The sequence below is a fragment of the Oncorhynchus clarkii genome, chromosome 30 (assembly GCF_045791955.1).
Source record: "Oncorhynchus clarkii lewisi isolate Uvic-CL-2024 chromosome 30, UVic_Ocla_1.0, whole genome shotgun sequence".
Taxonomy (NCBI): Eukaryota; Metazoa; Chordata; class Actinopteri; order Salmoniformes; family Salmonidae; genus Oncorhynchus; species Oncorhynchus clarkii.
The window spans coordinates 10,882,193-11,013,942 of record NC_092176.1 but is presented as its reverse complement, the minus strand read 5'-3'; the positions used below and the strand labels follow the sequence as shown (position 1 = coordinate 11,013,942).

General features: G+C 43.7%; 6 protein-coding genes and 2 pseudogenes across 8 annotated transcripts in view; 4 read left to right on the top strand and 4 right to left on the bottom strand.

Moving 5' to 3' along the window:
* The window catches only part of LOC139389753 (probable peptidyl-tRNA hydrolase), a 10,824-nt gene extending 2,081 nt beyond the window's left edge, over positions 1-8,743 (bottom strand). The window contains exons 1-3 of the mRNA XM_071136685.1: positions 8,722-8,743; positions 8,240-8,368; positions 1,482-1,701 (exon numbers count right to left, since the gene is read on the bottom strand). Coding sequence (XP_070992786.1) covers positions 1,482-1,701; positions 8,240-8,368; positions 8,722-8,724 — 352 coding nt within the window. The 5' untranslated portion in view covers positions 8,725-8,743. The remainder of the gene's footprint in view (positions 1-1,481; positions 1,702-8,239; positions 8,369-8,721) is intronic.
* Positions 8,744-10,938: 2,195 nt separating this feature from the next.
* Positions 10,939-20,301, bottom strand: LOC139390234 (natterin-3-like; annotated as a pseudogene).
* A 1,568-nt stretch (positions 20,302-21,869) lies between these two features.
* On the top strand, positions 21,870-25,423 carry LOC139390147 (natterin-3-like). The gene is made up of 2 exons (XM_071137347.1): positions 21,870-21,993; positions 24,339-25,423. The coding sequence occupies exons 1-2, from the start codon at positions 21,870-21,872 to the stop codon at positions 25,421-25,423; spliced, it is 1,209 nt and encodes a 402-aa protein (XP_070993448.1).
* Positions 25,424-45,665: 20,242 nt separating this feature from the next.
* On the top strand, positions 45,666-47,682 carry LOC139390014 (protein FAM163B-like). Its single transcript, XM_071137116.1, has 2 exons — positions 45,666-45,781; positions 45,882-47,682. The coding sequence occupies exons 1-2, from the start codon at positions 45,689-45,691 to the stop codon at positions 46,299-46,301; spliced, it is 513 nt and encodes a 170-aa protein (XP_070993217.1). The 5' UTR covers positions 45,666-45,688; the 3' UTR covers positions 46,302-47,682.
* A 4,319-nt stretch (positions 47,683-52,001) lies between these two features.
* Positions 52,002-89,429, bottom strand: LOC139389666 (ADAMTS-like protein 2). 2 transcript variants are annotated; one of them, XM_071136541.1, is made up of 20 exons: positions 89,279-89,429; positions 76,573-76,642; positions 72,572-72,674; positions 72,000-72,142; positions 71,760-71,835; positions 71,333-71,435; positions 71,078-71,223; positions 70,756-70,879; positions 68,793-68,873; positions 66,651-66,826; positions 65,680-66,007; positions 64,614-64,968; positions 62,019-62,122; positions 61,821-61,947; positions 61,405-61,618; positions 61,080-61,235; positions 60,764-60,934; positions 60,307-60,483; positions 52,778-52,922; positions 52,002-52,369 (listed from the first exon to the last, which is right to left on the bottom strand). In XM_071136541.1, the coding sequence occupies exons 3-20, from the start codon at positions 72,671-72,673 to the stop codon at positions 52,248-52,250; spliced, it is 2,850 nt and encodes a 949-aa protein (XP_070992642.1). In that variant the 5' UTR covers position 72,674; positions 76,573-76,642; positions 89,279-89,429; the 3' UTR covers positions 52,002-52,247. The 2 variants fall into 2 exon arrangements, with proteins under 2 accessions (XP_070992642.1, XP_070992643.1); XM_071136542.1 differs by lacking the exons at positions 76,573-76,642; positions 89,279-89,429 and having other exon boundaries at positions 72,572-72,724.
* Positions 82,976-86,949, top strand: LOC139390096 (protein myomaker). Of its 2 annotated transcripts, none has more exons than XM_071137242.1 (6): positions 82,976-83,363; positions 84,050-84,164; positions 84,409-84,557; positions 84,783-84,899; positions 85,072-85,212; positions 85,534-86,949. In XM_071137242.1, exons 1-6 carry the CDS (start codon positions 83,229-83,231, stop codon positions 86,179-86,181), a joined length of 1,305 nt encoding a protein of 434 aa, XP_070993343.1. In that variant the 5' UTR covers positions 82,976-83,228; the 3' UTR covers positions 86,182-86,949. The 2 variants fall into 2 exon arrangements, with proteins under 2 accessions (XP_070993343.1, XP_070993344.1); XM_071137243.1 differs by having other exon boundaries at positions 84,415-84,557; positions 85,534-86,901.
* A 4,548-nt stretch (positions 89,430-93,977) lies between the features above and the next one.
* LOC139390233 (tetratricopeptide repeat protein 16-like) lies at positions 93,978-97,199 on the bottom strand (annotated as a pseudogene).
* A 3,382-nt stretch (positions 97,200-100,581) lies between these two features.
* Positions 100,582-123,548, top strand: LOC139389840 (solute carrier family 2, facilitated glucose transporter member 8-like). The gene is made up of 10 exons (XM_071136813.1): positions 100,582-100,974; positions 117,706-117,868; positions 118,040-118,246; positions 118,453-118,552; positions 120,219-120,430; positions 120,800-120,949; positions 121,138-121,246; positions 121,499-121,666; positions 121,909-122,054; positions 122,426-123,548. Exons 1-10 carry the CDS (start codon positions 100,886-100,888, stop codon positions 122,591-122,593), a joined length of 1,512 nt encoding a protein of 503 aa, XP_070992914.1. The 5' UTR covers positions 100,582-100,885; the 3' UTR covers positions 122,594-123,548.
* Positions 123,549-131,750: the final 8,202 nt, after the last annotated feature.

Genomic DNA, 131,750 nt, shown 5'->3' with positions numbered 1-131,750 from the left:
GTGCAGCTGTCTTCATCGACCTGGCCAAGGCTTTCAACTCTGTCAATCACCACATTCTTATCGGCAGACTCAACAGACTTGGTTTCTCAAATGACTGTCTCATCTGGTTCACTAACTACTTCTCAAACAGAGTTCAGTGTGTCAAATCGGGGTGCCACAGGGTACAATCTTCGGGCCGACTCTTTTCTCTGTATACATCAATGATGACGCTCTTGCTGCTGGTGATTCTCTGATCCACCTCAGACGACACCATTCTGTATACTTCTGGCAGTTCTTTGGGTACTGTGTTAACTAACCTCTAGACGAGTTCAATGCCATACAACTATCCTTCCGTGGCATCCAACTGCTCTTAAATGCAAGTAAAACTAAATGCATGCTCTTCAACTGATCGTTGCCCACACCTGCCCACCCGTCCAGCATCACTACTCTGGACGGTTCTGACTTAGAATATGTGGACAACTACAAATACCTAGGTGTCTGGTTAGACTGTAAACTCTCCTTCCAGACTCACATTAAGCATCTCCAACCCAAAATCAAATCTATAATCGGCTTCCTATTTTGCAACAAAGCATCCTTCACTCATGCTGCCAAACATACCCTCATAAAACTGACTATACTACTGATCCTTGACTTCGGGGATGTCATTTACAAAATATCCTCTAACACTCTACTCAGCAAATTAGATAGACTGTATCACAGTGTCCCCCGTTCTGTCTCCAAAGCCCCATATACTACCCACCACTGCGACATGTAGGCTGGCCCTCGCTTCATATTCGTCGCCAAACCCAATGGCTCCAGGTCATCTACAAATCTCTGCTAGGTAAAGCCCCACCTTATCTCAGCTCACTGGTCACCATAGCAGCACCCACCCATAGTACGCGCTCCAGCAGGTATATTTCACTGGTCATCCCCAAAGCCAATTCCTCTTTCGGACCCCTTTTCTTCCAGTTCTCTGCTGCCAATGACTGGAACGAACTGCAAAAATCACTAAAGCTAGAGACTCAAAGCTAGTGAGGGAGTTTAGCACCAGCTGTCAGAGCAGCTCACATATCGCTGCACCTGTACATAGCCCATCCAACTACCTCATCCCCACACTGTTATTTGCATTTTTTTATTTTGCTCCTTTGCACTCCAGTATCTCTACTTGCACACTCATCTTCTGCACATTTATCACTCCAGTGTTTAATTGCTATATTGTAATTATTTAGCCACTATGGCCTATTCATTGCCTTACCTCCCTTACCCTACTTCATTTGCACACACTGTATATAGACTTTTTCTATTGTATTTTTGACTGTATGTTTGTTATTCCATGTGTAACTGTGTTGTTGTTTGTGTCGCACTGCTTTGCTTTATCTTGGCCAGGTCGCAGTTGTAAATGAGAACATGTTTACAACTAGCCTTTTGAACTAATTCCTCAGACAGTCAAAACTCAAAATGCATAAAATGTAAAAAGACATCAAGAAGACAAGATTCCTCACCTGCTTTGGCCACTGATACACCATTTATGTTCATCAGTAGTCGTGGTCGGAGAAGCACGATATGGGTGTCCTGGATGTCAGATACGATGACCTCACCGGACACATGCCTATCACCACGCCAGTTATCAGCTACCCCAAGCCGGGTAGCAAGTGCTTCCAGCACTGCCATGCCTACGCTGTGGCGTGAACTGTTCATTCCAGGGTTTCCCAGTCCCACAACCTGCACAACGACAATAAATACATATTTTCCATCTTTGCATGTTATATTTCTCTAAACGCCATTGGTGAGCACAGTGGTTCTCCTCCACAAGAACATACTGATGTGTCATGCTAGCCACACATTTTTAACTAACAATAACACAAAGTCTTGTTTCAAATATATGATCAAAATCAGTTTTTGGCTCATAATTGTGCCAGGGAGCCTTGTTTTTGGAGCTCTTCATGTCTAACTTATAATTATGAAGAATAAAAATGTAGAAGCCCCAGGTAGCCTACATTGCTGCTACCCCACATAGCAAACTTTAAAGACATATAACCCGCATGCGAGAATCCCTTGATGTGTCCTAATACAAGTGCATAAAAATCAGCAAAATGGACAGCGTGAACTAAATCAAAGGACTGATCGCAGGCGACGCGAGCCCTTCATCACGGCTTATTGTGAAATAGACACGTAGGCCTTAGCGGACTAAACTCCACTCAATGGTGTAGGAAGTTTCTGATGACTCCACCAACGCAGTGGAGCGGAGACCAGGCTTTGTGGAATCTAGCTCTGATTACATCAATTCGCCCAAGGTCAGTACTTCAAAAACTGTAAATAATGAAACCCCTTGTCTTGTACTTGTTTGTCCTTTGTAGTTGCGTGCTTTTCTTTGTTTGCTGAAATCCATACTTTTTCAATAAACATGAATCAAATACAACCAACGACTGTTTCCCTGCTGAGATTCAATTGGCACATTCGAATTAGAGATGATTTTCCATCTTAGAGCAACAGCAATGAACAAAGAGTTGGTGGTTGCATTTGGTTAACGTTTATTGAAAAATTATGTATTTCAGCAAACAAAAAAAGGCACCCAACTACAGAGGACAAACATAGGTACACGGTAGGCGTTTCATAATAAAAAATAATTGAAGTATTGACCTTAGGTGAATCGATGTAGTCGGAGCCAGATTCCACAAAGCCTGGTATCTGCTCCACTCCGTTGGTGGAGTCATCAGAAACTTTCCTCATCAAATCAAATTTTATTTGTCACATACACATGATTAGCAGATGTTAATGCAAGTGTAGCAAAATGCTTGTGCTTCTAGTTCCGACCATGCAGTAATATCTAACAATTTCACAACAACTACCTTATACACACAAGTGTAGAGGAATGAATAAGAATATGTACATACAAATACAGTGCCTTGCGAAAGTATTCGGCCCCCTTGAACTTTGCAACCTTTTGCCACATTTTAGGCTTCAAACATAAAGATATAAAACTCTATTTTTTTGTGAAGAATCAACAACAAGTGGGACACAATCATGAAGTGGAACGACATTTATTGGATATTTCAAACCTTTTTAACAAATCAAAAACTGAAAAATTGGGCGTGCAAAATTATTCAGCCCCCTTAAGTTAATACTTTGTAGCGCCACCTTTTGCTGCGATTACAGCTGTAAATCGCTTGGGGTATGTCTCTATCAGTTTTGCACATCGAGAGACTGATATTTTTTCCCATTCCTCCTTGCAAAACAGCTCGAGCTCAGTGAGGTTGGATGGAGAGCATTTGTGAACAGCAGTTTTCAGTTCTTTCCACAGATTCTCGATTGGATTCAGGTCTGGACTTTGACTTGGCCATTCTAACACCTGGATATGTTTATTTTTGAACCATTCCATTGTAGATTTTGCTTTATGTTTTGGATCATTGTCTTGTTGGAAGACAAATCTCCGTCCCAGTCTCAGGTCTTTTGCAGACTCCATCAGGTTTTCTTCCAGAATGGTCCTGTATTTGGCTCCATCCATCTTCCCATCAATTTTAACCATCTTCCCTGTCCCTGCTGAAGAAAAGCAGGCCCAAACCATGATGCTGCCACCACCATGTTTGACAGTGGGGATGGTGTGTTCAGCTGTGTTGCTTTTACGCCAAACATAACGTTTTGCATTGTTGCCAAAAAAGTTCAATTTTGGTTTCATCTGACCAGAGCACCTTCTTCCACATGTTTAGTGTGTCTCCCAGGTGGCTTGTGGCAAACTTTAAACAACACTTTTTATGGATATCTTTAACCTCTTGGATCTCTAGGGGCGCTATTTCATTTTTGGATAAAAAACGTTCCCGTTTTAAGCGCAATATTTTGTCATGAAAAGATGCTCGACTATGCATATTATTGACCGTTTTGGAAAGAAAACACTCTGAAGTTTCAGAATCTGCAAAGATATTGTCTGTAAGTGCCCCAGAACTCATTCTACAGGCGAAACCAAGATGATACGTCAACCAGGAAATGAGCAGAATCTCTGAAGCTCTGTTTTCCATTGTCTCCTTATATGGCTGTGATTGCGCAAGGAATGAGCCTACACTTTCTGTCGTTTCCCCAAGGTGTTTGCAGCATTGTGACGTATTTGTAGGCATATCATTGGAAGATTGACCATAAGAGACTACATTTTCCAAGTGTCCGCCTGGTGTCCCTGCGTCGAAATTGGAGCGCAAAGCCAGGTCCAATTATTTTTCCATTTGAGAGCAAGGAGAAACCAGGCTTCCACGAAGGATATATCATCGAAGAGATATGTGGAAAAACACCTTGAGGATTGATACTAAACCACGTGTGCCATGTTTCAGTCGATATTATGGAGTTAATTTGGAAAAAGTTTGCGTTTTGAGGGCTGAATTTTTTTTTTTTTTTTTTTTTTTTTTTTTTTGGTAGCCAAATGTGATGTACAAAACCGAGCTATTTCTAATACACAAATAATCTTTTTGGAAAAACTGAGCATCTGCTATCTAACTGAGAGTCTCCTCATTGAAAACATCAGAAGTTCTTCAAAGGTAAGTTATTTTATTTGAAGGCTTTACTTGTTTTTGTGATAGCATTAGCGTTAGCATTTAGCAGGCAACTAACGCTAAATGCTACGCTAGCTAGCTACTGTTACACAAATGATTGTTTTCCTATGGTTGAAAAGCATATTTTGAAAATCTGCGATGACAGTGTTGTTAACAAAAGGCTAAGCTTGAGAGATAGCATATTTATTTTATTTCATTTGCGATTTTCATGAATAGTTAACGTTGCGTTATGGTAATGAGCTTAGGTCTATAAATAGAATCCCGGATCCGGGTTTGGTCGTCGCAACAGGTTAAGAAATGGCTTTCTTCTTGCCACTCTTCCATAAAGGCCAGATTTGTGCAATATACGACTGATTGTTGTCCAATGGACAGAGTCTCCCACCTCAGCTGTAGATCTCTGCAGTTCATCCAGAGTGACCATGGGCCTCTTGGCTGCATCTCTGATCAGTCTTCTCCTTGTATGAGCTGAAAGTTTAGAGGGACGGCCAGGTCTTGGTAGATTTGCAGTGGTCTGATACTCCTTCCATTTCAATATTATCGCTTGCACAGTGCTCCTTGGGATGTTTAAAGCTTGGGAAATATTTTTGTATCCAAATCCGGCTTTAAACTTCTTCACAACAGTATCTCGGACCTGCCTGGTGTGTTCCTTGTTCTTCATGATGCTCTCTGCGCTTTTAACGGACCTCTGAGACTATCACAGTGCAGGTGCATTTATACGGAGACTTGATTACACACAGGTGGATTGTATTTATCATCATTAGTCATTTAGGTCAACATTGGATCATTCAGAGATCCTCACTGAACTTCTGGAGAGAGTTTGCTGCACTGAAAGTAAAGGGGCTGAATAATTTTGCACGCCCAATTTTTCAGTTTTTGATTTGTTAAAAAAGTTTGAAATATCCAATAAATGTCGTTCCACTTCATGATTGTGTCCCACTTGTTGTTGATTCTTCACAAAAAAATACAGTTTTATATCTTTATGTTTGAAGCCTGAAATGTGGCAAAAGGTTGCAAAGTTCAAGGGGGCCGAATACTTTCGCAAGGCACTGTATATGAATGAGCGATGGCCGAACGGTATAGGCAAGATGCAGTAGACGGTATAGAGTACAGTATATACATATGAGATGAGTAATGTAGGGTATGTAAACATTATATAAAGTGGCATTGTTTAAAGTGGCTAGTGATACATTTATTACATCAAATGTTTCATTATTAAAGTGGCTAGAGATGAGTGAGTATGTTGGCAGCAGCCACTCAATGTTAGTGATGGCTGTTTAACAGTCTGATGGCCTTGAGATAGAAGCTGTTTTTCAGTCTCTCGGTCCCAGCTTTGATGCACCTGCACTGACCTCGCCTTCTGGATGATAGCGGGGTGAACAGGCAGTGGCTCAGGTGGTTGTTGTCCTTGATGATCTTTTTGGCCTTCCTGTGACATCGGGTGGTGTAGGTGTCCTGGCAGGCAGGTAGTTTGCCCCCGGTGATGCATTGTGCAGACCTCACTACCCTCTGGAGAGCCTTATGGTTGTGGGCGGAGCAGTTGCCGTACCAGGCGGTGATACAGCCCGACAGGATGCTCTCGATTGTGCATCTGCAAAAGTTTGTGAGTGTTTTCGGTGACAAGCTGAATTTCTTCAGCCTCCTGAGGTTGAAGAGGCGCCTTCTTCACCACGCTGTCTGTGTGGGTGGACCATTTCAGTTTGTCCGTGATGTGTATGCCGAGGAACTTAAAACTTTCCACCTTCTCCACTACTGTCCCGTCGATGTGGATAGGGGTGCTCCCTCTGCTGTTTCCTGAAGTCCACGATCATCTCCTTTGTTTTGTTGACGTTGAGTGTGAGGTTATTTTCCTGACACCACACTCCGAGGGCCCTCACCTCCTCCCTGTAGGCCGTCTCGTTGTTGTTGCTAATCAAGCCTACCACTGTAGTGTTGACTGCAAACTTGATGATTGAGCTGGAGGCGTGTATGGCCACGCAGTCATGGTGAACAGGGAGTACAGGAAAGGGCTGAGAACAAACCCTTGTGGGGCCCCAGTGTTGATAATCAGCGGGGTGGAGATGTTGTTACCTACCCTCACCACCTGAGGGCGGCCCGTCAGGAAGTCCAGGACCCAGTTGCACAGGGCGGGGTCGAGACCCAGGGTCTCGAGCTTAATGACGAGTTTGGAGGGTACTATGGTGTTAAATGCTGAGCTGTAATCGATGAACAGCATTCTTACATAGGTATTCCTCTTGTCCAGATGGGTTAGGGCAGTGGGCAGTGTGATTGCGTCGTCTGTGGACCTATTGGGGCGGTAAGCAAATTGGAGTGGGTCTAGGGTTTCAGGTTGGGTGGAGCTGAGGTGGTCTCACAAAGCACTTCATGATGGCGGAAGTGAGTGCTACAGGGCGATAGTAATTTACCTCAGTTACCTTCACTTTCTTGGGAACAGGAACAATGGTGGCCCTTTTGAAGCATGTGGGAACAGCAGACTGGGATAAGGATTAATTGAATATGTCCGTAAACACTGTCTCTATACTGACACTTAGCTTGTTTGATTGCCTTGCAGAGGGAATAGCTACACTGTTTGTATTCGGTCATGTTTCCAGTCACCTTGCCCTGATTAAAAGCAGTGGAGTGGAGTTTAGTCCGCTACATAAGCCTATGACTCATTCTAAATTCGTGACAGGTCACATGAAAGTCTACTTTTTCTCAAAGCACAACGGCCACAAAAAAAGGTTGTAGAGTTGTGGCTGCAGAAAGGCCTGTTGAAAGACTCTGCCATGCTTTTGCCATTGTTCCCATTCTCCTTCCCATAATTAGAACTGTGAACTTATAGAAAATTAATAGAATATTTATTTTCTGTATTGCAATAGCCTGCTTTCAAACTGATCGGTATACCGCTACACGCCTAGTCATTATCAATAACTAACATAACTTGTATGCCTAAAACAATCTATTATCCATCTAATAATAAAAACAGAAATGTGTCAGTTCGTTAAAAGCCATCATTTTCTATTTTAAATACTTTTTGCCTAGTGAGCTTTGCAGCCCAAAAGACACTCATACCTAGGAAGGTGACGGCTACAGTAGTAGGCTAAGGGACCTAACGTCTCCTCCTGCCAAATCTCCTCATGCGCCAGGTGTCATGTTCAAATCCCACGGTGAAATCGGCTCAAAACAAGTGAGTTAGCCTTGGCTAGATTAAGCACGTGGGGTGATGAGTATGATACTGTTTTCACATGCAAAACTCATTACTTTTGATAAAAAAATGCTTTATCTGCCTTCCCAATGAAAACTAATTTGAAATTCTAACATCTATTTTATGGAAAAGAGATGTGTTTCTGGACGATGCACCATGCTACATTGTTGACAACATGACTTCGAAAGGGCGCTCCTCCCTCACCAATTTTGTCCGTTCACGTCACAGGTCATAGGCCGGTGCACCGGTTAATACTGACAATCATTGACAATAACACACAGGAGCAAAAAAAAAAAAAAATGTATTTCACTTTTTTATAACGTAAAAACATAGATAACGTTTGTCAAATGTACGTCAAACATTTAAAGTGTTTGCATTTTAGCTAACCTTAACCTAATTGTCTGAAACTGCTATATTAATTATCCTAACCTGCTTGAAAAGTCAATACTGACCAACTGTATCCAATCTAGTCAAAACAGTGTCTGCAGTGTACTGACTACAACATATTTGGGTTGCAATAGCTTTTCTTTAATAATTCACTTACCAGTCTCCGGCGAGAATTTGTGTGGACTCCAGCTTCATTGCCCATCATAGGTCCAACGGGTCCAGTCAGCATCGCTCGATTTATCAGTTTTAATAAAAGTCGTCTCATTGTGACAAAGTTCAGCAGAGTCTTGAAAAACGGTGACACACAAAGCCAAAGTTTAGACCTACCAACAACAGTGACGTTTTCCAGGCTTTAATGTCTATTGACGTTTCTCATAAGCACAGAAAAGGCAACGTTACAAACACTTTTACGTTCATAACTTAATGTTCTCTTGGAGCCTAGCATCAAAAGCCTACTTACTGTCTGTGACCACCATCAATAACGTACTCCTGACGTTTCAGTTCAGTAATAAACGAATATATTTGAAATGTTTATAGTTTAAAAATCTCGGCCCTCGCTATAAAATTGAGAACACAAAAGAAGAAACATTGGAAAATAATATCTATATAGTTATTTTGGTAAAAACAAACCTACCGTACCATGCAACTTTGACATGAATCAAAGAGACTGATGGACAGAAAACTGAGAGGGTTCATTGTGACCAACTTCTGATCTTTTCAACCATACCGCCACCTAGCTTGGAGGTTTATAAATTCACTTACGGTGTCTTCAGAAACTATTCACACCCCTTGACTTTTGCCACAGTTTGTGGTGTTACAGCCCGAATTTAAAATGGATTAAATTTAGATTTTGTTTAACGATCTCCACACAACACCCCATTAGTCAAAGTGTAAAATGTGTTTAGAAATGTTTACAAATTAATAAAAATTAAGCTGAAATGCCCTGTGTCAATAAGTATTCAAGCCTAGATGAGTTCAGGAGTAAACATGTGCTTAACAAGTCACGTAATAACTTGCAAGGACTCACTTTGTAAGCAATAATAGTGTTTAACATGATTTGTAAATGACTACCCCATCTCTGTACCCTACACATACAATTATCTGTAAGGTCCCTCAGTCGAGCAGAGAATTTATAGCAAAGTTTCAAACACAAAGACCAATGGTTCGCAAAGAAGGGCACCTATTGGTAGATTAGCATGCTGCAGTTATTAATTACACTTTGGATGGTGTATCAACACTAACTCAGTTGCAGGAGGAGAAGGAAGCCTTTCAGGCATATCACCATGAGGCCAATGGTGATTTAAAAAAAGTTAGAGTTTAATGGCTCTGATAGGAAATGACTGAGAATGGATCAACAGCACTGTAGTTACTCCACAATGCTAATCTAAATAACAGAGTGAAAAGAAGGAAGCCTGTACACAATAAAAATATTCCAAAACATGCATCCTGTTTGCAATAAGGCACTGAAGTAATACTGCAATAAAAGTGGCAAAGAATGGATATTTTTGTCTTGAATACAAAGCATTGTGTTTGGGCCAAATACAACACAAACATCACTGAGCACCACTCCTCATATTTTCAAGCATGGCGGTGGCTGCATCATGTTCTAGGTATGCTTGTTATCGGCAAGGACTAGGCAGTTTTTTAGGATAAAAATAAGCGGAATAGTCTGCTTTCCAACAGACACTGGGAGACAAATCCACGTTTCAGCAGGACAATTACCTAAAACACAAGGCCAAATATACTCTGTAGTTGCTTACCAAGATAACATTGAATGTTCCTAACTGGCATAGCTACAGTTTGACTTAAATCGACTTGAAAATCTATAGCAAGACTTGACAATGGCTGTCTAGCAATGATCAACAACCAACTTGACAATTTTTTTAAAGAATAATTGCCAAATATTGTATAATTCAGGTGTGCAAAGCTCTTAGAGACTTACCCAGAAAGACTCACAGCTGTAATTGCTGCCAAAGGTGATTCTAACATGTATCAATTCAGGGGGTTGAATATTATTCTATTGAAGATATATTTGTGTTTTTTTGCCTCTATGAATTATTTTTTTCATTTTCTTCCACTTTGACATTACAGAGTATTTTGTGTATATCGTTGACAAAAAAAATCTATTTAAATCCATTTTAATCCCACTTTGTAACACAACAAGAGGTGGAAAAAGTCAAGGGGTGTGAATATTGCAAATGCACAGTGTAATATACATAGGCTACTGGTTTGGAAAAGGGATTTTGGACCTTTCGGCATTGTGAAACTTTATGTGCTGAAATTATATTTCATTTCAATAGGCCATTGAAACTAATGATGATGATACAGCATTAGGTGCATTTACCTCAATCAGCCTGACTAACCGGTGTCTGTATGTAGCCTCGCTACTTTGATAGCCTCGCTACTGTATATAGCCTCTCTTTTTACTGTTGTTTTATTTCTTTACCTACCTATTGTTCACCTAATACCTTTTTTTCACTATTGGTTAGAGCCTGTAAGTAAGCATTTCACCGTAAGCCTGTTGTATTCAGCGCACGTGACAAATCAACTTTGATTTGTTTTGATCTGGTGTAGCCTACAGGAGTAAATTAGTTCAATGAAGAAAAGAGAAAAACAACATTTTGCACCAAGATCATATTTATTGTCTAGAAAAATACTGCAAACATTTCTTTTCTTGACACAATAACACATTTAACACACAGGTCTGTTTAATCTGAATATGGAGACACAGTATAACAGTTTATTCCTGTTTGATGAAAAATTATTGCGACACAAGGGTTCTAATTTCTTCACTTTGTGTCTGCAGAGATACCACGGGCACATTAGAGTTCAAAATTCACACATCTAGAATCTGTCTCAGTAGTCTGTCACATCAGGGTAGCAGGGGATGGCATCAGGGACAGGCTGGCATCTCTCTACGGCAGCATTAATCTCCCCACCCTCACACCATCATAAGTCCCTGTGATGGTGGTTGTTACGGATACAAGTATCCTGTGTGTGTATCCTGTGTGTGTGTTTCTTTTCTCTCCTTCTCCCCTCACAGGTGAAAATCATCACTCCCCAATCAGTCACCAATCCAATCATCAATCAGAAGACACACCTCCTTCTGTTTCCTACCCAATCACAGTTCCTTTCCCTTGGTTTAAAAACCCCACCAGTTGTTTGCTCTAGAGCTCAATCTCTCTGTAAATGCCATGTCTGTAGGTCTCTGTGTTTCACGCTCTCTTTGTGTATTAAACTATCTTTTGTTTGAGCACCTCCATAGCACTTTGTCATCACCTGTGAGTATTGTTTTGGTTATGGTGTTTGCTTGTTTGCTGGTGGGAAAAGGGGAAACCAAGACAAGTCGCCCATGGGCATACACTACCCGTAGGTGAACTTTGTTAAATACACTAGTTAGAACTGGGCGGACCACCCACTGTATTTTTGGTTAGTTAGTTAGTTAGCTGTTGTTAAAATAGGCTAGTCTAGCTTAGGGGTGTTTTGGATGCTTATTGTTTCTTTCCTTGAGTCCAGCTCAGCCCCTTTTCCTGCTCCCCCCATTACCGTGTGTTAACAAATAAACCCTGAGTTTGACGGTAGATTTCAGTTGTCGTGGTTATTTCATTCACACTTTTACTTTTTCACTATTATAATTTGCATGAGTTATGTTACGGGTCTTATTACCATCCCCCCCCTAGACTGTAGGGCCAAAAGGGATTCGTAACAGTGGCTGTCTCCATTATGGCAGGTCTGGCTCAGTCTACCCGTGAAGGGGATGTCGGCTGTCATCTTCCTATCCTCCATCTGCACGGTACAGGAGTGGTTGGGAGGGACCAACAGCTCCACAGAGATGGAGTGGCTTATGAACTCCACCATGGTGGTACTCTCTGAAAAGCTCACGGTCTGCTGCTTGGTGAAGTCCATGGTGCCTGAACTGAGGATGGGCACCTTGGCTGTCATGGTGGTGGAACTGTTGTGGCTTTCCCAGACGATGCCCCAGGTCTTCTCAACAGTGCGGGTCTTCTCCAGCAAGACAGTCTTCTCTACACTGCTGCACTCCAGGTTGGTGACCCTGACGAACTGCTAAGCCTCAAGAGGGTGGTTGAACAGCTCGATCTGGTCGTTGGCCTACTCCAGGTGAGAGATGTGCTGGCTGTAGGCATCTGTGTTGATGGCCAGGACTTGGTAGCTCTTGTACCAGTAGTCATCACCCTCCAAGGGCAGGAAGAAGGCTTTATGTTGGGTCACAACCTTTCCCAGACTGTATTTGTTCTTGCCGACATATCTCAACGTCTGGGCAGGTCTTGAAAGTATGATGAGGGACAGCACCGTATTCCTCCTCGATCCACTCCACAAACTCAAAGATGTCCATGTTGACCAGGACTTCGAACTTGGAGGATGAATACTTCAAGTTTGAAAACCACCATAGTCCCTGTGCCCAAGAACAATAAGGTAACCTGCCTAAATGACTACAGACCCGTAGCACTCACATCTGTAGCCATGAAGTGCTTTGAAAGGCTGGTCATGGCTCACATCAACATCATTATCCCAGAAACCCCTAGACCCACTCCAATTTGCATACCGCACCAACAGAGCCACAGATAATGCAATTTCTATTGCACTCCACACTGCCCTTTCACACCTAGACAAAAGAAACACCTATGTGAGAATGCTATTCATTGACTACAACTCAGCATTCAACACCATAGTGCTCTCAATGTTAAAGGCCCTGGGACTAAAAACCTCCCTCTGCAACTGGATCCTGGACTTCCTGACGGGCCGCCCCCGTCATGGTAAGGGTAGATAACAATACATCCGCCACCCTGATCCTCAACACGGGAGCCCCTCAGGGGTGTGTGCTCAGTTTCCTCTGTTACTCCCTGTTCACTCATGACGGCACAGCCAGGCACGACTTCAACACCATCATTAAGTTTGCTGATGACACAGAAACCTGGCCGTGTGGTGCCAGGACAACAACCTCTCCCTCAACATGATCAAGACAAAGGAGAAGATTGTGGACTACAGGAAAAGGAGGACCGAGTGTAACAGTATAACTTTAGACCGTCCCCTCGCCCATACCCAGGCTCGAACCAGGGACCCTCTGCACACAGACAACAGTCACCCACGAAGCATCGTTACCCATCGCTCCACAAAATCCACGGCCCTTGCAGTGCAAGGGGAACCACTACTTCAAGGTCTCAGAACAAGTGACGTCACCGATTGAAACGCTATTAGCGCGCACCACCGCTAACTAGCTAGCCATTTCACATCCGTTACACTCACCCCCCTTTTGACCTCCTCCTTTTCCGCAGCAACCAGTGATCCGGGTCAACAGCATCAATGTAACAGCATAACTTTACGTCCGTCCCCTCGCCCCGACTTGGCCGGAACCATGGACGCTCTGCACACGTCAACAGTCACCCTCGAAGCATCGTTACCCATCGCTCCACAAAAGCCACGGCCCTTGCAGAGCAAGGAGAACCAATACTTCAAGGTCTCAAAGCGAGTGACGTCACCGATTGAAACGCTATTAGCGCGCACCACCGCTAACTAGCTAGCCATTTCACATCGGTTACACGAGCACGCCCCAATTCTCAACGGGGCTATAGTGGAGCAGGTTTAGAGTTTCAAGTTCCTTGGTGTCCACATCACCAACAAACTAACATGGTCCAAGCACACCAAGACAGTCGTAAAGAGGGCACAACAAAACCCTTCCCCACCAGGAGACTGAAAAGATTTGACATGGGTCCTCAATTCCTCAAAAGGTTGTACAGCTGCACCATCGAGAGCATCCTGACTGTTTGCATCACTGCCTGGTATGGCAACTGCTCGGCCTCCGACCGCAAGGCTCTACAGAGGGTAGTGTGTACGGCCCAGTGCATCACTGGGGTCAAGCTTCCTGCCATACCAGGCGGTGTCAGGGGAAGGCCCTAAAAATTGTCAAAGACTCCAGCCACCCTAGTAATAGACTGCTCTCTCTGCTACCACATGGCAAGCGGTACCGGAGCGCCAGGTCTAGGTCCAAGAGCCTTTTAAACAGCTTCTACCCCAAGCTATAAGACTCCTGAACATCTAATCAAATGGATACCCCCCCCCCCCCCCCCCCCCCCCCCCCCCCAATTTTACGCTGCTGCTACTCTCTGTTTATTATCTATGCATAGTCACTTTAATAACTCTACCTACATGTACTTATAACCTCAATTACCTCTAACTAACCGGTGCCACCGCACACTCTGTACCTCCAATATGGCAGCCGGACACTGGGTGAGTCGAAAGAAAGTCCGACTATCGAAAGCGCACATGTAATTGGCCTGCCTTTCTGTCAGTTCTTGCCAGCGAGTGCAGATATTAGTAGAAACATGACTGTGTCATTTCTACTTTTGGGAAACTCAGAATGATGGTGTCGTGAAATCGTGAAAAACATTGCATGTAAATGCATGTATCTTAAAATGCTTTCATCTTGTAAACATGTTACATATAACGTTACATGCATCACGTTTAATTGCAGTTGTGTAGTCTACTGTGCGCAATGTCATTTTTAAACTTGTCGATGTGCCATTTCTAAACACTGATGGCAAGCTTGCGTAAGGGCAGACCTATGGGTTGCATGCCCGGCTGCCGATGATGACCAATTTACGAAGCGAGTGGCTCGGGCAAAAATAGCCTACAGCCTACGGTGATAACCGTCTGATACTAGGAAGTTATAATATGAGGATATTAAAATGAGGTTATCATGGTGGAAGATATTCATGTGTCCTCACTATTGCTTTCATAAAAGCTCGAGTTGTCTATGTGACAACGATTGAGACTGTACAATACAATACCTCATGACAATATTATACCAGTAATAATTTGTCATGTTTGCTTTCATAAAAGTTTGAGTTGTGTATGTGATTAAAACTGCTTTAGCATCCTCCATACACTTCCTGAAATACGCTAAGCGGTGGCACTGGCAACAACCCTGTTCAATTCGTTTTACTGCTAGCCAAAATGAAGGTGATCAGGATAGCTAATATATTGCATCTGAAACAGTTATAAAAGTTGTATTTCCGAGCGAAACAGGGGGTGATAAGTGGAAGTGTTGGAAGACCAACACCTGAGTTTATGGACCTAAATCAAAGGAAGGGACAGAAAATCACACCACCATTTAAATCTGAGTGGTATCAACGGAACGTCTGGCTCTGAGGCTGCGCTAGTAGCAACTTGCTTCCCATGCCTACAGTTCTACACCAGCGACAACGTGTGGACAATAACCAGTTACTGCAACTTGAACTTGCATATAGTGCTCAACAAGAATGAAAAGTCTTTCTTACATCCAAAGCCAGATAGCTCTTAATGAGACATTTGACAGCTCACGGATAGATCTGGCATTGAATGAACAACGGAGATTGAACATCAGCATGCACAATGCAAAGGCAGAAGATAAAATATTTCGAAAGACCTAATAAATGCTAGGCTACATGCTACCTAGGTAAACAGGAGTCTGTAAATGAGAGTGCCGGATCAACACACGGGCAACTCTGGAACTATTATATGCCTTGGTTTCTATGAGCGATTCGAGCATAAATGCAATAAACTGGGCCTGGCTGAAAGCGAAACTCATAGAAACAGCCAATCCGAGTAGAGAGGGGGCAAATCTACTACAACATACTGGACGATATCAATGTTCAGATGAGAGCCAGGTTTGACCACTGAAAGATAACGGTTCTCCAGTTGGGTAGAGGAATAAGGCAACCTCACAGAGAGTTACTCACACTTAACCACATTATTTAGAGAGGACATATGAGATGGATGTGGTTCTGTACAGAGAATAGTTCTGAATGAATATGCTAATAAATGAATATACTAATAAACATGATAATGAATGAGTAATAAATAACACAAGAGCAACACTAATATTGACTGTATAAGGAGATAGTGACATAAGCAAAGGACTGTATAATACATATAATCAACTACTATTAGCAAACAGCAATAGTAACAACCAACAGTAAATGCACAAGTTTCAACATCAACATCACATCACCCAAGCACTCCATCACTCTTGTCCACTTGGAGAGACTGAGGAGGATCTGGGATGAGCAGGCAGAACAACCCTGTCTTAGAGCATTTTGTATTATTCTGTACTTGAATATGAAATTCTTCATGTAGTATGATACAGTATGTTACTTTGGCATGGTTACTTAAGGCAAAAACAAAAGTTGGATGATGGGTGGGTGTATAACACGACTGTCTAGCAACCCAAAGGTTGCTAGTTTGAATCTCATTAGACAATTTGAGCTAATTTGCAACTGTTCAACTGCATACTACTTTTTAGCTACTTTGCAACTGCTTAGCATGTTAGCTTACCCTAACCCTTTTAGCTAACCCTTCACCTATCCCAAACCTTAAATTAGCAAGCTAGAATTTGTAACATATCATATATTTTTGCAAATTCGTAACATATCGTACATTTTGCAAATTCGTAACATATTGTACATTTTGCAAAGTCGTAACATAATACAAATTGTAAAATGTAACGTATCATACAAAATGGGTGATGGACATCCACAAATGAATACATACCATACCATACGGAACGTAACATATACTAAATATAGTAACTCAGATTTACATACAGAATAATATGAAATTCTCTGAGACCAGGTTGGGCAGAAGCCAGGTGTCTGGCCCCCTAGCAACCTATCGGTGGCCTGGAAGCTGAGGTCACTTTGGGGAAACAGTTTATGATCCCCTAGTCTCTCTGGAACCGTCGGGATGGGTGGAGTGAGCTGCATGAAGTTATAAAACTCACAGGCAGGGAAATCCATAACAACCACTCTGGGGATTTTAAGTTCCTTGGCTTAGTGGGCTGCAAAAACATAGAAACAATGTCACAAAAGTTTGACAGCTGCAAACTGGAGAGTCTGTCAAAATATGCAAAGTACTTCGATTTTGAGGGAGTTAAGGCTGATCTTGTCTATTGTACAGTTCACAAATGGTATGAGACAAATCGCCTGGACAGCTCCTCAGCTTTTTGTTCCATCATGACCTGACACAGACTGTCCCAGAGGCGCCAAAGTTACTGCAGCTGGTCCTCACTATACCAGCTACAACAGCATCCGCTGAGAGGTCATTTTCTGCGCTGAAATGGATCAAGACATACAGTCGAATCCGGGCCTATCAAGGACGACTCTCATCCCTTGTCATCATCTCCATCGAGACAGAGAGACTTTTAAAACTGAGGGCCAACAGGGAGGAGTTTTACAGTTCAGTCACTGATGTCTTTATCCAGCAGGATAAAATAGACTTTGTTTACAAGTAAATTTAAGGTCAAGTGTTTATTTACAGTAGAGCGGTCTACTATTATTATATTACGTGTCTATGTAAGTCTAAGTCTCAACAGGGGCGGTTTAATGCTGGAGCTTACCAGGGCTGAAGCCCTGTGGCCCAAGCCCGTGGGGGCCCAAGAAGCAGCAAAATAAAATAAAAAGTAAAACAATTGTAAAAAAAGAATACATATTTATACACTGAGTGTACAAAACATTAAGGACACCTGCTCTTTCCATGACACCAAGTGAATCCTGGTGAAATCTATGATCCCTTATTGATGTCACTTTTTAAATTCACTTCAATCAGCGTAGATGAAGGGGAGGAGATGTGTCAAAAACTTCAACGCTGATGGGTTTTTCATGCTCAACAGTTCCCCGTGTGTATCAAGAATGGTCCACCACCCAAAGGACATCCAGCCAACTTGACACAACAGTGGGAAGCATTGGAGTCAACATGGGCCAGCATCCCTGTGGAATGCTTTCGACACCTTGTAGAGTCCATGTCCCAACTAATTCAGGCTGTTCTGAGGGCAAAATGGGGGGGTGCAACGCAATATTAGGAAGGAGTCCTTCATGTTTTGTACACTCAGTATACATATATACAGTACATATTAGATATGTACTACCGTTCAAAGGTTTGGGGTCACTTAGAAATTTCCTTGTTTTTTAAAGAAATTTTAAAAAATTGACCATTAAAATAACATCAAATTGATCAGAAATACAGTGTAGACATTGTTAATGTTGTAAATGACTATTGTAGCTGGAAACGGCAGATTTTTTAATGGAATATCTACATAGGCGTAGAGAGGCCTATTATAAGCAACGATCACTCCTGTGTTCCAATGGCACACTGTGTTAGCTAATTAAAGTTTATCATTTTAAAAGGGTAATTGATCATTAGAAAACCCTTTTACAATTATGTTAGCACAGCTGAAAACTGTTGCTCGGATTAAAGAAGCAATAAAACTGGCCTTCTTTGGACTGTAGTTGAGTATCTATTCCATGCGAGAAATTGCCAAGAAACTGAAGCTCTTGTACTTGAAAACTTAACTAGAAGTTAGGCAAAAAAGGTAGTAGATTGGAAGATTCAGTAGTTGGAATTGTGGAGTTGTTGCCTGTGTACCACTCCCTTCACAGAACAGCGCAAATTGGCTCTAGCCAGAATAGAAAGAGGAGTGGGAGGCCCCGGTGCACAACTGAGCATAATGACAAGTACATTGGAGTGTCTAGTTTGAGAAACAGACGCCTCACAAGTCCTCAACTGGCAGCTTCATTAAATAGTACTCGCAAAACACCAGTCTCAATGTCAACAGTGAAGAGGCGACTCCGGGATGCTGGCCTTCTAGGCAGAGTTCCTCTGTCCAGTGTCTGTGTTCTTTTGCCCATCTTAATCTCTTCTTTTTTTTGGTCAGTCTGAGATATGGCTTTTTCTTTGCAACTCGGGCCTAAAAGGGCAGCATCCCGGAGTCGCCTCTTCACTGTTGACATTGAGACTCAAATGTTTCCTTTATTTAGGCAATTTCGACCTGTTGCAATTTGGGCAGCATGCATGCCAAAATACAGCTTGTTGGGTTGTGGCCATAGACATATAATCCATAGATAGGTTTTGGAACCTCTTACCTTGGCTTTTTTAGTGTTAAACTCATAAGTACAGTAGCAATGGCTGCCAGTCCTGACTTGAATGTGAACTGCCATCTATGGATTATATTTATATGGATGGTTTTGACTGTCTGTTTTCCTTTTGCAGATTTCAAAATACAATTGCGGGAAAAACATACAGTCGGGAAAGCAAATGCCTACCGCTGAAAAGAGAAGACTAATCAGTCTATAGAACCAATAGAACCAATTATTTCTTAACAACTCCCAACTTTTAGCGAACAGCAGCACAGTTTTTCAAAGTACAAATGTTCCCCGTCTGTGGATATCCTATAAACGCCACTGCTCAACTGTAGCCTATGCCACATCGCAAACGTCTTTATGGGTTATTATAGGCCTACTCGTTGGCATTTGGGTTGCTGCCTGTGGTGTTGAAAGTTGTCTGTACGTGCGGGCCAGTTGCGTGTGGCACAAGCTATTAAGGCCTGTGAATGTGTGTCTAATGGTTGCGCTGCATACCTGCTGCTGTTTGATGGTTGGCTGTAGTTGTTTGATGGTTACTTTGTGATCGTGTCATACTGATGACTACCGTAACAAAAATCCGCTTTTTGACTGTGCGTGTGTGAGAGCTGGGGACGTGGGGGGTAGGGTAGTCATTAGAAAGTGCCTACCTGGCCTCAGACCTCACCGCACGTCACTGACACACACACACACACACACACACACACACACACACACACACACACACACAAACTTAATGATGGTGTTGGAGTCGTGCCTGGCCGTGCAGTCATAAGTGAACAGGGAGTAACGAAGGAGACTAGGCACGCACCCCTGAGGGGCCCCAGTATTGAGGATTAGCGTGGCAGATGTGTTGTTACTTACCCTTACCACCTGGGGGCGGCCCATCAGGAAGTCCAGGATCCAGTTGCAGAGGGAGGTGTTTAGTCCCGGGTCCTTAGCTTAGTGATGAGCTTGCGGGCACTATGGTGTTGAACGCTGAGCTGTAGTCAATGAATAGCATTCTCACATAGGTGTTCCTTTTGTCCAGGTGTGAAAGGTCAGTGTGGAGTGCAACTGAGATTGTGACAACTGTGGATCTGTTGGTGCAGTATGCAAATTCGAGTGGGTCTAGGGTCTCTGGGATAATGGTTTTGATGTGAGCCATGACCAGCCTTTCAAAGCATTTCATGGCTGTAGATGTGAGGGATACATACGGGTCACTAGTCATTTAGTGAATTTGTGAATTTTGACCTGTTTAAAGGTGTTACTCACATCGGCTGCGGACAGCGTGATCACACTGTCCGGAACAGCTGATGCTCTCATGCATGTTTCAGTGTTACTTGCCTCAAAGTGATTTAGCTTGCCTGATAGGCTCGTGTCACTGGACAGCTCTCAGCTTACCTTTCTAGTCTGTAATAGTGTGCAAGCCCTGCCACATCAGACGAGCGTCAGAGCCAGTGTAGTACAATTCGATCTTAGTCCTGTATTGAAGCTTTGCCTGACTAGCAAGTGAGGTTGTTCTCTGAGATATCACAAGCCTTCCTTTGATAAGCCAAGACAAGAACCTCCTTCAGAATCCCCCAGATGTAATGTTATTGACCCTATTGGGTGAAGGCCAAAAACTTGGATTTGTACTGATTGGCCAAATCTACTGATGATCCCAAATGTCAAGGCCATCTCTATAAGTCCTTGACACAGATAGCTATTATCAATGTCTTTATCACGCTAGTTCAATGTTCCTCTGCAGATAATGAAATAGGACAGGCAGTATAAAGGTCTTTACATTGATAGGCTGTATTAAGGTCTTTACATTGATAGGCTGTATTAAGGTCTTTACATTGATAGGCTGTATTAAGGTCTTTACATTGATAGGCTGTATTAAGGTCTTTACATTGATAGGCTGTATTAAGGTCTTTACATTGATAGGTTGTATAAAGGTCTTTACATTGATAGAATCTGTATTTGATCATTCTTTATCACCCCACTTGTCGTCCTTTCTGCCATTCAACTCTATATCAATAATGCACAAGTTACCCTTTGGAAACAATAAAGATCCATTGAATTGAATCATGCTATTATGCCCACAACTAAATTCTCCTTCCTAACCAACTTTGAGGAAACGTATGGGAACACCGACAAGACTGTCTGATATTTCAGGACAGTCAGCTCTGCCCTAGAAGCCTTTTACCTCTTATCTCTGTTATTACTCTGTTTGCGTAATCATGTTAATAATCCCTCGTCTTCAATGTGTCTGTTCTTCCCTTCTCATAGCTGGTGTGACAAGTGAGAGGACAGGACAATTTGTCTTCCAAAGAAAACTGCACATCAACAAGATGGCAACAAACAACAAAAATATTCTGAAGTGTCTAAGCTAACTCCAAGTTACATTATTTTGTCAAGCTAATACATTGTCATGGTGTGGTGCTGTCAAGGGCGTAAGAGAGAGGCGGCTGGAGAGAGAGAAGAGAGCGAGAGAGAGATTAGCTCATACATTTCAGATGATTATGATCATGAAACCAATAATAAAAATAAAACAAAAAGAAGAGCGTGTAGCATTTTATCCACTTTCCTCCTGTTTGTCCTATCATGCTAGTCCATGTCAAAGCCCTGAGAGAGTGAGTGTTGTAATTTATGAGTGTCATAAAGGAGCTAGCTATATAACCCTGGAGAACGGACAGGTTCACTGCTCACTGAGGGAAGACTGTGAGGGTGAGTGCACTGGCTCTTCTACCTGTGCATTTAGGGCACTATTTCAATGGAGCTAATGGAAGAAGAATCGCTAACACAACGTTTCAAATGCAACGTCATGTTGATTTAACGTGAATTTGTGTAACACTACAGTGTTATATACTTTAATGTTTCCTAATATTCCTCCTCTTTCCTGGTCTTCCTCAGATGAAGCTGTTCGTCTTGGTGGTCGTTTCCCTGCTGCACCTGGGGCTGTCCTGTGCCCAGGATGCAGGCTCCCCTCCAGGCAGCCTGCAGGACATAGTGAGGAAGAGCTCACCGAGACAGAAGGGTAAATTATATACCCCTTTTATTCAACCAATCCCAGCGTTCAACCTCTTAGAAAGGAAAACAGAAAACATTCAGAAAGTCAGTTGTTTCATCACAACAGTAATGGGTGCATGTTGTGACAGTGTCCGTGTCCGAATACCCATACCAGCGTACTACATACTTCAACTGCATACTATGTACTCATCATCACATACTATTTAGCATGTGCCGTTTAGTAAAACGTTTGCAGTATGCCGTGGCCTCAATGCAGTATTGGCTCCTGACTGGCTGAGTAGGTGGGCTGGGGCGGGGCCATGTGCGGATGAATTTTTTCAAATTTGAAATAAAAATGCATCACATTAACCAACCTGATAATAGCTCATTTCCAATTTGATTAATTTCTCTAAACTCTGAATAGGATAGGAATGGAGTTATTGGCCTACTCAGGCTGGTTGGAGGCAGCCTATCATATTCGACCTATAATGTAGCCCATATAATCCGTCTATCCTATTTAAAAGGACTGCATACAAGAAACTGATCATTTGGTTCCAGTTCAACATAGTTATTAGTGAAACCAAAGTGCTGTAACATGTAGGAGCCACATCATCATGGCGCTATAGGAGCACACAACAGACGTCATCATAGCACGCAACAGAACAGTGTACTGCCGGTTTGTTGTTTTTATGTAATCGTTTTTATTAAATCGTTTTTTGCGAACCGGTCAGCCTTTATGGCTGGGACTGCACATTTTTGTCCCGGATTCCTGTTGAGTAGCAGCTGCTAGACATCATAAAAATGGAGCAGGGTAACGCTAGCAGTGCTAGCCCATCGGTATTTTTATCCATGGCTGGGCACAAATGCTTCAGGTGTGAGATGATTTCCACACAATCACAAGTTGAAGATAAGAACTGGAAAATGGACAGGGATTTGTCTGCCCTAAGTGCACCACGATCAAGCATCTTAGGGAAGTGATTCTCCGGCTGTTAGCTCGGCTGCAAGGAAAAAGGACAACCTGCTTTCTATGTACACCGACCTTTCTGTAACCAAGGGAAAACTGAATATCAGTTTTAAATGCCTCCTGTAGCAAAGCTATCGATGAGTCAGGTGGCGTTGATCTGTCCTAATCCAACTGACAGATATTAAGCTCAACTGGGAGACTGGACACTCGCAAGGCGTAGGAGATCGGAGAGGCAGTCTGGCCACCCATCTATCCGAGAAGGTCTGATCCAGCTATCAAACAGCTTTTCCCCGCTTAAGACGGACATACCAGGCCCGGGTGTCATTACAGATCCTGGGTGTATACCAACAGCCGGCGGCCGCCCAGTGAAACCCTCCCCCATGGCCACCACAGTTCAGTAGGTTGTTTACCCATCGGATTCCATCACGACCACCATCATTGTGGGCAGCTCGATGGTGAGAGATTTTGGCCTGCCTACGGTCTGTGGACCGACCAAAGTCCACTGTCACACAGGAGCCCGTGTCCATGACATCAACTCTCTCCTGCCTACGGTTCTGACCAACTACTCCAATATTGACACCATCGTCACTCACAGATGTTTTAACGACCTCAGCCTACAAAACTAAGACAAACCATATGTTCAAATCAAAAGGCCTGATTAACTTGACATCAATAATGCAGCCACATCCTGAGTCCCCGGTGCCGACACATTCAGAAATCAAAAGGTGGTTTAGTATTTATTTTAAAAGCCCTGGTGAAGGCCAAGAGGACAAGAAGCACTTTTCAATGGGAAAACATAAATCCACTTTGGGTAAAAAACATTTTTTTAAAGACTTCTGTTTTCAAAGATGTAGCCTACGGTGCAATACTTGTGATCATATTAAGGAGAACAAAAACTACTTGGCCTACATTTGAACACCACCGCAGCAGCTTCGCTATTCGGCGTCTTCCCATTTAAGTAGCTTAATTTTGTTGTTTGGCTACTTGAAGAGAACTAGGGTCTATCACCCCCAGCCCACCTCTTCCAATGCGTTATGGAAAAGTGTGCATCAAATTCTACTAGATGAAGAGCCGAAATGAGTATGCCTATAACATCCTGACATTTAAACCAGACTCGATAAAAAAAAAAAATCACATAGGCTACTATAAAATATCCTTTTTTTTTCTCATACTGAGAATGTGTCATGCGCGATTGCATTGTTTCCTGCTATTCGTTGATTTCGATAGCGCATCCCCATATCTCATTGACAAAAGCCAAAACGAGTATGACATGCGGGCATTTAAAGTATACTGGATTTTCGAAATGTTGCATACTATTAAACCAAAAAAATTTGCGTACTCAAATTGCCTACTATTTAGGACTAAAGTATTGGTATTCTGACATGTCCAGTGTATTCTTTGTCTTCCAGTGTCCCTGTTAAACCCAGTGCTGGAAGGAAAGGTCCCCCCACTGTCCAGTAATGGTCCTATCCAGGGTCCAAAGAACCCGCCTGAGTTTGAGGACCAACAAAAGTCTGCTCCATTCATGTTCGGGGACAATGTCAACCTGCAGTGGCTGAGCTGGAATGGTTCTCTCCCCACAGCAGCTATGGGCATCTACAACGGGTACACCGAACGCACCGACTACATCTGCAAATACAACTGCGAAGCCGGCTTCTACACTCCTAGCAAGGGCCCGTACTGCCAATACCCCTACGGTGAGAGAGAGTACAAAGCCTCAGAGTTTGAGATCCTGGCCAACAGAGACAACTTTGAGTTTGTTGAGTGGAAGGAGGACTCATACGGCTCGTTGCCCAAACACTCAGTTAGAACGTGCTCTGGAGTGGGCATCTACGTTGGGAAGAACAAGTATGGCTTGGGGAAGGTGGTCCCTCAGTTCGAGGCTTTCTTCTTGCCCTGGGAGGGCGATGAGTACTGGTACAAGAGCTACCAGGTCCTGGCCATCAACAGAGATGCCTACACCCAGCATATCTCCCATGTCAAGTATGGCATTGATGAGGTGGAAATGTTCCACTACCCCCCTGAGACCATGCGCCTCTCCGGCGTCACCAACAACGAGTGCCAGACGGTGGTGAAGACGGTGACCATCTCCAAGACGTCGGAGGTGGAGAGCACCTGGAACATCGGACGCACCACCATGCTGGGCATCACCGCCGGCATCACCGCCAAGATCCCCCTGATCGGCTCCGCAGGGGTTGAGTTCAGTGGGGAGAAGACCCTGCAGTTCAACAGGGGCACCACCATGGTGGAAGCCCTCAGCCACTCTGTGTCTGTGGAGCTCAAGGTGCCACCCAACCACTCCTGTAGCGTGCGCATGGAGGGACGTAAGATCACAGCAGACATCCCCTTCACAGCCAGGCTGAGCCGTACATACCGCAACGGAGAGACCCAGTGGACCTCCATCTCTGGGGTGTATGATGGCATTCAGATTGGCGAGATCCGGGCCGTGGTGGACCGCTGTGAGCCTGTCGTAGACTCCAAACCCTGTCCTTAAGACCGATCTCATCCAAACTGACTCATTACTCTACACCTAATAAATCAATCTACACTCATAAGTGTACAGTATATGTTCCAATGTATATGGTCCGGATTTCCTGTAACTTCCAAGGCTATACCAACACTGATTAATGTGATGTAAATTTTGCACAAGTATTGTACCGTTTGTGGTTCCTGACCAAGTGTAAACTACAATGCAATGGCAACTGACTCCTGTGATTCTTCTGTTCAAAAGCTTTTTCACAATTTATGCTTGAGAAAGGAAATGACAGCAAATACACACACGTGCCTTTATCTGTTTCACATAGAAATATTGCACTTTATATTTATTGAATTCCTTGTTATTGCCTTTTTTTTTATCTACAATTTGATAGGCCTAACAAATTACTGCTACTGACGTTACGGTACAGCTCATAACTTTGCCTCTATTGCAATTACTATAATGGAGCAGCAGAGGGCAGCAACAGCTAATGGATTTTGGAGAGCAGGAGTAGTTGACAGCTGGCCCGAGATGGAAGTTGGGATCAGATTACACAACCTGTGTGTGTGTGCTTGCTTGCCTGCGTCCTTGCGTGGACATCTGTGTGTGTGTGTGCGTGTGTGTGTGTGTGTGTGTGTTTTGTGCATGTCCTCTCCACAGTGTCAATAAGCACTTACTGCTTACTGCAACTATACACTGTGTCTAAGAAGAGAGGTGTATCAGGGTTCTACATGAAAGCTGTGCACTCAGCTGCGCCCAACTCAGAGTTGCTATTGACAATTATTGACAGCTAATACAAGTGCTTTCTTAGAGATGGTCTGTACAGTAGAGAAGACCATGATGTGGCGGCCAGTCTGTATGAAACCTCTGGCCTAGAGGAGTGGACCTGCAGCCTCCTCCCTCCACTGTGACTGCACTTACCAGTGGGATGAATAAAATATGTCTCATGCCCTCTGTTCTCCCTCTCTCTCATGGCTGAGATGAAATGCTCCAGTAATTTGTCTTAGCTCCAGTAAATTTTCCTTCATGTGGAATAATGGCCAAGGTGTGCTCTGTATCACTCTGAATCCTCTCCCCTTATCGATTGCGTCAGGGCAGGGTCTGGTGTCTGTAGCCGTTGGAATGGGAATGATGCTGTGAGCTGCTTGTATGATGTCATGTTACCACAGTAACTCAGAACTATATATTTTTTGATTATTCCAGAAAATAGGACACTCTCAATCCTGAAATGTATGCTTTTTAAAATCTTCTATAAAAAAAAACCCCACCAGAATGTAGATACGAGAATTGTTATGGCATTGACTTGATCTAACACTGTTTTTTGTTTGTTTGTTGTGAAAGTCCATCCGCTAGTACAGTGTGGTCTGATAGGGTTAGCCCTCAAAGGCCCTAAAAGGCTTTAGTATGGGTGAGTGAACCGTTCCAGCTGGGTGGCCAGATTCTTGTGTGCACGGTGGCAGGGACAAGGCAGGGGGCTTCTTCAAACTTCACATTTCTGTGTAACTTCTGTTAGACATGTCAGTATTAATGAGATCCTAACAGTATCCCTGAATGATCCAAGTGCCCATGGCATTCCTTTAGCTTGAAGATGGTCCCCATTATCACTCCAGTATTGCAAGGATGAAGTTTGTGTGTGTTGATTGTTTGTGTAGTCAGTAGGATTACAGCTGTGTAACCAGAAAGCAAACTACACACTGAACACCAGCCTTTGTGTCCCGCTAAATACACACACACACGAATGTGCACAAGCACACATACACACACATGCACATGTGCGGCACCTCAGAGGAGGAAGGGGAGGACCATCCATTTCATAAACATAGAAATAGTGAAACATTAATAAAGTTTCGATAAAACTATGCTAGATGTCACCAAATAATGTATTAAAACACACTGTTTTGCAATGAAGGTCTAGAGCATCCTCAGCAGCACTCTGTAGAGTAGCACCATAGTGTAGACGGAGGACAGTTAGCTTCTGTCCTCCTCTGGGTACATTGACTTCAATATATGGTTTTCACCCCCTTCCATACCATCCTCCTCAGTGAATTTCATAAAAATAGTAAAACATTAACATCAGTGGAAGCTCCTCTGTGTACATTGACTTCAATACAAAACCTAGGAGGCTCATGATTCTCACCCCCTTCCATAGACTTACACAGTAAGTTTGACAACTTCCGGAGGACGTCCTCCAACCTATCAGAGCTCTTGCAGCATAAACTGACACACTGTCCACCCAATCAAAGGATCAGAGAATGAATCTAGTACTGAAAGCATAAGCTACAGCTAGCTAGCACTGCAGTGCATTAAATGTGGTGAGGAGTTGACTCAAAAAGAGAGAAAAAACGATAGTTGGAACAGTTTTGAACAAATATATTTCATCCAAAATGAAGGGGAAGAGAGAGAGAGATTGATATATTTACTTGGTTGTTTTTATTTATTTACTTTCACTTAACTAGTGAATGCAGCCAGCTAGCTAGTTTAGCCTACTCAAGCACCCTCCTCAAACACAGCGGGATGCTATGTGAGCAAGCTGAATTTGTAACTGTTGGACTAATGACCACACCCTAGATTAGCTGGATGCAGGCACGGGTGTGCAAGACGGTATTGAATGTGTCACTGTCTGTCACCTTGATTACTAAAAATGATCTTGAACCTACGTTGTAAGCTTTCATTCATAGACTAGGTTGTAGCAACCTCATGATGGGTACGGGGAAAATGTTAGTATAGTGTAGTAGCCTAAACCTACAGATGTTACATTGAGCTGGGTGAATGGAAAATGAATGACAGTCATCCAATATGCTGCAATAGACACAAGGCAGTTCATACATGTTTTCATCATCCTCTCTCATCTTAAACGGCACCGACGTGCACAGAAACACGCACACAAGCTGTCTCCTGGGTCAACAGCTTCATTGTCAAATCCACAAACAAGTCACTTCACTGAGACTAAATATTGCGTCTCGCTGCGACAAACTCTGGGCCTGAAATGATCTGTTACGTTTTGATCCTTACAGAATCTTACATGAGTTAAACCATAAAATGCTGCATCTGAATTGTTCTCTGCTCCCCAGTAGTGCAGCTGGATATCTTCAAGAGAGAGGGGGCATCTGTGCCCGCTACGGCTACAGCCAGGGATCGGCAAAAATGGCAAAATACAATTACAAAATACAGAATCAAAATACCATAAAGATCATGTATTTTGAAATGTATTGTATTTTGTAATGTATTTAATTAAAATACATAAATTTTGTATTTTATTATACAAAAAAACATTTGTATTTAGCTAGCCCGAACAGCAACAACGGTTACGAAAGCATTTTTCTTGCTATGACTGTGAAATGTTTATCTACCATAGATGAGTAATTCACTCTGGATAAGAGTGTCTGCTAAATGAACAAAATGAACAAAATATAAATTTATCTACGAAAATGAACATACCAAAATGAACTGCAAAGCACACTGGCTATTATTATTATTGCTGTTGGTTTGGGGCGGAGTTCATTAGAACAATACTCAGCATGCTTTGCAATTTTTCATATTTACATTTGTAATTTAGCAGACACTCTTATCCAGACCGAATTACAATTCGGGCATTCATCTTAAGATAGCTAGGTGAGACAACAACATATCACAATTATATCAAGTACATTTCCCTCAATAAAGTATTTATCAACATTTTTACATATACATTTATATTTAGTTCATTTAGCAGAAGCTCTTTAAACAACAGTGCTATCAGACTTCTGATACAAATGCAGGGTGAAAGGGGGCCACAAAATGTGAATCACTATTTTTTTTAAATGGTATAGGAAAAGTATTTTGAAAATACAAATTACAGTATTTTAAAATACAAAATACATTGGAGTGTAGTTCAGCCCAGTGTAATTCAAATGACCAAATTCGTATTTCAAATACTTGTAACATAAATACTGCCCATCTCTGGCAACAGCACATCCCAGTGAGCACACACAAGTGGTCACTGTCACACAGCAGAAACTAAGCTGCCTTGTTCTCCATTAAATATGCATTGACTTTGTCTTTCAGCACATTTGCATTTCAAGGCCTCAACATTACCCGGTAACCTCCATCAGAGCTGTGTGCTCAGAGCTGTGTGTGTGTTTGTGTGTGTGTGTGTGCTACTGTACATGCATGTGAATGTGTGCATGACACATGAGTGTGTGTGATAGTTGCAGATCTAAACCATGAGCCTCATCATCTCAGATAAGCATTACAACTCCAATGAACTTTCTCTGCCACCTCTCTCTCCCCTCCCCAGCTCAACCCTCCCAGCTCAGGCAAGTAACGAATGCTGACCTGTCCTCCCTTTGAGCCAGTTCAGCCCACACTCCCTATGCCATCTGATTCATCTGCCCCCTCTCTCTTGATGCCTTTGTTTGTGTCGGAGGAAATGTTAATCTATCTGAGGAAAATGCTAATGTCATGAATGCATATGAATGAGTTTATCATTGGCTTAAGGAGTAAGGACAGTGGAGCCAGAGAGTGATGTCATAGAGAGACTCTAAGGGGGTGTCAGGAGGACATGTGTCTGAGCCTGCTGGACAGAATTACCGTCTAACAACAGCTGCAGCATTACTCACCACTGTACTCCAATAGTACCGTTACAATAACTAACATACTAAGAATGCTTTGATTTGTGGATAATACGGTCCACCATTTTGAAAGTCCAAGTTGAACCCACCCCTGACTATAACGGAATAATATAAGTACACAACGAAGCATAGTATGGCGTATGTACGTCACAGAATGCATGTTATTGGTGCTGAGATGTATGTAGTGGTAATTGAGGCTGTGTCCTACAGGCCAGGTGCTCTTAAGCGCTGTATACTTTAATAGCCTTCCAGTTCCTCTCCTCCAACGAGAAGTTCCTCCTGGGATGCTTTCCCATGCGCTTCAATGGATACGGGCCTGAATTCTTTGAAAAGCCTCTTCTCAAAGTAGGGGTCGCAGAACAGCTTGTAAGAGTATAACATCAAATTGAAACATTTTGATTCATTATTTATTTCCTGTTGGTTCCTAGTTATGTGCTCTGAGTGGGTTTGGGGAGTTTGTAATCAGTTGGGACATGAATGGTCTAGGAGATTAACTGAAGTGATGTAGCTCGGATTCACAAACTATACTGTGTTTGTGTTTGAGAAAATTATTATTATTTTTTTTTTTTTTTACATATAAAGCGTGCTTTTCCTCTATTTCTGAGTAGCTGCTCCAGTTATGTCATAGATCATACAGTGAATAACTAGAAACCAACATACACACTGTATTCAGTGCTGCTTTGTTATTATGTATACTCAAAGCAAGTGAGGGTCAAATGTCAGCATTCTGCTCTGAGTAAAGTTCTCCAGAGGAATTTAGGTTGAAGTCAGAAACAGCACACTTGCAGTGTTGAATTTACTCCAGTCAGTGCATTGAAACTCTTGACCCAAAACAGAAAACCATGTTGAGTGGTTCCGAAAGATATAGATCTAGCAAATTACTGGAAACAAATGAAAAGAAAGGAAAAACACCCTGAACCGCAAAGACAGGTGGAAGACAGGTTCTTACTTTGTTTTGTCTACAGGTGAGGGTGTTTTTCTAATGTCCGGGAGCTGAAAGATGTTTGAATGAATCCAGACTCTGAACCCTCATACCCAGACCCATTGGTGACGCATGGAGAAGGCGCTAAGTGGTAACCTCCCATGCATTCTGACATCAGAGACAGTAACTCGAGGCTAACTCTATATATTTTATAAACATTGAGGTTTGGGATTTTGGGGGCAGCTATGAGGTCTGGTATTTCCTTGCCCGCAGCACTTTTGGCGATTTCAACTAAAGCCGTTTACACCCACAAAACTGAAACCTTCACACTAAAGTCACTGTCTAGCCAGGAGCCTGACCTTTAATGGACTACCTCCTATCCCCCTGAAGTTAACAAAAATATAATAAAGATACACAAGTATGTGGACACCCCTTTAAATGAGTGAATTCGGCTATTTCAGCCACACCCGTTGCTGATAGGTGTATAAAATAGAGCACACAGCCATGCAATATCCATAGACAAACATTGTCAGGAAAATGGCCTTACTGAAGAGCTCAGTGACTTTCAACGTGGCACCGTCATAGGATGTCACCTTTCCAACAAGTCAGTTCTGTCCTGCTAGAGATGCCCTGGTCAACTGTAAGTGCTGATATTGTGAAGTGAAACGTCTAGGAGCAACAACGTCTCAGAAGTGAAGTGGAGGCCACACACGCTCACAGAACGGGACCACCAAGTTCTGAAGTGCGTAGCGTGGTCTGTTGTTGACTGCAACACTCACCACAGAGTTTCAAACGGCCTCTGGAAGCAACGTCAGCACAATAACTGTTCGTCGGAAGCTTCATGAAATGGGTTTCCATGGCCGAACAGACGCACACAAGCCTAAGATCACCATGCGCAATGCCAAGCGTTGGTTGGAATGGTGTAAATCTCGCCGCCATTGGACTCAGTGGAAATGCGTTGTCTGGAGTGAGGGATCACGCTTCACCATCTGGCAGTCCGACGGACGAATCTGGGTTTGGTGGATGCCAGGGGAACGCTACCTGTTCCAAAGCATAGCGCCAACTGTAAAGTTTGGTGGTGGAGGAATAATGGTCTGGGGATGTTTTTCATGGTTCTAGTTAGGCCCTTAATTTCAGTGAAGGGAAATCTAAACGCTAGAGCATACAGTGAATTCGGAAAGTATTCAGACCCCTTGACTTTTTTCACATTTTGTTACGTTACAGTCTTATTCTAAAATTGATTAAATAGTTTTTTTCCCGTCATCAATCTACACACAATATCCCATAATGACAAAGCAAAAACAGGTTTAAGAATGTTTTGCTAATTTATAAAAATACAAAATAAATTAAATGTCACATTTACGTAAGTTTTCAGACCCATTACTCAGTACTTTGTTGAAGCACTGGTGCTACAAGTTTGGCACACCTGTATTTTGGGAGTTTCTCTCATTCTTCATTCAGAGCCTTGTCCCAAAGCCACTCCTGCATTGTCTTGGCTGTGTGCTTAGGGTCGTCCTATTGGAAGGAGAACCTTCGCCTCAGTCTGAGGTCCTGAGCTCTCTGGAGCAGGTTTTCATCAAGGATCTCTCTGTACTTTGCTCCGTTCATCTTTCCCTCGATCCTGACTAGTCTCCCAGTCCCTGCCACTGAAAAACATTTCCACAGCATAATGCTGCCAAGTTTCCTCCAGACGTGACACTTTGCATTCAGGCCAAAGAGTTCAATCTTGGTTTCATCAGACCAGAGAATCTTGTTTCTCTTGGTCTGAGAGTATTAGGTGCCTTTTGGCAAACTCCAAGCGGGCTGCCATTTGCCTTTTACTGGCTTCCATCTGGCCACTCTACCATAAAGGCCTGATTGGTGGAGTGCTGCAGAGATGGTTGTCCTTCTGGAAGGTTCTCCCATCTCCACAGAGGAACTCAAGAGCTCTGTCAGAGTGACCATCGCGTACTTCGTCAACTCCCTGACCAAGGCCCTTCTCCCCCGATTGCTCATTTTGACCGGGTGGCCAGCTATAGGAAGTATTGGTGGTTCCAAACTTCTTCCATTTAAAAATTATGGATCTGTGCCTCGACACAGTCCTGTCTCAGAGCTCTACGGACAATTCCTTCGGCCTCATGGTTGGTTTTTGCTCTGACATGCACTGTCAACTGTGGGACCTTAAGTAGACAGGTGTGCCTTCATGTCCAATCAATTGAATTTATCACAGGTGGACTCACATCAAGCTGTATAAACATCTCAAGGATGATCAATTGAAACAGGATGCACCTGAGCTCAATTTCGAGTCTCGTAGCAAAGGGTCTGAATACTTATGTAAATAAGGTATTTCTGTTTTTTATTTGTAATACTTTTCCAAAAAAATCTAAAAACCTGTTTTTGCTTTGTCATTATGGGGTATTGTGTAGATTGCTGAGTTTTTAAAAAAATCAATTTTGGAATAAGGCTGCAAAGTAACAAAATGTGGAAAAAGTCATGAGGTCTGAATACTTTCCGAAGGCACTGTACAATGACGTTCTAGACGATTCTGTGATTCCAACTTTGTGGCAACAGTTTTAGGCCCTTTCCTGTTTCCGCGTGACAATGCTTCTGTGCACAAAGCGAGGTCCATACAGAAATGGTTTGTCAAGATCGTTGTGGAAGAACTTGACTGGCTTGCACAGAGCCCTGACCTCAACCCTATCAAACACCTTTGGGCCTAATTGCCCAACATCAGTGCCAGACCTCACTAATGCTCTTGTGGCTGAATGGAAGCAAGTCCCCGCAGCAATGTTCCAACATCTAGTGGAAAGCCTTCCCAGAAGAGTGGAGGCTGTTGCTGCAGCAAAGGGGGGACAAACTCCATGTTAATGCCCATGATTTTGGAAAGAGGTGTTGGATGTGCAGGTGTCCACATACTTTTGGTCATGTAGTGTCTCCAAGAGCTTCCAACAGGCAGTGTTGGGGAAGCTCCTCTGAAAATAGAGCCTACCAAGCTACAATTACTTCACAATGGAAGAAGTTAAGCTACACTAAAGCTACCCTTAAGAAAAATATAGTTTACTTTTCTAAAGTTACATTGAAAAAGTAGTTCACTACATCCAAACTACTAAGTGATGCATTATCATATCTACATCTGATATTTCATAGACTACAAATTGTAAGACAGATCCCTCTAGAGTCAGATGTTACCAGAATGTGCAATTTAGCCTATTAAACACACGTTTCAAGTGAGAATTAGGCAGGTCGGATGCCGAAAAATAAAGGTAATTCTTCCCTACTTCACCCATGTCTTTTATTTTTGCAAAAAAATTAGTATGTAGTTCCAGTAGTTGGCTACACCGCTAAATGGCAAAAAAAAAGTAAAACACTACCAAGATTTGATTTTAGTTCAACTACCACCAAGCTACTGCAAATATGTAGTTAAATGACTAGTCAACTACATGTTGTTCACTACTCCCCAACATGGCCAAGAGGTTGGTCACTGAACTTCTCATATTGAAACTTATACACTACTAGTTGTATGGATCTGTATCGATTCAATCAATCAGGAAAATGGACATTGCAAACAAGCAATGAAACATGTTTTCCCCAATTCTATCCATCAATATGCCAGTACACTCTACCCAGACAGGTTTCAGATAGGAGTACATGACTAAGGCCAATTGGTCTGGTTGCTCATGCAATGTGACCTCTCTTTATAAAGCCCTATAAATTCATTGTAGGTTGGGAAACTGGCAAACAAAGGAGTCAACCACAGCAACCCTTCTTCTCAATAGCTCTTTGGCTTCTGCGTCTCTAGTCTAAACTCTGTGAGGAACTCCCTCAAACTTGCCTCGTACCTCGTGCGTGGGTTATCTGGATGTGAATCTTTCCCAAAACTGCAGTTCATTAGAGCCTGCCTTGGGCTTGTTAGTCAAAATCTGATTGGGCAAAGCTGGAGCTGGATGCCACAAGCAAGAGGACTCATCTTGTCAGCCTAGTTATTTTGGCATTAACAAACTGCAATGTGTGCTGAAGAACTGTCAGTAACTATCATCATAACTGTGAAATGCAGCGTTGTCCATATGCCAAAAGTAATTGGTTATAAACATAGGACTATTTCTACCCCAATCTTATTCGGACAGTCACGATACACCACCAAAATTCACAAACAATCCTTAACATTCAAATGACTTCTGACTGGTTGATGTTTGAGATAGACTCCTCAGCAGCTGTATCAATCTGTATATCTGCCAGTTGCAGGAGCTCCTCTCATTCAGTCATTCGTTTATGAGTGATCAGATGGGATGGGCAGTGCCCAGAGGGAAGTTTTATGGGCCCCGGGTGTCCATAGACTCAGCACTGCAGCACTACAAATCAATACCCGCAGCAGGGAGATAGTGTAGGGTTCTGTCAAGCCCATATTGAGCTCAGTTTTTTCTATGGCTATCTCTTATGATGGATTCTGCATAAATGGTTATTGCTATAATTATGGAGAATAAGTCTCAAGTGCAGCCGAAGAGTTACACAAGGAGGTAATATAGTGGAGCTGCAGGAGCAGCTGTGTTTGTACGCTACTGTACTGCAGTGGAGGCTGGTGGGAGGATCTGTAGGAGGATGGGCTCATTATAATGGCTGGAATGGAATCAATGGAACGGAGTCTATCATGTGGTTTCCATATGATGTTTGATGTCTTTGATACCGTTCTATCATTTCCATTCCAGCCGTTACAATGAGCCCATCCTTCTATGGCTCCTCCCACCAGCCCCCACTGCTGTACTGTAGCAAGCCTGCTGTTGCTTTTGTGGTCTCTTGTATAAGGAGTCAGACATGCTTTGGGTTTCAAATCATGTTCTCCGTATCCCTCTGAATGAGCCCATGCGTGTACAACACATCAGTGCTTCGGAACAGGGGACTTGTCAGAATGAGAGATACAGGAAGTGCAATAACAGTTGGTGGGTATCATTATGCCTGGCCACATTAAACATTCACCAGCTTGTTCATGCCTTTGTGTCTTTTTCTCAGTTCTAGTCAGTTTGGTAAGTCATGCATACATCTGAGCTTTGGAATGACACGAACCCAGATGGAGGGATCTTTTTTGAACCTCACATTTTCATAGACAGCAAAGAAAGAAGATCAGAAGGGAACATTATAGTAAGAGAAAGAGTAATGGAGAAATAGTGAACCCCTATGATGGATTTTATTGAACAATATAAACAGTTTTACCAACCCTCGAAAAAAGGCATTTATAAGTCAAAATGGTCAAATCGACTTTGCATGGAGATTACATTTATTATAAGCACGCCACAAGCAATTCCAAAGACTCATGTTTCAGATGAGTGAACATCCATTGAAACCTATGGTGTGAATCAATTCAGAGGATACAAAGGGTTAGTTAGTGCACCACATATTAAACAGGGTTGGTATCTGTGGACTGGGCTTGTTAGGTGACCTTGACAGTAAGTGTCCGTACCCTAATGTACGACATTACCGACCAATGCTAAGTAGATGACAACACTGGATCCATGTTTGTTGTATTGAACTGTGAACAGCACAGCCAACGTTATCGGACATGCAATCAAATGAAAGAGGGGGGAAGAGAGAGAGGGGTGGGAGAGAGAGGGAGGGAGGGAGGGGTATGGGGTGGAGAGAGCCCAGGCAGACACCAGAGCAAGGAGGGATATTGGCAAGTACACACAGATGAGGTGGAGAGGATCAAAAAAAGGGAAAGAAAGTCAAGTGAGCAGCAGGAGACTAGTTTATTTCTTTGCAGTTGGGTTTGACTTCATTGAGGCAGGAGCAGAAAAGTATTCCTTTACTTGAAATTGCTGAGAAGTTCTGAACACAGGATGCATACTTGCCCCGAACACTGCCTCAAAGCCGTGTTTTATTTGTTTATTTAGACATGGACCATGTTCACTTGATTTTTGTATCTGCAGTTCCGGCAGGCCTAAACTGTTCTATCATATTGCTGAGACCAAAGCATCAGACACTATATACAGTTATACATACCATGTGGTGGGGATACATCTCCAAAACACTTGTATCCCCGTAAACAGGGGACGTCCTAGGGATGTTCAGGGACGTTCCCATTAGGTCCCTTAAAGGTTTTCAGCGAGACGTTATCCATAGAACATTCAATGACCACAAGGGGGCGTTTCATGATGGTCAAGGGGACGTCGCATGATGGTCCCAAGGGAACGTTCTCTGGGGGACTTTTATGTCAGAACCTTTTCAGGATGTTATTAGGACTTTCGTTTTACAAGTCCTTAGGCCATCGCATGATAGGGTGGCAGGTTGCCTAGAGGTTAAAGTATTGGGCCAGTAACTGAAAGGTCGCTTGTTTGAATACCTAAGCTGACAAGGGGGAAAATCTGTCAATGTGCCCTTGAGCAAGGCACTTAAACCCAATTTGCTCTAGGCGTGCTGTACTACAATGGCTGACCCTGTAAAACAACACATTTCACTGCACCCATCCGATGTGTGACAATAAAACACACACATATAATTATTTTTGACAGTCCCAAGGGAACGTTCTCTGGGGGATCTTTGTCTAGTTCCCTGTAAGGTCCCAGGACGTCACTGAGGACCATTTCAGGACCTTTTTAGGACGTTCTCAGGACTTTCATTTTACTAGTCCTTAGGACTTCGCATGATAGACCCAAGGGAACGTTCTCTGGGGACCTTTGTGTAGTTCCCTGTAAGTTCCCATGACGTTGTCTCATGGTCCTTTGGAGGTTTTTGTCACATGATGGTCCCAGGTGTCCCAAACCATTAGAAGTAAAGTAATGAAATGGTATGGGGATTTTAAGGTAAGTGGTGTAACGCTCGAAAAGGATGGGTGTGGAGTCAGGCGCAGAGAGCAGAAGTATCTGGGAAAAAAACGCTTTAGTGTCAAAAACAGGAACACGTACAATGGGTGACGCCGAACACAGGCGTAACATACCAAACCCAAGTGCAACTGGTAATACCAGACAGCGAAAACCCAACAATAATCAGAGTACACCTCTAACATAAACAGTTACAAGCCCGCACAAACACAGGCGGGCTAACCAAACTTAAATAATCCCAACCCAAAAACCCCAACAAGGAACAGGTGAAAAAAATGAGACAAAACCAAACGAAAAGGGAAAAGAGGGATCGGTGGCAGCTAGTAGACCGGCGACGACGACCGCCGAGCGCCGCCCGAACTGGAAGGGGAGCTACCTTCGGTGATATTCGTGACAAGTAATAATCGATAACACACCTCGTTTATTCTCCTCAGGACTTTGAATGGCCCCACACACTGCGGACCCAGCTTCCGGCAGGGCAGGCGGAGGAGCAGGTTTTGGGTCGAGAGCCAGACCCTGTCCCCCGTTGCGAACACGGTTCATCTTCTGCAGTCCACTCGCCTGACGTAATGACTCCTGGTCGGGCCTCCAGGTCTCCTTAGAGCGCTGCACCCACTACTCCACTGCAAGGAGCCTCGGTCTGGCTCTGATGCCATGGTGCCAGGACCCGCTGGTACCCCAACATGCACTGAAACGGTGGCTTAGTGAATTCTGGGCCATTTCAGCCCAGGGCATGTATCTCGCCCACTCCCCCGGCCGGTCATGGCAATATGACCGCAGAAACCTACCCACCTCCTGGTTCCCTCTCTCCACCTGCCCATTACTCTCCGGGTGATACCCCGAGGTCAGGCTGACCGAGACCCCCAGACGTTCCATAAATGCCTTCCACACTTGTGATGTAAACTGGGGACCCTGATCAGAAACGATGTCCTCGGGCACCCCGTAGTGCCGGAAGACATGGGTGAACAGAGCCTCCGCAGTCTGTAAGGCCGTAGGGAGACCGGGCAACGGGATAAGACGGCAGGACTTAGAGAACCGATCCACAACGACCAGGATTGTCGTGTTTCCCTGAGACGGGGGAAGATCAGTGAGAAAGTCCACTGATAGATGGGACCATGGCCGTTGTGGAACGGTGAGGGCTTGTAACTTCCCTCGTGGCAAGTGCCTAGGAGCCTTACTCTGGGCGCACACCGAACAGGAGGAAACATAGAATCGCACGTCCTTAACTAAGGTGGGCCACCAGTACTTCCCCCTAAGACTTCGCACTGTCCTCGAAATACCAGGGTGACCCGATGAGGATAGACTATGATCCCACCAAATCAATTGATCACGAGCAGCGAGCGGCACGTACCTACGACCCTCCGGGCACTGTGGAGGCGCAGGTTCCTCCCTTAGCGCCCGCTCGATGTCCGCGTCCACCTCCCATACTACCGGTGCCACCAGCCTAGCCGATCGACCGGTCCTCGGTGTCGTAGAGACGGGACAGCGCGTCGGCCTTAGTGTTGAGGAAACCTAGTCTATACAAGATCGTAAATCAAAATCTCGTGAAATACATGGCCTACCTTGCCTGACGAGGATTCAGTCTCCTAGCTGCTCGGATATACTCCGGATTACGGTGGTCAGTCCAGATGAGGAAAGGGTGCTTAGCCCCCTCGAGCCAGTGTCTCCACACCTTCAGGGCCTTAACCACAGCTAACAACTCCCTGTCTCCCACATCATAGTTTTGCTCCGCCGGCCCAAGCTTCTTCGAAAAAAAGCACAGGGGCGGAGCTTCGGTGGTGTACCCGAGCGCTGTGAGAGCACGGCTCCAAACCCAGCCTCAGATGCGTCCACCTCCACTATGAACGCCAAAGAAGGGTCCGGATGCGCCAACACTGGCGCGTCGGTGAACAGCGCCTTCAAATGACGGAAAGCCCCGTCCGCCTCTGCCGACCACTGCAAACACACAGGCCCCCCCTTCAGCAGTGAGGTAATGGGAGCCGCTACCTGACCAAAACCCTGGATAAACCGGTAGTAATTGGCAAACCCTAAGAACCGCTGCACCTCCTTTACCGTGGTCGGAATCGGTCAATTACGTACGGCCTTGACGCGGTCACACTCCATCAACACCCCCGAGGTGGAAATGCGATAACCCAGGAAGGAAACGGCTTGTTTGGAAAACTCACATTTCTCCGCCTTCACGTACAGGTCATGCTCCAGCAGTCGCCCAAGAACCTTGCGCACCAGAGACACATGCGCGGCACGTGTGGCGGAGTAGATCAAGATATCGTCAATATATACCACCACACCCTGTCCGTGCAGGTCTCTGCAAATCTCGTCGACGAAGGATTGAAAGATGGCTGGAGCATTCTTTAAACCGTACGGCATGACGAGGTACTCATAATGACCAGATGTGGTACTAAAAGCGGTTTTCCACTCATCTTCCTCCCGAATACGCACCAGATTATACGCGCTCCTGAGGTCCAGTTTCGCAAAGAACCGCGCCCCGTGAAATGATTCCACCGCCGTAGCGATGAGAGGTAGTGGGTAACTAAAACCCACCGTGATGGAATTGAGACCTCGATAATCACTGCACGGACGCAAACCACCCTCCTTTTTCTTCACAAAAAATAAACTTGAGGAGACGGGGGACATGGAGGGCCGAATGTACCCCTGTCCCAGAGCTTCCGTGACATATGTCTCCATAGCCAACGTCTCCTCCTGGGACAAAGGATACACGTGACTCCTGGGCAGTGCAGCGTTTACCTGGAGGTTTATCACGCAATCCCCCTGTCGATGGGGTGGTAATTGGGTCGCCTTCTTTTTACTGAAGGCGATAGCCAAATCGGCATACTCAGCGGGAATGCGCACGGTGGAAACCTGGTCTAGACTCTCCACCGTCGCCGGTGGAGCTAGTAGACCGGCGACGACGACCGCCGAGCGCCGGCCGAATGGGAAGGGGAGCCACCTTCGGTGATATTCGTGACAAGTGGTATGCTGGTCAGCTAAAATAGTAAACAAATCTTCAATCAATTACAATATGATTACATTTGACATCATCACTTAGCACCAACTTTTCAATATGACCACACCTGGGATTTTAACTCACAACCTCTGGATTTGGGGCATGCTATTCATTCTGCTGCACCACAAAGTCTGTATAATTTTGGAAGTCCCTACACATACATTACCTACAATACACTAGACAAAACCTCCAGGCGACCATGACACAACGTCCCAAGAACCAGGAACTAGACAAAACCTTCAGGGGACCATGACCAACGTCCTAAGAATGTACTAAAAACGTCCCCGGTACAAACTGGGAACTAAACAAAACCTCCAGGGGACCATGACACAACATCCCAAGAATGTACTAAAAACATCCCCGGGACAAACTGTGAACTAGACAAAACCTCCAGGGGACCATGACACAACGTCCTGATGACTTTAGGCAACCATTTTGTGACTTTCCGGGATGTCCTAACAACTAATTTTTGTTTGCAGAGATGTTGTGACATTATGGTTCAGGTTATATGAGTGTGTTCAGGCCATCTTACACTGATCACAGTCGATATTCAGTACACCACCAGTGCTTCATGGGCTCCTGATGGGGTGATGGGGATAACGCAAGCAGACCTGAATGGAAGACGAACCAGAACAGGAAAAGACGGAAAATAACCCAACCATCATCACACCACATCTCTACTCATAAATATTACACGTCCTTGTCTGTACAATACAGTGGAATCTCAGCCTCCTTTAACATCTGAATAATTAATGCAATAAAATCTGTGTTTTTTTTCACTTCCCTCAGACTATCTTCTTTTCTTGGCCATTCTCAAAGTGGTAGCAGTGGGGAACAAGATTTCAGGGCCAGGCAAAGTGCTGGGAGAGAGTAGAGGTGAAGGGGATTGTGTGTGTGCGTGTGCGTGCCTGCCTGCGTGCGTGCGAGATAGAGAGAGAGAAAGGTTAGATAATAGGAAATGGTTAGATAATACTTGTGGAAACTAAGTCCATGATTCTGACTAAGTGCCTCTCCCAGCTGGCAATTTGATTCTTTCTGACTCATTGAAGGCAATGTTTGATGATTTCTCTACTATTGAGATCAGAAGTTCAAGCTCAAATAATTACAGATATTTAAGGGTTCCTATGAACATTGTTAGTGCTAAATTGATATGATAAGGGATTCAGCATTTCTATTCTATCTTTATAGTAAATGTTGTATTTCTTTCTGAAGAAATACCATCAAATTGTAATCAGTAGGTCCTATCCCACACAGCTCATCCAGTTGTCCTAATAACTGTCAACTCTTGGCAATTCTTCAAGGAAACCGACCAAGGATGCTTTAATCAATTGCATCCTACTCCATATCGTTGTGTGGCAACTGGAAAGAACGATGACCCTGTAGATGCACAGTTATTCTATCATGAAAGTCAACTGTATGCCCTTTAGTAAAAGTGCGTCAATGAAAAACAACGCACCGCTGCTTTGCCGCATGGCCACATTTCGTCAGATCAGCAGAGGAAACTAATGCGCGTGGTCCGATGTCCTGCTAAAGTGCAATACATAGGGGACAGCACAGGACAACGCACGCGGAAAAGATAATACATTTCATGGTATCCGCTGTGCAATTACCAACCTTTTTTCTCTTTTTGGGTCATCATCTTTATTTATTTTTAGCAGTTTATTTCATTATTTTAGTAATGTATTTTGCATCATTAGTGCCATTCTTCAGCGTTCCCCTATCAAATGTCCCTGATAAAATTGCGCGGTAAGGAGAAAATGTACTTGGGAGCGCGGGAAATAATTCAGTTGCGCATAACCATTCTTGCATAAGCATCCAAATAAACTTGTAGGCCTACTTCAGTTATCTTTCAATATTGCTTGCAAGCACCCATCTCTTCAACCCTTTTTGGAAATGAAGACAGATGGCGATAAACCTGGGAAATTGTGATGGGAATTTAATTATGTTTGGTTTCTTTTAGATTCGACTCGTTTTTCCCAAGGAAATAAGTGCTTCACCACAGAAGATCCACAGGGATAGTCACTTTTGTGGTGTTCAGTGCTAAAGGTACAAGACAAATGTGTGCTCCGAAGAGTAGCAGTAGCTTATGAGAGGTCCATTCCTCTCTGTTGAAACTCTATCAATCACCTTCAGGCGCGGCTGCCTTTGAGCGTCACGTGGCTGCCACACGGATGCCCAGAACCGGTGTTGCAGGAGCCGTAGGCGCCGGAGAAGCAACATGGGACGATTCAAATACTTATAGAGGTAAGATTATAGCCTGCGCGTGAGTAGTTTATTCATGAAGTAGTTTGATTGGTCTGGTGTCTTTGTTTTAACAAAATGAATTGACCGTCTTGCTTGTGCTCATGGAGTTGGCTAAACTTGGCTAATTTGGGCATATTATAAAAACCTTTGCTTTTTGCAATTGGTTTATTGTATATTGAGAAAAGTTTGTGTTTCTTTGTTCTGTCATATTCGGGTGATTATGGCCTTTTTAAATAACTGTACGTGGACTAAGTGCTATCTTGAAGGCAGAAGTTTGGATCATGAAACTGGATAGATAAAGAGATCCGATGAGACAGAGATAGAAAGTGAAACATGTCATGAGAGTGAAAGAGACACTATCTAGGCTATCATGATAATTTAATACGACATGTATTTGATCAATCCAGTTCACTGGTCGCGTGCTCTGGGCACTGAGCGGCTGTCCATGGTGCTGATATGCTCTCCATGCAGCCGTGCGGTTAAAACCTAAAGCAACTCTGTGCAGACTGGTAGATTGGCTGAAGTGCGTAGCCTGTGGGGGATATTTTTCACTCGTGGCCCGGATATGCATCTCTGTCTTGGACCAAGCGATTATTTAATGTTATAGCCTATATCTGTAATGTGGGGGTTTTAGCAATTTTTTTTCAATGGTTCAACACTGCAATTGTTTATTATGGTTAGATGCCTTGTACAAATCTGTTAAACAAATAAACAATTGAACTTTCTCCAACGAAATAGCATTTTGCCAGTCTGAGGGAAACGTTCATGGTTAGTTGATGATAGAATACCAAGTGTAAAAGCCTGTCCATTGACTTAGAGAGTCGGTTGAATGTCTTTAGAGTCTCTAGAGGTCATGTCAGAGATTGTTCTCAGAAATATCTATTTCAATTGATTCCAATCTGAGAGCCATGGTCAATACAATAATGCCAGCTCTACTGTGAAAGTAATTGTGTGTTCTACAGTGTGGATCATGATTACCTTTTGAGTCTTGGCCGCATGTCTTTGGCCAGTGATTTGTGTTTGATGGTGAATCTATGGGTGAAAATGACTCCCTACGCCCAGGGACACTGATGTCCATGCCAGCTCGTCATGAGAACAGAATGCAATATGTTGGGTTGACTCTGGATCCTGGGGCTGATGAAGTGCTTAGGTCTGAGAAATGTGGCAAGCTGAGCTGCCACACCCAGGGCGGATAGGATAAATAATGGTCTGAGCGTTTGTGGTGGCCACCATTTTCCTTATCTGTCACAAGATATCTTCAGCAAGGTTAGCCATTTTTCTGTTAGAGAATACATTATCTGTATGGTCATCGCAAGAAATTGTGTAGCTCTACATACAAGCTAGTCTTTCATAGCTATTCAGATGAGATACCAGCTGAGTTTGACTATCAAACCTATCACATATCTCTTCTAACTGCTTTAGAAGTGACCATTCCATTAACGGACACTCAATAGAACAGTCCAGACATCTACAGCATCAAGCATCTTCAACTTTGATCCATAACTACTTTGGTCTGGTGAAATTTTCTACAATATTCCTGATTAATATTATGTGTGAGTGGTTGTTTTGGGCTTTGATTGCTTTTATTTAGTAGGAGGTGAGAATCCGGTGGAAAATGAGCGTCTTATTGAAATTCACATGGGAGCCTTTCTCTGTCTCTGCCTTAGTGTTGGGGCTATTTCTGGGTTTGATGTCATTTCTGCTGTGTAACTCCCATGCATTATTCCATGATGGTCCCAAGGACATGTTCCAAGAACCTTTCCCACAGTATCTAACAGTCTCAGCAGTAGGAAAAGCAAGCTAAGATGGACTCAGGATATCAGGAGAATATGATTTAATTTAAGAATCATACAACCGTGTGTATTTATAGTATATGCCACAGTTCTTTTACCATGTCTCTGCGTAAACCATTGGATTTGAGCTTGATTTTCTCTCTAAAACGAGTAAATCGATGGCTTTTCAATATCCCCTCTAATGTACATACTGTATTTCTGTGAAATAGCTTAAAGCACTCATGCAGTCTTTTCAATTTCATTTTTAAATCTCTAATACATCACTGTGGGTTTATTTAATGAAAATAACTTAAAACATATTTTTTATAATTTATTTCCCTGAGCCTCCTTTCGCCTTTGAAATGCTCAGTGTGATCGTTCAGGCGTGTTGATGCACATTTAAATATATTAACATAAACAGCCTTGATTGGTGGATAGGATCTTCTAGACTCTAGAGCCAACCCCACTTACCCCTTCAAAGTAGGACACATATGCAAATAAAACATGACTGGTCATTGGTCAGAATAATCAGATCAGATTTTGATGTCATGCTGTGGGCCAAAACTCCATCCCACCTGAACAGGCTGAAACTCCATCCCACTTGAACAGGCTGAAACTCCCTTCCACCTGAACAGGCTAAAATTCCAGGTGTTTTTTTTCTCCAAAACGTTCTTACGCTAAAATGGCAATATCACCATTTTGACTCTTTAAATTGACCAGATGATCCGAAGTAATGTGCAATTACTGCACTATGACCAGTCCTTTGATTCAAAGAGTGGAAGTGTTCACTAAAAGCAGCAACATCAGATTCCCAATGAGGGCTGTTGGCAAGGATACAAATCTACAGTACATAACTGACAGATGATGTAAGTTTAAGCACCCTTTCAATCCATCTCTCGTCCTATCCTCTTCTCCTGCAGAGTGTTGATGGAGAGGACTTCGAATGTCAGCCGGGACAGTGGTTATCTGTGGTGGAATTCTAGCTACAGTCATCTTACTGACTATCGTTGCAGTACTGTGCTACTGTAGGTTGCAGGTAGGTTATAGTTTTGTCTAACTTAGCTATGATAAGTGCATGTATGCTCAGGGTTTACGGCGACCAGCTTGTTCACTCTTTCATATGATTCTCTCTGCAGTATTATTGCTGTAAGAGGGAGGAGCCAGAGAGGGAGGAGGAGGAGCAACCGGACATCACCACCATGTCCTCTCTCCCCACACCAGTACACACAGCTGGGGACCTCGACGTGATGACCACGCCCCCCTCCGAGCCTAACGGGCCCGCCTTTGTCTACACCCCGCCCCTGGTCCGCAAACCAGTGACACGCTCCCATACATTCTGCCCCTCCTGCACGCCTTACTCCCTGCCCTTCTACCTGCAGCACCCCTCTGAGAGGCTGCGTAACGGCGGTGGGCGCATCAGCTACAGGACTGTGCAGCAGCAGGAGCTGGACCTGCCCATGGACCTGGCCAGCTTCAACCACAAGCTCAACCTCATCCGCTCTGTCACCATGAGGGAGGTGGTCACCCACAGCCACAGTGTCAGCACTGACGTGTAGCCTCCTGGTGGCTGGGAGGACCAATGTCAGGGACCTGACCTGGCTGGAGGGAATTTGATTTAACTCTTACTTAGTGTAGATATTTTCCACCTCAACAAATCGATGGGTACGTTCACTCACTCACACGATGTAAAGAGTTATTTTTGTTGGTCTCACGTGTAGATATATGGATACCTAGTCCTGAATTCACCTTTTTCTTTTCTCACGTCATGCTTTCACTTCACAGGTTCATTTGTCAGTATGTTGATGGCAATGTGTCAATCTGCTCGTCTTTCTTTAGAGGATTATGATTCAGACAGCAAGAACACAGCAAGGACATGGTGTGTGTGTGTGTAGGTGTGTGTGTTTGTGTGTGGGGAAGCACATGAACAGTATTTTAAAAAGGGCTTAATATCATAGGCAGCATAGAGGATCTGTGAATGTGAGGGAGACATTTTTTCTCAAGAAAAGCTTAAGCTGGCAGAACAGGGCCGCTGGAAAACGTGTAGCGAGCTGGCATTTGCACCAGCATTTTTTTATCAGATGTGGCAGGGCTCCACAACTTCTGATTTAGTTTACAAAAAAATATTGACGAGAAAAGCGTAAAAAAATAGGGGAAATGTGCAGTTTTTTTAGACCGATTTGCCTCATGATTTGTCAAGTCGCTCACAATTTCCCTGTCCTTCACATCGCTGTGCTGCTGCAGTGTCTTGACAAAAAAGATGAATGGAAATCACAGGTCTGGCCTGGCACACCCTCAGCTGAATTGCCAACAACCGGATGCACCCAGTTTTCGGGGATACAGCTAACTCAACCTAGCTTCCTTTTCTGTTGATAACCGGAGCTCCGCTCAGGCATTTATTTTACACCTGCTACATTAGGTTAGGCCAGGCACAAAGCTCAAGGCACGCTTCACTTTCCTCAGTATTTATTTAGCAAATGTGATAACATATCATTCCCGACAGACACAAGCAAAAAGTCTTTACATAAATGTTGTAGCAGCCTACACCTGAACATTAGCAATCTGACATGCTGTATTGCATGGAAACGAGACGATTCTTCAGTCTGATCAACTGTAGGCTACTAACAACAGCAGCTGCAAACAGTCTACTACACCCTGTCCCTCTAGCCTAGCTCAACCTGCCGGCAAATTGCGCTATTATTAATTTGACTTAATTTGTCCTCCATTCAGGCTGCAAGGGCGTTGATTGCCTCCTCAACAAGCTTTAAAGGCGAGCCGCCTGAAAAAATACCAATGAAAAATATGCGTACTGCCTTAATAAAAGGGAAACACTCTTTTCACGCCACTTCAATAACAAATTGATGTTTTCATAGTAGGTTAGGAGAACATACACAGCAGGTTAGGAGAATTACCATAGAAAGTTATGAGACTGAGGTAAAGGTTAGGAAATGGGTTAGCATAAATTCTCTCTTATCCTGCTATGACACTCACTTTGTATCAGAGTCTGAAAAGAGTGTGTCCCCTTAGGAGAATTACCATAGAAAGTTATGAGACTGAGGTAAAGGTTAGGAAAAGGGTTAGCGTAAATTCTCTCTTATCCTGCTATGACAATCACTTTGTATCGGAGTATGAAAAGAGTGTGTCCCCTTAACCCCCTCGAGTCAATTTCCACGTAATTAGCATAATATCAAAATCCCCATCAAAATCCATCTGTTAAAGCTAGATAGATTTGTTTGGATGCCTTTCAATCCACCACATTCGCATCTGCGGTGAAAGGTTGTTTGTCAGACCATGAGACATCCCGAAAATCGGTCTTCTCACGAAAACATCTTTAGCGGTTTGGCCTACACAAAAATATGCCCCTTCTTGTTTTGCTCTAGGACGATTTTCAAGCCTCGCTTGAAACCCCGGTACAAGTTTAAAAAATGAATGGAAGTATATATGGAAGTAGTTTAGTGCCTAAAATCTAGGGTTAAATAGGTGTACAAAAATATATAAATAGTTTCCTGATCTTTCTTATATCTCTCAGATATATTTCAGAACAAACTTCCTTTTGATTTTTTGGGGACTGTTGTCCCATGCAGTATATCTGCAGTGAATCTGTTTCTATGGGCTAATAGCAGTAAGGCCAAATTCAATGTTTCATCAAATATTTTTTTAAATATATATTTTGGATACCTTGAGGTCTTAAAATTCTAAATCAAATAGCAAAATTACCATTGGTATGGCCGTATTAAAACAACTCCATATGCTAGTTTAATAATCCTGTTGATAAAACACAATTTTCCACCACCATGCTAGTGGCTGATGCTGCTTCCTGATTTTCAGCCAATCAAGTTGCAACAGTCGGTTGCGTACCCCTGGCTGAACGCTGTGTACAACACCAGGAAGTAGCATTATCCATTCGAAAATGTTTTATTAAGACAATACATATTTTTCCCATATTTATTTTTTTGCCGGCTTGGCATTAAAGCTAGTTAACAAGGCAACTGACGCCTTTGCAGCCTGAAAAAAATATGTTTTATGTATGAGCCAATGGCCAGGGGACACAAGTGTATAGCCGGCTGAATTACATTCCTGTTGGACGCAGATGACAAACGACGTACAAGGAATAATAACACCATCTGCCAGCCGGTTGGTCTACCTCTGGCCGGGGTAAACGAATCGGAAACGGTATGTATTTACTGCTCTATTTGTTTGTGTTAGGAACGGATCATATTTGGTTTATATTCACACTTGGGCTGCCTAGACCTTTTCTATCCAAAATGATTAACCGGAATTAACGAGTAAACACAATAGCTGACATAGACTGTGAGTTCAATGTTTTATTAGGCCTACAGTTGCATAAAGCAAGCTAAGCCCTGTGAGTTCTATTATCCAATCATATTGCTGTATCTATGTCTGTGTAGAGAGAAACCCTGTTAGTCTAGCTTTAAAATATAACTCATATGAACAGGTTGCTGCAGTTTGACAGAGTTTTCATCCTCCCGACTGCCAGGTTCTTTTTCTCCTGGTTATTATAAACGTGACCTGATTAGAAAACGCTGCTCTCATCATAGCCCATATTAAAGCTTTTATTTTATTTTTTACAACTGATGAATCATGTCATACCATATAAGGTCCAGAGTTTTACCTCGTTAGGTTACCAGATCAGGAAAAACTATGGGCCCCAGGAAAAAAAGAATCGCCCCACCCCCTCTGGGACCTGTGGTGCCAACTCCGAGGCATAGTAATAACTGTGTCTGTTGTGTGATATCTGTACGGTACATTTTCTTGGGGTTCATGTATAGGTGATGACACATAAGGCACTGTAAGCTGCTAAAATAAGGACAGAACCCTAATATCTTGGTCTCATTAGTCCGATTCTCAAATCCTCTGAAGTGTTGTTGTTTCAGTTTTGAGTGTCCTCTCAATATATTCTTAATCGAGAGGGAACGTAACTATTTTAAGAGCTCATTTGGTTCAAACTTAAAGGGAAAATATGTTTAAATATATATTTGAAGTGATTTTCATGTAGCTCATTGTCAAGTCATATACTTCAAGTTCCACAATAAAAAGTTAGTGTACGTCAATTGAGTTGGTTGCTCTAGTAATGTGTGTACTGTTTACTTGGCAAGTATGGGTGGCCAAACTCTTTTTCATTTCCCCCCAAAAATGTAACATGGCACGTCTTGTTTTGATTTAACAGTGTTTTGTCTTCTTGGTGTATAGGATATTTGTGTTTTATTTCAGCAGTAAATGTGAGAGGGAGAGCCCTATACATAAACCAGCAGGTGGCATCAGGTCCTGGTATATGCATTTCCCATCAACTACTATGGATGAACCATATGTGGAATACAGCGTTTTACATGGTACAAAATAGCGTCAACAATAAACAGAACAATTTGTGCATGTTTTTTTCGTATGCTGAACACAACAAATCAATCAACGAAACAAGCTATAATTTACAGTTTTTAATCGAAATACAGGTAAATACATTGAGGACTTCAGTTAACAACAGTACAAAAGCTCAATGATTACTTCTTTGTACAAAGAGGTATCAGTTACACAAGAACAGTACACTGGATATATATTGTAAAAAATGAGATACAATCTCTTCAATGTAATTCAACCTTTTCAAGTGTCAAGAATATTTCAGTCCATGAATGGGATAACTGTATGGCCATACCATGTGTCTTTAGTCTTAACCTCTAAATTCACTCTCTCATTCACACTTAACTACCTGGCATTTAGTAACTTCATGAATTATATGCCATGATTGATAAAATCATGTGTGATGAGCAATAAATAAATTGTATGTTCTGCAAAAAATAGCAGTATGGGCCCAATAATAAAAACTAAAATGGGGCAGTTACATTGTATTGTACTATTTCTCATATCATAGTTAAGGATAACACTCAGTATGGACACCTTTCCTGTGCCACACACTAATTTAAAAGATAATTAAATAATATTCATAGTCAATATTTATCTTAAATTCAGACTAGACATGCAGTATAGTCAACCAGGAAATAATTTAATATATCTTTCCACATTAGTGTGGACCCTTCTGTTAATAGGTTGTTAATATTTGGAGCAATGACAGCAATGGTTTAAGAGATTTCTGGTGTAGGATTCTCTCTTCAAAAGACACAAATAGACGCACCAGTTCACTCTTCGCTCTCTCATCTATCCCCCTTAACTCTTAGTACTTCAGGGTGTCATTCTTTGTATGTGCCCAATTGACAACCTCTCTGAAAGAAAGGTATGTGGTTGTGGTTCAGACTGAAGCCTTTATCATATTCTACTGTTCCTTCTCATTTGGACCAGGCCCTTTAGATATACTGTAACCTACTGGGGTGGGGGAGTAGTAGAGTTAGAGAGTAACCTATGGGGGGGGGGGGGGGGGGGGGGGGGTAGAGTTACCTACTGGGGGGGTAGTAGTATTGTAACCTCTTGTGGGGGGTAGTAGAGTAACCTACTGGGGGGGGGGGGGGGGGTAGTAGTATTGTAACCTCTTGTGGGGGGTAGTAGAGTAACCTACTGGGGGGGTAGTAGTATTGTAACCTCTTGTGGGGGGTAGTAGAGTAACCTACTGGGTAATAGAGTAACCTACTGGGGGGGGGGGGGGGGGGGGGTAATAGAGTAACCTACTGGGGGGTAGTGGAGTACCCTACTGGGGGGGTAGTAGAATAACATACTGGGGGGTAATAGAGTAACCTACTGGGGGGTAATAGAATAACATAAAGGGGGGTAATAGAATAACATACTGGGGGGTAATAGAATAACATACTGGGGGGTAATAGAGTAACCTACTGGGGGGTAGTAGAGTAACCTACTGGGGGGTAGTAGAGTACCCTACTGGGGGGTAATAGAGTACCCTACTGGGGGGTAATACAATAACCTATGGGAGGGTAATAGAATAACCTACTGGGGGGTAATAGAATAACCTACGGGAGGGTAATAGAGTACCCTACTGGGGGGGTAATAGAATAACCTACGGGAGGGTAATAGAGTAACCTACTGGGGGGTAGTAGAGTAACCTACTGGGGGTAGTAGAGTAACATACTGGGGGTAGTAGAGTAACCTACTGGGTGGTAGTAGAGTAACATACTGGGGGTTAGTAGAGTAACCTACTGGGGGGTAATAGAGTAACCTACTGGGGGGTAGTGGAGTAACATACTGGGGGGTAGTGGAGTAACCTACTGGGGGGTAGTAGAGCAACCTACTGGGGGGTAGTAGACAAACCTACTGGGGGGTAATATAGTAACATACTGGGGGGTAGTAGAGTAAGCTACTGGGGGGTAATAGAGTAACATACTGGGGGTAGTAGAGGAACCTACTGGGGGGATATTTGTCGACGAGTAGTCTGGGGTAGAGGGCTCTTTGGCTGGAAGTAAGTGGGTTGCGGGTATGGGTTTGCAGTGGTTGGAGTTAAGGGGTTTGTGGGGGTCTGCTGGAGGTAGGGGGTGGGGAGGGGGGGGTTGGAGAGCTGCAGGGTAAGGTTTTGTAGGTGTCAGGCAATACTAAGAGGCGTGCTGGGCCCTGCAGGAGTGGCAGCAGGCCTTGCTGTAGTACCAGTGACTGCACAGGTTCACCTTCAGAGCCAGAGAGCAGTTGGTGGTGGGACGGTCCTGACAGCTCTCATCTGCATGGCAGAGAGACATATATGACATGTTCAATGATATGGAAAAAGTAGCCTCATCACGATCCAAAAATACTGCAATGATAAACCTATCAATGAATGAATTAACGAATGAATTAATCAATCAATGCCTTTTTACCTCCACAATCTAAATGCTCAGGACCTTAGGCTGTCATGAAAGAAAGAGGTGTACTTAAATAATACAATTAAAAACAAGTGCTTTAAACATGCTGTATTCCGCGGTTGACTTCTGCCTGTGACTAGACTTTAACTCTCCTAAAGTTTCCAGAGTGATTTGCTGCTTACAGAGCCTGGTCCCAGATCAGTTTGTGTTGTCTTGCTAACTCCTATGGACATTGGAGTTGGCAAGACAGCACAAACAGATCTGGGACCAGGCTTTTGCTTACGTACCTGGGGGTTCAGTGGGACAAGGTTGCAGGGCACAGGTCTGCTTGGCCACAGGCTTGGTCAGGGGGTCACAACCTCTCACGATCTCCCTGCCCTGGTAGCACTTCACGTCTCTCATCCGGACACCCACACCACATGTCTTAGTGCACTGGGGAGTGAACACACCACACGTCAACACTATACCAGGGTTATACCAGGGGTACAGTGCTGCCGTTGCACTGAGGAGCGGCGTTCCCTCACTTTTTTCAATTTGAGATAACACAGAGCTGGTAATTCAAATTCTGATAAATTATAAATAAATTATATTTAATTACCACAAACATTCCATGGAAATTATAGAATGATAAACAAAATAAATGTGTAGCAGCCTATAGGTAGGTAAATGGTGGTTTCTTCCCTGTCTTCTCTCTCTCTGGCGGTGGCGCAAATGATGAATGACTGTAGGCGTGTGTACAGGGGCCCACTTGTCAGAGGCTTGACCACTTCGAGCGGGCCAAATCTGACCTAACAAGAACAGCCAGAGACAGAAAACTCTGCCAGGGGTTGCTAAAACGTCTGTCCTCAAAGCAGTTTGTTATGGACTTGGGGCTCATGTACGACACACTTGAACTCGCCCTACTGTCCGAGTGCTTAGCTTACGGAAACATACCACCTATATTGCGTATGCAGACAAACTGATCCACCGCATGGATCTAGGATCCAACTTCACGGCGTGTCATAAGACTCCACGGACCCCCTCTGGCGCATTCGAACCCAGAACAATATGCGACCACTTGGTTACGATGCTGTTCTTTCAGCACCACAATTAGAAAGTCACTCAAATCGCTTAAAATAACCTTCATCAAGATCTGTTCCCTATCACTTCTCACAATGGTGCTCGTTTAGTAAAGTTAGATCAAGCTGAATCAATGTTTCCCAAGATCACAATGATTAATTAGCATTTTACATAACAGAACTGAATATCATATACAGTTGAAGTCAGAAGTTTATATACACCTTAGCCAAATACATTTAAACTCAGTTTTTCACAACTCCTGACATTCAGTTAGGATCACCACTTTATTTTAAGAATGTGAAATGTCAGAATAATAGTAGAGAGAATGATTTATTTCAGTTTTTATTGCTTTCATCACATTCCCAGTGGGTCAGAAGTTTACATACACTCAAATAGTATTTGGTAGCATTGCCTTTAAATTGTTTAACTTGGGTCAAACGTTTCGGGTAGCCTTCCTCAAGCTTCCTACAGTAAATTGAGGAGAATTTTGGTCCATTTCTTCTGACAGAGTTGGTGTAACTGAGTCAGGTTTGTAGGCCTCACTCATGCTTTTTCAGTTCAGCCTTCAAATTTTCTATGGGATTTAGGTCAGGGCTTTGTGGCCATTCCAATACCGTGACTTTGTTGTCCTTAAGCCATTTTGCCACAACTTTGGAAGTATGCTTGGGGTCATTGTCCATTTGGAAGACCCATTTGCGACCAAGCTGATGTCTTGAGATGTTGCTTCAATATATACACAGAATTTTCCTCCCTCATGATGCCATCTATTTTGTGAAGTGCACCAGTCTCTCCTGCAGCAAAGCACCCCCACAACATGATGCTGCCACTCCCGTGCTTCACGTTTGGGATGGTGTTCTTCGGCTTGCAAGCCTCCCCCTTTTTCCTACAAACATAATGATGGTCATCATGGCCAAACAGTTCTATTTTTGTTTCATCAGACCAGAGGACATTTCTCCAAAAAGTACAATCTTTGTTCCCATGTGCAGTTGCAAACCATAGTCTGGCTTTTTTTATGGCGGTTTTGGAGCAGTGGCTTCTTCCTTGCTGAGCGGCCTTTCAGGTTATGTCAATATAGGACTTGTTTTACTGTGGATATAGATACTTTCGTACCAGTTTCCTCCATCATCTTCACAAGGTCCTTTGCCGTTGTTCTGGGATTGATTTGCACTTTTCGCACCAAAGTACGTTCATCTCTAGTCTCCTTCCTGAGAGGTATGACGGCTGTGTGGTCCAATGGTGTTTTACTTTTGTACTATTGTTTGTACAGATGAACGTGGTACCTTCAGGCATTTGGAAATTGCTCCCAAGGATGAACCAGACTTGTGGAGGTCTACAACTTTTTTTTCTGAGGTCTTGGAGGATTTATTTTGATTTTCCCATAATGTCAAGCAAAGAAACACTGAGTTTGAAGGTAGGGCTTGAAATACATCCACAGGTACACCTCCAATTGACTCAGAAATTAGAAGCTTCTAAAGCCATGACATAATTTTCTGGAATTTTACAAGCTGTTTAAAGGCACAGTCAACTTAGTGTATGTAAACTTCGGACCCTGGAAAAACTACTTGTGTCATGCACAAAGTAGATGTCCTAACCGACTTGCCAAAACTATAGTTTGTTAACAAAGAAACCTGTAGAGTGGTTGAAAAACGAGTTTTAATGACTTCAACCTAAGTGTATGTAAACTTCCGACTTCAACTGTAGGATAGTTGGCCTAGAAAATGTTACACCCAAAACAACTCCTCAGTCATTTCTTATCTGAAGCTGAATGATCTAATTGTTTTCCTCATGTGGCCAAAACGTAACAGAGCGTGCCACTAGGCAGGATATATGCTAAGATTGAAAAAAATAGGCCTACAAGCAAGGCTAATAGTTGTTTATCACCATCTGCTTTAATTCACCCATGAAACAGTCATTCCAGAAGATCTAAAAGCATATTCCCATGGTATGCCTAACTTAGCGTTTGAGCTTATGAAAAATGTACAATATGCGTGGGCATAGGCAGACGTTGCAGTTTGAGGATGCATTTGATGCATAGGTTTGATGCATAGGGGGGGGGGTCAAAATCAAAAGTAACAGTCAGAAAAAAGTAACAGTCAGTAAAAGTAACAGTCAATCAAAAGTAACAGTCAGTATCTGGTGTGGCCACCAGCTGCATTAAGTACTGCAGTGCATCTCCTCCTCATGGACTGCACCATATTTGCCAGTTTTTGCTGTGAGATGTTACCCCACTCTTCCACCAAGGCACCTGCAAGTTCCGGGACATTTCTGGGGTGAATGGCCCTAGCCCTCACCCTCCAATCCAACAGGTCCCAGACGTGCTCAATGGGATTGAGATCCGGGCTCTTTGCTGGCTATGGCAGAACACTGCCATTCCTGTCTTGCAGTAAATCACACACAGAATGAGCAGTATGGCTGGTGGCATTGTCATGCTGGAGGGTCATGTCAGGATGAGCCTGCAGGATGGGTACCACATGAGGGAGGAGGATGTCTTCCCTGTAACGCACAGTGTTGAGATTGCCTGCAATGACAACAAGCGATCCTGCTCCAGAGTACAGGCCTCGGTGTAACTCTCATTCCTTCGACGATAAACGCGAATCCGACCATCACCCCTGGTGAGACAAAACAGCGACTCATCAGTGAAGAGCACTTTTTGCCAGTCCTGTCTGGTCCAGCGACGGTGGGTTTGTGCCCACAGGCGACGTTGTTGCCGGTGATGTCAGATGAGGACCTGCCTTACAACAGGCCTACAAGCCCTCAGTCCAGCCTCCCTCAGCCTATTGCGGACAGTTTGAGCACTGATGGAGGGATTGTGCATTCCTGGTGTAACTCGGGCAGTTGTTGTTGCCATCCTGTACCTGTCCCGCAGGTGTGATGTTCGGATGTAATGATTTTGTGCAAATGCTCTGCCACTGTGAGGACGATCAGCTGTCCATCCTGTCTGCCTGTAGTGCTGTCTTAGGCTTCTCACAGTACGGACATTGCAATTTATTGCCCTGGCCACATCTGCAGTCCTCATGCCTCCTTGCAGCATGCCTAAGGCATGTTCACGCAGATGAGCAGGGACCCTGGGCATATTTCTTTTGGTGTTTTTCGGAGTCAGTAGAAAGGCCTCTTTAGTGTCCTAAGTTGTCATAACTGTGACCTTAATTGCCTACCATCTGTAAGCTGTTAGTGTCTCAACGACTGTTCCACAGGTGCATGTTCATTAATTGTTTATGGTTCATTGAACAAGCATGGGAAACAGCGTTTAAATCCTTTACAATGAAGATCGGTGAAGTTATTTAGATTTTTACGAATTATCTTTGAAAGACAGGGTCCTGAAAAAGGGACGTTTCTTTTTTTGCTTAGTTAACAATGATATTTAATAGGCTACATCTGCCGGTACAAACTTGAGAAACTTGCGCTCCCTCACCAAAAAGAAATAGCACTACACCACTGGAACACACCCTCTCACAATCTCCCTGCCCTGGTAGCACTTCACGTCTCTCATCCGGACACCCACACCACGTGTGTTAGTGAACTGAGGAATGAACACAGCAGCACTGCTCTTTGACTCTGTACTGGTATCCCTTGTATAAAGTCTTGTTATTGTTCATTTATTGTGTTATTCTTTTTTCTTTAGCACATTTATTCTTATTTACTGTTTAAAACTCGGCATTGTTGTTTAAGGGCTCGTGAGTAAGCGTTTCATGGTAAGGTCTACTACGTCTTTTGTATTTGCCGCATGTGACGAAAACAATTTGATTGGGTGATTTTGTTGTCTTTAATAGAACACCATCTAGAGTGAGCTCCAAAAGTATTGGTACAGTGACACATTTTTTTTGTTGCTTTGGCTCTTTACTCCATCACTTTGGATTTGAAATGATACAATGAATATGAGGTTAAAGTGGGCGTCAGGGTAGCCTAGTGGTTAGAGTGTTGGACTAATAACCGAAAGGTTGCAAGATCGAATCCCTGAGCTGACAAAGTAGAAATCTGTCAGTCTGCCCCTGAACAAGGCAGTCAACCCACTGTTCCTAGGCCGTCATTGAAAATAAGAATTTGCCTCCCGGGCAAAAGTTCCTGGGTTCGCGCCCAGGCTCTGTCGTAACCGGCCGCGACCGGGAGGTCCGTGGGGCGACGCACAATTGGCCTAGCGTCGCCCGGGTTAGGGAGGGCTTGGTCGGTAGGGGTGTCCTTGTCTCATCGCGCACCAGCGACTCCTGTGGCGGGCTGGGCGCAGTGTGCGCTAACCAAGGTGGCCAGGTGCACGGTGTTTCCTCCGGCGCATTGGTGCGGCTGGCTTCCGGGTTGGATGCGTGCTGTGTTAAGAAGCAGTGCGGCTTGGTTGGGTTGTGTATCGGAGGACGCATGACTTTCAACCTTCGTCTCTCCCGAGCCCGTACGGGAGTTGTATCGATGAGACAAGATAGTAGCTACTACAACAATTGGATACCACGAAATTGGGGAGAAAAAGGGGTAAAATTTTAAAAAAAATGTAAAAAAATAATAATAAGAAGAAGAAGAATTTGTTCTTAACTGACTTGTCTAGTTAAATAAAGGTAAAAAAAAGTGCAGACTGATAGATTTAATGTGATGATATTTTGATCCATATCGGGTGATCCGTTTAGAAATTACAGCGCGTTTTGTACATAGTCCCACCATTTTAGGGGCCCAAAAGTATTGGGACAACTTCACATACAGTGGGGCAAAAAAGTATTTAGTCAGCCACCAATTGTGCAAGTTCTCCCACTTAAAAAGATGAGAGAGGCCTGTAATTTTCATCATAGGTACACTTCAACTATGACAGACAAAATTAGAAAATAAATCCAGATAATCACATTGTAGGATTTTTTGTGAATTTATTTGCAAATTATGGTGGAAAATAAATATTTGGTCACCTACAAACAAGCAAGATTTCTGGCTCTCACAGACCTGTAACTTCTTCTTTAAGAGGCCCCTCTGTCCTCCACTCGTTACCTGTATTAATGGCACCTGTTTGAACTTGTTATCAGTATAAAAGACACCTGTCCACAACCCCAAACAGTCACACTCCAAACTCCACTATGGCCAAGACCAAAGAGCTGTCAAAGGACACCAGAAACAAAATTGTAGACCTGCACCAGGCTGGGAAGACTGAATCTGCAACAGTTAAGCAGCTTGATTTGAAGAAATCAACTGTGGGAGCAAAAATTAGCAAATGGAAGACATACAAGATCACTGATAATCTCCCTCGATCTGGGGCTCCACGCAAGATCTCACCCCGTGGGGTGAAAATGATCACAAGAACGGTGAGCAAAAATCCCAGAACCACACGGGGGGACCTAGTGAATGACCTGCAGAGAGCTGGGACCAAAGTAACAAAGCCTACCATCAGTAACACGCTACGCCACCAGGGACTCAAATCCTGCAGTGCCAGACGTGTCCCCCTGCTTAAGCCAGTACATGTCCAGGCCCGTCTGAAGTTTGCTAGAGAGCATTTGGATGATCCAGAAGAAGATTGGGAGAATGTCATATGGTCAGATGAAACCAAGATAGAACTTTTTGGTAAAAACTCAACTCGTCGTGTTTGGAGGACAAAGAATGCTGAGTTGCATCCAAAGAACACCATACTTACTGTGAAGCATGGGGGTGGAAACATCATGCTTTGGGGCTGTTTTTCTGCAAAGGGACCAGGATGACTGATCCGTGTAAAGGAAAGAATGAATGGGGCCATTTTGAGTGAGATTTTGAGTGAAAACCTCCTTACATCAGCAAGGGCATTGAAGATGAAACGTGGCTGTGTCTTTCAGCATGACAATGATCCCAAACACACCGCCCGGGCAACGAAGGAGTGGCTTTGTAAGAAGCATTTCAAGGTCCTGGAGTGGCCTAGCCAGTCTCCAGATCCCAACCCCATAGAAAATCTTTGGAGGGAGTTGAAAGTTCATGTTGCCCAGCAACAGCCCCAAAACATCACTGCTCTAGAGGAGATCTGCATGGAGGAATGGGCCAAAATACCAGCAACAGTGTGTGAAAACCTTGTGAAGACTTACAGAAAACGTTTAACCTCTGTCATTGCCAACAAAGGGTATATAACAAAGTATTGAGAGAAACTTTTGTTGTTGACCAAATACTTATTTTCCACCATAATTTGCAAATAAATTCATAAAAAATCCTACAATGTGAAAAATCCTTCTTTTTCATTTTGTCTGTCATAGTTGAAGTGTACCTATGATGAAAATTACAGGCCTCTCTCATCTTTTTAAGTGGGAGAACTTGCACAATTGGTGGCTGACTAAATACTTTTTTGCCCCACTGTATATGTGTATTAAATGAGTCAAAAGTTTAGTATTCGGCCCATATTCCTAGCATGCAATGATAACATCAAGCTTGTGACTCTACAAACTTGTTGGATGGATTTGCTATTTGTTTTGGTTGTGTTCCAGACTATCATCTTGTGCCAAATAGAAATGAATGATAAATGATGCATTGTGTCATTGTGGAATCACTTTTATTGTAAAATAATATTATTTGTTTCTAAACAATTCTACAGTAATGTGGATGTTACCATGATTATGGATAGTTCTGAATTAATTGTGAATAATGATCAGTTAGAAAGTTACAGCAGCACCAATATCATACCACCCCCCCCCCCCCCCCCCCTAAAAAACAAATACTAACCTCCACTGTTATTGTAATGGTCAGAGGTTAGCATATCTTGGGGTTATGATATTTGTAGCAAGTGAGTGTGACCGACTGCCTTTGTGAACAATGTCATGGTTGAAATGTTATTCACCTCAGACCAGGGCGTGGTGTACCACTTGAAACAGGGCCTCTCGAAGCAGGTGTTCTCGTCCTCGGGCCTCTTACTGGCACCACAAGCCTCGTCATCGTGGGTCTGGAACTTCCCAGCAGTGATGCCGGCGCACTGCACAATTCTCCACTTCACACCGCGGCCACATGTCGTGTTACACTGAGAGGAAAAAAAGACTGCTCTCAGCTAATGAATCTCTAACCAAGAGAACATCAAGAAAACGTATATTGAACATTAACAGAAGATTGGGAAAACATTGTCAAAACATCAAGAGAACACCAGCAGAACATCAAGAGAACATCAAGTAAACATTGTCAAAATAGGACACAAACAGAGCATTAAGAGACCATATATAGATCATCAGAACATCAATAAAACAAACGACAGAACATCAACAGAACATCAACAGAACATCAACAAAACGACCCAGTTGCCTTACACTCTCCCAATCCTGAGTGAGCCAGTGTGGAGCACAGTCCTTCTCCCCACAGGGGTGGATTGCCAGGGGCTTATTCTCCGGAGAGCACTGGGATTCAGGCACCACACGGCCCTCTGGTGTCTTACAGTACACGTGACGTACCATCTTCCCTTGGCCACACGACCCAGAGCACTGCAGAGGTCACAGTTTCAACGGGGATGACACGGCAATACCACATAGTATTACTGATCCAGAGAAACAGCCAGTACAATCACTATTTGTATCAGTCATCAACGTACCATAGAAATGTAGTAGTGAGTGGAAGTAGTGTACTCACCGGCCCCCACTCTGACACAGTCCACTGGCGCTCGCAGGGCGGGCCTGTGCAGTTCTTGGTGTTAAGGGGGCGGGTCAGGGGATCACATGACTTGGTTTCATCTGAACACCTGACCTCCCGGGTCACCTGGGCCCTGCGGCCACACTTAGCTGGACACTGTACAGGAAAGAGAGGACACACTCACCTTCAATATCACCTACAGTTGCTCAAACAGTAGGATGCAACAATCTACCTACTATAGTGTTCCTACTCAGTCATTAGTCACACACACACACACACACAACCCCTGTCCCACCATCCACTCCCACAGTATAGCTCCACCCACCTCAGTCCACTCGGCCACCTCCCATTGGGGGCCACAGGTTGGGCTCTTACAGGCGCGGCGCTCCAGGGGCCTCTCCAGCTCTGCCAGGGTGCAGAGGTCACTGTACACAGAGCTGTCCAGCCCGGGGGACAGCATCTTCCAGCAGCGCACCAGACGGAACTGGAAGCCCTCACCACAGGTACGAGAACACTCACTCCAGCTGCTCGCCTCCCACCTGAGGGTGAGGGGATGCAAATAGAGCAGAGTTCAGGCACAATTAGTTATCTTCGGAAGTAAATGAAATCAAATCTTAAATAAAATGGTAATGGCCAAGAGGCAAACATTGTCCTCAAAGAACTTTGCATCACTTCAAGAGTCGTCCGACCGGTAAACAGTCCTTTAAGTACTTTCTCAGTGTGTTGTATTCTGGTGCATACCTGGGCTGGCACTCCCTCCCAATGCAGAAGTCATGAACAGGCTCAGGTCGGGTCATAGTGTCACAGTGCATGTCATTCACCTCAGCGCCGTCGTAGCGAACACACATGGCAAAGGACTTTGACACTCCTGCAGCAGAAATTATAACTTACATTTTCATATCTAATCCATACAGACTGTGTGTGTGTGTGTGTGTTTACCTATAGAGCAGGTGGAGGAGCAGGGTTCCTGAGAAGACAGTTTCCAGCGGTACATGTCTGCAGGGCTCAGCTTGAAGTTCTTCTGCAGGAACCTCTGATTAGTCCTGTCAAACACAACATGACAATAAGGTTTTAAGGTTTTCAGAAGGTTTCACACTGTCAAACAAGACATGACCAGGCCTTCACAGTAAACCCACTGAACCCCAGCTCTCTCTCTCTGTGTCTCTCTCGCTTACACACACACACACACACACACACACACACACACACACACACACACACACACACACCTGATTCACCTCACCCTCCAAATCATAACAGCCAGCGACATTCTGTTTTTCATTAATTCACATAAAAGTGACATGAACATTCTTGTCATATCACTGGCTGTTTTTTTTATAGCCAGAGCAGAGATGTTTATTTGAAAATACACAGGAACTTTGAATCATTCTTAACCGGCACATCTCAGTGCAACTGTGACTAATTCCTGCACATTTATCCCTAGAGGTGACTACAGTCTGACAGTATGTTTCTTCCCAGTCATATTTTTCACTTTGCCGCAAATACCTTGAATTATTTGCTTTTAAGTGGACCGTATCCCATTTTTATTCCTCCTCCTCCTCCTTCCCTTCCTCCTTTTCCTCTCATCTGTCCCCCTCCTTCTCGTCCTCCTCCTCTTTCCCCCCCCCCTCCTCCTCCTCCTCTTCTTCTTCTCCTCCAATCCGTTCTTCTCCCCAGGGCAGGGGAAGACAGGGTGTGTCATGTGATGTGTTTTATGGGGCTCTGGCAGGAGAACTGGCAAAGCGGTGTTTGGACACAGTGCAGGGAAGCCAACATGAATTATAAATATGATGGAATGCTACCCCAGCCAGCCATGCGCTTTGGCTGTCTCCTCTCCAAGTGATTCTTTGGCTGTCTCCTCTCCATGCGATTCTTTGGTTGTCTCCTCTCCATGCGATTCTTTGGCTGTCTCCTCTCCATGCGATTCTTTGGCTGTCTCCTCTCCATACGATTCTTTGGCTGTCTCCTCTCCATGCGATTCTTTGGCTGTCTCTTCTCCTTGCGATTCTTTGGCTGTCTCCTCTCCATGCGATTCTTTGGCTGTCTCTTCTCCATGCGATTCTTTGGCTGTCTCCTCTCCATGCGATTCTTTGGCTGACTCCTCTCCATGCGATTCTTTGGCTGGCTCCTCTCCATACGATTCTTTGGCTGTCTCCTCTCCATGTGATTCTTTGGCTGTCTCCTCTCCATACAATTCTTTGGCTGTCTCCTCTCCATACGATTCTTTGGCTGTCTCCTCTCCATGCGATTCTTTGGCTGTCTCCTCTCCATGCGATTCTTTGGCTGTCTCCTCTCCATACGATTCTTTGGCTGGCTCCTCTCCATACGATTCTTTGGCTGTCTCCTCTCCATACGATTCTTTGGCTGTCTCCTCTCCATACGATTCTTTGGCTGTCTCCTCTCCATGTGATTCTTTGGCTGTCTCCTCTCCATGTGATTCTTTGGCTGTCTCCTCTCCATACGATTCTTTGGCTGTCTCCTCTCCATGCGAATCTTTGGCTGTCTCCTCTCCATACGATTCTTTGGCTGTCTCCTCTCCATACGATTCTTTGGCTGTCTCCTCTCCATGCGATTCTTTGGCTGTCTCCTCTCCATGTGATTCTTTGGCTGTCTCCTCTCCATACGATTCTTTGGCTGTCTCCTCTCCATACGATTCTTTGGCTGTCTCCTCTCCATGTGATTCTTTGGCTGTCTCCTCTCCATGTGATTCTTTGGCTGTCTCCTCTCCATGCGATTCTTTGGCTGTCTCCTCTCCATGCGATTCTTTGGATGTCTCAAAAAGAAAAAGAAGTAAGGGATGGATGGGGCCAGAAGCCAGCCTGGAGCACATTCCATTCCCCCAGCCAGCCCAGCCAGCAGCATGGGCCCTTTTCCTGACGAGAATATCCAGCCCTTTTACATGCCTTGAAATGACTCACTCCAGTAGGGCCAGGACGATACCAATATCGCGATACGGGTCAGTATCGTGGTAAGGAAACAAAACATGAAGCGAATTGAACTTCTTTAGGAAAACAACCTTAATGTTGGAAACAAACATCATTATGTTGTCATCCACAGTCACATGTAAATATTTTCCAAGCTATATTTTACAAAGCAGGCTTTTAAAGGACCAAATAGTTCGGTCTGTTTCGTGTTTTTCCTTTTTTCCATGGAAAACATATTGCAATACTGGTATCGTCACAGCCCTTCACTTCAATCCTTACTAAGAGAGAGAAGGACTCCCCACTGGGCACAGACGTCAATTCAACATCTATTCCACGTTGGTTCAGCAATAATTTCATTGAATTAACAAGGATCAACGTTGATTCAACCAGTGTGTGCCCAGTGGGTCTGTTGTGTTCACTCTAACCCCTCAGCAGCAGCATCAATAAGTGAAGAGTATTAGAGGTGGAAGATGAAGACCAGAGGGGTTGTGGATGGGATTCTGAAGTGATATTGTTTGGATGGGTTCCTATACCAGATAGCAAGCTGATGTTGGGTCAACATTGCCTCTTTACTTCTGCTCAACATTGTGTGGATCCCTCCTTACACTACCTGGTTCTGTTGGTGCGATTATTGCTCCTCATCCCCGTCAGCAGCGTCCTGTTGGGGAACAGCAGGTCTCCAGTATCATTCCTCAGCGCGCCCAAACTGAACTCCCCCAGAGAGCTGTTGAGGGGGAACTGGCCTCCCTGCTCCACACTGCTATAGTCCACCTCCAACGAGAACACTCCCTCTCCCTCCGTCAGGAGCTGATTGGTTGAGATGTTGGTGAGCAGCTCATCTGGACCAATCTGCTTGCCCAGCAAGACTCTCCAGATGAGGTTCTCTGAGTCTGGTCCCTCCTCTAAAGGCCTGCTGGCTGCCGGGGCAGGGACTGCTACGCTACCTGTGTGACTGCTGTTGCCATCTGTTGGGATAACAAGGAGGGCGTGGAAAGATAGAGAAATTATTAAAGTGGGAGAAAGCCTTATACTAAGTCGCACCAGAGGTGTTTCCTGGTCAAGGTGGGCAGGAAAAACTCCTGGTGCTTCTTTAATAAAAGAGGAGTTTTATGTGCAGTTTGTGCACTACAACAAAACAGCACACAAAGCCTTTCAACATATTCCTTAAGGCAGTAGAGGGCCTCGGTCTCACCCAATGGCCAAACTCCCTGCATAACTGTCCCACAGTCTAAGTGGAAGGGCTGTCTGAGAGCTTGGTACAGGCAGGTCGGCTTGCACTCATTACCACTCATGTTTGTGATGCAGCCATTTAAAAAAAGGAGAAAATGCCAGAGCTCTCTGAATTTTTAATCTCCCCCAGCTCCTCTTTGTATATACTCCTGTGAATAATGCAGGACTCCAAAGGGCCAGCAGCGAGGACTCTCTTTTTTTTTAAAACAACATTTTATCTCATCTGATATCTGAGTGGTGAACTGATTTATATGGAGATACATACAGTAGTTCAGGGGGAGAACTGCACAGTCTGCAAGTCGAGAACAAATCTCTCGCTCCCACCCTCCCTCCCTCCCTCCCAGTTACCTGCGTTAATCACTTGTGCATTGGGGTTATGTATAATTAGGATTATTTGTGTTATGTTTATTGAATTGTTTTTTTGGTTTCTAGTATGCTGGTGTTACCTGTGTATTGTGGTGGGGTTGGGCTGTCCTGGTGACAGTCGATGGCTCCTGTCTCCTCATACACCTCGTTGGTCTCCTGGCCTTTCTGGCCCTCGGCCCCTGCCGCCTTGGCCCCCTGTTTCAGCACCTGGTTCCTCTGGGTCTCAGGGGCCACCTTGTCATACGTGCTCCCGTTGGGGGCCACCATACTGCCCATTTCCACGGAAACCCCTGGGGCGGTGCTGTCGGGGCCAGTGTAGACGGGAGGTTGAGGGACAGGGGACAGGGACTCTCTCAGGACGGTGTACTCGTACGTGATGTAAGGGATACGACCATTCTGGTTCCACACCTATGAGGAGTCAAAATAGTGAGTGAGTGAGGGGGGGATTAAATGATGTTGGTTATACTTCTCTTTTACAGTGTCTTACACCAGAGGTAATGCTCTGTGTAATAAACTACATCGTGCACAAATACAGCACAGTCAAACAGAATTATTACTGACCAGGTTTTTGCCAAGGTCTTTTTTTGGATGACTTAAGAGAGAACATGCAAGCAGCAGAGACAGACCAGCATAGCACCAGAGACCGAGAGCTCACCATTCCCTCCTCCCTCCTATCAAACTCAGTCAATTGCACATATACAGTAAATACTGTACAGTACATGACTGCTGTTAGAGTCAGCCGTCTAGCCTGCCTGCACTCATTCAGACATGGGGCTTGATTGCCAGTGAGTGAGGCCATGAAAGAAAAGATAAGATACATGTACACTATTGAAGTTTTACTGTGTAACGCATTAACACGAAAAGATCCGCAATGAAAATGAAGGAGCATTATCAGTTTGCAGGTATCTATCTTGCAGAACTTTTCCTTCTTCTACCCTGCACCTGCAAGCTACTGGATACGTGTACACTACTCCTAGACTAGACATTACCCAGAGGCCCTGGCTGCCAGATGAGGGGAGGGAGCAGAGCAGACCTCAGCAGGCTACAGTACCAGAACATTGATGGCCTGGTCGATGGGCCCTTTGGCTACGATGTACTCGATCCCCGTCTCATACACATCCATGGGCCGCCGGTATTTGAAGACGGTCCCCGCCGCATGGAAGTTCTGGGGGCTGTCCACCTTGTAGTTCCCATTGAAGAAGAAGTTCCCCGCCTGATCGGTCACAGCTGTGGGGGGATAGGATAGAACATAGTCTCATTGAGGGGATGGAGGACCAGTTGGTTGACTCTACAGAAAAGGTCATATCTTTGATGTTCACCCTACACTGGAATTTCTCCTCCCCATACATGACCATACATGGATACAGTCAATTCAAGAGATCGCAAAGGAAGTAAAAGTATATACAGTTGAAGTCGGAAGTTTACATACACTTAGGTTGGAGTCATTAAAACTAGTTTTTCAACCACTCCACAGATTTCTTGTTAACAAAATATAGTTTTGGCAAGTCGGTTAGGACATTTACAAGTAATTTTTCCAACAATTGTTTACAGACAGATTATTTCACTTATAATTCACTGTATCACAATTCTAGTGGGTCAGAAGTTTACATACACTAAGTTGACTGTGCCTTTAAACAGCTTAGAAAATTCCAGAAAAGAATGTCATGGCTTTAGAAGCTTCTGATAGGCTAACTGACATAATTTGAGTCAATTGGAGGTGTGTACCTGTGGATTTATTTCAAGGCCTACCTTCAAACTCAGTCCCTCTTTGCTTGACATTATGGGAAAATCAAAAGAAATCATCCAAGACCTCAAAAAAAAATTGTAGACCTCCACAAGTCTGGTTCATCCTTGGGAGCAATTTCGAAATGCCTGAAAGTACCACGTTCATCTGTACAAACAATAGTATGCAAGTATAAACACCATTGGACCACACAGCCGTCATACCTTTCAGGAAGGAGACACGTTCTGTCTCCTAGAGATGAATGTACTTTGGTGTGAAAAGTACAAATCAATCCCAGAAAAACAGCAAAGGACCTTGTGAAGATGCTGGAGGAAACTGGTACGAGAGTATCTATATCCACAGTCCTATATTGACATAACCTGAAAGGCCGCTCAGCAAGGAAGAAGCCACTGCTCCAAAACCGCCATAAAAAGCCAGACTACGGTTTGCAGCTGCATGTGGGGACAAAGATCTTACTTTTTGGAGAAACGTCCTGTGGTCTGATGAAACAAAAGTAGAACTGTTTGGCCATGATGAACATCGTTATGTTTGGAGGAAAAAGAGGGAGGCTTACAAGTCGAAGAACACCATCCAACCATGAAGCACGAGTTTGTCAGCATCATGTTGTGAGTGCTTTGCTGCAGGAGGGACTGGTGCACTTCACAAAATAGATGGCATCATGAGGTAGGAAAATTATGTGGATATATTGAAGCAACATCTCAAGACATCAGTCAGGAAGTTAAAGCTTGGTCGCAAATGGATCTTCCAAATGGACAATGAACTCAAGCATACTTCCAAAGTTGTGTCAAAATGGCGTAAGGACAACAAAGTCAAGGTGTTGGAGTGGCCATCACAAAGCCCTGACCTAAATCCTATAGAAAATGTGTGGGCAGAACTGAAAAAGCTTGTGCGAGCAAGGAGGCCTACAAACCTGACTCGGTTACACCAGCTCTGTCAGGAGGAGTGGGACAAAATTCACCCAATTTATTGTCGGAAGCTTGTGGAAGGATACCAGAATTGTTTGACCCAAGTTAAACCATTTAAAAAGCAATGCTACCAACTACTAATTGAGTGTATGTAAACTTCTGACCCACTGGGAATGTGATGAAAGAAATAAAAGCTGAAATAAATAATTATCTCTACTATTATTCTGACATTTTACATTCTTAAAATAAAGTGGTGATCCTAACTAACCTAAGACATTGAATTTTTAGCGGGATTAAATGTCAGGAAATGTGAAAAACTGAGTTTAAATGTATTTGGCTAAGGTGTATGTAAACTTCAGACTGTAGATCATCAGAGTTTAATTTCAGTTGATTAATAGGGATCCCATTGCTGTATTTTCTGAAAATCTTGAATAAATGTTTTGCACCTTATATGCAACATAACAACATCACACCGTACCAACAGCGAACATTAGAGATGTGTGTATACATGGCATGGTGAGCAGGATAAGAAGGAAGTACCCACCCAAAACATCAGCTGACTTCTTCCTCTCAATGATCTGAATGTCCCAGGAGCCCTCAGGGATTGATGTGATGAAGGAGTAACCTTGGAGACAGGAAACATTATGATGACTTCATTTTACCTGCAACTAAATAGCCTGAACATCAAAAGAGTTGGCTAAAGAAGCACATATTGAGCTTGTTGTCAGACTAACCGGCTATAGTTGTCTTTCAGAGACATACAGTGGGGCAAAAAAGTATTTAGTCAGCCACCAATTGTGCAAGTTCTCCTACTTAAAAAGATGAGAGAGGCCTGTAATTTTCATCATAGGTACACTTCAACTATGACAGACAAAATGAGAGAAAAAATCCAGAAAATCACATTGTAGGATTTTTTATGAATTTATTTGCAAATTATGGTGGAAAATAAGTATTTGGTCACCTACAAACAAGCAAGATTTCTGGCTCTCACAGACCTGTAACTTCTTCTTTAAGAGGCTCCTCTGTCCTCCACTCGTTACCTGTATTAATGGCACCTGTTTGAACTTGTTATCAGTATAAAAGACACCTGTCCACAACCTCACAGTCACACTCCAAACTTCACTATGGCCAAGACCAAAGAGCTGTCAAAGGACACCAGAAACAAAATTGTAGACCTGCACCAGGCTGGGAAGACTGAATCTGCAATAGGTAAGCAGCTTGGTTTGAAGAAATCAACTGTGGGAGCAATTATTAGGAAATGGAAGACATACAAGACCCCTGATAATCTCCCTCGATCTGGGGCTCCACGCAAGATCTCACCCCGTGGGGTCAAAATGATCACAAGAACGGGTGAGCAAAAATCCCAGAACCACACGGGGGGACCTAGTGAATGACCTGCAGAGAGCTGGGACCAAAGTAACAAAGCCTACCATCAGTAACACACTACGCCACCAGGGACTCAAATCCTGCAGTGCCAGACGTGTCCCCCTGCTTAAGCCAGTACATGGCCAGGCCCGTCTGAAGTTTGCTAGAGAGCATTTGGATGATCCAGAAGAAGATTGGGAGAATGTCATATGGTCAGATGAAACCAAAACTTTTTGGTAAAAACTCAACTTGTCGTGTTTGGAGGACAAAGAATGCTGAGTTGCATCCAAATAACACCATACCTACTGTGAAGCATGGGGGTGGAAACATAATGCTTTGGGGCTGTTTTTCTGCAAAGGGACCAGGACGACTGATCCATGTAAAGGAAAGAATGAATACCTTCGTGAGATTTTGAGTGAAAACCTCCTTACATCAGCAAGGGCATTGAAGATGAAACGTGGCTGGGTCTTTCAGCATGACAATGATCCCAAACACACCGCCCGGGCAACGAAGGAGTGGCTTTGTAAGAAGCATTTCAAGGTCCTGGAGTGGCCTAGCCAGTCTCCAGATCTCAACCCCATAGAAAATCTTTGGAGGGAGTTGAAAGTTCGTGTTGCCCAGCAACAGCCCCAAAACATCACTGCTCTAGAGGAGATCTGCATGGAGGAATGGGCCAAAATACCAGCAACAGTGTGTGAAAACCTTGTGAAGACTTACAGAAAACGTTTAACCTCTGTCATTGCCAACAAAGGGTATATAACAAAGTATTGAGATAAACTTTTGTTATTGACCAAATACTTATTTTCCACCATAATTTGCAAATAAATACATAAAAAATCCTACAATGTGATTTTCTGGATTTTTTTCTCATTTTGTCTGTCATAGTTGAAGTGTACCTATGATGAAAATTACAGGCCTCTCTCATCTTTTTAAGTGGGAGAACTTGCACAATTGGTGGCTGACTAAATACTGTTTTGCCCTACTGTATTTGTGGGGCTCATCCCAGATAGGTGTGCTCAAGGTTTGGAATAGATGGAGAGATATCTCCTCCATCAGTACCCTCTTTCCATACCACCCACCCATCCATCCATCCACACACCCAAACTATCTCAGTTTGTGGTTGAGGTTGATCACACTCCTACCCAAAGTGGTGGCCCCGCGGCGGAAATTTCCATTGACCCTGCTGCAGCTGCTGCCATCCCCCTGACACACACCACACTTATCCAGCATGTTGGGCGAGAAAAGTACTCCATCACACCCGATTGGCTGCAGAAATGATGTTAAGACAAACAGGATTATTTTGAATCATTTCAGCACATGCAAAGCAAGTTGAACGTATGACACTCACGGAATATTTATATTTATTGACACTATCATGTGACCAGGATATTAAGCATTTCGGCCATTCTCACAGAATATGCAAAGCAATCTCCTCAGCAGATGAAGAAACAAGCGTTCCCTGACCTCACATCTGCCGTCCACACAGACCCCTCTGTAGTTGCTGTACTTGCAGGACGTTCCGTCCCGAGCAGGAACCATCAGCTGTCTCTGGCCGTCGGCCGTGGTGCAGTGCAGGTCACATGGGTTACTGGAGATATGGACATAGTCATCTGTAGATGGATGGATACAAAGGTCAGTCACATTGTAATAACGAGCTTTGAGGACAGGCCACACAGGAGGGAGTGACACAGAGCTGAGTGGGTTTATTATGGGTCTTACCCGGATACAGGGGTTTCCAGTGGTAGTTCCTGCCATTGTAGACCTGTGAGTTGAACGACCAGCACTGCTCTTCCCTGAAGCTTCTCCCAGAGGAAGGGCAGTCCTGCACAAGAAAGAAAATATACACACTTTTCTGTCTGCTTCATGTATTTTTAATTTTAGAATAGTTTTACAATATATTATGAAAGGGTGTGACAACGTGTGACAACTCTAGGACAAAAAGGCCGTTCACCCTGTACCTCTCCAGGACCAGGCTTTGTGGCCGCTGTACTAAACCTTAAGCAATGTTGAATCTCAATTGATTACATAAAAAGCTGTGTTGTCTACATTGACTTCTGCATCATAGGCTTCGGGTTGTGGAGTGTTGTGTCAACGTGTATTTTGCTAACGGCAGGAAACGGGGTGGCAGTAATAGATGCATGCTAACCTTGGTGTTACAGAGGAGGTATTTCTTCGAAGTGCCAGTGCAGGTCATGTTGTCTCTAGCAGCGGCTGCTTTCTTTCTTTGGATAGAAAATTAATGAATTTAGTAAACCTGCATGTTGAGATTTGAAGATAAATAACACCTTTATTGAGTAAAATAGAATACAATGGAATAGAACAGGTTAGATTAGAATGGAATAGAACAGAACAGTATAGAATCGAAACTGTCTGTCAGCGGACTGACCTCTGTTTGAGACAGTGCCTCTCCTGGGACATGACCCCCCCTCCACAGGTGCGTGTGCAGGCGGTCCACTTGGCCCACTCCCCCCACCAGTATGTGGTGGACTCCAGCTCGTCCTCCAGACTGTTGGAGGCTCCCCCTTTCTCCTAGACACAACACAGAACCCTTAGAGAGAAGCAGCAGAACAGGGCCCTGTACACACTGTGACTAATTATAAGCATGTCTAGCCACTCTGCCAATCTGGGTTAAGTGGAGACAAGTGATATGTACTGTGCTCTCCTTGTAAAAGGTGTGAGAGAAAACAGCTGTGGGTTTTTATAAGAAGACATGTAACAAAGAATAGTCTGGAGATGCGAGGGCCAGAAAGAGGGAGCAAGAGTGAGTGAGGGAACAACTGGCAAATAGAGAAGAAGAGAAAGACAGACAAGCAGTGTGACTGACTGACTGACTGAAATGATGCCAGTGATAGAGAGTGTGTGTGTGTGTGTGTGTGTGTGTAAGAGAGAGGCCTGAGTTGGGCGAGCATGTACCATGTAGAGAAAGAGAGAGAGAGAGAGAGAGTGGGACAAGCGTACCTGTCCCCTGGTTGAGAGGTTCCCTACAGACAAAGCCAAGGTGAGAAACCCCAGTAGCACCAGGCTGGTCTCCCCACATTGTTCCCACGACCAGATCCTCATCCTGACACGATCAAATACACAGAAAGACCTCAATGGGACAGAAAGGTAGGAGCTGAAGACTCACACCGATAAACCTGAACTAGGTACAGACAATCAGGATGGGAAGAACACTGTGGAAATGAAAAGACATCTTTAATGAACTTACATTGATACAGCAGACCCCTAACTAGGGCATAATGCACTGTACGATTAGTGCGAAGTAAACTCAGTTCACAGATCACCAGTCCCAATTCCAATACAACATTTGGATATCTGTATGCTGTGATATAAAACAGGCTTTTATAACCGTCCTTAGCTTTTGCGTATATCAGGGATCTACTGTCCTTGCAAGGGAGAGCACTTAAAAGTGTTTCAGAGGAAACCTATTCGTGCCACATCTGTGTGGGCTTCAACGTAAATGTCTTCAGACTTTTTAGTGCACTGGCAATCACCGTGTACTTGGATGAAAACCTTCAGACGCAGACAGGTGGTGACAAAGACAGGCTGTTGAGTGAGCACAGGTGTTGGAGACAGGATTTGGAACATGGAAGCAGCATGTCAAACAAGGCTCAGTGCTGGAGGGACTAAGGTAAGTTTCCTAACTGAAGGCCTAGCCCTTCCACACACAGGTAGGCCTTTGTTTCCTCCACCTTAGTGTGAATGCACCGGCTGCCCCAGACGTTTACTGTAAGGTAACATACACACGTTCATGCAAGCACACACACACACACACACACGCGCACACGTGATACACACATCAGGTCAGTGACATACACACGCTCTGACTCTAGAAAAAGCCCCTTTGCACATCCCCCTGTCCCACCTCTCCTCCTCATCAGGCCCACAACTCCAGTTAGGTAGGCTTCTTAAAATAAGCAAACAGATCGTCTAGCCCTGTTTGCAGTCTGGCTTTTTCTGGCACTAAATATTGGTGACAGGTGTCTTAAACTACCCGCTGGAACACCTGGAGTTCATTATCCTCCCAGACACAGCTGGAACGTGTCCAGCTGCCAAACTCTCTCGCTCTCTTTTTCTCTCTCTCCCTCTCCCATGCCTCTCTTTCTCGCTCTCCCTTTCTCTCTCTCTCCCTCTCCCATGCCTCTCTTTCTCGCTCTCCCTTTCTCTCTCTCCCACAGACCACGCAGTCTGTCGCCGCCGAGACAGGCCTTCCTCCTCACATGGCTTCACAGGGCCACAGAGGAGAGTAAACACAGCCCTGCGCGTCTCCCCCCTAGCCACACCCCCCTGCATCCCCCTTTCCCCTCCCGGCCCTCTGCCCCCCTGGGGCCCCCTGTTCAGGGTAGGAGGGGTGTTTTTCTTTCACAGGCAGCAGACAGACAGCAGGCTATCCCTGGGGAGGCTGTGGGGAGCTGGGGCCGGTCGGATCGGGGCTGTCTGGTCTGGATGTAAGGCCCAGGCAGACTCATCCTTTCTGGAGGAGCTGTTTAACCAGACTGGGGCTCCTTCCTCCTTCGTCCTTTCGTAGCAGCCTTCTCAAGTTCATATGTGAAGTGGAAAATTGATGTTGCTCACACTCAATCGCCCGTTGCTCTCCACGAGTCCTTGACCTCGCTCTGCTTATACAAAGTGCACACAGAGACATGGCTGAGAGAAGGAGAGGAGAGGACACTGGTGTTTTGGAGTGGAGAGAGAGAGAGTGCATGTGGTATGTATTTGCAGAATGAGTGACATTTTAGACATTGTTTCGAGTAAACACCACTTTGGGGACTCAGTCATCTTTGTGATAGAGTGCCTTCCACTAGTTTGTTCCACACCTCATTCTGCATACATTGTTTTCCCTGAGTGACCATAACAGCAATTGATGTGTCCTTTGTGAGTAATGGTCTAGCTAACAAATACTTCTCCTTCACACTGATGCACTTCCAAACAGCCTACCTTCCTCAGAGCAGCTGGTGGTATTCCTCCTTTACCAGGGAAACTTCCTGGAGCTGTGTCATTAACAGGAAAAAGCAACAGGTGGATCATCTCACTAGTGCCACTCTATTCATTTCCCTGTATCTGTTGCTCTGATACGGTACATTTCACTATGTATCTGTTGCTCTGATACGGTACATTTCACTATGTATCTGTTGCTCTGATACAGTACATTACCCTATGTATCTGTTGCTCTGATACGGTACATTTCACTATGTATATGTTGCTCTGATATGGTACATTTCCCTATATCTGTTGCTCTGATACGGTACATTTCACTATGTATCTGTTGCTCTGATATGGTACATTTCCCTATATCTGTTGCTCTGATACGGTACATTTCACTATGTATCTGTTGCTCTGATATGGTACATTTCCCTGTATCTGTTGCTCTGATACGGTACATTTCCCTATATATCTGTTGCTCTGATATGGTACATTCCCCTGTATCTGTTGCTCTGATACGGTACATTTCCCTATATATCTGTTGCTCTGATATGGTACATTTCACTATGTATCTGTTGCTCTGATATGGTACATTTCCCTATGTATCTGTTGCTCTGATACGGTACATTTCCCTATGTATCTGTTGCTCTGATATGGTACATTTCCCTATATCTGTTGCTCTGATACGGTACATTTCCCTATATATCTGTTGCTCTGATATGGTACATTTCCCTATGTATCTGTTGCTCTGATATGGTACATTTCCCTATGTATCTGTTGCTCTGATACGGTACATTTCCCTATGTATCTGTTGCTCTGATATGGTACATTTCCCTATATCTGTTGCTCTGATACGGTACATTTCCCTATGTATCTGTTGCTCTGATATGGTACATTTCCCTATATATCTGTTGCTCTGATACGGTACATTTCCCTATGTATCTGTTGCTCTGATATGGTACATTTCCCTATGCATCTGTTGCTCTGATACGGTACATTACCCTATGTATCTGTTGTTCTGATACGGTACATTTCCCTATGTATCTGTTGCTCTGATACGGTACATTTCCCTATGTATCTGTTGCTCTGATATGGTACATTACCCTATGTATCTGTTGTTCTGATACGGTACATTTCCCTATGTATCTGTTGCTCTGATACGGTACATTTCCCTATGTATCTGTTGCTCTGATACGGTACATTTCCCTATGTATCTGTTGCTCTGATACGGTACATTTCCCTATGTATCTGTTGCTCTGATACGGTACATTTCCCTATGTATCTGTTGCTCTGATACGGTACATTTCCCTATGTATCTGTTGCTCTGATATGGTACATTACCCTATGTATCTGTTGCTCTGATACGGTACATTTCCATGTGCTTTTTCCCCAAAAACAATCCCCACTCCTTTAACTCCAAGCAATTAAAACATAATATTACAGAATGTACACGGACTCTCTCTTAGACTGGTGCTTGTTGCTGCACTGACGCCACAATCACGGTGTCATCATTTGTGTACATTTTCTACTCAAGGTTCTTATGCTGCTGCAGTCGCCTCCCCGAGAACAAGATCTGACTATCTTCACACTTTTAACTGGATACCTATGACCTAGACATGGCTGAACACTTGTATTTCTTAGATAGAACAACTTACATCATCAGAACACAATGCATGTGGTAAACTATATGACACATTATCACCTTTCCAAATCAGTTTCATTTGGGAGCACCAAATTATTACATCACTTTCAGAAATTGAATTAGCATGAAACCTTCACCTCATCCGTCTCTCCCACAGCAACAGAGAGCTCTCCAGACAGAGTCTGGCATCAGCACACACACACATACACCGCTGTAGGAAAGTAAACATCATTGTGAGGATTTGTTTTGGTCTGGAACAGGAGACAAGTCCCATTGGCTCGCCTGCCACCTCACAAAACGCCAGACACACACACAGAATCACATATGAACACACACACACGTATACACACTTAAACACACAGACAGGCTGGAGGAGTGTAAATATTTACCCACTCACCTAGCTGCAGTCCAGGGGCCGCTGAGCTGTGTGATGCCGGGTCAGAGTGGGTGGTGTGGTGGTGGTGGTGCTGTAGAGATGTGTGTGCAGAGGGAGAGAGAGGGAGAGAGGTAAGGTGTGTGCCTTGCATCCCTCTTCCCCTCCCTCCCTCAGCCCCTCTCCTCCTCCCCCCCCACCCCTCCTCCTCCGAGCAGCAGGAAGAGAGTGGCAGTAGGGAGGAACGCCTAGACAAACAGGAGGCTCCTGCCCAGTGCCAAGCACTGGGGTCTGCCTCTCCTGCCTCTGCTGCTGCTGTATGTGGTGGGGACTCTGTCCCATTGACAGCCCAAAGCCAAGCCTGGCAGCTCTCTCTCTCTGCTCTCTCAACTCTCTCTCTCTCTGCTCTCCCCCTCCACTCCACTTTGCTCCACTGGCAGACAGACAGAGGAAGTCGCTGTTTCCCACAGTGCGACCCCCCCCCCATACCCCCTACCCCCCATATTTTTTTTACCCCCTTTTTCTCCCCAATTCCGTGGTATCCAATTGTTAGTAGTTACTATCTCATCGCTACAACTCCCGTATGGGCTCGGGAGAGACGAAAGTCGAAAGCCATGCGTCAGCCGAAACACAACCCAACCAAGCCGCACTGCTTCTTAACACAGCGGGCATCCAACCCGGAAGCCAGCACCAATGTGGTGGAGGAAACACCGTGCACCTGGCGACCTGGTTAGCGCACACTGTGCCCGGCCCGCCAAAGGAGTCGCTAGTGCGCGATGAGAAAATGATATCCCTACTGGCCAAACCCTCCCTAACCTGGATGACGCTAGGCCAATTGTGCGTCACCCCATGGACCTCCCGGGCGCAGCCGGCTGCGACAGAGCCTGGGCTCGAACCCAGTGTTTCTGCGATGCAGCGCCCTAGACCACTGCGCCACCCGGGAGGCCTCCCATCACCCCATCTTATCAGTCCCCCTCACGTCCTTTGTTCCATCTCCTCCTCAGATGCTGGTGTCTTGCCCTGTGTGCTCCCCTCTTTCATCTCATATGTTTCTATATGGAGAGAACACACCTGGAAATGGCCTACCTATGTCATGAGTTTCAGAGCAGGCCTTTACCTATCTCTGAGGTGAATCCAGAATATCTCAACAAATATTTCCATTAGAAAGCATATGCATATCGAAAGCTACATGAACCAAGAATGAATGAAAAAGAGAAAAGAAAATCTATGGTGAAAGTGAGAGAGTTTGAGTCTCTAGAATGTATTGAGCAGCACAGAGAGAAAGAGAGAGAGAGACAGACACAGAGGTTGAGTCTCTAGAATGTATTGAGCAGCACAGAGAGAAAGAGAGAGAGAGACAGACACAGAGGTTGAGTCTCTATAATGTATTGAGCAGCACAGAGAGAAAGAGAGACAAAGAGACATACACAGAGGTTGAGTCTCTAGAATGTATTGAGCAGCACAGAGAGAAAGAGAGACATACACAGAGGTTGAGTCTCTAGAATGTATTGAGCAGCACAGAGAGAAAGAGAGAGAGAGAGAGACACACACAGAGGTTGAGTCTCTAGAATGTATCGAGCAGCAGGGAGAGAGAGAGTGACACGCTGGGACAGGGAGGACCACCATGCCTGCCCACGACGTCTGCACCCAGCAGCCACATGTTCTCTCTGTTGCGCTGCCTCGGTGTCTGCTACGTGCATTAGGCCTGCTCTGCTACACTACACTGCTAGGCATCAATCACATCCTCCATGCCATCACAGATTTATATGGTGATAGACATACAGTAGTTCAGGGGGAGAACTGCACAGTCTGCAAGTCAAGAAGCATGCTCTCTCTCTCTGTGTGTCTCTCTCTCTGTCTCTCGCTCTCTCTGTGTGTGTCTCTCTCTGTGTGTCTCTCTTTCTCCATCTCTCTCTCTCTCTCTCTAAATAGAGGAGGAAAACAGAGGAAATGGGTCGTGGAGGGCTAACAATAGTCCCTAGGTGTTGTGTTGTGTGGAGAAACATTTTGGAAACATTGTGGTTAGTAGGCTACACACAGACAAGAAAACAGTGTGTTTTTTCCCCTCCACAGATGTTGGAAAATAAATATACACTGTTTAGGTCGATGACACTCTTTCAGTGAGAGAAATGTTCTAGAATAAAAAGGTGTATTCTCAAACTGAGATGTAACAACCCACAAAAAAAACGTAATTTACTGTGCATTATAATTTATATGTCTAAAGTCGGAATTATAAAACCTATCTTTTGTTTAGCGATAACCCTCTATTCAAACCTCTATTCATTTGTGAGATTTTATTTTAAACGTTTTCATTTCTCTTAAATGTATATCAGCCATCTAGGTACCTGGTAAATTGATTTCCAATCCATTTCAAAGGTTATAGTCTTATATTTTCAAATTCCAACCTATTTCTTCTGAGTTTAGAAGCACAGAGACTGCTCTTCTTCAGCAGGAGAGAAGAGGAGCTGTCATAAAATTCTCTGATGTCCTCTTGGCTCACAGCCCAGGTTTATTCAGGCTTGTACTGCACTTTAGACAGACACATTCATGCTCACAGACAGACAGACAAACAGGCAGGCAGCAAGTCAGACAGCCAGACAGATTGGCAGACCTACACATCATCAAGCAGATGACACAGACTGACACACACACAAAATACAACTACATACCTACATACCAACACACACACACACACACGTATGCACGTGCCCTGGAAATAATTTCTCAATGGGGCACAATGCACTCGCAATAACAGTTTATACACAAAACTATTCTATACTATTCTATATACTATACTATTCTATACTGTTCTATAAGTATATCTATGTTATTTTCCAAATATACAGTGCATTCGGAAAATATTCAGACCCCATGACTTTTTCCACATTTTGTTACGTTACAGCCGTATTCAAAAATTGATTGCATTTTTTAAAAGTCCTCATCAATCTACACACAATACCACATAATGATGAAGCAAAAACAGGGTTTTAGAATGTTGGCAAATTTATAAAAAATAAAAAACAGACGTACCTTATTTACATTAGTATTCAGACCCTTTGATATGAGACTCGAAATTGAGCTCAGGTGCATCTTTTTCCATTGATCATCCTTGAGATGTTTCTACAACTTGATTGGAGTCCACCTGTGGTAAGTTCAATTGATTGGACATGATTCGGAAAGGCACACACCTGTCTATATAAGGTCCCACAGTTAACATTGCATGTCATAGAAAAAAATCAAGCCATGAAGTCGAAGAAATTGTCCATAGAGCTCCGAGACAGGATTGTGTTGAGGCAAAGATCTGGGGAAAGGTACCAAAAAATGTCTGCAGCATTGAAGGTCCCCAAGAACACAGTGGCCTCCATCATTCTTAAATGGAATAAGTTTGGAACCACCAAGACTCTTCCTAGAGCTGGCCGCCTGGTCAATCTGAGCAATTGGGGGAGATGGGCCTTGGTCAGGGAGATGACCAAGAACCCGATGGTCACTCTGACAGAACTCCAGAGTTCCTCTGTGGAGATGGAAGAACCTTCCAGAAGGACAACCATCTCTGCAGCACTCAACCAATCAGGCCTTTATGGTATAGTGGCCAGGCGGAAGCCACTTCTCAGTAAAAGGCACACGACCGCCCGTTTGGAGTTTGCCAAAAAGACACCTAAAGGACTCTCAGGCCATGAGAAACAAGAATCTCTGGTCTGATAAAACCAAGCTTGAACTCTTTGGCCTGACTGCCAAGAGCCATGTCTGGAGGAAACCTGGCACCATCACTATGGTGAAGCATGGTGGTGGCACCATCACTATGGTGAAGCATGGTGGTGGCAGCATCATGCTGTGGGGATGTTTTTCAGCAGCAGGGACTGGGAAACGAGTCAGGATCGAGGGAAATATGAAGGGAGAGAGGTACAGAGAGATCCTTGATGAAAACCTGCTCCAGAGTGCTCACGACCTCAGACTGGGGCAAAGGTTCACCTTCCAACAGGACAATGACCCTAAGCACACAGCCAACACACCGCAGGAGTGGCTTCGGGACAAGTCTCTGAATGTCCTTGAGAGGCCCAACCAGAGCCCGGACTTGAACGCGATCAAACATCTCTGGAGAGACCTGAAAAAAGCTGTGTAGCGACGCTCCCCATCCAACCTGACAGAGCTTGAGAGGATCTGCAGAGAAGAATAGGAGAAACTCCCCAAATACAGGTGTGCCAAGCTTGTAGCATCATACCCAAGAAGTCTCGAGGCTGTAATCGCTGCCAAAGATGCTTCAACAAAGTACTGAGTAAAGGGTCTGAATACTTATGTAAATGTAAGATTTCCGTGTTTTTTATACATTTGTAAACATTTCAAAAACCTGTTTTTGTTTTGTTATTATGGGATATTATGTGTAAATTAATGAGGGAAAAAATATTTAATACATTTTAGAATAAGGCTGTAACGTAACAAAATGGGGAAAAAGTCAAGCGGTCTGAATACTTCCCGAATGCACTGTACTTTGGATACATTCCCACAGCTTTAAAACTAATATATTTTTTGTAATTGTGCGCTCACAGAGAAAACTAACTAAAACATCTACTTTTCAATTATTTATAAAAGAACTAGAGGGCAGAGGGCAGAACTATTTATGAGAAAATCAAAAGGAAGCCCAGTGTTTTCTCAGATGCTTACAGGAAGTCCCTGGCTGCCACATTCCCACACTACCGTCCATGCCCATGTTTAGACAGGGACTGAGCAGGGGCATGGGCCTGCTGGGGTAAAAGTAACAATGACACACTTTCATTTTGTTAGCTATCCCCCTGCTCTCACATTGTACTCTCAACAAACTCGAACTTGAACAAACTTCAACCTCAGAATCCTGGGACCAGCCCACCCCATTCCAGGGATCATTCCAAATTCCAAAGGCTGTACTTGTTGTACTGGCTGTATTGTTGTCTCTACCTTCTTGCCCTTTGTGCTGTTGTCTGTGCCCAATAATGTTTGTACCTTGTTTTGTGCTGCTACCATGTTGTGCTGTTGCCATGTTGTGTTGCTGCCATGCTATGTTGTTGTCTTAGGTCTCTCTTTATGTAGTGATGTGTTGTCTCTCTTGTCATGGTGTGTGTTTTGTCCTATATTTTTATTTATTTTACATTTTTTATCCCAGCCCCTATCCACGCAGGAGGCCTTTTGCTTTTTGGTAGACTGTCATTGTAAATAATAATTTGTTATTAACTGACTTGCCTAGTTAAATAAAGGTTAAAAAATAAAATAAAATAAAAACTATGGGCTGGTATAGAGAGGATACTGACAGAGCGCAGGGTCCAGCCAATAGGGGTCCCCAAGCCGAGCCTGAGAGTGTCGGTTTGACCATGTCCCGAGTGCTCATGTTACCGAGTCCCTCCAGGAATCTGAGGCGTGGGGTGTGTTCCCAACTACACTGCACCCTTTGTGTTCCCCCCGTCAGCCCCACAGGGCAGGTGCAACAGCTGAGCGGAGAGGAGAGGAGAGGAGAGAAGGAACAGAGGAGAGAAGGAGAGGAGAGGGCAACTGCTGCACCACCAGCTACTTCGAAAGGCTTAAAGAGCTCCCTCTCGACCGTGACCTCCTCATTTAATTAGATCCATGCGAGTTTAACTTTTACTACTTCACAATTGGCTCTGGAAAAACATTGATCCAATGTACAATACATACTCATAGAAGTACTTTATGAGTGCTGCCTGGGGTGGACTGGTATTGCATGGTCACCATTGGCAAATTCAGACGAGCAGTGTTTCTCTGTACGGGACACTAACAGAGCCACTGCTAAAAAGTGACTGCCACAAGAGACGGAGGTTCTCAACCACAGTCATACAACCACAACAAAACCCACGGCAGCGCTTTGAATCTAACGTGTGCCTCACCATTGACCTTGATAGGCTTGGTTTCTGAGCTTGAACTATTACCAATCATTAGTTCTAAAAGAGACATGAGGGGGGGCCATAATGAAGCTTGGGAGGGGCTGAGTGCAGGGAACACGGTCACACGTGGCAGTACTGACAAGAGGAGGAACCATTTAAGGACAATTTCACTCAGCTCCCTGCCTAGCAATAACAATGCAATGTGTAGCGATAAGGAGGAGACTCCACCCAAAGTGGGGTTTGTATACTACCACGGCTGAAAGCATGTCTTTGTCTGAATGCAGTTGTATTGACCCTCTGGGCAGAATTATCTTGGTTTTAAAGCTTTCATTGTCTCCGTTGAGTTTGTGCTCTGAAAATTAGAGCCTAACAACCTGAAACACGACACTTCACAAACATGCCGCAATGCCATGGCATGCGACCACTCTCCCCACCCAGCCGTGTCTGCCAGACCTGGTATGCAGACAGCTGTCCTACGACGACAGCGCACATACACGCCTCGCTGGGGCAAATGAAAACTTTAAAGAGCTCCAACAGGACAGCTGTGTGTGAGAGTGTGTGTGGTGTGGTGTACATTTCTCTGTCCACTTACCAGCTCTCTCATTTCACTGGTAGAGGACTGAGGGACTCAAGGACATCTTCCCATCCAGCGCTGCCAGACAGCCACAGAGCAGTACTACTGTAGACAGCCTGTATCAATATCAATTCAGCTGAGGTGTGATTATTGCTGGTTGAAAACTCGGATCAGATCAACCTATCATCTGCACCAGATACCCAACACCCAGTGAGTCGGTGTTGCTGTAGTTAGCCACCATGGGAGCCTACATTGCCAAGATGCTGCTGCCCACCGTTAGTAGCCTGGTGTTCCTGCCTGCAGCCAGCGTGGCTACCAAGAGAGGCTTCCACATGGAGGCCATGGTCTACTTCTTCACCATGTTCTTCACCACGGTGAGAACCATGGCATGACGCTGAGATGTTGACAATGTGCATTGCTGTATTATGGAGGCTGTCTGTGTGTTACTGACACTGCTTGTGAGTGGGGCTGTGTGTGTGTACTATATTTGTGAGTGGGGCTGTGTGCGTGTGTACTATACTTGTGAGTGGGGCTGTGTGTGTGTGTGTACTATACTTGTGAGTGGGGCTGTGTGTGTGTACTGTACTTGTGAGTGGGGCTGTGTGTGTGTGCTGTACTTGTGAGTGATTGTGTAGACAACTTCAAACAAACTATGATAAGTACTGTAATACTGAAGAAAATGCATTGCACAGTGACCAGTGGAGGCTGCTGAGGGGAGGACGGCTCATAATAATGGCTGGAACGGAGCGAATGGAATGGCATCAAACCATGTGTTTGATGCATTTGATACCATTCCATCATTAAGCTCCAGCCATTACCACGAACCCATCCTCCCCAATTAAGGTGCCACCAACCTCCTGTGGTACAGTCCCTTGTACAGTCATTTGAGCCATTTCGCAGGGGTGCTTATGATTACAACTTAAAGTGTGGGTTTACTTTAACTTTGTGTCTCTGCTAACCTACCAGAGACAGGATGTCCTATCAGAACTGAAACGAGCAGAAAGGAAGTGGCTGTGTAATACTGTTGTACGTGAAACCCATGGGATGTGTTCCACCCTAGATTTACCACGCGTGTGATGGGCCAGGCCTCTCCATCATATGTTTCATGAAGTATGAGATCCTGGAGTACTTCAGCGTGTACGGAACAGCCATCTCGATCTGGGTCACACTGATAGGTGAGTGTAAACAGCACGCTGTTGTGTCATGACACTTTAATGGCTTACCCTCAGAGTGTGTTAAGTGGCCTAAAACTATGTTCAGAGAGCTCGTGAGTTCTGCATTCAGTACCACTGAGCAGTTGTTCGGAAGCATGTGCTGTGTCTGTCTCTCACTCTCTTGTACGCACACGCACACACACACACACACACACACACACACACACACACACACACACACACACACTCTCTCTCTCTTCTCCAGCTTTAGGGGATTTTGATGAGCCAAAGCGTTCTACTCTGACCATGTTTGGGGTTTTGACCTGTGCTGTGAGGATCTACCAGGACCGCTGGGGCTATGGGATCTACTCTGGACCAATAGGATCAGCAGTATTCATAATCACTGTCAAATGGGTGTGTGAAGACAACTTACAATATGGCTATGACAAACACTGATAACGATATGCCCTAATATGGTCATGTTTACAGTAATTTGATAAGAGATCTCATAATCTCGTCAATGTGAAATGTACACCGAAGTCCATACTTAGTTGAGGTATTGCCTAGCAACATTGCATTGACTATCTCTCCAACTAAACCTATTTTGTTCTAAACACAACAAAGTGCATGATATTTCAGTTACAGAAAATGAAAGAGACAAGGGGCCTCTACCCCGAGAAGAGAGTATATACTCAACAGGTGGGACCAGGATGCTGCTTCGGTGCCCTGGCTCTGATGCTCCGCTTCTACTTCGAGGTATCAGAACAACTCCATCTCCCTCCTTCCCCTCGCCCCATTCACAATCAAGACAATAACTAGACGGTCAACTGCAAAACACCTTGTTGAGATCTGTGTTTCGCTTGCACAAGTGGGAACAACATTGACATTTGGGGGGGGGGTGACTAATCGATTACAATTTGTTTGTCAGGAGTGGGACTACGCCTATGTCCACAGTTTCTACCACCTGTCTATGGCGGTGTCCTTCGTGTTGCTGCTACCCAAAAAGAACCGCTACGCGGGGACCGACGGCAACCCCGCCAAGCTCAGCTGCTACACGCTCCTCTGCTGCGTATGTCTCCCTTTATATCTCACCAATGCATGGGGTTTCAGTGCTATGAACATGTTGCATGACGTACAGAACAAGTTCATTTCAGCTCGTTCAATGAAAAGTTGGATTCTGCCTATAACTTAGATAATCAGTCTCAGCGACTACAAAGGTGCTTGTTCCCGGAGCTGCTGTGTCTTTTACAGTTGAACAAACATACTTGCTGAATTGCTAGTCAGAGAAGGTGCTGTAAGCTCCTATGGTCACATTTGTTTCAAAACATATTTGTTGTCTCTCTAACTCTCCTTACCAAGGTTTCTCTAACTTTTCTCTCTGTACTATCAGACACCTTTTCCTGCTTCTACGAAGGAGAAGAAGGACAAGAAGAAGACCCCGTCTCGAACCATTTGGACCATTCCCACTGAGCGGCCTTGGACACGGGCCTGCAACTCACCAACTCTCCCTCTGTACAACCCACCTAGTACACCTGTTAAGAAAGCACTGGACATCACTACATCTGTTAAGAAAGGATGGGAGATCATCAACACAACACCTGTTAAGAAAGGATGGGAGATCATCAACACTACACCTGTTAAGAAAGCATTGGACATCAACACTACACCTGATAAGAAAGCACTGGACATCAACACTACACCTGATAAGAAAGCATTGGACATCAACACTACACCTGTTAAGAAAGCACTGGACATCAATACTACACCTGATAAGAAAGCATTGGACATCAACACTACACCTGATAAGAAAGCACTGGATTTCACTACGCCTGTTAAGAAAGGATGGGAGATCATCAGTACTACACCTGTTAAGAAAGGACTGGACAACAGCACTAAAACTGTTAAGAGAGCACTGGACTTCAGCAGCACTAAACCAGTTGAGAAGGGACTGGACATCAGACTAGATATTAGCAGCACTAAACCTGTTCACAAAGGACTGGACATCAGCAAGCTCAAAGAACAGAATGGGTGGAAGTGACCCCACAAGACAGATAAACTTTTATGAGTCAGTTGGTCTTGGTGATGTCCAGAGAGAAAGCAAATAGAGAGAGAACGATGTCATACAATACGGGGTTACAGGAACACAGACATCATCCACGAAGGTCAAACCCTGGCCTGTGCCCCCAGGGAGACAACGAGTATGGCTGTCTCTTCTGTCTGTACAGAAAACAGGAGAGAAGCCCTTTACTTCAAAACATGAGGAGAGTGACAGGGAGAAGGGTTCCTGAGGCAAGCCAGTAAAACTGACTGGAAAATTTGTGAGTAGCACAGGCGGCAGACATTTTTTCTCTCCAAGATGAATAAATTGTCTTTCAAATGTTTCTCAGGAGGGACCTTTCGTCTGCTGCTCTCTCTCTCTGAGAAAGGAACTATGCAGTTAAATTCAGTTATGAAAATTACAAGATTGTAAAAGCACATTTTACTCGCTTTATATATCCCCTAGGTGCCAAACATGTCATCTGGTGCATCAGACATTTGAGTGCAGCAGAATCCGGTCCAGACACTAGACTGTAAACCAACTGCAGTGTTTTAGAATGTTTAGAATGAGGTGGCAGGTATTTATTCCAATATATTGAGTGACCAAGCAACTTCGACTTTGTATCCTTCCTTTTCAGCCTCACTCTCGCTAAGCGTTTTTATGATGAACTTTACATAATGCTTATTTATTGCAATGGGAAGGGTTTTATTTAACTGTGATGGTTTCACTATAATGTATGTAATTATTTTTCAAATAAATATTTGAAAATACATGGTTGATGTTTCCTTTGATATGATTCTGTATCCTTGTTTCATGGATGGAATTGAGCAGACACCCCTCATGTGAAAATAACTACCTGTATCGGAGTAATTTTATTTTGCACAAGAACAGCTCTTTCACCATTGATACACACCCTGACTGGCACATACTTAATTCAAGCAGCACTAATCCACTTAAAGCCCTTCACATCATAAAACTGCAAGAATTCTACATTTCCCTTCGGGAGGAAAAAGCGGCGTGCGTTAGCTGCACGTCACCTGTTCCGAACACTACCCAAAGATTACAAACGTGTTCTGCAAGTCTTAGACAAAACAGTCTCTAGCCAAACGTGAATGAAACTCCTCCGGTCCACCAATCATTTTTGGACTGGGGGCAAAGCCACCAGCTCCTGTGCCCAGAGAAAGGTGTTTTTGTCTGGGGTAGAACCTGGCGGCCACTGGGCTCTCCTGGCTGCATTTCCCATTCCTGACAGGACGGTAACCTTAAACTTTTATTGCGAGGGGGTGAAACACTTTTCAGCTCCTTTATGACCACTGTCTGTCCCAGACCACTTTGTTCAAGGGCTGCAGCCCACACATACTGTCTGAGGGAGCTGAACCAAGCACCAAGCCCCATCCCCACGCCGACATCGCATTGTGAGGCGGCGGTCGACCACGCTCTCCAAATGGAGCCACAACATCATCACCACATCTGATGATTGACATCAGTCTAGGCATGGGCTCCGTGGTCGTCTGCACAAACATTAGGCAGACACCATTGAGAAGATTTGGGTGGTACCGGGCGTACTGTGTGAACATGTACTTTTAAACTAGCTTCTCTGCTACGCCACACTCTGCATGTGATTATGCCACTGCTCTCAATGACGTCTTATACATGCAAGGGGGGAGCCTGAGTAGAATTTGTACTGTATGTTCATCACAAATGATTGTATGTTCAGTAATTGAAACAATAGCTGGTGTGGATGGAATGCATGTGATCAGATGCTGCTGGGGTGTTTCCTACAGGGTTGAGTGTCACAATCTCCTTATCGGCTGTTACTATAGCTGCTGTCAGAGCAGGGGGGGAGGGGGGGGGGGGGGGGGGGGCAGCTGCTTCTCTCTCAAAACAATCCCCTCTCTTCTCCAGTCTCCACCATGTACAGTATGCTACAATGCCCAACTGGTACACACTGTAAACCACATTATTGCCACACATATTCAAATCTTTTAAACTCTAGATACATTTACAGTTTCAGGGTGAATTCAATCTTTACACTTGTCTATAATCTTGATACATATCTTTATTTTATTTGGCAAGGGAAAAAAACATAATTTTCAGGCAAATTTACACAGCTAAATGATCTTGTTAAAAATAAAGATGTACTGTAATGTTGAGGAAAAAAACGGTCCAAGGCACAATACCTTTGCCATTCAACTAAATTCTCAAGGGATTATAACATATACAAAAGAGCTACAGCTTCTCCATCATTTCTATCTGTCATATTGAACTGCCTTCATCTAACTGGCCCACCTCTTGCTTTTTGTCATACGCCCTTTACATGTCTCCATTTGCCTGTCAATCATAGTTATAGACATAAACAATACAAAACAATGCCATTAGAAAATCCTTGAGCCCTGACAATCTAGACTAATGGATAAAAGACTGTAAATCCAAACAGGTGAGGTGGAACTAAGGAAAACTGGGCCTCTACTGACACCTGTTGGATTTGAGAACAGTATTGTGCCATGACAACCTCAAGCTATAGTACTATGGCCACACTCCACCATGTCACCCTAAGAGTAGTAAACACCATAGTGTTGCTGCTTATGTGGAATTCACTCCAACCCCCCCAAACTTCCTACAGTGGTACAGCCTGTCCTTAGAGACCAGTGCAGACTGCTCCTGTTCCACTGTGCTGCTTATGTGGAATTCACTCCAACCCCCCCAAACTTCCTACAGTGGTACAGCCTGTCCTTAGAGACCAGTGCAGACTGCTCCTGTTCCACTGTGCGGGTGGGGGCCAGACTGGACACATCATACTGCAGAGGCTATCGCCGTTCAAGGGCCAATCGTACTGCTCGCTTCACCTGGCACAGCCAACACAGGAAGTGCACCTCTGCTCAGTATGAGAGACTCTTTCAATGATCTCTACGGGTGGAGGATCCAACTAAAACAAATACTGATCAATGGTGAAGCATAAGTTGAGTGTTTTATGTGATTTTGTGAATAAGAGGTATGGAAAGAGAGTTTGAACTGAAGGGCTTTATTAAGTGACCTCACTAGATGAGGGTAGATGAGTTTGCTGCCCCAGTGTCTGGGTGTTTTCCTGGTCTAGTACCTGCTGGTTGATCCTGACGATCTGCTTGTACACGTACTGGGGTGCCACACAGGCTTTAAGCGGCTCCGCCACCTGGTCAGACTGGTCCTCTGAGGATTGGATGTCAGACTGGATGTCTGTGTCATGTGACAGGGTCATCTTGTCAAGCCCACTGCAGATTCTGGGGAAAAACATCAACCACAACCTGAAATGAACATCAACCACAATTAGTTTGTACACTTTGGGACTGGTGTACACACCCATATTTGGCCTATGTAAGGAAGGACTACAAAGCACTTCCAATTGAGACTCTATTGAACAGGCTTCTTTTTAGTCCAGGAGAAGTGTTCATCTGGATCTGTGCAACTGCCCTTTTGACCATTCTCAGACCGGAGTTAAATAAATATGTTTAAAAAAACACAAAAGTACATGTGCTTGATTTAGCTTTGATTCTGTACTTTGGGGGTTTTTCCATTCTATTGTACCTGGAAAACTAAACCAGGTATTTATATATCTTTCTGATTCAGGTCTGACCACTTTTAGCCGTGGCAGGGAGGGGTTGTGGACAAACAGTGTTAGCCCAACCTAACTTTAGCATGGAGGATGCAATGTTTCCAGGCCTGGATGTTGTCCATCAGCTCGGCTTTAACCATTCTGGCCGTCTCACTGGACAGCACATCTGACACTGAGCAGCCTGGGAACAGACTCAGCTGCAGAGGGGCCACCTACGCACACACACAAAATGGCTACACGGACTCAGAGTTGACCACAATCAGAGTTGACCACAATCAGAGTTGACCACACTCACAGAGCCCTATATACTTACGCACACTGACACTCGAACACATACAAACAAACACTCACTCCATCATTTGCTCACACATAATATGCACACACATTTACAGTGCATTCGGAAAGTATTTAGACCACTTGACATTTTGTTACGTTAAAGACTTATTCTAAAATGGATTCAATTGTATTTTAATCCTCATCAATCTACACACAGTACCCCATAATGAAATATCAACTTTACATAAGTATTGAAACCCTTTACTCAATACTTGGTTGAATTACCTTTGGCAGTGATTACAGCCTTGAGTTATCTTGGGTATGATGCTACAAGCTTGGCACACCTGTATTTGGGGAGTTTCTCCCATTCTCTGAAACTCTGACAGGTTGGATGGGGAGCGTTGCTGCACAGCTATTTTCAGTCTCTCCAGAGATGTTCGATCCAGACTCTGGCTGGACCACTCAAGGACATTCAGATACTTGTCCCGAAGCCACTCCTGCGTTGTCTTGGCAGTGTGCTTAGGGTCGTTGTCCTGTTGGAAGACTTTGGCCCAGTCTGAGGTCCTGAGTGCTCCGGAGCAGGCTATCATCAAGGATCTCTCTGTACTTTGCTCCGTTCATCTTTCCTCGATCCTGACTAGTCTCCCAGTCCCTGTTGTTGAAAAACATCCCCAAGGCACGATGCTGTCACCACCATGCTTCACTGTAGGGATGGTGCCAGGTTTCTTCCAGACGTAACGCTTGGCATTCAGGCCAAAAAGTTCAATCTTGGTTTCATTAGACCAGAGAAATTTGTTTCTCATGGTTGTTGTTTTGCTAGCGTAGACTGGAATATGTTCCAAGATTCATCCAATGGCATTGAGGAGTATACCACCTTAGTCACCGGCTTCATTAATAAGTGCATCAACGACGTCCTCCCCACAGTGACTGTATGTACATTTCCCAACCAGAAGCCATGGATTACAGGCAACATCTGCACCGAGCTAAAGTACAGAGCTGCCGCTTTCAATGAGTGTCCTGCTTTCAAGGAGCGGGACACTAATCCGAACGCATATAAGAAATCCCGCTACAAACCATCAAACAGGCAAAGCGTCAATACAAGACTAAGATTGAATCCTACTAGACCGGCTCTGACGCTCGTCGGATGTGGCAGGGCATAAAAAATATTACGGACGACAAAAGGGAAACCCAGCCGCGAGCTGCCCAGTGATGTGAGCCTACCAAATGAGCGAAATGCCTTTTATGCTCGCTTTGAGGAAAGCAACACTGAAGCATGCATGACAACACCAGCTGTTCCGGACAACTGTGTGATCACGCTCTCTGTAGCCGATGTGAGCAAGAACTTTAAACGGGTCAACATTCAAAATTCACAGGATGTGTACTCAAAGCATGCGCGGAGCAACTGACAAGTGTCCTCACTGACATGTTCAACTTCTCCCTGACCGAGTCTGTAATACCTACATGTTTCAAATAGACCACCATTGTCCCTGTGCCCAAGAAAGCAAATAGTATATAGGGCTCTGTTGATTTGGTCTGCCTAAATTAATACCACCCCGTAGCACTCACAACGGTAGCCATGAAGTGCTTTGAAAGGCTGGTCATGGCTCACATCAACACCATCATGCTGGAAACCCTAGACCCACTCCAATTTACATACCGCCTCAACAGATCCACAGATGACGCAATCTCAATTGCACTCCACACTGCCCTTTCCCTTCTTTACAAAAGGAACACGTATGTGAGAATGCTGTTCATTGACTACAGCTCAGCATTAAACAACATAGTGCCCACAAAACTCATTACTAAGGTAAGGACCCTGGGACTAAACACCTCCCTTTGCAACTGGATCCTGGACTTCCTGATGGGCCGCCCCCAGGTGGTAAGGGTAGGCAACAACACATCTGCCACGCTGATCCTCAACACTGGGGCCCCTAAGGGATGCATGCTTAGTCCCCTCTTGTACTCTCCTGTTCACCCACGGCTGCGTGGCCAAGCACGACTCCAACACCATCATTAAGTTTGCTGACGACAACAGTGGTGGGCCTGATCACTGACAACGATGAGACAGCCTATAGGGAGGTCAGAGACCTGGCAGTGTGGTGCCAGGACAACAACCTCTCCCTCAATGTGAGCAAGACAAAGGAGCTGATTGTGGACTATAGGAAAAAGAGGGCTGAACAGGCCCCCATTAACATTGATGGGGCTGAAGTGGAGAGGATCGAGAGTTTCAAGTCCCTTGGTGTCCACATCACCAACAAACTATCATGGTTGAAACACACCAAGATAGTTGTGAAGAGGGCACGACAACACCTGTTCCCCCTCAGGAGGCTGAAAAGATTTGGCATGGGTCCCCAGAATCTCAAAAAGTTCTACAGCTGCAACATATAGAGCATCCTGATCAGTTCCATTACCACCTGGTATGGCAATTGCACGGCATCTGACCGTAAGGCGCTACAGAGGGTAGTGCGTACTGCCCAGTGCATCACTGGGGCCAAGCTTCCTGACATCCAGGATGTACTAGGTGGTGTCAGAGGAAAGCCCAAAAAATTGTCAAAGACTCCAGTTGCCCAAGTCACAGCAGACTGTTCGGTCTGCTAACGCAAGGAAAACAGTATCGGAGCACTGTCTAGAACCAAAAGGCTCCTTAACAGCATCTACCCCCAAGCCATAAGACTGCTGAACAATTAGTCAAATGGCCACCCAGACTATATACATTGCCCCCCCCCCCCCCCTGTATATAGCCTCGTTATTGTTATGTAATTTTCTTGTGTTAATCTTTTTAATTTTTTACATTTAGTTTATTTAGTCAATATTTTCTTAACCCAATTTATTTTAACTGCATTGCTGGTAAAGGGCTTGTAAGTTAGCATTTCACGGTAAGGTACACCTGTTGTATTTGGCGCATGTGACAATTTGATTTGGTCTGAGAGTCTTTAGGTACCTTTTGGCAAAACTCCAGGCGGGCTGTCGTGCGCCTTTTACTGAGGAGTGGCTTCCATCTGGCCACTCTACCATAAAGGCCTGATTGGTGGAGTGCTGCAGAGATGGTTGTCCTTTTGGAAGGTTCTCCCATCTCCACAGAGGAACTCTGGAGCTCTGTCAGAGTGACCATTGGGTTCTTGGTTACCTCCCTGACTAAGGCCCTTATCCCCCGATTGCTCAGTTTGGCCAGGCGACCAGCTCTAGGAAGAGTCTTGGTGGTTCCAAACTTCTTCCATTTAAGAATGATGGAGGCCACTATGTTCTTGGGGATTTTCTATACTATAAATGTTTTGGGACACTTCCCCAGATCTGTGCCTTGACACAACCCTGTCTCGGAGCTCTACGGACAATTCCTTCGACCTCATGGCTTTGTTTTTGCTCTGACATGCACTGTCAACTGTGGGACCTTATATAGAATCATGTCAAATCAATTGAACTTACCACAGGTGGACTCCAATCAAGTTGAAGAAACATCTCAAAGATGATCAATGGAAACAGGATGCACCTGAGCTCAATTTCAAGTCTCATAGCAAAGGGTCTGAATACTTATGTAAATAAGGTATTTCTGTTTTTCTTTTTTAATACATTTGCAAACATTTCTAATAACCTGATTTTTTTTTGTCATTATGGGATATTACATGTAGATTGATGAGGATTTTTATTTTTATATTTTTTAAATGTAATCAATTTTAGCATAAGGCTGTAATGTAACAAAATGTGTAAATGTCTGAATCCTTTTGGAATGCACCGTACATAGAGTACCAGTCCAAAGTTTGGAAACACCTACTCATTCAAAGGTTTTTCTTTATTTTTCTACTTTCTACATTGTAGAATAATAGTGAAGACATCAAAACTATGAAATAAGTTTAACAAATAAGTAAACAAATCAGATTTTTTTTTTTTACATTTTAGATTCTTCAAAGTAGCTACCCTTTGCCTTGATGACAGCTTTGCACACTCTTGGCATTCTCTCAACCAGCTTCGTGAGGAATGCTTTACCAACAGTCTTGAAGGAGATCCCACATATGCTGATGCAGCACTCAATCACTCTCCTTGGTCAAGTAGCCCTTACACACCCTGGAGGTGGGTTTTGGGTCATTTTCCTGTTGAAAAACAAATGATAGTCTCACTAAGTGCAAACCAGATGAGATGGAATGCCTTGGTAGCCATGTTGGTTAAGTGTGCCTTGAATTCTAAATAAATCACAGACAGTGTCGCCAGCAAACCACACATGCAGAGATCATCTGTTCACCTACTCTGTGTCTCACAAAGTCACGGTGGTTGGAACCAAAAATCTCACATTTTGACTCATCAGACCAAAAGGACAGATGTCCACCGGTCTAATGTCCATTGCTCGTGTTTCTTGGCTCAAGCAAGTCTCTTCTTCTTATTGGTGTCCGTTATTAGAGGTTTTTTTGCAGTAATTCGACCATGAAGGCCTGATTCACACAGTCTCTTCTGAACAGTTGATGTTGAGATGTGTCTGTTACTTGAACTCTGAAGCATTTATTTGGGCTGAAATCTGAGGTTCAGTTAACTCTAATGAACTTATCCTCTGCAGCAAAAAAAATAAGTTTTGATGGCCTGTCGTTTCTCTTTGCTTATTTGAGCTGTTCTTGCCATAATATGGACTTGTTAATTTACCAAATAGGGCTACCTTCTGTATACCACCCCTACCTTGTCACAACACAACTCAAACACATTAAGAAGGAAAGAAATTCCACAAATGAACTTTTAACAAGGCACACCTGTTAATTGAAATGCATTCCAGGTAAGTACCTCATAAAGCTGGTTGAGAGAATGCCAAGATTGTGCAAAGCTGTCATCAAGGCAAAGGGTGGCTACTTTGAAGAATGTCAAACATAAAATATATTTAGATTTGTTTAACACTTTTTTGGTTACTACATGATTCCATATGTGTTATTTCATAGTTTTGATGTCTTCACTTTTATTCTACAATATAGAAAACAGTAAAAAAAAATAAAGAAAAACCCTTTATTTTATGAGTAGGTGTGTCCAAACTTTTGACTGGTACTGTATATATCTACCTCTATCGATCCAGTATCCCTGCACATTGTTAATAATGGTATTGGCACTGACCCTGTATATAGTATGCTTACTTTATTGTGTTCTTATTTTTTATGTTTATATCTCACTTGTTTTTGTTCTACCATGTTATTTGTTGTACTACATTGTTATTGATTACTGCTTTGTTGGTTACAAGAAAGACATTTCACTGTACCTGTCCATGTGACATTAAAACTGGAAACACACACATGTAGACAGAGGTACAGATTTACTACAGTACTGAGTTCTGCACCAAGTGGGAGTTTCACACCACTTTATGAAACATGTATTACATAAAATGAAATGTGCGTTAAAATAAAGAATAATCTGTTCATATACTTATAAAAAACATCCCCCCCCCCCAATCTGCATTGGAAACAAGTGGTGAGAGCTTAGTACTTGCATAACTAGAGTCCTTAGTCCACATTAGACCCTAGCTATAACAGCTCAGTATTATGGATAGAGTTGATGAGACACACAGTACAGGCATTGAGGGTCTTGCCCGATCATTAGTAGGGTCCAGGAGAAGGGTACTGATGGCATCCTGCTTGGCCCCCTCCACGTTGGGCACTTTATGGTGGGGCTTTGGCCCAGTTCTCATAGTACTGTCTAACTCCAGGGTTGTACTTGATGGCCTCAGAGAACTTGTCAGAGCTGCCTCATGGTACTTCCTGCGGTGAAGACAATACACAGTGTTATGGATGACAGACTGAGACTCACCAGTCCTGGTAGCAGTGTGTGCCCAGGGTGTTGAGGATGACAGCGAGGCGGATCCAGATGGCCTGGTCATCAGGAGACATCTCCTCCGCCTGCTGGTAGTCAGCCAGGGCAAACTCCCACTCGTCCTGCTGGAAGAAACAGTCTGCACAAACCACAACCACCTCTGTAAATATCAGAGGTGATATCTACTGTCGACTCAGATGCACTCCTTCCTGAAATTGGATCTAATGGATATAGGTACTAACTTTATGCATTGATGTATTCAAGGTCTGTGAGGTGATATGAAATCAAATCTCCAGTCACTTTAAACACATCCTCTCTTGATCTCAGAGACTCCTGCCCACCGTCCATATTCACACACTATTTCTATTTCACAGAGCCAGACATCAATTGCACCTTTTTCAAGAGGGAGCCCACAACCTCTCTCATTTTACCTCAGCCAAACTCACCCCCTTCGCCTCCACTTCCTCCCACCCCCTTAAACATACCTCCCTTCCCTCATCTCTCCTCTGCTTTCCTCTCCCGTCCTCTCCTTTCCCCTCCCCTCACCTCCTCTGTTAATGTGGAGGCCGCTTTCCTCCTTCTGCTCCTGGATGGCCTTGCTGAGCAGCATGGTTTCCTCGGCGTAGAAGCTATGGGAAGAAGCACGGCACGGCAAAGTTGTTATAGGTGAGCACCAGCTGGGCCTGGGCCGCCTACTGCACGGCCCTCAGTTTTTCCTGGGTGTGTCCGCTCGGCTCCGCCCCCTGGACTCAAGCCTCACTCAGCTCCACAGCCAGGACCAGGTCCTCAATGACAGAAATGAAGTCTATTAGCCTGCGGTACAGAATACCCCTATGGTGCAAAATACTACATATTAGTGGATAATAGACAGTATGGAGCATATCACAGCAACACAATGTAGATTATGTATCCTCATTTGTTTACTTTAAATTGGTAGACGAGAATCCGTCTGAAAATGTGTCAACATTATCAAGCTTGTAGCTTCTAAAAAGAACATTATGAACACCTGCTCTTTCCATGACCTAGACTGACCAGGTGAATCCAGGTGAAAGTTATGATCCCTTATTGATGTCACTTGATAAATCCACTTCAATCAGTGTAGGTGAAGGGGAGGAGACAGGTTAAAGAAGGATTGCTAAGCCTTGAGACAATTCAGACATGGATTGTGTATGTGTGCTATTCAGAGGATGAATGGGCAAGACAAAATATTTAAGTGCCTTTGAACGGGGTATGGAAGTAGGTGGCTTTTCACACCCAATAGTTTCCACATGTGTATCAAGAATGGTCCACCACCCAAAGGACATCCAGCCAACTTGACACAACTGTGGGAAGCATTGGAGTCAACATGGGCCAGCGTCCCTGTGGAACACTTTCGACACATTGTAGTCTATGCCCTAACGAATTGAGACTGTTTTGAGGGAAAAAGGGAGAAGGGAGGGGGGGTTCAACTCAATATTATGATTGTGTTTTTAATGTTTTGTGCACTCAGTGTATATCTCTTCATTGGTAGAGGAGAATGGTCTGGTAAAATGGGATCAACCAGGCATGTATCAACTAAACCATAACATTCTTGCTTGCTGTATCAGAACCTTTACACGTACAGATAAATACTCTGTCAACAAGATCAAGATTCTAGCTTCTAACAAGAACCCTATGACCACCTGCTGTATCAGTACCCCCCTGTATATAGTCTCACTATTGTTATTTTACTGCTGCTCTTTAATTACTTGATACTTTTATTTCTTTTTTATTCATTTTTTCATTTATTTATTAAACTGCATTGTTGGTTAGGGGCTTGTAAGTAAGCATTTCACTGTAAGGTTGTATTCGGCGCATGAGACTAATAAAATTGGATTTGATTTGAACACCTGAAGAGGTAGTGCTGCTCAAATGTATTTATAAAGCTCTTTTTCCCAGATTTATTTATAAAGCTCTTTTAACGCCAGCAGATGTTACAACGTGCCTATACAGAAATCCAGCCTGAAACCCCAAGCAATGCAGATTTAAAGGCACAGTGGCAAGGAAAAACTCTCTAGAAAGGCAGATCTAGGAAGCAACCTAGAGAGGAACCAGGAATCAGTCCTCTTCTGGCTATGCCGGGTGGAGATTATAAGAGTGCATCGCTATTAAGGCCAGATCATTCTTCAGTCTCAGTGCAATGCTCCAGGGCCATGTTGATCTTGGACAGGGCCTCCGTGAGCTTCCCTGCCAGGGCCCTGCTGATGGCCTGCTGCCTGGCCCTCTCACAGGCCTCCTCTAGCCCAGCAGGGCACCTGCCTCTAGGCACGATGGACTGAGGACCCTGACCTCAGATCAGGGTAGCACAGTGTTACCTGTCTGGAGAAGAGTCCTGGTAATTGCCAGGGACCTTACGATATGATATTGTCACGATACTTAGTGCCAATAAGATATGTATTGCTATTTTCACGATTCTATATGTATTGCGATTCCATACTGACATTTTATTGCGATTTTATGTTCCAAACATATTGCTCACTAAATGTCTGCTGCAGAGAGACAAGAGAAAACAAGTTTTGATCAGTCAGAGAAATAAAAGTGCTGAAAACATGTTGGCTCACTGTTTAAAAAGAAGATGGAGAACAAGCTATAGGATGAAAAATACTTACGTTTTGGAAGAGGCACAGCTGACTAGCGCTAGTTAACGCTACCTTTGGTAGCAATTTCTGGGAGTCAAATATCTATATATCTTCAAAAAATAATATTGTGATATGTAACTGTATAGGTTTTTTTCCCCCATCACTAATGAAGAATGGTCCTGTCATTCCATTAGAATGCATGTAAATTTGTTTTTTTAAATATTTTTTTATAGGTAGTCACTAGATGGTCCGAGAGGACAAAAGTGGAAATGATGTCACAAGTGTTGAACTAGTACATAAGCAATTTTTCCCAAAGGTTACAGCTCATAAGGTTAGTGGTTGAAATTACATTTGGTGCTAGAAATCGTCACACCTGCGTTCTTTATAGCATGGTATTGTCAGATATTGCCAAGCGTTAACACCAAGGAAACAGAGTGTGAGAGTGTCCTACTGACCTGGTTGAGCTGTTTGTGGAGACGTGCTCTGAGGGTGAGCAGATCTGCGGTCTCAGAGTCTACCTGTAGCCAGTTACTAAACAGCCTCAGACAGTCAGAATAGCGGCCCAGGGACGTCAGACATGCCAGGCTACAACAGCAACAAAGAGAGACACTTCTGTGGTTCACACCCGTGAAACATTGTTTTAAATCTTAGGTGAATAGCACCATCTGTTGGCTGTGCAAGGAGTGTCTGTCTGTAGAGCTGGCTGAGGTCAAAGGATTTCACATGCCCTCCTTAGGCAGATAACATTTGGATAAAACCAAAGAAAGTGTTTGTATATAGTGGAAACAGTAACAACTATATTAATTTTCATGAACATAGCTATGTGAATACCTCAAATTTCACACTGACCTTCTCATGTGATATGACCAGCAGCAAGGCCTTGGCAAACAACTCCAGAGCATCCAGGAACATCCCCTGTGGAGTGGACAAAACTCAATAGTATCTCTATTCTCTAAACAAGACAATTACAACAGTTTTCAGATGAGATATATAAAAAGGGTGCTATCAGATTTTTACTAAGTTTTTTCAAGTGAAAGCAAGAGGTATTTCAACAGTGCTGGGTGCGTGCTTGACTGTGTAGAGATGATCATTATGTCTGAATGTTTTCCCAGACTGTTCTGTTCTAAGAAGATCACAGGCCAGAGGTTTGTGGAGGCTCCAGGAGGCATGCATGTCTGCAGCTGATGGCTGTAGACACATCTGTAGATAATCCTCCACCTGAGCTGGACGTCAGAACACATGACAACTTCAGACAATTATTTTATACAAATCAGACTATATTTATGTGGTTCTATACCTGTTTCTGCTGAATATGTTTTTTATTTAACCAGGCAAGTCAGTTAGAACAAATTCTTATTTACAATGAGGCCAAACCCAGACGACAATAGGACAATTGTGCACCGCCCTACAGCACTCCCAATCACATCCAGTTGTGATACAGCCTGGAATTGAACCAGGGTGTCTGTAGTGACGCCTCTGGCATTGAGATGCCGTGCCTTAGACCACTGCGCCACTCGGTAGCCCAACTATTGACGGCTTTGGCGAAGCAAGTCACAGACTGAAAATTGATATGGCTATTGGCATTGCCTCTTCTCCATAGCTGCAAATTGCTAAATCTAGGTGAATGCCTCTTAAGGTAAACTCAACTCATCTTCAGAAATCATAATGTGATTAAAGTAGCTAATATACATTAATGTCAAAGCTACAACAATCTATTGACATGTTAAACTCAATGTTCAATGGCAGCCTTTCAACTTAAGAAAATGCTTATTGGGTTTTTATGCCGTATTTCCAAAGGTATCTCACCTGCCTCCACTACTAAGGCACATACAGATGTTGATAATTAAAAATATTTTTTTTATTTAACTAGGCAAATCGGTTAGTCTTATTTTACAACGACGGCCTAAATGCACCAATACACTTCCTTAAAGCTATATACTGGATTCTGTCCAGCCTCTGAAGCAAAGTCTTCCGCGCTGTTCCATAAACTCTACACCCGTAATCAAGTGTTGTCCTGATCTGAGCTCTATAAATATCCATCAACGATTGTCTATCAGCACCCCATTCACCAACTTCTTGTACTTTGTTTCAAAATATGATGACATTATCTTTATACGGAACACCCTGGGAACGGCTGCAACTTAACTTTTTTTAAACGGAACCGGAAATATGAATTTATAGCAAGAATGCGAATCAGCTGATTCTGTGAAAGTAAATGACCCAATTTGACAATAACCGTCCGGTCGGTCAGTTGACAAAAGTGAAACGGATATATTTTGCTTACAAAAATATTAATATTATTATGATTTTCATAAGTTCCCGAGAATGTTCTTGTTGAATTGAGGGTTTGTAGTCTCGCGTGCGGCGTTTTTCCCTTCGCGAAGTGTTTTTGGCAAAGATTTTCGCTGGCTCTGCATGTCCAGCATCCCTGGCCTTTGTTGTTAAGTGACCGCAAACAACAGAACAAAACATGATGGAAATCCAAAATAATGAGTCGAGACGATTGCTTGATGGAGAAGAAGAGACAAGCGTAAGGTCGGAGCAGGACGAATATCTTGAGTAAGTTTGTGTTATGATTATGTCAAGAAAAGTTTTAACCCAGTGTCTTCGGTTACCCTATACCACCCAGCACGATCAAATCAGACTTTATTTGTCACATGCGCCGAATAGAACAGGAGTAGACCATACCGGGAAATGCTTACTTACAAGCCCTTAGCCAATAACGCAGTTCAAGAAAGATTTAAGAAAATATTTACGAAGTAAACTAAAGTAAAAAAGTAACACAAATAAATAACAATAACGAGGCTAAATGTGTGCGGGAGTACGTTACATGTTAGTCGAGGTAATTTGTACATGTAGGTAGGGGTAAAGTGACTATGAATGAATAATAAATAGCGAGTAGCAGCAGTGTAAAAACAAATAGGTTGGGGGTTCAATGTAAATAGTCTGGGTGGCCATTTGATTAATTGTTCAGCAGTGTTATGGCATGGGGGTAGAAGCTGTTAAGGAGCCTTTTGGTTCTAGACTTGGCACTCTGGCACTGTGCGGTAGCAGAGAGAACAGTCTATGACTTGGGTGACTGGAGTCTTTGACATTTTTTTGGGCTTCCATCTGACACTGCCTAGTATATAGGTCCTGGATGGCAGGAAGCTTGGCCCAGTATGCACTACCCTCTGTAGTGCCTTACGAGCAGTTGCCATTTCAAGCGGTGATGCAATCGGTCAGGATGTTCTCGATGGTGCAGCTGTAGAACTTTTTGAAGATCTGGGGACGCGTGCCAAATCTTTTCAGTCTCCTGAGAGGGAAAAGGTGTTGTCGTGCCCTCTTCACGACTGTCTTGGTGTGTTTGGACCATGATAGTTTGTTGGTGATGTGGACACCAAGGAACTTGAATCTCCCAACCCGCTCCACTACATCCCGTCAATGTTAATGGGGGACTGTTCGGACCGCTTTTTCCTGCAGTCCACTATCAGCTCCTTTGTCTTGCTCACATTGAGGGAGAGGTTGTTGTCCTGGCAACCACACTGCCAGGTCTCTGACCTCCTCCCTATAGGCTGTCTCATTGTTGTCGGTAATCAGGCCTACCACTGTTGTGTTGTCAGCAAACTTAATGATGGTGTTGGCGTCGTGTTTGCCCACACAGTTGTGGGTGGACAGCGAGTAGTACAGGAGGGGACTAAGTACACACCCTTGAGGGTCCCCAGTGTTGAGGATCAGTGTTGCAGATGCATTGTTGCCTACCCTTACCGCCTGGGGGTGGCCCATCAATAAGTCCAGGGTCCAGTTGCAGAGTGAGGTGTTTAATTTCAGGGTCCTTAACCTCTCTAGTATAGGGGATGCTTGCGTCCCACTTGGCCAACAGCCAGGGAAAATGCAGCATTCAAATAAAATGATCTAAAAATAAAACTTTCATTAAATCACACATGTAAGATAGTAAATTAAAGCTACACTCGTTGTGAATCCAGCCAACATGTCATATTTTTAAAAGGCTTTTCGGCAAAAGCATAAGAAGCTATTATCTGATGATAGCACAACAGTAAACAAAGAGTAGCATATTTCAACCCTGCAGGTGCTGCACAAAACGCAGAAATCCAATATGTCCCATAAACATCACAATTGGTCCTTTTGTTCGATTAATTCCGTCCATATATATCCAAAATGTCCATTTATTTGGCTGGTTTGATCCAGAAAAAAACAGCTTCCAATTTGCGCAACGTCACTACAAAATATCTCAAAAGTTGCCTGTAAACTTTGCCAAAACATTTCAAACTACTTTTGTAATACAACTTTAGGTATTTTTAAACGTTAATAATCGATCAAATTGAAGACGGGTCTATCTGTGTTCAATACAGGAAGACAACCAACCAACGCTACTTTTCAAGTCTTGCGCAACTCTCAACAGTGTTACCCAGTTCCTAGATGGCCGTACTTCTTCATTGCACAAAGGAATAACCTCAACCAAATTCCAAAGACCGGTGACATCCAGTGGAAGCGGTAGGAACTGAAATCAAGTGCCTACGAAATATAGTTTCCCAATGAGAACTCACTGAACAGACAGAGACCTCAAAAACAATTTCTGAACGGTTAGTCCTCGGGGTTTTGCCTGCTACATAAATTCTGTTATACTCAGACATGACTCAAACGGTTTTAGAAACTTCAGAGTGTTTTCTATCCAAATCTACTAATAATATGCATATCTTATATTCCTGGCATGAGTAGCAGGAAGTTGAAATTGGGCACGCTATTTATCCAAAAGTGAAAATGCTACCCCCTATACCTTAAGAAGTTAACTTAGTGATGTGCTTTGTGGGCACTATGGTGTTGAACACAGAGCTGTAGTCAATGAACAGCATTCTCACATAGGTGTTCCTTTTGTCCAAGTGGGAAAGGGCAGTGTGGAGTGCGATTTGAGATTGTGTCATCCGTGATTCTGTTGGGGCGGTATGCGAACTGGAGTGGGTCTAGGGTATCTGGGATGATACTTTTGATGTGATCCATGACCAGCCTTTCAAAGTACTTCATGGCTACCGTCGTGAGTGCTACGGGGCGGTAATCATTTAGCAGGTTAACTTCGCTTCCTTGTGCACAGGGACTATGGTGGTCTGCTTGAAACATGGAGGTATTACAGACTCAGTCTGTAATATGTCAGTGAAGACACTTGCCAGTTGGTCCGCGCATGCTTTGAGTACACGTCTTGGCAATCCGTCTGGCCCCGTGGCTTTGTGAATGTTGACCTGTTTAAAGGTCTTGCTCACATCGGTTACCGAGAGCGTTATAATACTGTCGTCCAGAACAGCTGGTGCTCTCATGAATGCTTCAGTGTTGCGAGCATAAAAGGTATTTAGCTCGTCTGGACACTCACGTCACTGGGCAGCTGGCGGCTGGGTTTCACTTTGTAGTCCATAATATTTTTCAAACCCTGCCACATCCGACAAGCGTCAGAGCCGGTGCAATGGGATGCAATCTTAATCCTGTATTGATGCTTTGCTAGTGTGATGGTTCGTCTGAGGGCGTAGCGGGATTTCTTAAAAGCGTCCAGATTAGTATCCCGCTCCTTGAAAGAGGCAGCTCTAGCCTTTAGCTCGATGCGGCGGTTGCCTGTAATCTATGGCTTCTGGTTGGGATATGTACTTACGATCACTGTGGGGACAATGTCGTCAATGCACTTATTGATGAAGCCGATGACTGAGGTGGTATACTCCTCAATGCCATTGGATGAATCCCGGAACACATTCCAGTCTGTGCTAGCAAAACTGTCCCATAGCATCTGAGTCATCTGACCACTTCTGTATTGAGCAAGTCACTGGTACTTCCTGCTTTAATTTTTGCTTGTAACCAGGAATCAGGATATAATTATGGTCAGTTTGACAAATGGAGGGAGAGTTTTGTATGAGTCTCTGTCTGTGGAGTAAAGGTGGTCTAGAGTTGTTGTTTTTTCCCCCTCTGGTTGCACATGTGACATGCTGGTAGAAATTAGGTCGAACGGATTTAAGTTTGCCTGCATTAAAGTCCCCGGCCACTAGGAGCGCCGCTGGTGGATGAGCATTTTCTTTTTTGCTTATACAGCTGGTTGAGTGCAGTCATAATTCCAGCATTGGTTTGTGGTGGTAAATAGACGGCTACTAATAATATAGATGAGAACACTTTTGGTAGATAGTGTGGTCTACAGCTTATCATAAGGTACTCTACCTCAGGCGAGCAATACCTCAAGACTTCTTTAATATTAGGCATTGTGCACCAGCTGTTATAGACAAATAGACACACCCCCGCCCTTAGCTTCTCTGTCCTGCCGATGCATGGCTAATCCCGCCAGTTCTATATTATGTGTCGTGGTTCAGCCACGACTCGGTGAAACATAAGATATAACCATTTTTAATGTCCCATTGGTAGATTAGTCTTGATCGTATATTATCAGTTTTGTTTTCCAATGATTGCACGTTGGCCAATAGAACGGATGGTAGTGGAGGTTTACTCACTCACCTACGAATTATCAGAAGGCAGCCCGACCTCCACCCCCTTTTTCACCGTCTTTTCTTCAGGAAAATGACGGGGATTTGGGCCAGTTCCCGAGAAAGCAGTATATTCTTCGCGTCGGACTCGTTAAAGAAAAATATCTTTGTCCAGTTCAAGGTGAGTAATCGCTGTTCTGATGTCCAGAAGATATTTTTGGTCATGAGACAGTAGCAGCAACATTGTGTACAAAATACGTTAAAAAAAATACAAACAATGCAAAAACATTGACAAAATAGCACATAAAACGGCAATCATCCCCTCTGGCGCCATTTCCATGCTGCGGTCAAGTCAGCCAACACCAATGATGTACACTACCCTACAGTTTATTAGGTACACCACCTTCACGAAAATGATTTGCTCTTTCTGACAGTGAATCACTTGGCTGTGGCTTTCTATATAAAGCAACCAGAAGGCATCGAGGCATTCACTTACTGTTCAATTGACCATTAGAATGGGCAAAATGAGTGACATAAGCAATTTTGAGCGTGGTATGATCGTCACTGCCAGGCGCATTGGTTCCAGTATCTCAGAAATGACCGGCCTCCTGGGCTTTTTTTTCAGTGATGCACCGACATGACATTTTTGGCCGATACCGACATCCAATATTTTCCTTGCCAAAAAAAAACAATATTTAACATTTTAGCGGCCTTGTAAGCATTCTAGTACAGTTAAATAGGTAACACACACACACACATGGACGCAGCGATCTAAGGCACTGCATCTCAGTGCAAGAGGAGTCACTACTGTCCCTGGTTCGAATCCAGCTCTATCACATCCGGCCATGATTGGGAGTCCCATAGGGCGGCGCACAATTGGCACAGCGTTGTCCGGGTTTAGCTGGGGTAGGCCGTCATTGTAAATAAGAATTTGTTCTTAACTGACTTGCCTAGTTAAATAAAGGTTACACACACACACCACACTGACCAAGAAGTTACTTTGTTGGCATTTACGTATGTCCCCATTACCAGTAAAACATCATCAAAACCTATTTATTTCACTTACTTGCTGTGCTTTCATTGTTCATTTGTTCAGTCGTTTCATTCTCAACCATGATTTCTAAGGAACGCCGTTTGGGTCTTTGTGTCAAAAAATATACTATTTGACGTGTCATATAGTACTATTTGACCAATCAGGACCTGAATATGACTGCATTTAATGCATTCATTAATTTTTTACGTAGTTATTACACATTGATTACACTATCACTTGTATTTCATATGTCACAACGATTCATCGATACGTATGCTTTGATGCTGGTAAAGTTGCAAACAATGTTCTTCCCCAAAAACATAGCAAAACAACCATCTGTTTCAGTAGCTATAGTTAGCTAGCTATGGCCCCATCCGGCCTTTTGTCGATGGTATAGGCTGGGGGTTAGGTCCCTTGATACCAATTGAGCAATGTTTCCATGCCCCAAAAAACTTTCAAACTTCCAAGTAGTTAGCCATTGAGAGTACTTTCAAATTGTAAGTATTTCTATCCAAACCAACATTATGGGTGATATTTTAATCACTCAAAGTGCTATTTTACATGGGAAACGGTGACTGTTTGGGAACTTTATTTTTTTTCCAACTATTCCTCCATACATGATCTTTCCAGATCTTTGATATCCTTCATCTGCACTTATGGACTCCTCTCTTCAATTCAAACTACAGGTTTTAAATGGGGATAAAGTCCAGAGACTCAATCAATCAAATGTATTTATAAAGTCCTTTTTACATCAGCAGTTGTCACAAAGTGCTTATACAGAAACCCAGCCTAAAACCCCAAATAACAAGCAATGCAGATATAGAAGCACAGTGTTTAGGAAAAACTCCATAGAAAGACAGGAACCTAGGAATAAAAACCTTAGAGGAACCAGGCTCTGAAGGGTGGCCAGTCCTCTTCTGGCATTGCCAGGTGGAGATTATAAGAGTACATGGCCAGGTCGTTCTTCAAGATGTTCATAGATGACCAGCATGGTCAAATAATAATCACGGTGGTTATAGAAGGTGCAACAGGTCAACACCACAGGAGTAGGGCTGGGTGACATGGCAAACAAATTTATTTATTTATATATATTTATATATATATTTGATAATTATCATGATATTAATCAAATCATGTTTAAAAGGTGAATATCTTCTTCAGACTCAAGAATGCCTGAACAAAACAAAGGCTTTAATGTTTCTTGTTAATTGTCAGAAGTAGAACTCACAAATAACATTAACTTCTCTGGGATATGTGGGACGATAGCGTCCCACCTCGCCAACAGCCAGTGAAATTGCAGGGCGCAAATTCAAAACAACAGAAATCCCATAATTAAAATTCCTCAAACATACAAGTATTTTACACCATTTTAAAGATACACTTCTTGTAAATCCAGCCACCGTGTCCGATTTCAAATAGGCTTTACGGCGAAAGCACACCAGACGATTATGTTAGGTCAGCACCTAGTCACAGAAAACCATACAGACATTTTCCAGTCAAGGAGAGGGCTCACAAAAATCAGAAATAGCAATTAAATTAATTACTAATCTTCATCAGATGGCACTCACAGGACTTCATGTTACACAATAAATGTGTGTTTTGTTCAATAAAGTTAATATTTTTGTCCAAAAACCTCATTTGAAATTGGTGTGTTATGATCAGAAATGCATTGTCTCAAACAAACATCCGGTGAAAGTGCAGAGAGCCACATCAAATTACAGAAATACCCATAATAAACATTGATTAAAGATACAAGTGTTATACAGTGCCTTGCGAAAGTATTCGGCCCCCTTGAACTTTGCAACCTTTTCAGGCTTCAAACATAGAGATATAAAACTGTATTTTTTTGTGAAGAATCAACAACAAGTGGGACACAATCATGAAGTGGAACAACATTTATTGGATATTTCAAACTTTTTTAACAAATCAAAAACTGAAAAATTGGGCGTGCAAAATTATTCAGCCCCTTTACTTTCAGTCAAGCAAACTCTCTCCAGAAGTTCAGTGAGGATCTCTGAATGATCCAATGTTGACCTAAATTACTAATGATGATAAATACAATCCACCTGTGTGTAATCAAGTCTCCGTATAAATGCACCTGCACTGTGATAGTCTCAGAGGTCCGTTAAAAGCGCAGAGAGCATCATGAAGAACAAGGAACACACCAGGCAGGTCCGAGATACTGTTGTGAAGAAGTTTAAAGCCGGATTTGGATACAAAAAGATTTCCCAAGCTTTAAACATCCCAAGGAGCACTGTGCAAGCGATAATATTGAAATGGAAGGAGTATCAGACCACTGCAAATCTACCAAAACCTGGCCATCCCTCTAAACTTTCAGCTCATACAAGGAGAAGACTGATCAGAGATGCAGCCAAGAGGCCCGTGATCACTCTGGATGAACTGCAGAGATCTACAGCTGAGGTGGGAGACTCTGTCCATAGGACAACAATCAGTCGTATATTGCACAAATCTGGCCTTTATGGAAGAGTGGCAAGAAGAAATCCATTTCTTAAAGATATCCATAAAAGTGTCGTTTAAAGTTTGCCACAAGGCACCTGGGAGACACACCAAACATGTGGAATAAGGTGCTCTGGTCAGATGAAACCAAAATTGAACTTTTTGGCAACAATGAAAAACGTTATGTTTGGCGTAAAAGCAACACAGCTCATCACCCTGAACACACCATCCCCACTGTCAAACATGGTGGTGGCAGCATCATGGTTTGGGCCTGCTTTTCTTCAGCAGGGACAGGGAAGATGGTTAAAATTGATGGGAAGATGGATGGAGCCAAATACAGGACCATTCTGGAAGAAAAGGTCTGCAAAAGACCTGAGACTGGGACAGAGATTTGTCTTCCAACAAGACAATGATCCAAAACATAAAGCAAAATCTACAATGGAATGGTTCAAAAATAAACATATTCAGGTGTTAGAATGGCCAAGTCAAAGTCCAGACCTGAATCCAATCGAGAATCTGTGGAAAGAACTGAAAACTGCTGTTCACAAATGCTCTCCATCCAACCTCACTGAGCTCGAGCTGTTTTGCAAGGAGGAATGGGAAAAAATTTCAGTCTCTCGATGTGCAAAACTGATAGAGACATACCCCAAGCGACTTACAGCTGTAATCGCAGCAAAAGGTGGCGCTACAAAGTATTAACTTAAGGGGGCTGAATAATTTTGCACGCCCAATTTTTCAGTTTTTGATTTGTTAAAAAAGTTTGAAATATCCAATAAATGTCGTTCCACTTCATGATTGTGTCCCACTTGTTGTTGATTCTTCACAAAAAAATACAGTTTTATATCTTTATGTTTGAAGCCTGAAATGTGGCAAAAGGTCGCAAAGTTCAAGGGGGCCGAATACTTTCGCAAGGCACTGTACATGGAAATATAGATAAACTTCTCCTTAATGCAACCGCTGTGTCAGATTTTAAAAATGCTTTCCGGTGAAAGCACACCATGCGATTATGTTAGGTCAGCGCTAGTCATAGAAAAACATCCAGCCATTATCCAAATAAGGAGAGGTGTCAGAAATAGCGGTATAAATATTCACTTACCTTTGATCTTGATCGGAATGCACTCCCAGGAATCCCAGTTCCACAATAAATGTTTGTTTTGTTCGATAGTCCTTCATTTATGTCCAAATACCTCCTTTTTTGTTTGCGCGTTTAGCCCAGTAATCCAAATGCATAATGCGCGATCACTTGTTCAGATGAAATGTCAAAAAAGTTCATAGAAACATGTCAAACGATGTATAGAATCAATATTTAGGATGTTTTTAACATAAATATTCAATAATGTTCCAACCGGAGAATTCCTTTGTCTTTAGAAATGCAATGGAACGCAGCTACCTCTCACGGGGGCACGCGTGATCAGCTCATGGAACTCTGCTAGACACCTGGCTCAAACAGCTCTCTTTCTCTCCCCCTTCACAGTAGAAGCCTCAAACAAGGTTCTAAAGACTGTTGATGTCTAGTGGAAGCCTTAGGAAGTGCAATGTGACTCCATAGACACTGTATATTCGATAGGCAATGACTTGAAAAACTACAAATCTCAGATTTCCCACTTCCTGGTTCGATTTTGTTCTCAGGTTTTTGCCTGCCATATGAGTTATGTTATACTCACAGACATCATTCAAACAGTTTTAGAAACTTCAGAGTGTCTATCAAAAACTACTAATAATATGCATATTCTAGCTTTTGGGCCTGAGTAGCAGGCAGTTTACTCTGGGCACCTTTTTATCCAAGCTACTTAATACTGCCCCCCCCAGTCCCAAAGAAGTTTACTCCACTTTTTTAAAAGCTATAAACCCGTACAAGAAATACAAATTTAAAAATCGTGCAAGTCAATATGCATTATAACTGTTAGCCTAATGGCACATCACAGTTGAAGTTGGTAGTTGTTCTCTTACAAGTTACAAGCAAGAAAGACGTCTGTCTACGGTCTCTGGCTTTAAAGCTGCCCCGTGGCAGGTTACTATGTTGCCACCTGTGCTAAAAACACGCTCTGGGGTGGAGCTGGTTGCAGGAATGCACAGGTAGCGCTTTGCCAGGTGGCTGACTTTAGGAATGTTTTTTGGGGGGGTGGATCTTCCACCAGTCCAGTGGATTGATTTCACTGTCAGCATCAAGAGACTGAAGGTAGCAGCTGAGTTACTTTTCTACCAACGTCTCCCTGTGCTGGGCTTGGGTTTTCATGTCCCTCATTGACCATCTCTGAGACAGCTCTTGCTTTTATGTGGCCCACCTTTGCCTCTTTGATGTAATGTGTTTTAAACCGAGGGTCGACCAACGAGGCTATGTCCAGGAGGTCATCTGTGGCTAGGTCATCATATCTCTCATTCAGATAGTCCATGACTATTGTTTTGATGGTTTGGTTGAGCTCTGTTTCACCATCATCAGGTTTCATGACCTATGTATTGAACAGGTGTAGTACTGACATAAGACTCACCAGACAGAGCATCTGTGGATTATAGGAGTGGGGTCAATGCCTGGTTGATGTACTGAAGAACATCTATATCTGTATAGGTGGGAGTGCTGGGTCTACTTGTCACTGGACAAGACCTGTGAAATGGCTCCTGCTCCAGTACTCTTTGCACCATCTTTTGATCTGATCTCCACCTAGTAGGTGACTCTGTCACCAACTTGTGCTGGGGTAGGTTGTGTTCTTTTTGAGTAACTGCCAGGTCTCTTCTTTTTCCACAAATAGGAAAAGGCACCAACCACTTTCTTACACCATAGCATCTCCCTCCTGTAGCACACGCTCCAGCAGGTATATCTCTCTAGTCACCCCCAAAACCAATTCTTTCTTTGGCCGCCTCTCCTTCCAGTTCTCTGCTGCCAATGACTGGAACGAACTACAAAAATCTCTGAAACTGGAAACACTTATCTCCCTCACTAGCTTTAAGCACCAACTTTCAGAGCAGCTCACAGATTACTGCACCTGTACATAGCCCACCTAAAATTTAGCCCAAACAACTACCTCTCTCCCTACTGTATTTATTTTATTTATTTATTTATTTTGCTCCTTTGCACCCCATTATTTTTATTTCTACTTTGCACATTCTTCCACTGAAAATCTACCATTCCAGTGTTTTACTTGCTATATTGTATTTACTTTGCCACCATGGCCTTTATTTTGCCTTTACCTCCCTTATCTCACCTCATTTACTCACATCGTATATAGACTTGTTTATACTGTATTATTGACTGTATGTTTGTTTTACTCCATGTGTAACTCTGTGTCGTATGTGTCAAACTGCTTTGCTTTATCTTGGCCAGGTCGCAATTGTAAATGAGAACTTGTTCTCAACTTGCCTACCTGGTTAAATAAAGGTGAGATAAAAATAAATAAATAAAAAACGCATTCCAATTGCTCGATCCACCCGTTTGTCTCTAGCCACTCTAAGAGAAATCGAGATTTTAATAAAATGTTAAAATCACAATAATCCATTTTAGTTATGTATAAATGTAATATTTAACGTAATCCAGTTGAAGAAAAATGCATATTTAGTTTAATCTAACCAATCACTTCAATATACACAATTGACATGGTTATTTACCAATGGCCAAGTGCAAACGATGTCCAAAACATTGCAGTCGGGTCCATCTGTTGATTTGCGCGGCCTTCTACATGTTTTCACCACTATCCGTTGTAATGCAGACCTGTCTGTCTTGAATGAGTCCCCAGGAGGCGAGAGCGTCAATGAGCCCCTCTGCTATAGCTTCACCCGTGTGGTCATTGGGAAAGTATGATGTTTGAAGGCATTTATTTAGAAGATTCCACTCTTTTGTCAATATAGTGGATAGTGAAGCTAATATAAGGCTCTGACGTGCGACTAGACCACATATCGGTAGTAATAGCAAAATACGTCAAATCTATCTTGAGCTGTTCCTCAACTTTATCCCTACACAGAAATGTTTGCGGCCAGGGAGCACTTACCTGGGGTCAGTTAAATTGATAAACCTTCCTTTTCAACTGTGCTGATTTGTAACAATGCATAATAGCATTTGTGATTGCTCGTAGAGCATAAACGCTGTCAGTGTTGACTGCTTCGGGCGAACATCCCTAGATTGGCTGGTGCTTGAGGAGAGTTTATCAATACCGTGGCGCAAACTCAAACTTTCTACATGTTCCAAAGAGTGATTTTGCTTCAGATGATGAAAAAGGTTTGTCGTATTACTTGGTAGCCACCGGTCTACGGCACAATTTGCAATGAACATTGCTCTGCTCTTTGTCGGACTTCAAAAAGCCAAACCACTTTCAAATAACTGAAACAGTTGAACCCTTTTCATCAATATTTTCTTCATTGGAAGCTGCTCCTTCTCCATGGCCATCACTGCCACTGTTTTCACCTACATCACTCATTTTTCGTGGTTAATAGTGGCTACTCCATCACTCGAGGTGCCAAGTGGTTTTTAATGGGCGTATACCTCTCCACGTGCATATTGTCACTTCTCCGCACGTTCCTGCTGCGTCACAGAGGTGAAATGGACTGTTGTACCTAATTATTCTATATCGACATTATTGAAAATTAATCTAAACATTTTACATCGTTATTGAGGTATGTAATTACCTCTAATTATTAATTTATCGCCCAGCCCTACTCAGGAGTAAATGTCAATGGCATTCAAAGGTGTAGCGAGAGTGTCAGTCGAACAGCGGATCCGGGACAAGGTAGCTCGTCCAGTGAACAGGTTAGGGTTCCATAGCTGCAGGCAGAACAGCAGAAACTGGATCAGCAGCATGACCAGGTGGACTGGGGAAGGGGACAGACAGTAATTGTCAGGCCAGGTAGTCCTGAGGCATGGTCCTAGAATCTCCTGGAGGGAGAAAGAGAGGGGAGAATTAGATAAATACGTAAGATCACACAGGACACCAGATAAGACAGGAGAATTACACCAGATATGACAGACTGGCATTAGCCCCCTGGCACGTAGACTATTGCAGCATAGATACTGGACACTGAGACAGGGGGATCGGGGGACACTGTGGCCCAATCCAAAGTTACCCCTGGACAGGGCCAACCAGGCAGGAGATGTAACCCCACCCATTTTGCCCAAGCACCGCCCCCATACCACCAAAGGGATATCAACAGACCACTAACTTACTACCCTGACACAAGGTTGCGTATACCCCACAAAGATCTCCCCCACCGCACAAACCAGAGGAGCTGCAAAACCGGACAAGAAAATAACGACAGTGACTCAACCCACTCAAGTCGAGTATAGCAACAAAGTCTGGCACTACGTGTTGCACCCCTCCTAGGGACGGAGAGCATGCCAGTGACCCAACCCCGTAATAGGATCAGAGGCAGAGAATCCCTGTGGAGCGAAAGGAGTCAGCCAGGCAGAGACCGCAAGGGTGGTTCGTCACTCCAGTGCCTTGCCATTCACATTCGCACCCCTGGGCCAGACTACATTCAATCATAGGACCTACTGAAGAGATGAGTCTTTATTAAAGACTTAAACGGTTGAGACCGGGTCTGCATCTCACATGGATTGGAAGACCATTCCATACAAATGTTGCTATATTGAAGAAAGCCCTGCCTCCAGCTGGTTGCTTAGATATTCTAGGAACAATAAGGAGGCCTGCGTCTTGTGACTGTAGTGCACGTTTTTGTTTAACTAGGAAAGTCAGTAAAGAACAAATTCTTATTTTCAATGACAGCCTAGGAACAATGGGTTAAGGGACAGAACAACAGATTTTTACCTTGTCAGCTCGGGATTTGATCTTGCAACTTTTCAGTTACAAGTCCAACACTCTAACCATTAGGCTACCTGCCGCCCCAGGTAGCCATACCGTAGGTATGTACGGCAGAACCAAATCGGAGAGATGGGTAGAAGCAAATCCATGTAATGCTTTGTAGGCTAGCCTTAAAAAAGCCAGTGTATGGAGGCTAGCACTGGAGTAATAAGAATGTTAGGGTTCAACTCAAGATTTTGTCAGCTGTATTTAGCACTAATCCGGGTAACCAGAGACTAAAGCATTGTAGTAGTCTAATCTTGAAGTGACAAATCATGGATTAGTTTTTCTGCGTAATTTTTGGCCAAAAAGTTTCTGATTTTTGCAATGTTACAAAGATGGAAAGAATTGCTCCTGAAATATTTTTGATAAGTTCGTCAAAGGGAGATCAGGGTCCAGAGTAACGGCGAGGTCCTTCACAATGATATTTGAGATGACTGTACAACCATTGAGAGTTGTCAGATCAAACAGCAGATCTTTGTTTCTCGGGACCTAGAACTAGCATCTGTTTTGTCCGAGTTTAAAAGTAAAACATTTGCCGCCATCCACTTCCTTATGTCTCAAACACAGGCTTGTAGGGTTAGGCAATTTTGGGGCTACACCATGTTTCATTGAAATGTACAGATGTGTGTCATCAGCATAACATAACAAGTTGACATTGGGTTTTCATATGACATCACCAAGTGTGGGGGTGTGCATGGACTGCACCAGATTTGCCACTTCTTGCTGTGAGATGGTCCCCCACTCTTCCACCAAGAAACCTGCAAGGTCCCAGACATTTCTGGGGGGAATGTCCCTAGCACTGACCCTCCGATCCAACAGGTCCCAGACGTGCTCTATGGGATTGAGATCCGGGCTCTTTGCTGTCCATGGCAGAACACCGACATTCCGGTCTTGCAGTAAATCACACACAGAATGAGCAGTATGGCTGGTGGCATTGTCATGCTGGAGGGTCATGTCAGGATGTCTTCCCTGTAACGCACAGCATTGATATTTCCTTGCAATGACAACAAGCTCAGTCCGATGATGCTGTGACATACTGCCCCAGACCATGACGGACCCTCCATCTCCAAATCGATCCTGCACCAGAGTACAGGCCTCGGTGTAACGCTCATTCTTTTGACGATATACGCGAATCCAACCATCTCACCCCTGGTGAGACAAAACTGTGACTCGTCAGTGAAGAGCACTTTTTGCCAGTCCTGTCTGGTCCAGCGACGGTGGGTTTGTGCCCATGGGCGACGTTGTTGCCGGTGATGTCTGGTGAGGACCTGGTGCGGACAGTCTGAGCACTGATTGAGGGATTGTGCGTTCCTGGTGTAACTCGGGCAGTTGTTGCCATCCTGTACCTGTCTCGCAGGTGTGATGTTTGGGTATACCGATCCTGTGCAGGTTTTGTTACACCCAGTCTGCCATTGCAAGGACGATCAGCTGTCCGTCCTGTCTCCCTGTAGCTCTGTCTTAGGCGTCTCACAGTACGGACATTGCAATTTATTTCCCTGTCCACATCTGCAGTCCTCATGCCTCCTTGCAGCATGCCTAAGGCACATTCACACAGATGATCAGGGACCCTGGGCATCTTTTTTTTGTGTTTTTCAGAGTCAGTAGAAAGGCCTCTTTAGTGTCCTAAGTTTTCATAACTGTGACCATAATTGCCTACTGTCTGTAAGCTGTTAGTGTGTTAATGACCGTTGCACAGGTGCATGTTCATTAATTGTTTATGGTTCATTGAACAAGCATGGGAAACCGTGTTTAAACCCTTTACAATGAAGATCTGTGAAGTTATTTGGATTTTTACGAATTATCTTTGAAAGACGGGGTCCTGAAAAGGGGACATTTATTGTTTTGCTGAGTGTGTGTTTTATATGTGTGAAAACAATAGTGGTCCTAGAACAGAACACTGAAACTTACCATTGATTTGTCAGAGGACAAACCATCCACAGAGGTTAGCTGATGTCTTTCCAACAGATAAGATCTAAACCAGGCAAAAACTTGTCAGTGTAGACCAATTTAAGGTTTCCAATCTCTCCAAAACAATGTGGTGATCGATGGTGTCGAAAGCGACATTATGGTCTAGGAGCACGAGGACAGAGGCAGGGCCTTGGTCTTACGCCATTAAAAGATAATTTACCACCTTTACGGGTGCTGTTTCAGTACTATGAATAGGTCTAAAACCAGACTGGAGTGTTTTGTAAACTTGATTTGTCTTCAGGAAGGCAGTGAGTTGCTGAGCAACTGCTTTTTTTCCAAAGATTTGAGAGGAATGGGAGATTTGATATAGGCCATTTTTATTTGTTATTTTATTTTTGGGTGGTCAAGGTTGGTCTTATTCAGGAGAGGCTTTATTACTGCCACTTTTAGTGAGTTTGGTACACATCCAGAGGATAGGGAGCTGTTTATTACACAGAGTTACACAAATTACGAGCATAAGAACATCAGAAGCCTTTTGAAATCACCTATACTAATTTCTGGTGGAAAAATACATTGTTTTCACCTCCAACATTCCTGCTCTACAGCACCACAGGGTTTCATGTTTTTCAAGCGATAACATATGAAATTATCTGACGTTAATGACAATTTTTTTTAAAATCTTGTAATTAAGTCAGTCATAAATATATCATTTTCAAGCACAAATTATCTTTCTTACATGATTCTGTATTTAGAAAGCAAGCGTATAACGTCACAGGAAGGGTATAGCTGGCTCAAACTTGTGTGTGTGCGCGCGCTTAGATCAGGAGTGAGGGCTGGTTCGGGTGTGTCTCCCCCTCCCCTGTGCAACACCTTCTGTTTTCCCTCCTCTCCATCCCCTCCCTCGCTTTTCTCCTGTCATCTGCCTCATCCCTCTCTCCTGTGTCCACGCCTCATAGTTCCCCTGGGAACCCTGTAAGGGAGACAGACGAGAGAGGTTAATGTTAGGAACAGTTCCAAGGGGCAAGTATTGAAATGAACATCATTCAAGAGGCTGCATAGAATTGGTGTGTGTCAGCTCCTTTTAAGATGTGGCATAATATTGTCACTTTGTGGTATGCAATTGTCATCATACTGGATCAATTATCTACTAGTGACACACTTTAAAAATAAAAAAGTTTACCAGACATTTTCAATGTGGATTTCCTAGGAGTCATCAAAGTACACTTTAATAGAAGTACAGAAAATAATGCTTAAGATAAAGAATAGACCAAGTAAAATGTAGTTATTTAACACTTTAAAGAAATGTATGCAAAACTGAAATATACGTTTGGTATGATTTTTGTGGAATATTTGAATGTGTGCTTCAAACTGTTTGCTTGGAATGATTTGTAGCGATCGTCTCCATCTGTGCATCCGACTCAGTTTCCCTACCAGAAAACAAGCGGCGCCGGTAAAGTCTTGTGTATTCGAGCACCCAAATTCAGGGGGATGGCTTAACTGCATTTTGTGAGTGTCTGCTTACTTGACAGCAGTAGCATACTGTAGTTTTTACTAAAAACATGGTCTAGTTTTGTTGGGTTGGTGAAGTCTTGCATGTAAATAGTGTTGTTACAGTAAAGCTAATTTTTTAACCCCATCTGTTCTATATTTTCAACAGCAAGGTGAAGAATGGAAAGTTGTACCTTGCCACTTTTGCAGCAGTCCTTGGCCCCCTGAGTTTTGGGTTCGTGTTAGGGTACAGCTCCCCTGCCATCCCTGAACTAAGCACAATCACTGACCCAAGATTACAACTAGACAAAGAAGAGGCTTCCTGGTTTGGGGTAAGATAGCATTATTGTCATGCCCCCCCCCCCCTCATAACCCAACCAGGATGAGCTTTGGGTGATTGTCATGCTATAACACGGACTTTTCCTGGTCAGGTCGGGGCCCTAATCATTCCTGAGTGGATTGAAGTGGACATTATCCATTTAATTGACTGTTCTGTTTTTCAGTCTATCGTGACGATAGGAGCTGCTATAGGGGGTCTACTCGGAGGTTGGATGGTGGACAAGATCGGGAGGAAGCTGAGTCTTATGTTCTGCTCCATACCTTATATCTTTGGTTTTACTATCATCATTGCTGCTCAGAATGTCTGGATGCTGTATCTTGGAAGGGTCCTCACAGGACTGGCAAGTGGGGTTACATCTCTAGTGGTCCCAGTAAGTACTATGGAATGTCTACTCTGATGCTATCTGCTTAAATTGACCAAGATGCATGACTGTATAAATGAATGCATGTATTCTAATTAGTTTATTTCCTCATATATTCCTATTTTACGTTGTACGTCTGTTTTATCGCTTCTAGCAATATGTCATGCTTCGTACTCTTCCTGTGTGAACAATTTTTCTCTTCCTCTGTGCTCTAGCTGTACATCTCAGAGATGGCCCATGAGCGTGTCCGTGGGGCAATGGGCTCCTGTGTTCAACTCATGGTGGTCACAGGAATCATGGGAGTATATATAGCAGGTACGCACACCACAGATGTCCATTTGTTAGCAGCATTTTAATGTTATGATTTATTGGTTTGAATCTCATGAGAAATGTTATATGCCATTTGTATACTGTATCTGGTCAGCAGACAGGATTTGACAAGCATCTGACCATGTCATTAAGGGTTTGTCAGTGTTGTACAATTTTATGACAGAGGTTACAGCAGTAGTCATACGGGTAGAGGTAGTTGTAGAGGGCAATATTTTAATGATGTGGTGTTTTGTTCAAGGTACAAACCACCATCAAAGGCTATTCAGCTGCAATCGGTATTGTCATGTGATTATCATCGCCAGGCATGATCAAGATTCCAGCCTACTAACTGAGAATGCTCTCATTTATGCCGGCCTCACAAGCCACCGCTAAACCTAATCTAGTTACCGACATACCATGCGTGTTTCTCCATTTTCTTCCTCAATAGACAGTACCATTGCAGGAGCGGTTGGCTGTTTTGTGTCCATAGTCTCTAATATTTAGAGGCAAATGGTCTCTGGCTGAGGAATATTGAAAGTAAGAAACGTTTCATTAACTCATTTCCTGTATATGCTCTTCTAAATATGAATTTCAATTTAATGAACCGGGGTGATGGATTTGCCTTGTACGAGCTATCCTGATCTAATTCGTGCTAGGCTAGTGATGGATACTAATAATCAACATTCTACATTTTCAGTGTTCATGTTCTGGAGTTACCTTGTAAAAAAATAATAATAAATAAAAAACATAAAATTACGTAATATCAACAACACAGCTGTGGAATCCCGAACTTATTAGTTTATTTTCACACGGAATGACTCTACTAGGGTCATCACACTACTGCCTTCTCACATTCCATACTCTACTGTCTCTCTGCCTCCAGTGACTCGCTCCAGCAGGTTCATGCTCTACAACATCCGTAGAGTAGGACCCTACCTCACACAGGAAGTGGCGCAGGTCCTAGTCCAGGCACTTGTCATCTCACGTCTGGACTACTGCAACTCTCTGTTGGCTGGGTGCCATCAAACCCCTGCTATTTATCCAGAACGCTGCAGCCTGCCTGGCGTTCAACCTTCCCATGTCACCCCGCTCCTCCGCATGCTCCACTGGCTTCCAGTCAAAGCTCACATCCACTACAAGACCATGGTACTTGACTACGGAGCAGCAAGAGGAACTGCCCCTCCCTACCTTCAAGCTATCCTCATCCCTACACCCCAACCCGAGCACTTCGTTTTTCCACCTCTGGTCTCATGGCCCTCCCACCCCCTATGGGAGGGCAGCTCCCACTCAGCCCGGTCTTCTCTGTCCTGGTACCACAATGTTGGAACCAGCTTCCCCCTGAAGCTAGGACAGCAGAGTCCCTGCCCATCTTCCCGAAAACATCTGAAACCCTACCTCTTCAAAGAGTATCTTAAATAATCACAACCATCACCCTCCCCCTCGCACCCCCTACTCACCCCACCTTTCATGAACTAACACTCGCACTTGACTTCCCCCCCTTTACTAGCGCTGACTTTGCTGATAGCTACTTTATTGAGAAAAATGTACTTCCTGTGACTGAGATATGTGTTTGTCCCACCTACATGTAGCTATCTTAAGATGAATGCACTTAACTGTAAGTCGCTCTGGATAATGGCGTCTGCTAAATGACTTAAATGTAGATGCTTCCCAGGGCTGTCACTGGACTGGCGCTGGCTAGCGATCTGCTGCTCCATCCCTCCCACCCTGATGATGGTGTTCATGTGTTTCATGCCTGAGACGCCCAGGTTCCTGCTCTCTCAGGGTAAACGGAGGGAAGCTGAGGAGGCACTGCAATTTCTGAGGGGGCCAGACGCCCCTGCAGAGTGGGAGTGTGCCCGCATCGAGGATGCTTCTGACGACCAGGTGAGCTTTGCGTATTCCCTTGTAATCTTGAAGTATCAGACTTGCTTTTAGAAAGGCATTATGCCATTTCACAATGTGTGCGACAAAGGTATTGATTGTAGAATAATACTCAGGTAGGGAGAGAGAGTCACACCGCTGTGTTACAATTGTTATTGCGGTACCTCTCTTCACTTGCATGGTTATGTGTCTGAGTAAGTATATTTAGGTCAGCCCCACTACTGTGGGGAACCAGAGCAGAGAGAAACGGTTGTCCTCTACGTTGTGGATTTAGTCTGAGGAGAATCTGGAACAAAGAAGCATGCTAACACATCTGACCCATGTTAATTGGCATTAGAGGGTGTGATGACTGTGTGCTTTGTGTTAAACCAGGGAGGTAGGTTTGGGATGGCTGATCTTAAGGATCCTGGAGTATACAAGCCCCTTGGAGTGGGCATCATGTTGATGCTCTTCCAGCAGCTCACCGGTATCAACGCCATCATGTTCTATGCTGAGACTATCTTTGAGAAGGCCCATTTTAAGGTAAGAATTGTTCAGTGTTATCTGTATTTTGGCAGCTGGACCGACCAATGCTTTATTTTTATTTATTTATTGTAATTGTACTATTCATAAGCTGTAAATTGATTATCTAAGTACTATAGATACTATGAATATTGACATACCAGTGCGGTTATATGTAATAAAATAACAGGTGATTATTTGTTTTTCAGAACAGCAATGTTGCTACGGTAGTAGTAGCAGCAACCCAGGTAGTATTCACTGCAGTAGCAGCATTGGTCATGGACCGCGCTGGAAGGAAGCTTCTCCTCATCCTCTCTGGTGTGTGTCTGTCTCTGTCTGCGTGTTATCAGTTGCTTATCTTTCTCCTCCACTGATTTTATAATGCATCAATAGAGTCCTTTGTAGCAATCGCTCTCCAAAATTGTAGGGCGGAAATAAGGCACTGTCAAGCTTGACATCAAATTACCACACCCATCACCCAAACTGGGCCCCAACTACCTGAAAATCCATGTTCAATTGTGAAAAGAAATGTCCCTCTCTCTCTCTTCCTCCCTCTCTTTCTCTATTAAGGAGTGTTTATGTGTCTAAGCACTGCTGCCTTTGGTGTCTACTTCAAGTTGTCCAGTGAAACCCATGGTAACTCCTCAGGACTCTCTCTAGTAGAGAGTCCCCTTGCCCAGAACCCTGCGGCTGATCTGTCATGGCTCGCACTGTCCAGCATGGGCTTCTTCATCACAGGTGAACCCCACTCTTAAATTGTGACTATTGGGGCCCAGCAAACTATCCTGGCTAGATAAAAACAATTAAATTAATTGTCTGCATTGCCTAGTAATGTTTCTTTTAGAGTATAGTTGGTTTAGTCACCTGTAAATTCTTACATGTGTTTTGAACTTACTATCATTCATACATTTTAAGTTCAGATCTGACATTTAGCTTAGTGTGAAACTTATTCTAATCGTCATACCTTGTGGTCAATTCAGGGTTCTCTCTTGGTTGGGGTCCCATCCCCTGGCTGGTGATGTCAGAGATCTTTCCCACGCGAGTAAAGGGGTTTGCCAGCTCTGTTTGTGTCCTCACCAACTGGGGCTCTGCCTTCGTCATCACCAAGACCTTCCAGAACCTGATGGTGAGCTGCTGTTGATTTTGGGCATCCTATATGACAGATGTGGGGGATAAAGAGATGTTGAGCGGGCCGATAAAGAGGGTTTGTGAGGAAGCCATTTAGCAGTTGTGGTTTTACTGGTTCGCATTTTCTTAGCCAAGCAGAGACACAAATGTCTATATGCGAACTTTAACAAAAAATGTATTACAGATATACAAACATTGCTGTGTATACAGATAGACACTTAATGCGCTGAACAAAGAAGTTTACTCTGCAGTTCATGTGTAGTGTCAGTACATTTTTAGAGGATCAGCTCAGAGGTCTATAAGGTAATGCTGGTAACTGTAAGGATGTATTTGGGTATTGTAATAACAATCCATGAAAATGTATTTCAGGATCTCCTAACCAGTGCTGGAACCTTCTGGCTGTTCTCTGGGTGTTGTGCGCTCAACATAGTCTTCACCATCATCTTTGTCCCGGAAACCAAAGGCAAGACTCTGGAGCAGATCCAGGCACGTTTCAAAGGGACTCCAGAACAATTAAGCTACAATAGACCAACTTAACATCAATGCCAAATATAACCTCAGCAAGGACAGTACAGTTTGGAGGGTCTCATGATACCTTGTGATTGATAGTTCTCTGGATGGTCCTTTAAGATGGGATAATCTATCGCTTTCTCTTACTTGAAAAAGTATAATGGTTGTGGCTGAGTATTATGCTCTACTCTGACTTAGTAGCGGGTCCTGGAGTCTGGGCTTTTGGCCTGTTGGGCATCCTGAATGAATGCTGGACCTCTTAAGCAAGCTTTTAATGGTACTTTTACTATTTCTTTTCACTGGAGTAATTAAATTCACACATTCAAGAAAATATTTATGAACCTGAGATATTTGTAAATTTTACTTATTGATAATAATAAGAACGATTACACAAACATAATGAAACACACTTTTTGTATGTATTATTTTTTCCAGTACACAAACGTTTATTGCATTATTCAAATGTGAGAAGACAAATGTTTTAGCCCGTAATGATAATTGAATAGTTCCAAAAATAATATTTTGTTGTTGGCTGATGTAATGTTCTGTTTATACCATGTGGGTATACTATGGGTTACTGATGCACTTGTAATACAGGTATAGCTGTTAAAAACTAATGCACTGAGCACATCTACACAACACTGACACTTTCTATACAGGTGAACCTTTGAACATAAAGAACCAGGAGAAGCTGTGCTATGGTTTTAAATGTTGTTTCTGTACATTTGTAAGTGTGCACTAATGTCCTCTTGGAATTATAATTTTTCATGTCTTTTCAAATAACTATGTTAATACTCTTTTTCCACCTTTCTAAAAAAAAGTATGTAATTCATGTGATTTTGTTAAGAATGGTTGTGTGAATACAATTTAAAGTATCAATGCACACTGTCATTTAATTGACAGTTCCAAAACATTGGAACTCAAAGTGCTACACTTGTGAATGGTATAATATCGTGTTAATAAAAGAGATTTGTCTATCATAGAAGCACCTTCATATTTTCCTTATGTATTCTATTTTGGTTTTTTCCCCTGAATGGTTCTAGGGGTTATTGTGTTGTTCAGTGGGCACTCTTAACTACAAGATTTTACGGAGTTACTGTTCATATAAGGAAATCAGTCAACTAAAAATGGTTTATTTAACCTTTATTTTAATAGGGCAGACACATTAAGACCTAGATCTCTTTTACAAATGTGCCCTGTATATACTACATAAATATACACATGATACCCAATATACACTGACAAAAATATAAACACAACATGTAAACTGTTGGTTTCATGAGCTGAAATAAAAGATCCCAGACATATGCACAAAAACGTAATACTTTAAAATGATGTGCACAAATTTGTTTACATGCCTGTTAGTGAGCATTACTCCTTTGCCAAGATAATCCATCCACTTGACAGGTGTGGTATATCAAGAAGCTGTTTAAACAACATGATCATTACACAGATGCACCTTGTGCTGGAGACAAAAGGCCACTCAAATGTGTAGTTATGTCACAACACGATGCCGAAGATGTCTCAAGTTCTGAGGGAGCATGCAATTGGCATGCTGACAGCAGAAATGTCCACCAGAGTTGTTGCCAGAGAATTGAATGTTAATTTCTCTACCATAAGCCGCCTCCAATGTTGTTTTAGAGAATTTGGCAGTATATACAACCAGCCTCTTAACCCCAGACCACATGTACGATGTCGTCTGGGCGAGAGGTTTGCTGATATCAATGTTGTGAACAGAGTACCCCATGATGGCAATGGGGTTATGATATGGGCAGGGATAAGCTATGGCCAACGAAAACAATTGCATTTCATCGATGTCAATTTGAATGCATGGAGATAACGTGAGATCCTGAGGCCCATTGTCGTGCCATTCATCCGTCACCATCACCTCATATTTCAGCATGATAATGCACAGCCCCCCCATGTTGCAAGGATCTGTACACAATTCCTGGAAGCTGAAAATGTCCCAGTTCTTCCATGGCCTGCATACTCACCAGACAGGTCACCCATTGAGCATGTTTGAGATGCTCTGGTTTGACGTGCATGACATTGTGTTCCAGTTCCCGCTAACATTCAGCAACTTCACACGGCGATTGAAGAGAAGTGAGACAACATTCCACAGGCCACAATCAACAGCCTGATAAACTCTATGCAAAGGAGATGTGTCATGCTGCATGACACTATGACCAATAGATGCATAGCTGTATTCCCAGTCATGTGAAATCCATAGATTAGTAAAAGGCACATGACAACCCTCTTGGATTCTCTGGTATGATGAAACTACGACTGAACTCTTTGGCCTGAATGCCACGTGTTATGTTAGGAGAAATCCTGGCACCATCCCTACTGTGAAGCATGGTGGTGGCAGCGTCATGCTGTGGGGATGTTTTTCAACGACAGGGACTGAGAGACTAGTCAGGATTGAGGAATAGATGAACGGAGCAAAGTGCAGAGAGATCCTTGATGAAAACCTGCTCCAGAGTGCTCAGGACCTCAGACTGGGCCAAAGTTTCACCTTCCAACAGGACAACGACCCTAAGCACACAGCCAAGACAACGCAGGAGTGGCTTCAGGACAAGTAGGATACAAGCAAAGAGAATACAACCATTTTAATGGATTCAACCACAACTTCATTCTCTATTTTGTATATTTTTTTATCTAAATGTTTTAGATACTCCTACCCGAGGTATAATTAAACAATATGGCACGAGGAGGTATGGTATATGGCCATTTATATCACAGCTAAAGGCTGTTCTTAGGCACGACGCAACACAGAATAATGCCTGGCTGGAGAGGGGTTGGCCACATAAGCTCATGTAACCCAATATTGCAAGCTCTGATATTTCTCAAATTTGGAAAACAGGTAGTCCGTTGTCTGCCCAAAATACACAAATAAACAGCATTAAGATATCTTCATTCATCTTGGAAACATAGACCTGTAAACAGACATACAATAGGCGGAAATATCAGATTTTAATATTTATGATGAACGTTAACCAGTACTGCATGGTCCTGCCTGAGAAAAATGCATACAGTTAGACATGCTTTTTGAAGATATCCCTCTAGTGGTGTGGGGGCTGTGCTTTGGCAAAGTGGGTGGGGTTATATCCTTCCTGTTTGGCCCTGTCCGGGGGTGTCCTCGGATGGGGCCACAGTGTGTCCTGACCCCTCCTGTCTCAGCCTCCAGTATTTATGCTGCAGTAGTTTATGTGTCGGGGGGCTAGGGTCAGTTTGTTATACCTGGAGTACTTCTCCTGTCCTATTCGGTGTCCTGTGTGAATTTAAGTGTGCTCTCTCTAATTCTCTCTTTCTCTCTTTCTCTCTCTCGGAGGACCTGAGCCCTAGGACCATGCCTCAGGACTACCTGACATGATGACTCCTTGCAGTCCCCAGTCCACCTCCAGTTTCAACTGTTCTGCCTTATTGTTATTCGACCATGCTGGTCATTTATGAACATTTGAACATCTTGGCCATGTTCTGTTATAATCTCCACCCGGCACAGCCAGAAGAGGACTGGCCACCCCACATAGCCTGGTTCCTCTCTAGGTTTCTTCTAGGTTTTGGCCTTTCTAGGGAGTTTTTCCTAGCCACCGTGCTTCTACACCTGCATTGCTTGCTGTTTGGGGTTTTAGGCTGGGTTTCTGTACAGCACTTTGAGATATCAGCTGATGTACAAAGGGCTATATAAATAAATTTGATTTGATTTGATTGGATGTTTTGGCTATTGTGTTGGTCTCTAAGGAAAACAAGTGGGCTCCGACATCGAAATTACCTTTTTCGGGGTCCAAGGTTCCTTAAAGGATTTTGTAACTTTAGCCCTTAGTCTTTCAATTAAATCATCACAGATTATCATTATATTTAGCCTCAAATCGAGTCTGGAGTTCAAAATCCAATATGGCTGCAATAATACAATTTGATGAAGGTTAAATCACCTGTAAACATAAATGATTGAAATTAGTACTTTTTTCAAAAATGTGTACAAAACTCATGCCTATAAAGACTGTTAGTGGATTTTTTTTTATTCTGAATCCAATATAGCCAACATGATTTCACTCAAACACCTTCACCAGAATATAAGTAGCCCTTGTTTATTTTATATAATGTTATTCTGTCTTTGAAAGTGTTTCATAAGAGTCTTGGTACATTATATCTAGGGAATGGCACTGCCATGCCTCTGTTGTGTTTGAATAGCCCAAGCCAACTAGATTTTCAATGTGTGTTCATGTTTCAATCTCATGCACACACTTACAGCATATAAACAATGGGCAATACCACAAAATATAATAAAAAGCCTTTCAGGACAGAAGCACATAGCAGTGTAACCAAGTTACAGGTAACCAACCGTAATACAACAGTCAACTACTCTAGTAGCAGATATGCACAGCCCTCTTTTCCACACTAAAATTAAGTATGCAATGTCTTTGAGGTGGCCAGGACATGTGTGTCCTTACCGGATGAGGAGACAAAGTAGCCAGTGGTGGTATTTGTAATGGGTGCGTGTCGGTGGCAGGAAAGTCAGGCACAGGAAAACAAACTTGGTATAAACGGAGTCGTTTAATAAGCGCTCATAAAACTCCAAAAACCAAAATATACAAAAAATAACAATAGGGTACAAAACCTGTCGCACACCGACACATGACTTGCACAAACATACAATAAAACAATCTCCGACAAAACATGAGGGGAAACAGAGGGTTAAATACACGACATGTAATGATGGGATTGGAACCAGGTGTGAAGACAAAACCAATGGAAAATGAAAAATGGATCAATGATGGCTAGAATGTCGATGACGTCGACCGCCGAACACCGCCCGACTTCGGCGGAAGTCGTGACAGTATTTGTATTTATTAGGATCCCCATTGGCTGCTGCCAAGGCATACTCTTCCTGGGGTCCAGACAAGTTTAAAACAATACATCATTCAACAAATTATTCCACATCTACATTACAAAATGTGTAATACAACAACATTACTATCACGACACAAGGCGAGACCCAGATGCAGACACAGGAAGTAGATGTTTGGAGTCTTACAATGTTTAATAAGCCAAAAGGGTAGGCAAGAGAATGGTCGTGGACAGGTTAAAGGTCAAAACCAGATCAGAGTCCAGGAGGTACAGAGTGGCAGACAGGCTCGTGGTCAAGGCAGGCAGAATGGTCAGGCAGGCAGGTACAGAGTTCAGAAAACAGGCAAGGGTCAAAACCAGGAGGACAACAAAAAAAAAAAAAAGGAGAATAGCAAAAGGAGTACGGGGAAAAACATGCTGGTTGACTTGACTTAAACGTACAAGACAAACTGGCACAGAGAGACAGGAAACACAGGGATAAATACACTGTGGGAAATAAGCGACACCTGGAGGGGGTGGAGACAATCATAGGAACAGGTGAAACAGATCAGGTTGTGACAATTACATTACAATGTATGTGTGTAGAGTGCGTGTGTTATGTTTGTGTGTGTGTTTCTTCACAGTCCGCACTGTGCTGTGAGGTGTTGTTACATTTTATTTATTTTTTGTAATGTAGCCTGACCAGGGGCCTGTTGCACAAAACTAGGATAAGGGATTAAGCCAGGATATCTTGGTGATCCTGGCTCAATTGATCCGTAATCCGGTTGCACTAAAGATGGATAGGGGGCAGGAGGATATGTTATGGTATAAATTACCATGGAGATTTATTCTGTGGAGCTAGCCTGCTCCAGACCAGGCTAAATTCCAGGATCTATTTAATCTCATCCCTAATGTCAGTCAGCAGTCACCACAAATGGAAACCAATAGTTATTTCACTGCTCACTATACATTGTTATCACATATAACTAGACCCACTGTTATTTAAACGTTTGTGATCATTAATTTCAATGATTTTGGATAAAAAATGATTTTTAGATGATGTTGCTATCATTAGATAATTTACAGTTTCCCATAGACTATAAGGCTATATATAAAATGCTAGAATATTAGGGCCACAGAGGGGAAAAAAAACACAAGTCATAATATTGTAACCAGTTGTTTTAAAGGAGGACAGTTGTTAAAATGACAGATGTGGGGCATTTCGTGAAATTGTACTTCAGTATGGTTTCATAAACAAAGACATGCTGATGTGCCAGAATATTAAGTATCACATTGTCATAAGTATCAAAACTGTAAAAACAATATGTAGCTTTTCTGCAGAAAGAACCAGCCTCATAAATTTATGACTTTATCCTTTTTCTTCAGTGTGGCCCTAGTACTCTGTCATATAAACAAATACACATTCCATATGAATATAAAAACACAATGTGTAACATTATGTTCCTTTATTGAATAAGGACAAAACAAAGCAGGTAAACCATCAGCTCCTTTCAAAACTGAAGTCACAGTGACTCTACAAGATGGAAAGCACAGAATCTAAGCATATTATACAAAATGATACATATACAGACCTTTGAATGTGTATAACACACCCTGCATGTCTGCACACTAAAATAAATGCAGGACAAATCCATACACATCAACTGAACAGACAAATGAATGGATGCAGTAGCCTCCCTGCAGCCTTGTATTACACACAGTATACCGCACAAACATCATAAGAGGCCAAATTCGTCAAAAAACGAACCCAAAAAAACCCAAATTCCTCTGCCACCGCAGGACATATTTAACCAAAATTGAAAGCACACATACTAACTAAAATAATTCAACACATATTGGTCCCTCAGCAGCCGACCACTGTCGTCATCAGGGAAGATTGCCGGATTGTCCCAGTCCATGGCTGGTGGCACTCTGGGGGCCCTCTCCTTCCTCAGGCAGGCCACATTGTGAAGGACAGCACAAGCCACAGTAATATCACATGCCCTAACAGGGCTGACCCTTAATTTGTGAAGGCAGTGAAAGCGTGCCTTCAGGAGGCCAAAGGTCATTTCAACTCTGGCCCTGGTCCTGGCATGGGCATGGTTGTAGGCCTGCTGTGCTTCCTGGGGGTCTGTGAAAGGTGTCAGGAGAAAAGGCTGGCAGCCATACCCCCTGTCTCCCAGCAACACACCAGAGAATTCACCTGTCAACACAAAATCTCATCATTACTACCTCATAAACACAGTGATATTCTTGACACAGCCATGATGGTTATAAATAGGGGTTGTGTGGCTTACCTTGTGATAGGCACTGATAGATTTCAGAGGCCCGAAAGATTCTGGAGTCATGGACTGAGCCAGGCCATTTTGCCACAACATTGCTGATCACACAGTCAGCATTGCAGACCATCTGAAATCATAAGATGAGGAATATTACACCAATCAATGCACATCACTGGCAATGCAGAGTGTTCGTCAATGGACAATATCAAAAAGTTATGTTCACCTGAACATTAATGCTGTGAAAGGATTTCCTATTCACAAAATCGGCCTCATGGGCACCTGAGGGGGCTTTTATCCTTATGTGTGTGCAGTCCACTGCACCAATGACATTGGGGAAACCTGTCACACAAAGTAATGAGTATCCTACTATGTGTTAACAGTTGTCCTGTAATTTGTAGATCCTCTTACCTGCAATCCTATAGAACTCCTCTTTGATGTCACAGAGTCTTCTGTGGCCAGGGAAGGAGATGAAGACATCTGCTAATGCTTTGATAGCCAGACACACACTCCTTATTGTGCGGCAAATTGTGGCCTTGTTCAGCTGTTCTGCATCCCCCACTGAGTACAGGAAGGCTCCACTAGCAAAAAAGCACAAGGCCACACAAACCATTTGCTCCACACTCAGTGCATGGCTCCGTGCAGTGCGGTGCTTAATCCTGGGACCCAGTAGTCTGCATAGATACCTGATGCCATCTGCAGAAAACCTGTATCTTTCATTTAGATGGTCATCAGGGAAGGCCAGTGGGTCCAACCGGTCCCTGAAGACCCTTTCTCACCTGAAGGCTCTCCTCAGCACAAGTGCTTCTTCATCCACCACATCTCGCACGAATGGGCATGCCATTGTCAGAGCAGAAAGGAACACACAATTTTGGGCCTTCATATAGGCTAGTGGCCACACCTGGTGCTGGGGGGGGTGGGCAAAAGAGGGCGATGCCTTATAACGATGACTTGGTTGTACTGATTGCTGGGAAAATAAAAAAAACCTTAGAAAGATGCCACCGTCCTGTGTGCTCACAATAAGAGCTCATATGTCATGGCTCACTTGACTTAACGAGAATATACCTAATTTTTATTTTGAGCTGTGTCATCTTCTTGGAGCTGGGGGAGGAAAGAAAAATAATGATTAATACATTTGTGTTACAGTTAGCATACAGTGTACATTGAAGGCATATCTCACCTCCCTCTCAAGTTTTTTTATTTCAAGGTCCAGTTTCCTAATTGTCCTCTTTTTTATTTCGAACTCCAGTGCAAGATTTTCCATCTTTTTCTTCTTGTACTGAATGTCTATGTCTGCCAGTTCTATTTGGCACCGGAGGTGGTTGCCATACAACTTTCTGATAGCTTGTGAGCTCTGTGAACACAATACAATTAGCGCAGCTGGAATTTGGCAGGATGTGGTGTCCTTTTATTAATACGCACTATGTTGCCAGGCTGGTTTTCCCACTGTATAGCATCTGGGTCCTGTAAAAGAAATTAGATTTTTTGATTTTGATGAGGACTCCTCACCATTGTAGAGTAAATAGTACTTTCACAGTCTTAACATGATACCTCATGCCTTCTGGAATCCAGAGAGATGGTCTCCTCCTCATCATCGTCTCCATCATGTGCTGTTGCTGCTGCACTGGGGCCTTCACCCTATCACATTTAATCGGATTCATATTGAAGCTAGTAGACAAGACATGCCAGGCCTACAGTATGCCTTTGATGGAGTACTCACTGGATCAGCATCGTCTGGTGCTTGTGCTGGTGGCTCTAACAGGAACACAGTGCTGCCAGACACTGCAAGGCAATAGGTAAACCAAAGTCAGACAGTCCAAATTGATTCAATATGAATGTGGTTGTATCCCATGTAGAGATGGAAGGACATACCTTGAATGAAGCGGGTGGCATCTTGGGAGGAACCTATGCTCGTCTCTTTCCCCCCAGGGATCCCCTCTAAGACGGGCCTGCCTTTATTTAGCTCCAAGGCCATGTCCTCTGCTGGGGTAAGGTCAGCCTTTGGTGACCCACCACCCGTGCCTTGTCTGTGGGTATTCTTTTTCACTGCTAAAACAGTACAGACAATGTGTGAGCAG

Excerpts from the sequence above, each read along its gene's own strand:
- LOC139389666 (XM_071136541.1), bottom strand. The coding sequence starts at position 72,673 with ATGAGGATCTGGTCGTGGGAACAATGTGGGGAGACCAGCCTGGTGCTA. Across the intron at positions 70,880-71,077 it reads GTGTGGACGGCAGATGTGAG|CCAATCGGGTGTGATGGAGT; the intron begins GTCAGGGAACGC and ends TCATTTCTGCAG. Across the intron at positions 66,008-66,650 it reads ACCAGGCCATCAATGTTCTG|GTGTGGAACCAGAATGGTCG; the intron begins GTACTGTAGCCT and ends GACTCCTCATAG.
- LOC139390096 (XM_071137242.1), top strand. The coding sequence starts at position 83,229 with ATGGGAGCCTACATTGCCAAGATGCTGCTGCCCACCGTTAGTAGCCTG. Across the intron at positions 84,165-84,408 it reads GATCTGGGTCACACTGATAG|CTTTAGGGGATTTTGATGAG; the intron begins GTGAGTGTAAAC and ends TCTCTTCTCCAG. Across the intron at positions 84,900-85,071 it reads TGCTCCGCTTCTACTTCGAG|GAGTGGGACTACGCCTATGT; the intron begins GTATCAGAACAA and ends TTTGTTTGTCAG.
- LOC139390147 (XM_071137347.1), top strand. The coding sequence starts at position 21,870 with ATGAAGCTGTTCGTCTTGGTGGTCGTTTCCCTGCTGCACCTGGGGCTG. Across the intron at positions 21,994-24,338 it reads GAGCTCACCGAGACAGAAGG|TGTCCCTGTTAAACCCAGTG; the intron begins GTAAATTATATA and ends TTTGTCTTCCAG.
- LOC139389840 (XM_071136813.1), top strand. The coding sequence starts at position 100,886 with ATGATGGAAATCCAAAATAATGAGTCGAGACGATTGCTTGATGGAGAA. Across the intron at positions 100,975-117,705 it reads GAGCAGGACGAATATCTTGA|CAAGGTGAAGAATGGAAAGT; the intron begins GTAAGTTTGTGT and ends TATTTTCAACAG. Across the intron at positions 117,869-118,039 it reads AAGAGGCTTCCTGGTTTGGG|TCTATCGTGACGATAGGAGC; the intron begins GTAAGATAGCAT and ends TCTGTTTTTCAG.
- LOC139390014 (XM_071137116.1), top strand. The coding sequence starts at position 45,689 with ATGTCAGCCGGGACAGTGGTTATCTGTGGTGGAATTCTAGCTACAGTC. Across the intron at positions 45,782-45,881 it reads TGTGCTACTGTAGGTTGCAG|TATTATTGCTGTAAGAGGGA; the intron begins GTAGGTTATAGT and ends TTCTCTCTGCAG.